The sequence below is a fragment of the Pomacea canaliculata genome, linkage group LG9, assembly GCF_003073045.1.
Source record: "Pomacea canaliculata isolate SZHN2017 linkage group LG9, ASM307304v1, whole genome shotgun sequence".
Lineage (NCBI taxonomy): Eukaryota > Metazoa > Mollusca > Gastropoda > Architaenioglossa > Ampullariidae > Pomacea > Pomacea canaliculata.
Window position 1 is genome coordinate 18,981,134 of NC_037598.1, and position 129,767 is coordinate 19,110,900.

General features: G+C 39.1%; 5 protein-coding genes and 1 long non-coding RNA gene across 9 annotated transcripts; 3 read left to right on the forward strand and 3 right to left on the reverse strand.

Annotated features, from left to right (window-relative positions):
- Nucleotides 1-24,744: 24,744 nt before the first annotated feature.
- On the reverse strand, nucleotides 24,745-27,498 carry LOC112572195. The gene is made up of 5 exons (XR_003100957.1): nucleotides 27,200-27,498; nucleotides 26,486-26,633; nucleotides 25,781-25,878; nucleotides 25,222-25,339; nucleotides 24,745-24,796 (listed from the first exon to the last, which is right to left on the reverse strand). It is a non-coding gene; the product is annotated as an uncharacterized LOC112572195 (long non-coding RNA).
- A 3,004-nt stretch (nucleotides 27,499-30,502) lies between these two features.
- LOC112572194 (isoleucine--tRNA ligase, cytoplasmic-like) lies at nucleotides 30,503-47,411 on the reverse strand. The gene is made up of 29 exons (XM_025251763.1): nucleotides 47,304-47,411; nucleotides 46,716-46,860; nucleotides 45,518-45,674; nucleotides 45,202-45,321; nucleotides 44,594-44,728; nucleotides 43,962-44,046; nucleotides 43,409-43,537; nucleotides 43,098-43,185; nucleotides 42,898-42,958; nucleotides 42,497-42,595; nucleotides 42,208-42,330; nucleotides 41,710-41,801; nucleotides 40,603-40,701; nucleotides 40,238-40,364; nucleotides 39,972-40,045; nucleotides 39,140-39,334; nucleotides 38,713-38,799; nucleotides 38,215-38,443; nucleotides 37,850-37,970; nucleotides 36,691-36,782; nucleotides 36,067-36,144; nucleotides 35,582-35,806; nucleotides 35,255-35,338; nucleotides 34,595-34,904; nucleotides 33,942-34,036; nucleotides 33,439-33,606; nucleotides 32,536-32,799; nucleotides 30,889-31,155; nucleotides 30,503-30,643 (listed from the first exon to the last, which is right to left on the reverse strand). The coding sequence occupies exons 2-29, from the start codon at nucleotides 46,832-46,834 to the stop codon at nucleotides 30,515-30,517; spliced, it is 3,852 nt and encodes a 1,283-aa protein (XP_025107548.1). The 5' UTR covers nucleotides 46,835-46,860; nucleotides 47,304-47,411; the 3' UTR covers nucleotides 30,503-30,514.
- A 202-nt stretch (nucleotides 47,412-47,613) lies between these two features.
- LOC112571564 (CTTNBP2 N-terminal-like protein) lies at nucleotides 47,614-72,707 on the forward strand. 4 transcript variants are annotated; one of them, XM_025250633.1, is made up of 13 exons: nucleotides 47,614-47,919; nucleotides 49,833-49,934; nucleotides 50,195-50,434; nucleotides 50,920-51,027; nucleotides 51,657-51,833; nucleotides 54,588-55,796; nucleotides 57,388-57,520; nucleotides 69,095-69,373; nucleotides 70,034-70,133; nucleotides 71,173-71,324; nucleotides 71,648-71,815; nucleotides 72,124-72,241; nucleotides 72,448-72,707. In XM_025250633.1, the coding sequence occupies exons 1-10, from the start codon at nucleotides 47,848-47,850 to the stop codon at nucleotides 71,303-71,305; spliced, it is 2,553 nt and encodes an 850-aa protein (XP_025106418.1). In that variant the 5' UTR covers nucleotides 47,614-47,847; the 3' UTR covers nucleotides 71,306-71,324; nucleotides 71,648-71,815; nucleotides 72,124-72,241; nucleotides 72,448-72,707. The 4 variants fall into 4 exon arrangements, with proteins under 4 accessions (XP_025106418.1, XP_025106419.1, XP_025106421.1 ...); XM_025250634.1 differs by having other exon boundaries at nucleotides 71,183-71,324; XM_025250636.1 differs by lacking the exons at nucleotides 70,034-70,133; nucleotides 71,173-71,324; nucleotides 71,648-71,815; nucleotides 72,124-72,241; nucleotides 72,448-72,707 and adding an exon at nucleotides 64,802-64,930 and having other exon boundaries at nucleotides 69,095-69,228.
- LOC112572223 (cortactin-binding protein 2-like) lies at nucleotides 71,654-85,678 on the forward strand. The gene is made up of 13 exons (XM_025251796.1): nucleotides 71,654-71,815; nucleotides 72,124-72,241; nucleotides 72,448-72,648; nucleotides 73,568-73,663; nucleotides 73,960-74,036; nucleotides 74,282-74,368; nucleotides 74,715-74,814; nucleotides 75,510-75,656; nucleotides 75,972-76,044; nucleotides 76,271-76,567; nucleotides 77,091-77,184; nucleotides 78,131-78,315; nucleotides 78,769-85,678. The coding sequence occupies exons 1-13, from the start codon at nucleotides 71,654-71,656 to the stop codon at nucleotides 79,619-79,621; spliced, it is 2,490 nt and encodes an 829-aa protein (XP_025107581.1). The 3' UTR covers nucleotides 79,622-85,678.
- An 8,075-nt stretch (nucleotides 85,679-93,753) lies between these two features.
- On the forward strand, nucleotides 93,754-100,448 carry LOC112571467. Its single transcript, XM_025250448.1, has 9 exons — nucleotides 93,754-93,781; nucleotides 94,742-94,848; nucleotides 95,160-95,289; nucleotides 95,492-95,685; nucleotides 96,066-96,122; nucleotides 96,771-96,822; nucleotides 97,408-97,821; nucleotides 98,253-98,498; nucleotides 98,821-100,448. The coding sequence occupies exons 3-9, from the start codon at nucleotides 95,202-95,204 to the stop codon at nucleotides 99,516-99,518; spliced, it is 1,749 nt and encodes a 582-aa protein (XP_025106233.1). The 5' UTR covers nucleotides 93,754-93,781; nucleotides 94,742-94,848; nucleotides 95,160-95,201; the 3' UTR covers nucleotides 99,519-100,448.
- Nucleotides 100,449-100,748: 300 nt separating this feature from the next.
- LOC112571468 (serine/threonine-protein kinase PAK 2-like) lies at nucleotides 100,749-120,809 on the reverse strand. The gene is made up of 9 exons (XM_025250449.1): nucleotides 120,245-120,809; nucleotides 112,780-113,039; nucleotide 112,697; nucleotides 111,957-112,202; nucleotides 111,476-111,620; nucleotides 110,255-110,318; nucleotides 109,319-109,568; nucleotides 108,192-108,418; nucleotides 100,749-107,162 (listed from the first exon to the last, which is right to left on the reverse strand). The coding sequence occupies exons 1-9, from the start codon at nucleotides 120,290-120,292 to the stop codon at nucleotides 106,844-106,846; spliced, it is 1,560 nt and encodes a 519-aa protein (XP_025106234.1). The 5' UTR covers nucleotides 120,293-120,809; the 3' UTR covers nucleotides 100,749-106,843.
- Between the last annotated feature and the right edge of the window lie 8,958 nt (nucleotides 120,810-129,767).

The following is a 129,767-nucleotide window of genomic DNA, read 5'->3' on the forward strand; positions in this document are numbered from 1 at the left end:
AAATGCTAGTTTTCATCATTTGTGTGCACAGATACATTTTTAATATTATTTGACTTTTGTACATTTTCTTCATGCTTTGTCGCCAGTTTTGTGCATGGACTTCAGGAGCTATTTGTCAACACCTCATCCCTATGCTGTCTGGGTCTTCAACCATGTCCTCTTCCTAATGAATGTCGTACAGCTCTGACCCCTATGCTCTGCTAACAACATTGTCTGGATGTTCAGCCCTGTACTATTCCCTGATTAGTGTCGTTCCTGAGGTTTCTACCATCCAGATTTTCTGAAGAAAACCTCAGATGATTCCTCTATTTTCCAACCAACTGTGGCGAAATCGTCCATAACACTAATATAAGCAACTACCAGGTGTAATCGGCGTGGCTAGGGTTGGCTCCACTGGTCTCCTCTTGTTCAGCCGGTGTTTCTTTGATTCTTGAATTACTTGGAAGAAGTTGGGTCACGAAAAGAATGGCATGAGTATTTCTTTAAGAACTAAAGGTTGTATTGCACTACAAAGACGAAACAATTATAAATTTCAATATCTGCAGAAATGATTGACATTATCAAAAAAAGTAGTTTGAATCTTTAAATAAACATAAACAAATCTGTTCAATCAAAACAGAATCTTAGTTTCAACTTTGAATTTCTTCTTCCCACAAAACTCAAAATCATTAAAATAATGCTTCTAAGAATCCCCTTTACAACGGAAACCTATATATAAGTCACAACATTTCCAATAACCTCAAATTAAAAATCTCTCATCCTCTCATCTCTTCTATAACACGAAAGATGATCATGTTTGCTTTTACGAACTGTCATTTCCAAACCCTGCTAGGCGCAGTGCAAACCAATTTTATCTGCATTCGATCTCTTCTCGAAAAAAAAAAACTCACCCAGATTATTCAGGGCAACAAAAGGGAAAAAGCGCACATGTAATAACAGACACCATAAACTTTTCAAACGGCACCTCATCCGGTTATAAGCGCAACGCGAACACGAGCTGTCTTTTCCACCTAACCCGCAAACATACGGGGCCTGCGGCGGAGCTCATTTTACAGGCGGAGCTACACCTCGGGGACCAGTCCCAGTCCCCGGCCACTTTGCGCTTTGTTTGCTCGGACCCGCACCGCCAGCGTAACCGCTATTGTTCTCTACCCAGCTCCCCAACCCATTCATCGCGGCGATGAAAACTTGGCACCGGTGTAGGTGGCTGTCGGTGCCGAGGCCCAGCCTCCGAAGCTGCTTCTTTGCACACGATTCGGGACTCGTTCGCCATCGTCCCTCGCAAAGAATACTTGTTGTCGGTACATCTCTTCAAGCCATTCTTCTTGCTTAGTCGTAGAGTCTTGTGAATGACACATCATCATCATCATCATCATCATCATCATCATCATCATCATCATCATCATCATCATCATCCAACTGACAAATGATGAGGCGTGTCAGCGGCGACAACTGTCTCCATCGGGGCTGGTCCTTGTTGCCGGTAGAAGAGCCCCCAGTCCACTCCTTCACAATCACCAGCCAATTCTTTGTCTGTTTGTCCCGGCGGCGACCGCCTTCCACTAGCCCTCGCTGGACCGTCTTTGGCAATACATCACATTGAGCTCATTGAGTACATTGAGCTGGATCCGTCGCTTCAACAAGATGAGAAGTTCATGTTTCGCAGCCGTACACCACGATGGAAACAACTAAGAATTGTGTGGTTTAAACTTTGTTCTGAATCTGATACTTGTCTTGTCCCAAATCTTGTTGAGTCTTGCCATTGTTGCTGCGATCCTGAGACGAATGCAGCTACTGTCCATGGAGATGGTCAAGCCCAGATAGTTACAGCTTCCTGCTTCCTCCAGCTTAAATCCACTCATGCAGATGTGCGTTCTCCACACCCAATGGTGTTCCCTGTGATTTTGCTTTTGTTCCACCTGATTTCCAATCCATCAGCACCCGCCCTGGCGGCGAGCTTGGTCAGGTCGATGTTGTCGGCAGAATGTAGGTAGATAGCTTTACTCTGCTCAAAAATACATGTCCTGCTTGTTCATCCTTTCACTATGACACTACACGAGAATTACAACTGCACATTCCTTGCTTTAACAAGCTTACATTTCTAACAGCTGGCTATGGAAAGTGAGAGGATCAGCGCCATTTCAACAATGATGAGACGACAGCTTTACCATCTCCATAATGAGCAATAAATTCTAAAACTTCCTTGAGATCGTGAAATTTTCGAGTTGGCCCAGCTTGATAGCAACATTCCGCAATTAAAAATTAGTTAATAATAGCTGTTGATCATCAACATTAGACCTCCACGGTATTTTACATAACTGTTGTGATTAGAGCTGCACAGTTCCTCCAAATTTTCGTACTTTCTTTCTTGGTTCTTTACTGTAGGCGCCATACCAACATTCCCGACATCATTCCATCTACAGACCAAACCGACCCACTCCCCTCCCATCTATAGACTGGAACAGAACTGTTTGTGACACAAGGCAACCACCTTTTCGCCAACTAGTAGTGGAGGGGTGGCACTGAGGGGTGGCACTGTATGAGGTCATTTATCTCCAAACAATGTACTTTTACCGAAAAGATTATTTCCCAGTTCTGGACAACCACTCTAACGCTTCTCACCCCTGATAACCAAACACACAATATACATCTCAAAATTCTTTTTTCACTGTCCGAGGACGGCGTGTCTGGCTTTAACAGAAACTTCTAAGTGGCGTCCCCCTCAAGTGGCGCCCAGGGCATAGACTATACCTGTCCTATCCTACATACCCCAATTATGTGAAGGGCAGGGCCCACTCCTCAACCTGTTACTTCCCACCACCCCTTGATAAATCAGGGACCACTTTCTGTTGGAGTGTCGCTGGGACGGCATGGGTAGTTTTCTGGCCATAGGTTGCTGCTGGTCTGGACCCAGCGACCCTCTGCAAGACAAGAAGCCTCAGGATAATAAATCTCTGAAATTTCATAAATATGTAAAATATGTGAAATACATGAAATTATCTGCAGCTTAATACTCACCTGAAACTCTACCTCGTCACAGCTGTGATGTTTGAAATCCCGGCTCATCAGCTCAAACTCACCTGCATTTTTCGTGGACACCGACAACGAGTTCGTTGACAAAAGAAACTAAGCTTTTATCGTTTCCAAAATTAGACTGTTGTCTGTGTTTTGTTTTCTAGAAGCTTCTGTTTCCACATGATCGGAAACACATTTCCGCGGCCGCCGCACTGTGAATGCATCCCTGTAGTATCCAGCACATTAGCAGACTCTGTTCACACGCATATAATTTCTTTATTCATTCGTATCCCTTGTAGCCAAGCAAGGTTTTAGAGGACCAAATGGAAACCATCCAACCCTGATCATGATGGGAACAGCAGCTCCCGCAATAAAGGTTGTTGCCATTCTATCATAGCCATTGCCATCATCTCTTGTGGGAAATGCGACAGTCCTGCCATGGTGTCCTCGTGTAACTCAGCAAATGTCTACACAATTTAAGTCCTTTTTTTGTTGAAGGAAGATAGTGGAAGTGCTCACCTTGCAGATCAACTAAAAGGAGAGTTCTCGCTCTGGCGGGATTTTTCACAGGGTCCATTTATTACAAGTTTTTAACTTTTATTTCTCGGCGAGTCTCGAAGCAATCTTCTATGTGCACAGACACCACCCTGCTAAATACAACCGAGGTAGTCCTGACAGTTTCTGTCTCCAAGTGTTGTTGCCCAAAATTACATTTGTATTTAATGTTCTTTCCGAGTTCCCTTTCCCTTTACTCCTCAATGTATTCGACACTTTCAATACAGCTGGTTTGAGAATAATAAAAGTATATATAGTTACAAGAAATCCTCTGGGATTACATGTATATCCACATCTTCACACATTAACTTTGCTCAGAACATTAAATTTTGTCCTTATGTTGCTTAAGGTATAAAATCTTAATGATTTTGTCTGAGACAAAATACTCAAGAAGTACTTGATAGTTCTTGTCTTCAAAGTATCGTGACCATTAAGTTTATGGATGGAGATATTGGGAAATGGAAGTATATGGCGGTGGACTAGAATTTAAGTGCATCCTTCTTTCATGGCAGATGCTTTTGAGGGCTAGGTGTGTCAAATGCAAGTCTTCTTTCATTATGACATCCTGCTCTTGAGTCTACTCCTATGTGTCTTCATCTTCTGTTCAATCCTGTAAAGATGGTCGATTTTGTATCAATGAAATCGTGAAAATTCGATTAAGTTCAGATAAAGGCGATGAGCAGCAGACATGATTTGTTGACGATTCTTCCTATGCTGTATGTTGTAACTGTGGCGGAATATTCTCCACAGAATGATGACCGTGAGCATGTGCTCAGCAAGCAGAGGCTTGGTGTTTTGCAAACAAGATTTTATCAAACATTTAAAAAACATTTCTACCCTGTTTTTCGTATCACATTCGCGATAACAGGTTTAGGGGGCACCATTCTCCAAATGTTTTATTTATTTACAATGCTTAATGCTTTCAACAAAGTATCCTAAGCGTTATCATTCGTGTTGTGAAGCCCCTTCGAATATTTCTTCACACGTCATACGATAAATATTTTTATCTGATCCTGAAAAGGAAAAAAAACCAAACTATAGATGTTAATATATCTGTATATGTGAAAATATCGTACTGAGAGCAGTGATTTTTTATTGATGTTCAATGTGACCCTTGCAGTTAGTTTGTCATCGCTTAATTTCCTTGTCATTTAATTAACAGTGTTAATTACCATGAAACACATGGCAGCGAGTTACAATAGCGTTTACATATCGTAAACATAATTTAAACATAACATCCCTCGACTTCTTTCTTTCTTAACAATATGTTCATTTTCTTTCTAGAAGGAGCGAGCTCAAATTACTACTTCAACTTTTCGGTTAGTCGGTCGGTCAGTTGGTTAGATGACTTTTTGTCATTTAGCAACTCGGCACAGATAAAGAGATAGATGAATAGATATTTTTTGCATTTCCATAAATGATTTTAAATGTTTTGCGACCTTAAAAAAGCTGAAGCAATGAAAAGGTCCTCACGATCGCTAAAATCTCAATGGTGATTGAGACACAAAATGTTTAAAAGAATACTCAAGCAACATTTTGTAAACAACGACAAGCGATGTTGTTGTTTTATAAGTTGGATGGGCGAATTTATTTTTTTAAGTTTGTGCTTCTGCAGAAGCAAAGCAAATCGCGAGCGGGGGACGCAGTGTGGACAGGAAGCGCAGCTTTGCCAGAGAGGGAGGCAAATCCCCTCCTGACACCGGCAGCCAAGAGCCAGGGTTGGCCAGGGTTGGCCGGGTTGCCAGGGTTTGCCAGGCGAAGCGTACACCTGCGCCGAGCTCCCAAAGTGAGCAGACATCAATAATGCAAGCGGGTTCCACTCAGCCAAATGAAATGGTCACGGAACAAACTCAGTTCCCTGCACTCGTCCTTGCTGTGGGACGGGAGAGGAGAGGGAGAAAGAAGGCTTTGAGTTTCTGCAGCGGGCCGCAGTAGATGAGTAGTTTATTTATCCGGGGGTGGAAACAGAGCAGTCGCCGAGCCACCCGGGACCATCCGACAATGGATGTCCTTTTGTGACGTCACCGTCTCGGGGGACAGCCGATCGCTTACGATGTATGCGCGGCCCTCGGACGAGCGGCAGTTTATGTTCTCAGATGGATAAATCATGGCCGGCTTTTGTTTTCTGGTAATCGTCCTCTGATGATAGATTTCGGGCATAGCAACACTGAGGGTGGGGGGTTGGGGCGGGTGAGAACGTGGGGGGGCTGTGATGCTGAAAAAAGTAGCGATGAGGGAAATGATGTTAGGGCCGCCTGCACACCGATGGATGATAGTTGTTACAGCAGATGTTCGTGGATTACAAACACATGCACACACACGCACACACACTCATATACACACACTTACATGGTTTGTACGGTTCAGTTTTGTTTGTTTGTTTTTTTTTTGTTTGTTTGTTTGTTTTGTTTTGCTTTTGTTTGTTTGTTTTGTTTTTTGTTTGTTTTGCTTTTTTTTTGTTTTGTTTGTTTTTTGTTGTTGTTTGTTTTTTTTTTGTTTTTTTTTTTGTTGTTGTTTTTTTGGTATTTGTTCTTGCTTTGATTTTTGCTTGTTTGTTTGATTTTTAGTGTTTCTACCGTGGCTGGATGTTTATATGTTTACTTGCTTCTTTTGTCTGGTCGGTAAAACCTGTGTATGGGCTGTTCATGCATGTGTGTGTAACTGTGTGTGTATTTGTGTATATGTGTATTTGTGTATTGTGTATGTATATGTGTATATTTGTGTTATATATATTAGTGTGGTACGTTCGTGCACGTGGCTTGCTGTTTCATTCTGTTAGAATATGCCATGCATGCATCTGTGCAAAAAGCTTACTTGAGTTGTGAAGATCAAACAATTTTCTCAAACTGAATCCTATTAATAGCTACATAAGATTATTTTTGTTTGTTTTCTGGAACATTTTTTGTTTTCTGTAACAATAATAGTAGTCTGGTAACATCGTTGGAACTTTCCACGTGGTACTTTCCATTTCTCGTTACATCAAGGCACACTATGTCAATAAGTACTGAGTTCTTTCAACATCTTCATCTTCTCTACAGCCTTTGCTCTTTTCCTTTATCTCCCATTTTCTTCCTTTTTTCCCCTTTTAAAACTAATTTTTCCTTTCTTATCCTTCTTTTGACCATTCTACTTTTTCTGCAACTATTTGGATAGATAAGATAATTTTTAATCTGTCTTAGTGAAAAGCCAAGCATGTTGGGGAAAACTTGTACATTGTTGTGGATTTTCAAGGGAAAGGCAAGACTTATTGTCCACGATTAATAAGTAACCAACCTTAACCTCTAGCTTCATCATGCCATTACCATTATAACTCTCATTAACTTTTGAGTGGACCCAGACATCGTCAGTCCACCATCAATTATTCAGGTGCAGCTACCGGCAAGTCGCGACTGCACACTTTGCTTGGAGTCCCCCGGGTACACACACAGTTGGTCGCCTGTAAATCCTGTCGATAATCCCATTTTCTAATCAAATCGGGGAAATGCATTTTACAAACAGGGTCAACAGAGTAGCGATTTTTGTTTCTTCATTTTCCCTTTAATAATCGTTTTCCCCTCCACCATTTCACAGCAATTAGTTTTTTGGGATTTTTTTTTTTTTTTTTTTACTGTTGCTGCCATGATAACTGAACATTAATAATCTCATTCAGCTTCTAATGTGTGTTAAACAACATTTTTTATATAATACTGTAAAGTTTAAAGAGTAACCCCATTAGAAAGTCATTTTCAAATGAACAAGTTTAGTTTATTTTTAGAAAATTTTAATTTTTAAAGTCGGAGTAGGGGTGTGTTTGTGGGTGGGTGGGGTGTTCTCTTCACAACATACCCGTGTTTCAACATTACCCGAGGTTTGGAACGAGATCCTTTCTCGGGTATAGGGCAACACCACAATTTAAATATTCACAACAAAATTTTGTTACAAATGACTCGCAGGTATATGTTGTGTAAACTTGCCGACAACTTTGAGCTTCATTTCAAGTTTGATGTGAGTTAGCCTTTTTGAGTCCAAAAGTGAGTCTCAGACAACAAAATGGAAGGAAAGTTGAGAGAAGGAGGACACAGAAACATGGATCCTCGTGTAAGACCAGCGACACAGGCGTCCTGTTACCTGTGCAGCTCTCGTCATGAAAGAAACCGTTTATCGGAGCTTTAAACACATCGTCGTCTGTCTGGTGTGGCTCTGTGAAGGTGTTAGGGAGGAGCTCCTTAAGGGGCTCATGTTGCCCCCTCTCGAGAAAATAGCGCATTGAAGTGTCAGAGGGAGCGCGAGCGTGAGCAAGCGGTGGTGTTAAAGAGGCCGCGGACCCCCCTGGCCGCGTGTCACGTGATTTGTTTGGGAAGGGGAGAGGAGGGTGGGGAGCGAGGGGAAGGGGTGAGGGAGGAGGGATAGACAGCGATGCTGTTGTTTTCCTCGTTAGTGAGGGTAGGTCACAGGGCACCCGACCCGCTTTCTAACATGGAAGCGGGGTGGAGGAGAAGGGAGGGCGAGTCAGATGGTGTGGCAGGAGAAGATGACAATAATTAGTTGTTTTGGGAAAAGCTCAGTTGATATTTACTTCTATTCTCCTCTCGCCTTTCGCCTCACTTTTATGTTGTGTTCCCGTGTTCTGCATCTCTAGATCCTTTAAACGGTTTTGAACACGTGATGTCTTCACATACATTTATATATGATATTACATACACGAAAACGACCAGAGACTTCAGTTGACATGTTTTGATTGATTACAACGAGGGGCTTGACTGGGCAAGATGTTTAATGGCTGCAAAGAGATGTGCTTGTGCTCGAAAGAGAGTGTTGTTGTTGTTGTTGTTGTTGTTGTTGTTGTTGTTGTTTGTTGTTGTTGTTGTTGAAGGGCTTCCCCGTCGCGGTGATTTCGCACTGTGAGGTGGGGATCGTAAAGAGAGAGGCTAAAGCTGCCATGTTTTAGAGGGCATAAAGGATGAAAAAATGTGGAAAAGGAACAGAGAGAATGAGGTAAAAAATATGTTTATGTTTTCTGAATTTATTTCTTACGACCCTTTGACCTTTTATTTTGCATGAACGTGAAGACTTTGCTCAATGTGTTAGTGATAGAGACACATTTTAGCTACCTGGCTACCCGGGTTGCCCTTCTTGTAGAGTGGAATAATAATGTAGTTCATTCGCTGGGCCATGGTATTAAAATGTTAAAAAACGGGAATTGTCCAGTCACTAACTCTAGCCAGTCAGACATAATTACTGGCAAATCAAGCCTTTTATCCCAACCTTTATCTCTTTTATTTTTATTTACTTTCACTTTAGTTTTTGTTGACTAAGCTTAAGAGTGGATATATCTAAATCGTCTGCAACTTGCTATCATTCCAATGGCCTGGTAAGGTTCGGTGCACACAGCTCACTCCCAAACTCATTGTCTCTACCTTCTTCCATTCCCAACAGAGCAAGTCTCAAACATCGACTCCCATCTGTCCACAGAAAGAAACTACATACATGACCTCCCGTTGAAACACTGATACCCCTAATTAGTCCGGACACCAAAATATCCTATTAGCTGTAGCCTTGACGACGGATCCAACTCTCTCTCTGTATGTTGATGGATGTTTAAAAACTTGTGTCTCCAACTCTGAGATTTCGTTCAGATTCTAGAAATTAGTAGTTTGTAATGAACTAAGCGGTGCAATCAATTCCAAAACTATTTGCATTCAGGTGGGTCTTTAAACTGTAGTTAACTCGTGCGTCCTGTGAGTCCGGGTGGCTGGGTACCCAGCCGCTAACAAGGAGAGTTGTGACTAAAGGCTGCAATTACCTGGGAATGTCTGTGGCAAAACATGGCGACTCGTCCCTGGCACACCAAGCCAGGTATGAAATTGAAGTTGGCGGAAGAAAACCACACTGGGACACTTTTGCGAGCATGCAAACTAGCAATTTGCGGAGCACCGTCTCAGAGGGGAGTTAAATATCAGGTGGCAGGCCGCAGTCATCTCCCCTCCCGCGCTATCAACTCCACAGAAAGGATGGGATTATGGGACGGGAGGAATGAAAAACTAACTTTACTAACCTTCGGTGCTAACTTGGGTTTGTTTACCTGCCAAGTCGTTTGTGTCCAGGCTGCGATGTTATTTTGCACAACTGTCCTCTCCGTGTATCTGGTCATAGCGCCATCTACTACTTTTGCTCTCTTTCCTTTCTAATTTCACATTTCTGCTGCCGATGATGTTCAGTCTGGCATAGTTTTATGAAGGTACTCTTTAGCCAGGTCCACATGTGTGGTACACCGTGTCTAGACAATCTTCTTTTAAAAACTTTTTTAAAAAAAACACAGTTAAGGGAGATCACGCACGGCTGAACAAGTTACAGAACGAATAAACTCAGTGAATAAACAAATATCTTTTGATTGATACAGAGACAGCATGGGAGAGGTTTAGCCATATAGGACTGGTGGACCATCCCCCGTTATAGATATATCTCTCTGCTGTGTGTGTTGGTGGTTCATGTGTCTGTCTTACAAAAGCCAAAAATGAAATACATTATAAAAATGTCTGAATACCAGTAAAACCTGAGAACTGCAAACGAAGTTTTCACAGTGATAATGAATAAATGTGAAATACAAATAGACAGCTGAACAGACCCAAGACTGCCACACCAGAGGACAAAAACTTCTGTCTTTGATGGCCGAGCGCCGTATATTTAAGACGGATTTGCTACGAAGGAGGAAAATCAACATTTTTCAGGCAAAATGGAAAATCTGTATCCGATTTTTTTTTCTCTCATGAAGCGAACACTGGATTTTTCTCTCGGTTGCCCTCATTCTAGCTCCCTGTAGGAAATCTAATTATCACAAGGTTATTTCTTCTTCTTCCTCTTCTACTGTTTCTTCTACTTCAACTTCTTTTACTTTTCTTCTACTTCTGTGTCTTCTTCTTAATTCTCCTCCTCTTTCATCCTCTTTTACTGACTGCTTTTTTTTCTTTTTGCTTTCTTTTTTAAGAGTTCGAGAAAAGAGGACAGTTTGAAAGGAACCTTGAGTTTTAGGACCCTTTGAGTGTATTTTCTAGGTAATAAGGATAATATTTTAATAAAGATGGTTGCAACAAAACCGCATTTTTGAAGGCATTACGGTAAGTGCTGTACCTTGAGAGCCATGTTGGTGTGTCTTTAAGTTCTTGCCACCAACACAATGAAGATTGGCTGTCCAGGTTCAGATCTCGCCTCAGGCAAGCTGGTTCTTTCTTCGTGTGATACCAGTTTACAGGTTGGTGCTTTGATTTGATATGGCTTTAGTTTCTAGTTAATTGTAAACAAGTATTCCTGCATTTCAAAGTGTCGCTTTAGGAGGCATAGGGTTAGACATGGCTTCCTGCGTAGGCTGACTTCCGGTATTTAATTTGCTGAGATGTGTCCAAAAGCCTTTTTGCAGTCAACAGCAACAGCATAGTTGCAACTACCGGCCCCTTCTCGCTTCAGACCCCTGGGACGACCCCCGGGACAATACTGTTTCGGACAAGACTTCGGAGCAGCTTGCGGCCTGGACAAATCAGATTGCCACTAGGGTCGGAGGTCACGGACAGCCATTTCGGTGGGCGTGTTGTAGCGATGCGGGCACGGAATCGGTACAAGTAGAAATTCACGAGAAAGGTAGAGGTTGGTCATTACTACCATGGTTGAGCAGTTCTTTGCCCCTCCCCACACAACCCCCTGCACCCCAAAAAGCTCGATTTTTCCACCCCTGAGGTTCGTGAAACACGTGCTGGATGCGGTTGGTTTCCAACGTTTGTGAGAGAAGGGGGAATTACTCTTACCCCATGTTGCGCAGATTAGGGACCCGGGGTGGGGACAAAAAAGAGGGATCGGAGCGCACGCCCGCCTCGCGCTAGGGACTGTGAGTGGAGTTTGAATCGCCGAATGGCGCGGGTACGGACTCGTGTGAAGGTCCTCACATTGTACCCTCGTCGCGCTGTTCAAGGGGGTTGCCTTTCAATTACGGGTAGTGTGGCCCTTTGGCAAAAGGTGCGGCCAGCCCCAGCACCTGCGCTTCAACTGCCGTGTCGCCACGCACTAAGCCGTCATTAGAACGAGGGTCGGGATAACTCTCCCCCTCGCCCCACCGTCCAGCAATGCCGTCATTGTGAGAGTGCTCGTTCTTGTGTGACCGTCTCACCTACCATGCGTCACGATCGGAGTCCCACCCGAGGGATAAAAGTTACACTTGGGGGAATCCTGCAGGCTGACTGCTGTGCTTCAGAATAGCCTTATGACAGGGGACTAAAAGTGTCGACAGACTTGTATGAAAGCAGACGACAGGTTGTAATGTTGGGAGATTCTGTGCGCGTTATGTTTGTGTTTGTATATATTGTGTATGTTTTTGTGTATCCATGGGAAAGCTTTGTATGTGCGTGAGTGTAAAACATTTGGGTATTAATAATCCGAGCATTGTAAAGGATTCTTTTTCTTTCTTGGATTATTCATATTCTAAGAACAACTCCATATCCAAAATAACACACGTTTGAACATCACACAAAGAGAGTCGGGCAAAAGTATGTCCATGTGTAGACATGGAACCGTCCTAAATACCTGGTAAAGGACAGACATGGTTAAATACCTGGCAAACAAACAGAAACAAATTAACTTTGTGGCTAAACAAGAATGATGCGATGAAAATTCATCCTCGCCAACCTGTCTCTCTTGGTCTTGTCTGTTGTCTGTCTGTCTGTCCCACCTTTTCTGAGTCTTTTATTTCTCTGAGATTCTTTCTTTTTTTCTCTCTCTGCCCCTCCCTCCCTCCTTCCTTCCTGCGCACGCCGCTGGGGCACTTTTGCAGGGGCAGCAATCTTCAGCAAAGCAACAACTGTCAGTTATCATTTGCTTCCGCGCGCTTTGTGTTTGCGCTTTCGACCACTTGGTTGACAAGCCTTTCATTACTCGGGGAAGAGTATTCACATTTTGCTGCTGGTATTAATCACGCCAGGTAAACTGGTTTTATTGCTGCGAGCCTGGCTACCGCAGGGGTGACAACTCTCATCAGCGTTTCTGCATGGCGACGGAGTGGAACACTGGGGCAGATGAGGGGGAGGATGAAAAGAGTTCCGTGACACGCATGGGGAACTGTTTCCTAGCATGTAGAATGATTCTGATTCACTCACTAGCGCACACAGAATTTATACACACAAACGCACACAACATTTACTCTTTGTTTCACTCACACTTTACTCTCTCACACTTTCTCTCTCTCACTCACACTTTCTCTCTCTCACACACATCTCTCTCTCACACACACACTCACACTTTCTCTCTCTCACACACACACTCTTTTCTCTCTCTCTCTCGCTCACACACACACACATGACTGATTTTTAAAAGTCCGTGCAAGAAAGACTGTTCTTGCTCTGTCTTCCTGTTGCATTCTTTTAACCTACTTGTCTTCTTTCTTTCTCTTTCTTTCTTGAGCCAGAGAAAGACGGTTTTTTTGCTGGTTGTGCCGCTGGGGGTGTAGTGTCTTTTTATCGAATGTGTGTCTGGAGACAGATATCGTTTATTTGTGTGAAGTCCGAGATCGGAATCAGCGTTCGCCATTGTGTTTCTGTTTATTCCTGACAATTACTGGGGAAAATTCCAGAAAGGACAAAAAATACTTTAGGAAATACGATAATGCAGATTTTTTTCCAGCACAGTAGGCTTGTCCGATCTAAAAAAACTTTATCTAAATGTCTTATTTTTCTTTATATCGGGACATGCTATTTTTATTAATAAAATAATGTTAACATTACTTGGAGAATCAATTTCTCTTGTGCTTTCAACTCTCCATCTCTCCCTCTATCCTTCACTCTCTCTAGCCTTTCGTCCCTCCTAGATTGATACTTGATACCATGAGAACACATGTCGAATATCTGTGGAAGGTAAAAACTTCACTGAATTGTGTTGATTTCATGACTAAATGTATCTTTCTATCGAATATATGCATAAATATTATAATTGCTCTGATAATTAGTTATTTTAATTTTCATGCAACTTTTTTTCACAGATTTTGTTGTTGAATTACTTTTGCATATTTTACATATCTTTAGGGTCAGAGATAGGTGCATTTTCTTTGGATGATGTTCCAGTATCATCCTTGACAATGAAGGATCGTGTTTTTCTCTCTCCCCTCTCTCTCTCTCACCATTCTCTTCCATAGTTTACACTAAGGTTGTTTCAGTTGTTAACATGACTTCGCTGGAGATACATAGTGTGTTCTAATTGGTTGATTAATAATTCTCACCTTCTGATTTAATGAGAGCATTTGGTTACCAGTGGCAACATCCAATCAGCATTTAACTTTTTTCATAGTGCCGTGCGCAAACCGGAATCTTGGGTCCTTGGCTTAGCTGATGGCGGCCTTCCTCTGCCAACATCTTCTGCAAATTTCAGCTTTATTGACATCGTGAAATAAAGAACGATTTGAATCAAGGAGAAGTTTTGAGTGGAGAAAGTTGCTTTTGCGGCTGTTGGCGAAGGTATCAATTGTAGACAGGGGGCAGCAGGAGCCAAGCAAGAGGATGAAAGCCGAGCGTGACTGAGTCTGGCGAGCGACTGAAAGAGTTCTGCACGCGCTGTCTACGTCTGGCGATGGCGGACAGAACATCTGTCGATAGCTGCTCCAGTCCACAATATTTCTCTTCGAGTGAGGGGTGGAGTAGTTTGAGAGATCAAAGCTGTTTTCACTCGTTTGAACTGTATATGTACAGAGACGTGCATGAACAGCAAACTATTCATCAATTCAGCCGCAAAATTAATTTAATAATTATAAGGGCTGAAAAAATAGATAAAAGTGTCCTGACACTGACAGGAATCAGTCTCTCTGTCTTGCTACTGAATTATAAGGTAGAATATTGCTGTCAAATTGTATATGAATTTACTGGTATTTCCAAGCTGATAACCTGATAACTGCCATACAGTCAAATGAAAATGGAAAATTACACGGCCAAGTCCGCTCTATATAAAGGGATTTAAAATAATTAATAATATTATTTCTTTGTTGTTCTTTGGAATGTTTTAGCTTCAAGCAACGCTTGGTTGTCGTTCTCATCTGCAGGCAATGTTAACAAATGAGAAAAAGTAACTATGAATAACTTCCCCTGCCATACCAGCAAAACAATTAGAATTTGTCTATTAACATGAAAGCGCTTGTATTCACTGGTGGCACAGCAAGGAGTCCAGCTTGTCCTCTGATGTAGTTCCTCGTCTATTACAAACAATTCCCAAACACAAAAATTCATGCAACTCTTATCTGGATTGTTATCGCACTAGATATCAAAGCCGTTGCAAAGAAAAGTTAATTCAACTGTTCCAAGTTCAAGAATTAAAAAAATTGAACGTTTGCTTAAGGCCCTTTTTAACCTTCTGAAAATAAGATTTGAAATGGATTATCCATTGTAACCTAAGAAAAATCTTATATAAAAAAGCAATAAACAAACATTTAGCACTCATTCCATGAAGAGGTTCCAGCATTCCTAAAAGGACGACTGTCGTTTGTCACACTGTACAACAAGGCACGCGGCGGGCGCTGCACTCTCGGTGTCCTGTGTCCTGCCATTGCCCTCCCAACAGCCCTTTGCTGTTCATAAGCTTCGCATACATCACGGATGTCATCGCCGATTACAAACCAACTCAGCAAACATTTCTCGACCGTCTGTTGTCAGCTTTAGCAGGAGGCCGACATATGGAAAGGCTCTGGTCTGATCAGCGATGGAGCCAGACAAGCTGCCATTGTCCCCCTCGTCCTTGCCTTTCTGCTCTCGGCTCGTGCGCTGATCCCCCGAGACCTACAGTGCAAAGTGCCATCACGGTCTTACATCTCCCTCTGTCTTTGTGTAGCTTTGCATATGTGTGGGTGTGTTTATATGAGGGTATATACGTAGGTGTGTGTGTGTGCTTGCTTCTCTTCCCAAAATGTTACATTTTTACAGCTATTCTCACCTTTTGACTTTTCCCCTCCCAACACATCGATTACCGTTCAAGAATGCTCTACTTTTCTTTTTCGAAGATACCAACATGGGATGTTTTCCTGACTGAACTTGTCTGGCATTGTCGTGATCACACAGTTTTTTATTGTCTAAAATTATTAATTTACTTCCTTCCCTCCAACAGACCTCTTTCACGCAGCTATTAGGATCCCCCTTCTACCCATAAAAATTGTTTTATTTGGAAGTAGTGTTCTGGTTAAAGAGAACGTTCGATGATAATATTTTTATTACAAAATAAATTAAAATATTGCCGAGGAATGAGTTGCCACCCACCAATTTATTTTCGCTACATGATGCCGCTTTGCAAGAAAATTCGTGTCCGAGCCGGCTTGGACCTGCATCCGTTTCATTTCGCTGTCGTTACGCCCCGATTGCTGAGTGACCAGTGACACAGTCCCCCGATTCTCCTTTTTTTTTTTTTTTCTTTTTTTTCTCTCTAACAAAAAAAAAAAAAAAAAAAAAGAGGGGACAAAGAGAGATGATTTACTCGCTTTAACAGCCGCGCGTTTCCGCCCGTTTAAGTGCAGTCCTTTGGCAGAGCTGGAACATTCAAATGCAAAAAAGTGCCATCAACGTTTTCCCTTTTTACGAAAAAGCTGGCCAAGCCAGAGAATGCTCGTGTCCCGGGGGACGGCACTCTCGTGCATACAGCAGCGCTCCCAGTGGCTACCTGGCCCATTAATTGGTGATTGTACGCTTAATGTCACAGCACGGACTGAAATTCAGTGTGAGAGACAAATTACAGCTGTATGATGGTGTGTTTCAAGCTCAACCTACAGCTGCCTCCCGCCCAGCCGGGCAGAGATAGATAATGGAGTCACGAGTCATCGAGGTTTTTAGCTAGATTTTTTTTTATTTTTAATTTTATGAAAGAACATTTAAAAAACTATTTTCTAAGATGAAAACATTACAGTAGACAGGCAGAGAAAGAAAAAGAAAGAAATCACCTTGAGATAGATAAATATGCTTATTTTTCAACACGGGTACAGTAGGGGTGGGTTGACTGAAGACAGATAAATAAAAAGATAAAAAGGAAATATGGACATTGTATATTTCGCTGTCTGCACAGTAAGGATGGATTGGCTTGAGATAGATACTGAGAGAGATGGCTGTAGTGAATTAAATGAGTAAATATGTCGAATGATCTCCATTTCATCCCGGCATCCTAATCCTGGGGTTGACTTGAGCAGAAAGGCTGCATGTTTTAGTGGGTAATTTTGTCAAGAGAATCACTTCCGGTGGAGAAGGAGCCGACGTGGCCAGGTGTTTGTGTTGCACTGTGCGGGTGACGCGGTGCCAGCCAGGGTTTGACAGGGTGTTGAGCAAGCAGACAGGAGCTAATCTCTCCATGATGCTCGCTCTAATCTGCCGGGTGCGGCGTCTACCCCTCCCACCCCGACTCCCCTTCCACGTTTCGTTTCGTCCTCTCGAAATACTGGGGACCTTTCCGGTCTGTGGGTCGGGTGACTAGTGTGCGGACAGCCACTAGATGCAAATGCTCGCTTTCTGCCGCTACGCTCGGCGGCCATGTTTGCTCAGGTGTCCATCCGCGGCGCGCAAGTAGGCCGACAAAGTAAATAGTGCAGATGACGTCATGCGCACGTTCACAGTGGGTCTGTGCTGCAATCAAGAACAAAAGTCGGCTGTGAGAACCTTCCAGACTTGATCAGAGAAAGTGTACTGATCAAATGTCGGTCTACTGGATAAAATAACTCCACGATCAGACATAAGTACTGTTCAGTGATTTTCAGCATGACTGGTCATGGGTCAACGGGCGCCATCTTGGTCCAGCTCTCCGAACTATGAAGCAAAAGACAATCAAATATATTTTTTGCTTTCAGCTTTTAAGTATTCCGGATCTTGTCTACCTAAAGATCAGTAAAATAAATAAATAAAATAAATAAATAAATAAATAAAATAAAATATTTGAAGAAAAAGTACTAAGTCTTGCAACGATGCTTTAGTTAATGAGTAGTTAGCCTTATTAACTCTGATTGTCATATCTGATTGTCATATGTCATATGTTCACACGGTGACAGCTTATGAAAGTATACACTCGTCAGGTCACCTTATAATGAGTAACGGCGTTCAAATGTTTATACATTGTGTGTGTGTGAGAGAGAGATGTAACTCATCAGAAATTAATAACTGTTATTGTGTGAGAGAGACTCTAAATGGCTGCGCACGTGCGTGTGTGTGTGTGAGAGAGAGAGAGAGACAGAGATTGTGCGTGTGCGCGCGCGCTTGCTTGCCCCTATGGTTTAATCGTTAGATTATCTTAGTACCTCAGTTTATTTTGGCTCACCAAAGAAAAATTTCTGGTTTCGCCTTCAGCTTTGGAGAATAAAGTTTGCTACTGAAACTGAACAGCTGCAATGTGTTTTTCCTTTATGGTTTCTCATTGCGATACAGATGCTTCAAAGACCGGTCAGCAAACCAAACCTTCGTTTTCTTGCAAAACACGTGGACAGTAATTAGAAAAGTTTAGACACACGCATTCCACCGTGTGCGATAATAATACATCCTAATTTCCTTGCATGAAGTGTTGCCGTGAGTCTTCCTCGCTGGTGATCGTGGCAGTCACAGTCCAGTGAGTTTGCCTGCGAATCTCCATGGCGACGCGCATCTGAGTGACCCACTTAACACGGAAGTAACCTCGAAGAACCCGACCTGATAGTCAACTTTGGTCACGTGGGGAGTTCGACAGGGTTTGAGGATGATGATGCCGACGGTGGTGTCCTCAAATACAATGACAACCTTGCATCACAAAATTGTCAGGAAAAAGCCTGCCAGTAAATAAACAACATTTGTTTTTTTTTCTGATGCGTTTACTTTGATGTGAACTTATCAATAGACAAGAATATGTCTGCGAACTACTTCCAGAAGTGCATTTGGTTCAATGATTTCAGGGTGTTGTTTCAAAGAAAAAAATATTTGAATTCCAAGCCAATAATCGAAAAAATCTGTTTTCATTAAACATATCTTACCAGTGAAGAAAACCTCATTAAAACTGAAATTTACATGCTAAATTAACATGATGACCAATATAATATTATCGCCACCTTGCTCAACGACTGAATCCTGTGATTCCATCCACAGCTGAAGACCTTTGTAGTTGCCGACCTTGCTAGTTCTCTACTTTCGGGGTTTGGATGTCGACAACAAGCCAGGCGGCCGGCCTGTCAGATCTGTGCCAAAAGGTTGTGTGTCATTAGCCAGTGTCCAACAGCTGTAGGAAACGCAGAAACTAACACTTTTGAGGGAAGTGGCCGGTCGCATCATCGTTACCAGATCCAATTTCAATCGATGCCGCCAGTCAGCCTCCCCCTCCATAGATAACCCTGATGGCAGCTCATAGCACGTTTCGCCAATTGTGCTCACCGACTCGCCCTCTTTCCTAGCCGGCGGAGTCGAAATTGAAATGACTGTTGCTAAATGCCTGATTTGCATGACATCGCCCTCTGCCATGTCCCCGCGGTCCTGTCGTCTGCTTATGACTTCCGGTCTCCGCCATTGTGAAGAGCGCGCGGCAAGAAAACAAGGCGTTAAAAAAGTTGGCGCGAGAGTGCGTGCACGTGCGATGGAAACCTGTTCCAGCCAGTGGCGTACAGAAGTTTCAGGAAGGAGTTGTGGGGTATTGTGGGGGAGGTATTAGGGGTAGAGTTGGGGGAGGGGGAGGATGAGGCCGGGGACGAGGCTGAAATCAAATTGTCTGTGAAATATGGGAGTGGCATTTTATGGATTCTGTCGTGGCTGCTTTTCATCCGCAGGGGGGCTGCATCCGCTTACAGTATGCAAACCTGGGAGGCTGCGGAGAAACCAAACATCATCACTGCGACTCGACAAAGCGCTGAGCGGCCGCCCGGCCAGCCCGTGTTGATCCTGACGGAATAAAGATTGAATTAGCGATGTTGCACGCCGCTGCCAACTGTTTACCGTCGCCATTTCACGCCATAACAATACTCATCAGACTAAACGTTTCCATCGGAGTGAGTGCCGTGGCCTCTCTATGAATAAGCAAGTTCACCTAGTCCGTCGCTTCAACGCTACCTGCTTCTGTTTCAGGTGGCCCGGGTGGTGAACGGGTAGCGTGAAGATGGCGTTGGTCCTGGGTGCAAGATAAGAGGGATTTTTCGTTGTAGCTTACCTGGTTTACTTACGGTTATAATGGTTTGGGCTCAAGTTTACACCTGGTTTACACAATATTTCCTCCGCTGCAGACGATATATCCGCAAAACATGAGACGTAGACTGTGAAGGTTAGAGGTCGGAAGCCGACCCAACGTCCTGAGGTCAACTGCATTAAGTAACGTATTGTATCCACACATAATTTAACCGGAGGGTCTATACGTTAATAAGTTATTGACACTTTTATGTATGAGAGAGAGAAAGGAACGCTCATTCAAGCCAACAGAAGAGATGACAAGAAACAACGTCTGTCACATCTGCTGACTTTGGTCTCGAGTTCATTGTCTGTGATCAAGCAGGTAGTAATTTCAGTTTTCTTTTTGCTCATGCTGCTTCAGAATGACCCTATGACTGACAGATTATGACCCTCTGGTTCCCCAAGACCCAAGGGGTAGCGATGTTCCATACACATCTCTCCGGCTTTAGTCTTCTCCAGAAGGCAGTGGATCTGTTACCATACACAGGTTCATGTCGCAAGGATGGGAGCCAGGACACTAGAAATGATCACAGGCTGGAATCGACTTGCGGGTGAACTATCTTACCACACACACCTTGAAGGTATTTGCAGGACAGGTTCTGTAGTTCTTCTCTCACAGAGGGCCTTCTTGAGGGTCCAAGCACACGCAAAATGAGAATTTTTTCCGATCGACTCTGTTATTCATGTTTGGCTAACCTGTTTGGCTCTTATCTGCCGCTTTATAATCTGTTTTAAAATTTCACGTCAGTTTTCCGTTTTTCAACACAGACATACTCTCGAACATGGTAGTAAGACCGTCAGGTAGATATTTGACATTCCAATACAATCGACGATATATCTCTGGAAGAGAACGCCCCTCGTAGATGTACAAAGTTGTGGTTGGATACAAAAATTTGAGGTAAACGTACCGAATGATCATCGCATTCGTTTATTCTTCCTAGTTACATTCTGTCCTTTCTTTCTTGTTGATGTCTCTTTCTCTCCAATTCTCTTTTCTTCTTCGTTCGTTTTTGTCTTTTCTTCTTTTTCTTTCCATTCTTAGTAGTAGTCCAGCTTGAATTTTTATGCTTTCCTTATCTAGTCATTAATGGAAACATCTATATCACTTTATTCTTGATCGTCTTCGTCAGAGCCAGACGACACGTGAACTGACCCTTGATCAGTCTGTGTCCTCGCCATGCGATACTTTTCCCCCCCCCCCCATCTATTCAAACCTAAAGTCGAGTACAAAGACAAACACATTGCTCTTCCTTCTCAGTCACCGGAAAGGCGTACTGGCAAAATCTGATGCGGCGGCCATTTTGTAACTGAAACACCGGAAGTCGGGTTGTTTTCGGCCTGGCGAGACGTGCTAATGGAGTTGTGCAGGCTGCAAAGTGCACATGAATCACAATTTCTCCTGTCGTTCTTCGCTTTGTTTCCCACTCCCACCACTACCATCCTACCCGGGCGGCTTCATACTGCTTTCATATTCTGACCGATCCTACAATCTGAAAGATCCCCGTTAGTTGACAGCTTAATTCGTCTTAATTTCAATGTTTATGTGTAAACGCATGAGTACGTGCATCTTCTGTGAGTGAACATCAGTGTGTGTGTGCGCGCGTCCTCCCGTGCTTTTGTAGCATGCCTTAGCTTAGTAATAAAACTGGTATAACAGTATGAAGCATGAAGCCAATCTGGAAGTCTACTGATACTGACAACCAACGTCTGTTGCTGTTACTTTTGTGGCACCTACCCACCCTTATATCCCACAAACCAATCTGAACACTGACCAGAGGTTAAGGTGAAGAAGAAAGAAAAAAGATCCAGAAATACGAACTCTATACATATATCAAAAAGTGAACTTTGCAGAAATATCTCCATCCCTAGCAGAGAGAAGAACAGATATACATAAAGGACGATCCTTGGTGGGAAACGAACCTGAACTCCCCCTTTTAACCAAAGCAGCCATCTTGTTCGCTCGAATGTGCAGTTCTGCCGCCCTTCTAAGTCCGTGATTTAAGGTTACAGCACTTCTGTCGAGGCTCGCCAAACACCCTTTGTGCCCAGTTAAATTGAAATCGACGTCTTTTTTTCCCTATCAACCCCTCCCTCACTCACCCAGCCACCCCCAATCACATCTCCTACCCCCGCCACTCCCATGTTCCTGCGTGCGCGAAGTGATCAAAGACGACAACCCTGCGAATCGTGAGAAAACCATTAAATCGACATGATTGTGATCAATCCTAGCGGGGAGGAAGTGAGATCCTTCTTGTCAAAGACAGTTATACCCCTCGTTTAATCCCCCCTTCTTTCTCTCTCTCAAACTTTCTCTCAATATTTCCTTCCCTACCCTTCCCACGACCCCACTAACCAAGAGAATCGGGAATTCCTCGACACCCAAGTCTGGTAACTGACCAGAAGAGATTTGCACACTTAATTACTCCAAATACCCAATATCAATATCATTCAGAAAAAAGCAATTAATCGGCCGATATCTAAACACTTGGTGGAGGGGACGCATTAATTGGGCGAGTCGTGGGGAGCATGGGTAAGTACCGCCGCGCGCCCTGGCCATTGAAAGGCAAGAAAAATCGACGAGCGGCTCCGAGTGACCGCTGAGAGCGCACATGTGTTTGTATCTCCCAGACTGAAGAGCGACTCCGGGGCGCGAGAGTAGCCGGCCCCGCTGGCGAAATGCCACGGGCGGCGGCGGCCTTCTGGTCGGGAACAATTCCTGATAGGGAGGCAAGACAGACACCCGAAGAGGCGCCGTCTGCAGAAATTCCACGCTGTACCCAGGCTCTTCACGGTTACAAGAGTTTCAAGTAGTCAATAGAAATTTGCTCAGTGTCGCGCTGTCTTCCCGAAAAATGAAAATCTGTAGATGACCTAGTAGAGCCAATATTCTTCACGAGATACTGGAAACTGATTTGAGGTTTTCAATTTTTTTGGAGGGCTGGGGGGAGGGGTGGGATTTTGTGGAAGGGTAGAGGGAGAAGAGAGAATTAGTAGGGATGCAAATTAGGAAGAGATATATATGAAGTACGAAGACTTCTGACAATTGAATTAATGATATCAACCCACCAAAGACCAAAATATAATTTGATTTGTTTTTTAAAGTCGTCTTTGCTGCCACTTCAGAAACTCCGTACTTCCAGAGCAAATAGGTGACAATCGAAATCACTTGACGTTCGTCGAGGACATTAACCCTGCACACGGTTATCCATTTTTTATTTTTTTTTATTATTTTTTATATTATTATTATTATTATTATTATTATTATTATTATTATTATTATTATTATTATTATATTATTATTATTATTATTATTAGACATCCATGTAGAGAAAAATCTCTAACGTCCTTAGTAACTTGGTCACTGTCCTCTTGTCCATCCTGTTACTCAAACATTGGCTGTCACCTTATCATCCGCCTTTCCGTCATCTGCAAGAACCATAACTAAAAACCAGAGGTTAAGTGTGGACACTACATGACATAACGGCGACAGTTAGGTGTGAACATGCTCACGCCTCGATCACATGACCGCGAACTATAGGTGTGAACATGCTCACACCTCGGTGGTCGGCAGCTAACCTGTAGGCCTCACATCAGATCGCCTACATAGTTAATTAAGACTGCAGGATGAGTATCTCGACATGCACGTTACTTTGGCTTTAAAAATGACAAAGATAAGGAAAACCCTTGCGCACCCTGTCTAGCCTTCTAATGCAACTTCCTTAATCATTTCCGGTCGTCTGCTATCACACAAATCTCTTTCTATTGCAACAAATTGATTTTTCGGTAAAGACAAAACATTGGCCTCGCCATTACACGTTCTGGCCACTAGTAAATTGCCCATTGCACTTCCAAAACTTGCTGAAAGAATGGAAACTGCGTACCTTGCTGAAGGATAACTGACATCAATCATCAAACATCACCTCATACGATGTCAGATGACTCGCTGTTCAGGAAAGGAACACATGGAGTCACGTGTGTACATGGCAGGTCTTTAATTCAACTAGAACAACACTACAGACATTTCTTACTTGGCGACCGCGCAAAGTTCCCACCAGCTCTCTGGCCATCCACATCATACCAAAACTTTGTTAGTGGGGCAGTCGTTACAGTAAATATAAACCCAGCCTGCAAGAGTTCATCGGCCCCGAACGGGCCCGTTTCGGGCTGAGAAACGGGGCCGTTAAGGGAAGTTACACTCCCAGCCCGCCGTATTATGGGAGCCTAAAGTGCATCGGCCCCTTGCGGGCTTGGGAGAAATAACTCCCTCAGCCCTTCAAAGCCCCACCCTAAAAACACCTCGCAGCCCTTCCATAGTCACTCAGCCCTCCATAGCCCCACCCTAAAAACACCTCGCAGCCCTTCCATAGTCCTCAGCCCTCCATAGCCCCACCCTAAAAACACCTCGCAGCCCTTCCATAGTCCCTCAGCCCTCCATAGCCCCACCCTAAAAAACACCTCGCAGCCCTTCCATAGTCCCTCAGCCCTCCATAGCCCCACCCTAAAAACACCTCATAGCCCTTCAAAGCCCCTCTCAGCCCTCCAAAGCCCCATCCTAAAAAACACCTTTCAGCCCTTCAAAGCACTTGGTAAATACCAGCAGACAAAAAATAGACATGATTCAACAATTTATTAAATACAAGCAGATACACAAGGTTTTCATATTACTTTACAACAAAGAATTTTTCACCAAAAAATATTCATTGCAATTTATCATATACATATACAAGCAAAAAAAATAAAGGGTTTTAATATTTATTACAACAAAGAATTTGAGTCTTCAAAAACTTCAGGCTAATTGTTGCGAATACCTGACCCCCCAAAAAAGAAAAAAAAAATCATTACAATCTTCAAAACAATTTATCATATACAAGCAAAAGATAAACAAGGATTGAATATTTATTTACAACAAAGAATTTGTCACAAATGCCTGACCCCAACCTCCAAAAAAAGAAAAAAGTCATTACAATCTTCAAAAACAACTTATCATATACATATACATATACAAGCAAAAAATATACATGGTTTTAACATTATTTACAACCAAGAATTTGAGTCTTTACAGTCTTCAGGCTAGTTGTCGCGAATACCTGACCAAAAGAAAAAAAAAGAAAAAAATCATTACAATCTTCAAAACATAACATATACAAGCAAGCAAAAAATATACATGGTTTTAACATTTATTTACAACAAAGAATTTGAGTCTTTAAAGTCTTCAGGCTAGTTGTCGGAATACCTGATCAAAAAAAAAACAAAAATCCTTACAATCTTCAAAACAATGTACTATATACAACACAAAAAGGAGAGAAGAAATTTATTATATACAAAGAAATTTATTATATACAAGCCAAAACTAAACATGGTTTTAACATTTATTTACAACAAAGAATTTGAGTCTTCAAAGTCTTCAGGCTAGTTGTTGCAAAAAAAAGCTTTAATTAGATTTCACAACAGCCACTTTCCCCCCTAAATTCTCTACACACAGATTCCTCTTCCAGCCTATCAAATTTCTCACCTGAAACATATGGGATTGCTGCTGGAGTCATTCCTTGTTCACCTACATTTCGTAACTTGATTCATATGTGGAGCAAGCTTCGAAACATTTCTCTGTGCTCCTCAACAGCATGACCCATCTGCAATCAAAATATTAGTCCTTTAATGATAAGCAAAAACAAGGCATTTCAATTTATTCACTTCTTACCGATGTGCCATTCAGTTGAAGTAAAACGTATTTCTGTTTCTTACTATTTATGAGCTCTAAAGCAGCTAGGAGGCAACAGGAAGTTGATGGCCAACACCACTTATGTAAATAGATTCATACAGGCTTGCTTCTAGTGTTGATTACTATTTGTGGATTAGAAAGGAAAACTAATAAGAGGTAGAATCACTAGAACCATATCACATCAAAGCAGTTGCACTTGTAAACAGGTGTACAACATGCAGAGATTACCCAGAACAGGGTAATAGGCAGGGTTAACTTTCTTCATAAACAAATCATGAATGATAAAGCCATGCTTACATTGATAAATTAAACACATGCATGGTTATTTTCTTTGATTTCTTATTGCACTGACCATCAGATGGCTTTGTCCTTGGACTTGTTCCTCCATTCTTGCCAGTTACTTCCAAACTATTTGTAAGCAGTGGCAGATATAATATCCCCAGGCTGCTGCTGTGCACAAAGGGAAATTGTGATGGTTAAAAGTCAAATACAAATGTTTCATTGTAATACATTTGTACATGAAACTACAGTCTACTTCAGGGTCATATGCAACCCAAACAGGAAAACATTGACTTGCAAAAACAAAACAAAAACAATCAAGTATGCTCTCAGTATCCCAACCTTTGCCCTACATAACTAGCACCACAATTTCTACCTGCCTGCCCCACTATTTCTTCAAAGAAGCATTTTGACTAAAAGAGCCTGCTCTGTAGTAACAATTATCTCGTTATGAGTAGCAACATCTTTCATGTATTGATGAAATGTCAGTAGTTTTCAGTGTATGGTTAGATATGCTATCTCTCTCTCTCTCTTACATATCTATATGTAAAGTTTTCAATCTACTTGAACAGGAACATTAAAAATGGAAAAATTAAAATTTTGACAAGCTATCAAGTGACAGGACACTTAAATGAAAGTGGAGCATTTATCTTGTGAGACTGACTTATAGCTAAACCCAGTCAGACTCACTGCAAGAATCTCTCTCCTTGCAAAATAAAGTACTTAAGCTCACATAATAAAAAAGTAGCAATTTAAGAAGCCACTTCAAAACACTTACTGGTACAGCAATAATCCTGTTTCATATGCAGAGTGATGAAATATTTTAGTTCTTTTATAATTCCACTCATTCCAGATTGGGAATAACCAGTCTCGTCATATACCATGTCAGTTGATTTTCTTACAACCCTTCCAGGATCTTGAATATCCTACACAAATAAAGTAAAGCATCCTACACAACATGTTAATTTATGGCATTGTCACAACTCTTCATGAAAAACCTCTAATTACTGTTATCTTATCACGTGTGTGCACATTTATGCAGAAACAATCTGCAGCCTGTGTTGTCTCTTTTTCTAATATATATCCTACATTGCCCAAAGATTACTTGAAGCTATCACTAAAGTTTCAAATAGATGAAATTTTAAGCTAATGAGGTAATTGGTTTGGTTGTGTTTACATTGTGTTTAACTAAACTGTAACTGTGGTCAGTCTTCATGTTTGCAATAATGTACAACAGCTTTACAACAATGTTATTTTATATATTATAATTGCAGAATGCAAACACAATAGAACACACTTTAAGCATTCATTGTAAAAGTATGCAAATATTATAAAACTGGACTACTTTATATGAAAGAAAAAAAGTATATATAACACATTTTACCAAACTGAAACACTAATGTATTTCACTCTGTCAGGAATACTGTTTGCTGTTCTCAATGATTAAGAAATGTGTAGTCTTATTTTACAACATGGAACGGTTTATACGCACACTATACATTCAGCTTGGCTCATCTTCAGCCACGCTGTGGAGTTATCTGTTGACTGTTTTGTAGTCGGCATTATTACAATGCTTTGACTAAGCACGATCCCCGATCTTCAGCATTTCCTAGAAAGTGAAATAACCAAAGTCTGCATTAAAAAAAAAAAACAAACAAACAAAAAAACGATTACAATAATCTTTCAATACACGATCGAGTGTTCAAATTTCAATAGAAGGTAAATTGCTAAGAACTATTATAGGGTCAATTAATTATAAGGATTGTTTGAAACACTAATATTTTGCTTTGAGAATTTATACATAAAAAAACCTTGTGTTAGCCATGCGGCATCTTCCTACAGCGAGCACATGGCACAAAGCGGAAGTAGCACGCAACAAATCGACGATTCGGGCTGAACTATACAAATTAAATTAAACTAATACCAGAAATCCTGATACTGTACAGACAGTTTCAACTGGTATGAATAATTCATGTTATAATATTTTACAGAATTTTAGGGTACACTTTACACTTAATTCACAAACTCACGAAGAGTGCGATGACCAAAGCGGTTGTTGCAGGTAGAAGCCCATCGGGCGGCGAGTGTGGAGTCCGACAGCAGGTCAGCAAATGCGGGCGCGAGGTCAGAGGGCGGAGTGAAAAGTCCGACATACGGGTCACTGTCAGCGCGTAACGGCTACGCCCTATGGGCGTTCGGTCAGTTAGGAGCGGGATAGCCCGTAGCCCTTACTTTCACCCGTCCCCCCGATCGGGGCCCTTCAAAATCTGAAAGCTTATGCAGGCTGGGAAGTACACTGCTCTATAGACATTTATTTAAATGTTATAAATGGTGCAAATAATCCATTAGCAATACATTACGCCTGAAATATCCGTAAGGGCGATATTTATTGACCAGTTCGTTTATCATTGAGTTGTAGAGACAGAACTCGATCGTCGAGAGAAGTGTCTGTACAGTTTAGTTGAGTAAGAAAATCATAAATCCTGCATTTCAAACGACCGATACCCCGCACCCATACCTCCAGTTTTGTTGCTCTTGGAACTACGAGCTCCGTGGACTATTTCTTGGAAACGCCAAAGGGACCATTTATTTTAACTACATCTTTTGTATTTTTATGTCACTGATTTAGTACAATCTTCAATTTTCTGTAACAGAACAACCTGCCTCCTCCAAGTCGGAATGTCGATTGAGGTCGCTTTTAAGAACGAACGAATTGAAGAGCGATAGAAAGAGGTTAAAATAAAGTTTTCAAAAGGTCAGGAAGAAGAAAACTTGGTTAAACATCTACCTATGCTGTAAATTGACTTACACGCCAACAATAATTTCACGCTGTGGGATTGGCTCTTTAGAAATGCACGATTCCTGTTCAAAGTTCGATACTGGACTGCAGACAATCTATTGACAGATTTTAAGCAATTTATATATTTATATTTTCGCAAAAATACTATCGTTGGAACATAATGCAAAGCTTTGTAGAAACGTTGAGATCACTTGACTGTGCCCCCTCACGTGCAGATGTCAACGACTACCGATTGAGTGCCCATGAGAAATATCGCCGCCGCAAAATTAGCTTCTGGTGTATTTAGCATTCAGAGTATTGCAAACTCGTCTATGGACACTGCTCGTATCGGCATCTCTTCAACAAAGTGCGTCTCCCATCCACTCTGCCCCCATTGTGCCTCATTGCCACAGTTGATCCTAGTTCCGTTTCGCTCGTTTACAGTTACACTCAAGAGCGTTGAAAGTGCTTACACTTACAAGTGGCGTGCAATATCTTTTGCTGATGCCTAGCGCGACACTATGTCCCCAAATCTGGATTAAAACAGCCCACCTGATCTCAATATACGCCTACAAACATAATGCACAGGATGTTATCAACATTAACATCAGCATTGTACATGGCTACGTTTAAATGTGAAGTCCTCAGCTAGCAGTAGATTTTCAAATGTATTAGATGTACAAATGTTACGTCATCATTTTGACCTTTCTGTGCATATTCTTGTAGCTACATTGTCTCAAAACCAGAAGAGGGGAATTAACCCAGATTTAAGAAAAAGTATGTCGAGCTGAACTTCACCCAATCATGTGAAAAATATTTTGCACCCTACTAGTCATTTAAACTATTTTTAATGGAAAACGTTTTGCAAGATTTTTCTTTTTGTCATGTTAACTAACGCTAAAACGATACCGTTCTGACATCCCCAGCACGGGATAAACATCACACTGCGATCATCTCCCGAAATGTATTCAAACCCAAACTGAACAAAACAGTTGAGGATGAAGACAACACCAAGAATAACCCTTCTGTATCAGCCTCTTCTCGAGGTTGTGAGTACAGCAGCTTAATTGTTCGGGCCAGTCTGTTTCTGAGTACGCGTGAATACCTGTCTGCCAACAAAACTTTGCTCCACGCCGCAACCTTCCACAAACAACAGCAAGATTCGACACACAAGTAGATTAATCCAGACTGTTAATTACTTTATTTCTACTGACAATGTCACCTTAAAATTTACTGTTCTCTATCAGAAAGAATTTTTAAATAAAACTGTAATTAAGAAAACAGTTTTATTAAACTGAAGCAATCATGAAGAAGAAAACTACTCAACTCTGTAGACATATGAACAGCACTGTTCATATTATTACTATAAGCTTGTCTAGTCCATATTCTAAGTGTTCAAAAAGAATCTGCCTTCTGAGAGAAATCCCCACTGTTTATATAGTTCTCTTTTCATTTAAGTGTATGATACTTTGAAAATTAAATCATTATCTGCTTCAGATAATGCAAAAGGCACAGACATAAACCATGTTCACCTTCAAAATTCTCAACTATCTTTTATTAACAGGGGCCTTGGAGAAGTGGCATACGCTGGCAGAAAGTATGAACACTCCCCCCACCCGAGGGCTAAAAAAAAAAACCCAAAATAACATCCAACAAAACTGCTTAAGTGTTCATGAAAATCTGTCCACATCAAAGAACGACAAGGCGCAGTCTTCTCTCAACACTTTAAAGTATTTTATGAAACATCCTATCATGGTCCAAGCTTGTGCAGCACTTTGCAAATCCTGACAGCACAGACCCAGAGTTTGTTAGCAGACTTTTTGGTGTGTCCTTTGGCACAGGCTCCACAATCTGTTGCTGTAGTTATCACTATACTGCTCTGTTCATCTCTAAAGAAAAGTTTTTGACAAGCTCAAATCAAACAAGGGAACTTATGGTTAAAATATAAGTTATGAATTTTTCTGTCTTCTAGTTGGTACTGGAATTTATAGTGTGTCATTCAGGAATTAGCGTTGAGGTCTGAGTGGATCACACAATGTAGAGCTGCTTGGAATGCAGAGACAGAAGATCCAATAACTGCAGATCTAAGATGTCGCCCTTTGTCTTGGACAAACTCAGCCTCACTGGCTTCCCATTAAGACTGTAAACTGCACGTACCTGCAGAAGGAAACACAATACACCTTAGTGACACAATATCCATATGCATTGCTATTCGAAATTTAATCTAAAACTACCATCTAAACAAAAATTGATGATGGGAAAAGCATGAAAGATGGAATGATGAACGAAAAATGTCATCACTTCACCTACAATCCAGTCTTTGATGCTGAACACTAATCATCAGATTATGCTACATTTTATTATAAAAATTTGAAAACCCTGTGAGTAGCATCACCACATACCTGATCCAAAAGTTCTCTTGGACTTGTGGTGCATCCTCTAGGATTTTCTAACAGTACTGTGGCTTTCTTTCCTCCAAACTCCACGTTGGCAAAACAACAAACAGGTGAGGCAGGGGAAATGTCTGGCACCAATGAAGCAGACCCTGTGACAGGTGTCACATACAAGGAACAGCCTGACTGCAACATTTGACCACTCAACTCCTTGCTTAGTTTTGCATCTTCAAATGCGCGTATCTTACGTCCACGGAGGCCAAAGACTGACTGGATCTGTTGAATGAAAAAAACAGGAAAACTGCAGTTGAAACAAATCCTCTTATATGTACTTTTTCTCATCATAAAAAATGTTCTTTCTCTTTCTGTATCGCATGTTTATTTAATTGTTTTCAACAACCACATAGAGAATGCTAAAAAATTGCTCTACTTTTCAGATCTTGAACATGGTGAGTGTGTACGTGTGAGAGTGATTGTTTATATATATATATGTCACAGGGCTTCTGCTTACGCAAAAAATTGCGTACAGTACGCATTAAAAGTTCGGAGGACCCCTTCAATTTTCGTCTATGGGGACCCCTTAAAATTTGGGCGAAGAACAGGGACCCCTTAAAAATCTGAAGAAGGGGTCCCTGGGACCCCAAAGAATTTAGCCTTAGCAGAAGCCCTGTGTCAGTAACTGTTTTTAGTGATTTGGGGGTACATCTAGTTACAAACACTACAATGTGAGCTACTGATGTCAAACATTTCTAGAAATACTAATACTTAGGGACTGCTGTGGGGCTGGGGGCAAAGAAAGAAAGAGTTGAGTGTGATGATGTGGACTAAATGTCCCCTACTCCCACTTCACCATCTCAGGCCAGCCTAGCTACCGCAACCAGCAAGCTGGGAGTCTAAGGGAAGTAAGCCAGACAAAGCTACAAACATAAGGATCCTTCATTTTCCATTTCATCGTTTTTACCTTAGGGCATAGACCATGCGTAAACTGTTGGTGGTCTGCTGAGACTAACGCCTATCACTTAGTATGAGGTCAGGTCTCAGTTAGCCATATGACAGCCAAAGCAACAAATAAAGCTTCATCGGTTGTTGGATCTATATCAGAGATGCATGAAAGTTTGCATCATCTGCTCATACTCTTCGTATTGACGGTTAAACAAGCTCCTTTCTGAGGCATTCTAGGAGTGAGAGCAGAAAATTTATCTGCCAGAAGTAAACTATAATATTATAGGGTACTTGATTTTATCTTTAATGATCAACCTGCAGCAAGTGTTTCAAATGAATATACTAAGCTGCAAAATAGCTCATTTCTGTTTGCAAGATTTAAGTATAAGCATTCTCACCTATGAACAGAAGAAATCAAAACCCTCTGACTGTGACTGATGGGTACACTTACACTATCAAGACTGCAGCCAATGAGACAGCTGACAACATATTAGCTAGCCATATCCATATCAGATAAACATTTTCAGAACTGAGTATCACAACTACTACTATCTTCACTATATTGCATGAGCCTGTGTACAAAATCCTCTCTTGACAGAGGATTTCAGCCGGCAGGTCTCAGCATACTATACTAACCTCTTGCACAAGCTCTTTCCAATAGCACAGCTATGCAAGCCTGACAATACCCAACATTTTTCAATATACTGTACTAACCTGTTGTAAAACTTTGTCTTCTGACAGAAGGTTCTGGCCAGCTGGATTCTCTAAAAGCAGCGTTCCTGAGGTTCCAGTTCGCCCCTCGCCTGCTGCTATTTTGCCACACAGCTGCACGTTGACAAATTTCACACATGGCTGCACACCACTAACCACAGGTGCTGGGGACAGACTGCTAGCTGTTTGAGCAAAATTTACTGCCTGGGAAGCAGCTGTGATGTTGCCTGTCTGAGTGATGGTCATTTCAAGGCTGTGATTTTTGATCTGCACAGTCATTTTACAAGTTGCCAATAATTTTTTACAAAAATGAAATTTATTTTGTAAATTCTCTTTCTTTTATACTAACCAGATGACCCACCTATTGGAAGTTTAAGTACTACTTTAAGTACTTAACCCTGCTCATTAACCAAACAAATTACTGGCCTGGTCAGTGGGTGTTAGCATTCCTGCTACAAACGTCTCCTCTATACCCAATCTCATCAACAACAAACCACTACAAAAGGCTATGTAAAATGAGGTAGGCAGTCTTATGTCAATCCTTCTGTGCAAATGTGGGCCTTAGAAGAATAACTATCAGAAGGTGCACTCTGCCAGAAACAATACTCCCTTACCTCTCTCAAACAGCATACATGCAGTGATTTAGAAAGTGATGTGCTAAACATCCGAGATGGGGCTGGCCAGATGCAGGAAAAAACTCACCGAAGGTCAATACAAGAACCTCTAAATGGAGGTCATAATGCCGTGCAAAGCCATGTTGTTATGGAAGACATGACTAGCAGTTGCAGTCCACACTTACGGGCTCTTTTGTTTTTTATCTCTTGTCTCCCCACTGAATTTCTCTTTTACATTGTCACAATTTCAACCAGAAATAGTTCACTGAATAAAGAGATCAAAATTACTCACTGGCAAGCTTTCAGAAATTATCACACTTTCTCCACGCTTTACAGGATATGGCTGAAGTGGTTGTTTTGTTGTTGAGGTGATGTATTCTGAGAACTGCTTCACTACAGCATCCAGTTCTGACGATGCCTGGTAATACACCACAATGTCATCTGAAGGTGTCAGTTTGGCCTGTACAAAAAACAGTTAAAGACAGTCAGTCATCACCATCCCAACGTTTGTGGTGCTGTTTGCCAGTATGAACCTGGAGACTTTTTAAATTGATCTGCTCATGAAAAATACAAAATGAAATAAAATGTTGCACACAAAATAGAAAGTTTTAATGACAATAATTTTGATCTTTCGTCCTTTCTTCTTGAGCCTTCACAACCCTTCATATTCTGACAGATCCATGCAGTTGTTATACAGGTGAAGGCAACAAATACAAGCATCTAACAAAAACACCCAAATTCTTATAAGATAATCTACCTTAAGGAAGTCCATTCTAATCAATATTCAAATATCACCTTTTTACGAAGACGCTGGATACGGTTGATGACTTCTCGTGCAACTCCTTCATCAACCATGGACTGATCAGGGGTGACGTCCAGCAACACCAGATCTACATCAGTTAACAGCCTCATTTTACACTTGTTACTATTGCTGTTACTGTGATAACTTGATGGACTACCACTTTTTACCCTTGTTGTTATTACTGTTACTGTGATTGCTGTATTAGCTGAACTATGAATCACAACCTCATTTTACACTTGTTACTATTATTGCTATATTAGCTCAATAATGAACAATTGTCAGAAACACTTATGAAGGACACAACTCTAGAAGTTTCAACATCAGGAAATTCTGCACTACAAAATATAATTTTCCATATGTCTGCACTGTTGCAATCTAAACATTCATGACCATGTCTTGCAGTTTTAAATTGCATGCTTCTGCAATACTTAAATGCTGAGCAGTTTGCACATGATTTGATTATTATTCATTTGATCTGCCGCATTTTGTATAAGCATATATGAGCACTTTCCTGCTTCTTGCAACAAAAGGTATTACAGAAACCAGCCAGGGAGGGAAGCACCCAGTTAATAAGTAAATAATTCAGTCACTTGAAGGTCAGTGTCCGCATCTGGCACACATATTTACAGATACACCTCCAGGGTGCAAAAAAGAAATACCTGGCCATCTGAATGAGCCTCATACTGGGAGCTGTCACCGTTGCCACTCTGAGCAGTGGTAGATGTAAACATGACCCGCAGATCCTCTGATCCAAGCGTGTAGCCACCCACACTGATGGTCCCTGTCTGTAGAAATGCTGTTAGCTGTTCATCAGTCAGTTGTCTGATTTGTTCAGACACTGCCTTCAAGGCTCCCTTCAGTTTAGCACCCAGAACCTTGTGGTCAGGCTCAGCTCGAAGTTGCACCCCATACTTTTGTTTATCTGATGTCACAGTCAGGGACCGTATATTCAGTTCCTGGACAAAAACATAATCCAGTTAACTGTTCCATTTCAGTCTACTGTCTAGGTGGGCAGAGAGAACATGTTTAGAAATAAATTTCTGGCCACCTTTCAATTATGTTCATTCTACCTCTTTCTATTCATTTCTTTTGTGTGTTTTTCTTAACGTTTACTTTTCCTTTTCTTCATAATCAAAAGTAGCAACAAATTCGTCTGAAAATGATTTATTAATAAGAGCTGAACTTTCTTTCACAGCTACATGCAATGTTTTACTCTCTCCCTCATTATCAATGCTGCAACAATACTCTTGTTACAGCCACTACGAAACCACCAAATCAATTACTCGGATATGCTACTCCAACACACCTCAAGTATGTATTTCTCCAGTGAGCGGATGTCATCCAAAACTGTGTTGTCATTACAGATGGCAACAACTTCTTTCAGAGGATACTAAATAAAACAAGAATGATCATATTTCTGTTAAGCCTTTCAATACTAAAATGCTTGAAAACACTCACACAGGCATGCATTAACACACAAAAGCAAACAAGCAATCATACACACACGTTCAATCAAAACTTCAATCAATGTACAACAGACAAGGTTGTTCTAAACTACCATGCAAGAGTTGATTTCAGTTCATTAAGTATATCAATGCTAATTCGCCTTTTCATTTTTTAAAATTTACTTTACCTTCAGAGGGAGGGTTTTCCTATCACGGATGACACGTCCCAGCTCAATAACTGTCTGCATGCGCGAGACAGCAGTCTCAATTTCAGTAAAAATGAGGTTTTCCTGTGCTTTTGGCAACAGCAGATAATGCACACTGCGAGTTTCCTCCCCCGAGCCACCATCATCAGCCAGCAAGTGACGCATGTTCTGATACATCAATTCTGTGATGAATGGAACAAACGAAGCCTAAAGACAAAAACAATAAATTCATTAGGTTTTATTCAATCTCAAGTTTCCACAACAGAAAACATCACCAAGATACAAACAGGAACTGTACATTTTGGTAATTGTTTTAATAACTTGCTTAATAAAGATGTTAAGTATATGCAAGAGGTAATCTTCCACAGACACTGATTTCATCAGCTTACATTCCACAGACAAAACAAAATTGCACAATTTTCACTAATCTATATCTTATCTGGTTGTCAAGTTGCTAAGTCATTCACCATAACTCTTGTCATAGAGAACAGGACGCTGAATAATGTTTCTAGTGCTTTGTAGCAATCAGCAACTCCACTGTCACCCTGCAACATTTAAACCAAGAAAATGGTAAAACACTTTACAAACATGGATGATCTGTTCTAACATCAGTAATTTGTGGGGACAACAGCCAAAAATTTTTTAATTTTGTTAATGTCAAATGTGAAAGCAGCATTACTGAATTTCAGATTAACTCATGAAGAATTTTCTACAATCCTCTGGCAAGATGCATTGGCATCGATTTCTTTCAAAGAAAAAGTGGGAGGGTGGGTCCTGAATGTTTCCCAACAAACTAATCTAAAAATAAATTGTGCATTTATTACATTAACCCAGAAGCATTTCCAGCTTTACTTTTTGATCACAGAACAATGAGAAAACATATCAGGTGAATTTGGTCAAGCCACACAACAGCGGATTAGCAATGTTGCTGTCATTCGACTGTCTGGGCAATCAGCAAGAAGCATTTCTGTTGTCTATCGGCTTCAGCATATTAGCTGAGGGTTTCATAACCATAAACACAGTTGCTGTGCATGATCACAGTAAACTTGCTCTTTTATACAAAGAGCTAATGTGTACATCCTTGTTCATACCTTTAGACGGCGACGATTCATGCGGACATACCAGTTGGTCAGCTGGTCAACAAATTTAACCAATCGTGGCATCACCGTGAAGAGACGATATGCTGTAGGAAGAAAAATCACATAAAGAGTACCTTATATGCCTCTGCTAAACAGATTTAGATCTTTTACTTTTTGAAAGAAATCTTTACATCTTTGTACCAACAGAAAACATAATTTTTAGGAGAAAATTCCTTTCTTCAGATGGTATGACTACATAGAGTTCACCCTATTAGCTAACCAATCCTGACTGGTTAGAACTGACCAACAAACAGGAAGCACAGAAACTCAAGCAACTCATCCCCTTTCCCTACGCATCCAAGTAGCAAATTCACCTTTGACATTTAAGGTGCTGGCACATCAACTAGTCACATGTGGAGGGAGAGAAACCTACCACTGAACATAAGTAAGCAGCAGGAAACAAAAGTCTCAAAAAAACAAGAAGCATGCAGAGAATCAGTCGAATGTTGGAAGCACATCACAAAAATTCAAGCTGTCATGCAGACACAGTCAGTCCATCTTCAAACTGTAGCAATACAACAGCCCCTTCAGCATACCAGTAAGGGACAAAGTGTTTATGGCTGTTTAGCCTGACCTTTAACCTTTTTTTTCAAAGATAAGGTAGGTTTTTTAAAAACAAGAAGTTTCATCTTTGTACATGGTTTGTTCCTAACCACCTGCACCCATCTGTGCTCCGATCAGAAGCAACAAATATGGTGAGTGCAAACAGTATGGGTAGGATTTTAAACAGCAAACATGAAGTTGGCAGAAGACAGGCCCAGAAACATAATAAAGCTTCTTCTTGTTGCCGAAAAGCCAATCAGCAAATGAGGTAGCAAAAACACAACCTTCAAGGTAAAAAAAAAACTGGCGAGGTGAACTTACTGGCCCAAAGGGGCAGGATGGGATGTGTGAGTTTGTGTGCTTTTATTGCTCAATTTTCACCATCAAGATTGGACATCTGGAATTGGGTAGCTAGTAGGGTGAACTCCACATTGTCATATCATTTGGTACAATGCACAGAAGGCTTATCAACTTCACTGCAGCCATACATGCTACCAAATCCCCATTAATGTCAGCCATTGTTAGATGTTGTTAAATGCCACAGATGCAAAATTCTCTGCCTCCTCACCTGCCATCTCACTGGTCACATACTTGATGAGAGACTGTGTGAATGACAGAATCCACCGGTCCATGTAGTTTGTGGACACTTCTGATGTCAGTTCAGAGAAAACAAACTTGTGTCCTTCTTCCTGTTGATTAATACCAAAAGATAATAAAGAACAATGGATTTTGCTGTCATGCAAGCAAAATTTTTTTTTTAGATGATTTAAACTTTTGTGCTTGCTAGTCCTTCACACTGAAAGATATTGAACTGTACAAAAAAATGCTTTGATATGAGAATAATCAACAATAAACAATAACAATAATAAAGAAATGAAGCAGTAAACGTGATGAAGAAACAAATACTCAAACCACACAAAATTGAAAACTTACTCGTTCAAGTCGTTCAATGTTTTGCATGAGAAATCGGTATGCATTGTACCAGGGAAGAAATACATCCTTCACCACATCACGAACTCCTTCTTCTTTGAATCTCAAGTTCTCAGCACGAACAGCTGGTGAGTTGATCAGGTACATCCTCAGAGCATCTGCACCATACTTGTAAGCAACCTCCATAGGGTCTGGGTAGTTTTTCTTGCGTTTGCTCATCTTCTGTCCATCGCTGCAAAGAAACTTTTGAAAATTGTTTATTGCATCACGAAGTCATTGTAAATAGAACAGGGTTACAACATTATTATTCATGCAAGATAAAGGGTGGTCGTGAAAAGTAAGACTGACAATTGGGACATTCTGGGCATTCAACTGCTCCCTGTTTGAACTTCTTCCTGCTTAAAGCTGTTTCTGTCATACAGCACTTCTTTATTTGCGCTTGTCCTGCACAGCCTTCATATGAACTTGATACCCATAGACAAGAAAGAAACAAAAACTCACGAAGCAAGAACAAGTCCATTGGCAACAAGATTTCTGAAGGGAGGTTTGCCAAACAGCAAAGTTGAGAGCACCAGAAGTGTGTAAAACCTAGAAAGGAACAGTTTTATTAGATGATGGTTTTTTTCAACTCTATCCAGTAAAATTCAAAATCCATTACTTTTTCATTGCAATTACTGAGCTAATAAATTCTCAAAAGATTTTTTTCCCCCCAACTTTTTTTTTATTATTGGCTGCATCTTTCACACTGCTAGTCTGATGATGTGAGTTGGTTGATTTTGTGTTCATTGGTCAGGTCTGACTAACTGGGAGTGGACAGCTAGAGCTGAGGTATCTACTCAGGATAACTCTATACAGTCATGTCATTTGGTACGGTACACAGAAAGAACACACACACACACACAAAGAGCACCCCTGCAAGATTACTCACCATCCACGGGTCTGGTCAATACCCTCTGCAATGAAGTCCGCAGGAAATGTGTCCTCAAATTCCTTCTTGTTTTCAAAAGGATAGTGTGCCTGTGCATAAGGCATGCTGCCAGACTCAAACCAGCAGTCAAACACTTCTGTCACCCTTCGCAAAACTCCCTTGCCCTGGGCTGATGGTATGGTCAAATTATCCACACTGTGGTGATAAAAAAATAAAAATAAAAAATGGGAGAAATAAAATCAATTACCATTGTGCTTTCAAGAGCATAAATATTTTGTTTTTTCCCAAAAAGCACCTGCATCTCTCAAAAGAGACTTTGCAAGTTTATAGAAAATAATTAGGACAGCACTAAATAGTCGTTACTTGGAAATAAATATGTTTTAGGTGTATTCAGTAAATTAGTATTTTAAATATGGTGTCTTCATGCAAAGTAACCAAGCGCAAAACTTGGGTGATTTTTTTTTTTTGTAATTCTGATGTGTTTTTACCAGGATGTCTTTTTGCAAACTAGTTTTTCATTCAGTCATTTGAGTAGAAAGTCAGTGATGGTAACTCCTCATACAATGCTCGGGGACTTCTAAGATTTTAAGATGCTACATATTAGAGCTTCAAAAATGGTCAAAAATAAAGTAGTAAAGGTGTGAGGCAAATCCCGAACTAATAGAGAATCAGTCTTTGTTTTGTTTTTCTTGTATTTTCTTGTACTTTTATGTGAACATCAGAAACACTCATTTTAAAGAAACTTATTTTTGTATGCCAGTACTTTGTACTACAAATTAGTTTACCTACACATGAAGCCATGCTCCCACACAAAAACACACAATTTACTCACTTCTCTCTGTGCAGATCTGTCACCTCTTGACCCGTCAACTGCTTCAGCTCCTCTATGGACCCAACACATACAACCTGAGCAAAAAAATAGATAAAAATCTTCCATGGACAGCTAAAACTTTGATGGGACAAAGCTTTTAGATGATATATGCTAGAAAAAGCTGTGCTAAAGTGATGTGAAATGTTTACAGCATATTATGTGTCTGTGTGCATATCAACCTAAAAGGAGAAATATTTATTATGAAATCCATTCCATATTTTACTGACCTCTTCTCCATCCTCGCTGACCCATATGGGTACCGGTGTACCCCAGTATCGATTTCTGGATACTGCCCAGTCTCGAGCCTCTCGAAGCCAGTTACCAAAGCGCTTTTCCTTTACAAAGTCAGGAACCCTAAAGGAAGGAATATGTTTGGGACCAGTTAGACAACTGACATTCTTGGTACCCATTTATTACACCAAAACATGCACCCATTCTGGTACATTACTTACACATCACAGCTGACATTAGCAGAAACAAACTTCTACGGTTTCAGTCATCTTTAACAGAGATTCATTAGAAAAGACACAATCGTAACTCCACATGTAAGCGGTTCTGCATGCGATTAAACATAGAAATCAAAATTACTGACCAATATGTTTTTGAATTGGTCTGCAGAAGGATCTCCTGGGCTTGTTCCACACGAATGAACCAACTTGGCACAGCCTTGTAGATGAGAGGAGTCTCTGATCTGTCATTGAAACCAAGATGGAATGCACACCAGCAAGAAGACCAACCATATTATATAATAAAAAGCATGAAGGTAGCTAAGGAAAACCACACCAAGAAGCGATGCTAAATATGAGAGGAGGGAATGGTATGAGGCAACAGCAAAAAGGCCTACCAATTTACTAAAGAACCCTCCCCAAGACTAACAGCTACAGTTATCAATACTTGCTTTATCATAGAAAGAACTGCTATACTAAACTGAAGGAATGAACAACTTCCAGCTGAAGACAGATGCCAACATCCTTCAATTCCACTTAACTAGAGCCTGCAGTCCTATGAGAAGAATGTACAGCTATAGTCTGGACAGAGGGAAGCTACCTCACTATGGCAATGTCCCCAGTGAATGCAGTCAGTAGTCATACCCTTTTCATAGGAAACACTAGACAAAAGCATAAAACTACAGAACCATCACTGAATCAACCACACAAGCAAGATCAAACTCAAAAACCTGAATTTTCTGAATTTCCAACATGGAACATAAAAGTAAAAAATATGTAGGAAGCTTGGTGGACTACCAAGAACTCCTGGCAACAGTGAAAGTTTGTCTGGTTTGGCCTTATGACCTGCTGTAACACCCCAAGTTAGTACTCTGGGGTATCTTGGAATGTTATGGACAGAAAAAAAACCTGGACAGCAAACATAAAAGAATGGACTGGGACTAGCCGCACCATGCCTGGACAGGTCTACATGGTGAGCCTTGGCAGTCACTGCCTCTATCCCCTTTCTACCTGATGACCATTACAAGTGGACTGAGATAGGTGGTTAATAGCTAGTACTGGTCTAGAGATGAACAAATGAATGAATATATATACAAATGCACATACAATAATTTTGCTGTTGCTATCATTTATAACACTATTTCACAAACATCCAAAATGTTCACCAAATGATCAAACCTTAGTAGCAGCTCTATGAGGCTATATGTTGTGAATCTTGAAAGTATACAGCATGAAATAAACTTAGTCTATACCTCCAACAGAATGGGTAGCTGTGCTTGCATGTTCCCTCATGTACCAGTCGGCCCCTGGCCTTCAGGAGCTTGATGATATGCTTGTCAGCCTCCTAAAGACCAAAACCCAGAAAAAAAAAAAGACATTTTTTCTTGCTTGTTTCAGTTTTAGATCTATCAGTTTTCTACCTTTTCCCCCATTTCTCTCTCAGCACAATTTAATGACTGAAAAGAAATAATTACTTCCTTTAATTAGAAAATAAAACTGACTAAATTTCTTTTAAATCTATCAAACGTCATGTACTCCTATCTCAGGACACTAGCCAAAACAGTTGTCAGTCCTGTCTAAGCAATGCCAGTGAATCCAAACTGTGTGTGTGTTTGTATATATATATTTTTTTAAAAAGTGGTCTACAAGGATCTCAGGCAAACAATACACTTGCTTGTGCAATTTATGCCCCCAAAACTCAATCCACCCACCTAACTTATTTTCTTTTTAAACAGATTTAAAGATCCTACCTTAACATACATCCCTTTAAAGTCTGTGACCTCTTCTGTAAAGCATCCACTGGCATCCACAGGGCAAACAACATCTCCATCCTTACGGATGACGCCATTTGCCAAACACACCATGTAATCATCCTGATGCAATATAAAACATATTCTGTATGACCATTCCAAAAACGGCTTCATGAAAATGACAAAAGGCACTTTGATAAGACTATTATAAACAGTGACATCAAATATAAGTTTCAAAAAATGAAGTTGATTGTATCAATAAAGGGAAAAAGAGGTGCTTAGAACAAACCTCGCCAAAGAACGGTGACTGGTGAACAATGCCTGTGCCAACATCTGTAGTGACATAAGTGCCAGTCAAGACACGGAAAGCCCCAGTCTTCTCTCGCATCTATTTAAGAAAATACACTACTAATAGCCTATCACCATTTTTCACACTTAATCAAGAAGGTGAACATTCAATTTCTACCACCTTTGTTATGAAATTACTTGTAAAAAGTTCGAGTCCAGCTGGTGCTGAAGAAATATGCTATATGTGCTGTAAATAAATAAAATAAACTTACAAAGGAGAAAGAATAATTTTCTTTATGGGGCTGAACTGCATATTGAATTTTTAATTTGTCTGTACTTACATCTATACACACACACACACACACAAACATATTTTTAAAAATCTGCATTTTAAATACTTACATGTGCAAAATAATCAAACAAAGGTTTGTATTTCTTGCCCTCAATCATCTTGCCTTTAAACCTGAAATGACAAATGATGTTTACTCACTTCTGTTAACATAGAACTGTTCATATTTAAATGCAATGAAAAGCATGCATGCACACAACCCACACTCACACAATACATGAAGTTAATCCCTAAAACGTGCATCACAACTCACTTCTCCAGGACCTGGTACTCATCCTCAGATCTGAAAAGAGCTTCCAGTCTGGCTTCCATCATAATGTAGACTTCATTGTTTTGCTTGTCTTCATCAGAAAAATTCACAAATTGAATCAAATAATTGGCAAACTGTTTCATCCTCTAAAAGCATAACTATGACAAAAAGTAAGGCCAGAATATAAGATTTTTTATTACTGGTAGGTGAAAAGTTCTGAAAACATTTTCTTCGAGTTTTTTTCCTAAAATATAGTGTATGCTGTTAAACTTGAATTCAAATTTTGCAAAACTTTTATCGGACATTTCACTTACCTCTGACTTTGACGTAATCAAGTTCAGGATGCACACACAATGCAAGATTTGAAGGTAATGTCCATGGGGTTGTTGTCCAAGCAACAAACTTCACATTTGGATCTTCTTCCAGTGGAAAACTTACAATGACTGTCCAGGAGGAAAGGGGAATAAAGACTTTAACTGTTCACAATTTCACATGCTGAACAGTGCAGGGCTTCTGCTAAAGCTAAATTCTTTGGGGTCCCAGGGACCCCTTCTTCAGATTTTTAAGGGGTCCCTGTTCTTCGCCCAAATTTGAAGGGGACCCCATTGACGAAAATTGAAGGGGTCCTCCGAACTTTTAATGCATACTGTACGCAATTTTTTGCGTAAGCAGAAGCCCTGCAGTGAAAAGATTATTTTTAAATTAAATCTAAACAATATTGTTACAAAAGAAAGGGTTACAGGGAACTCAAGACACATAAGTGCCTGTCACCACAACAAGAATCAATTAAGTGTTGTGGGTTTGTATCTCAGTTCTGACATCCCTATATATGAATGTGACACTACAAAGTTCCAAATATATCTTTACCAGCAGGATCCACAACATCTCTGTAATCTTGACCAGATTCAAAATTGGACAATGGTGTGTTACAGGCTGTGGAAAATGGCATCACCTGCAAGAAGAGTGATTATCAGAAATGTAATAAATGCAAGTAGTTTTACATGGGATCAGGGTTTTAAAAATGTCAGTTACAAAAAAAAAATTAAGCTGTGACATTGAAGTTGTGTGCAACTGAAAATGTAAAAAGCAAGGACATCATCATTATTACCATTATTTTAGCATGCTGGGAAAGCAGCTAGCTGAGTGGTTAGGTGGTTAGAGTACTAGTTCAATATCTGGGTGGCAAAGCAAACTTTCCCCTGACCCCAACATCTCTAACACCTCAAGTGAAAAGTTAAGTTAGTTTTAGTTAGTTTATTCCTTGTTACTCCTTGAGGAGCATAGGGCCACAACAAGAAAGGTCATGGAATGATTTTTTTACCCATGTTAGAAACATTATCTTCATCTCCCTCTACCCAGTGGGGAAAAAAATACAAAAAGCACTACAGTCACTTTAAAAGAACACTATTTTTTCTGTCAGCTTTTTACTAGCTGTGTTCTAAATAAAATTTGACAGCAGCTTAGCAACAAATGCATGGCTATTAGCTATCAGGTTGTACCTTGTAACCTTTGTAGACCAGTCCTTTGTTATACAACTGTTTAAAGACCCACCAGATGGATTCCATGTACCATGGATACATGGACTTGTAGTCATTGTCAAAATCTATCCATCGGCCAAGTCGGGAAATTATTTCCTGAGATGATAACCCAGCATTATTATTAGTCTCAAAATACATGAGAAATTCTAACTGCAACATGTATACAATGAACAGAACTGCCATTAATCTAACTCAGAAAGATGTGACATGGCAAATGATTGCACATGCGGTCACCAACTCAAGACATGAACTATGATAAAATGTGCATATGCAATCTGCCAAATGGAGGGAGGGGGATAAAATGTACAAACAGTTGTACATGTCCATAAGACTAACAATCCAGTAAACCTGATAATACATCAGAACCACTGCTAATAATTCTGCTAGCTAAAATATAGCAGCAAAGTCCCTCAAATTTCTTTCAAGAGATCATGCCATTTGAAGCATAAATTTATTACAGAAAAGCAAGCATTGCTAAACATCTTTTATATTTATTTCTCCAATATGGCAATGGTTTGAGAAAAGCTTAAAGAACAAAGACCAACTATGGATTGTCGTTAAGTACATACTTTCCAGTCACCACAGTATCTGGAAACAATTTTGCGGCACTCATCATTGTATGCTTTCACTCCCATTTTCATGACATCATCAGGCCCTTTGATGCCCAGAGTCTTGTCAATTTCATGCTCCTGCACAGTGCAGATGGACATTACAAAAGTTAATTACAGGCAGTTAAGAAATGATCAGTATTGTTTGCATTCAATGTGCACCAAGGAATACACTATCAGTTAAATGGTTAACAACAACAGATAATTAGAACTCTCCAAGAATGTACCACTATTCTGATAATATTTTCCTTAAAAAACTGATTCTAGCGTTTCTTACCACAGGTAAACCATGACAGTCCCAGCCAAAGCGCCTTTCTACATGAAAACCACTCATGTGTGCCCATCGAGTCACCACGTCTTTGATGGTTCCAGCCAAAATGTGTCCATAATGAGGCAAACCAGTAGCAAAGGGTGGGCCATCATAAAAAGAGTACCTAAGAAATAAATTGTTTTTAATCTGGATTCAAGATATATATTATCGAATGAATCATATTTATAAAATGTCATCCCCCAGCACCAGCCAGGTTCAAAGGGCTGTAAGTACATAAACAGAGGCATGCACAATATTAGGCAGAATCAGAGGGTCATCATGTGAGCACCATCACTCTTCACATGCAAATATACCCACCCACATACCCTCCACAAACACCCACCCGTATCATGCACACATGAACATGCATGCACACACACACACACACAAAAGCATACACAAAGAAGCAAAGAAGCTACAAGTGCAAGCTGTTCCCTTTGATGCAAATGGATCAATGAAAATTAGTCGCAACAGCAGCCACTGTACTGAAGACTAAAACTGTCAAATAACAGAGACTTTCACAAATAAAACTTGTCACCAAAAGCAAACAAACACCCATGGTATCCAGAATATCTCCAATCACCATCAGAAGTGGAAAAACTTGTCCAATGAAGGTGATATTGTCACCACTACAGTGAGAATCAAGTGTTGTGGCTTCATATCTCAGCTCTGACATCCCTCTATCTGAATGTGACACCTGTTGATAGCTAGCTGAGGCTTCCTCCAAGTACTCCAGTTTCCTACTACCTGTGTGTTATGTGTTTTTTTTTTATTTTTTTTTTTTTTAGTGCATACATGTTTGTGTGTGTGAGTAAGAGAGAGAGAATAAGTGATTAGATAATGGTGAATGAATCTGTAAAATGCATTTGATGCCTACCTATCAGTGTACACAGCTGTGACTTTTTGGGTGGGGTTAGGTACTCTATAAATAAATATTATTATTATAATATGTATTTGTATTTATATATACTAACTACAAAAACATGTTTTATCACATTTGAACACTAAAAACCTTTTCAAAGTAGCATTTGTATTTTAAATGCGAAGAAAAACAGAAACAATGATAATGACCACATCAGAATTTAATGGTATGTGTCCACTCCTATGGTTCTGGAGACAGATGCTTTTATTACAACTATTTTACATATTACTGTAAGCTGCTAACCTTGGTCTTCCCTTTGACAGCTTAAGTGAAGTCCTAAAGGCATCTATGCTCTTCCAAAATTCATAGATTTTGTCTTCCTCCTCTGGAAAGCTGACAGACTCTGGCACTGGCTGCGCCATTCTGCACCTCAGGTAATGCTCGTCTCCTGCAATCAATTTCATATTTATTGCATGGGGCAAATCCAGTAATATAATTAGATGAAATACTGTTCTGTGTGGTCTTTATCTTCTTTTTGCCAAATGTAAACGAACTTCTACATTAACATGCCTTCAGATTAATGCACATAAATGTTTCTCAGATATATGCAAGTGCTAGTACTCGAATGTCTATCAGAGCGTATTTATACTAGTGTGACAAAAGCTCTATGTCTAAAGCTCAGTTATAGTCCGTTACTGATCATCATATGATCTGGCCCAACGAAACGACTCCGTTGGACATATGTACCTCCGTGAGTAGACCTATGTCGGCTCAGGCTACCTGAGCTGGTTCATATATAACAGATCCTTGGCACAAAGGGATATCGCAAAATTGCAAGACCTGTGAAACTATGATGCAACTATCTGAAATATCACAATAATTTTCACTAACCTACAAATTATGTTGGGAGACTAAAAAGACATAAGAGTTGACCGTTCGTTACATCAGCCGGTACATGTGCAGCCGACAAAAAACTATATCCGGTTATTAAAAAAGTCTGTCTGGCAATGAAGCTGAACGATTTGATCGCCGCAGCTGAGGGAAAAGTACCTGTCTCTTCCAAATCGAAGCAAGATATCGCTTTATTTTTCTAAGCATCACAGACAACAAAACTGCGCTTAAAGAAAAAATATTGGCTAATTTTAATGTCAATGATTATTTAAGTCTGAAATCATAGCACCTCAGCAACTTCAAGCACCTTACTGTCAATAATGTTGTCACGTGACTGGAATGGCAACCTAGGGGGAACAAAAGATGGAGTTGTGGAATTTCGCACGAATTAGTCTTCATTTGTTGTGTTATTGGTGACAATATGCGCTGCATATTTTAATATAAATGTGTTGTGAACTAAAATATTGCTGTCAACATTTATTCATGATCTTCAGAGCTTTGTGAACGATGTAAAACCTCCTGCTTTATTATTGTCGATTCCAAAATGGCTGCCCGAAATGTCAAATCTATGCCTTCGTTTGATCCCCAAGATAAAATGCAATCAAATACGCTGAAGGTAAGCTCAATATTTGATCTGATTTTCAGGCACACATTTTGATGAACTGCAATGATTATTTAAGCTGATATTGCCGATCTAACTTGATAGCTCTTGATTATCATAACAGAATTCCGCAAATATTCATCATATTGACATCTGCTCTTTTACCGTTATCAATTTCTGTATAAATTATGGTTACGAACGTGTCATAATTAACGATGATCGTCTGGTAATTCATTATGTTATTTTCATGTGATGTCAATTTTCTTTTCTTTTATACTTTTGCATGCAGATTTTTAGTCAGCTATCTATGTGAAAGTCCAGATCAGACGAAAACGCGTACACGTACGAACTGCAACACAGGCCTAAAGAAACATGCACACAGAGAACAATAAAAAAAAACTCGATACAATATTATAGTGTTACCTTAATAAAGTGCGTCCGGGCATGCATGTGTGTGGGCGTGTTTATGTGTAGGCGAATATCAGTGTTTCTGCCTACAAGGGGGGGGGGGGGTTTAAAAAAAATGCAGGTGTTTGTGGTCCCTTTCTGGCAGTCGTTTAATTTTTGGAATATTGTGTCCTTGCATCATGTGTTTGTAGTTGTTCATTATATTTGGTGCAGCATCATTGACATAAACAAGTTTGCTACTATACCCGCTCCAAAGTTTGAATAAAATAAAATGTGTTGCTCACCCACTTGACTGAGATGCAGCTATAAGTGTATAAAAACTATCAGGACAATGCATGAATAAAAATACACTCCTACTTTAGCTTTAAGCCTAGCAAATGGCATTAAATAACCTGGTCATAAACAAAAACTGCATGCTTTCAGAGATGTCTGTTTATTAGATTTACACATTCTGAAGGACATGCCTGATGTATAGCAGCTCACATTTTAATTGAGGTTGCATGTATAATTGTATAAGTTTATGCAATTTTATTAATATTTTAACTAGCTAAAAGATTAAGATTTGAATCAGGGGAATGGAAGGTCAAAGACTCAAATCTTGTATGACAATAATAGAGGTGCCTTTGCACAATAAAATGGCTTGTAAGTTTAAAATGTTTTATTATTGTTTTTTATGTTGTAATGGTGAAGGATGGGAGCTCTACCTTTTTAAATATTCTGTTGTGGGTTGTGATCTGAGTTGTGTCTAGGGCATGACATGCAGAAGGTAGAGCAAGACTCAAACAGCTTATTCCTCTTAAGGCTACAGACTTAAAGCAGAAAATATACATCAGTCGTTATAATTTTTTTTAAATCCTCAAATGCTGAGTAAAAAATCAGAGAAAGACTTAAATCTCTGATGAGTTGGTGTTCTTTGTATTGACTATTTCAAGTATGCATCAGCAGGCAGCTTCAAAGTTGATTCAAGCATTTCAAGGATGCAAGAGTGCTCACAAAATATCTATGACAAAAATTTTAATTTATTCTGCTGAATGTACACCTTTAATATTTTGAATTTTTTTTCTTTTTTATGCTTCCCAAGGAATACAAACTGCCTATAGTGAGTAAAGTTTTCGCGTATGCTCACTAGGCAAACATTAATTTCAAATTATAAATGATGTTGGTCAGTCTTACGCAGGAGTTAAAAATTATATCAAAAGGACAAAAACATCTGGCTCATTCAGCATTTGATAAGTTTTTACAGATCTTTAGGGATCCTAGAAATAAATCTCAAGAGATTGTTGTTTAAGAATTGTTAGCCGTTATCTTTTATTGGTATTCTATTTTAATTTCTGTTTGCTTAGGCAGGCAGATTTCCCTTTGACTACTTATGAAAGAGTGGAATATTTCAAGCTGTGGTTGAAGATTGTATCCGCATTAGCTTCTAATACTTACGATGTATTTTTGTATGTTAAACTGCCAGGAGAGTGCACAATTTTTTGCTTAGTTCACATAGTCATACCAGTTATTCTTCATTTCAGCGCCAGCCCAGTCCAGACTGGAGTAAAAATGATCTCTTGCGGCTGTTGAGTTACTTTGAAGGCGAGCTGCAGGCACGAGATATAGTTATAGCTGCACTCAAGGTAAACTTTTTATAAACTATAATCAATGGAAGTCATTTTTAAGAAAGTCTTTTAGGTATCACATATTGTCCACATAAAGTGAAACAGGAGTGAGTAGATCATTCTTTCTTCGGTATTGCTTTTCTGCGTGTAAAGTATGGATACGGCATCGTCTCTGTTTACATTTTAAAACAAATGGTCAAACTAACAAAATGGTGACGTTAGGTGCAGTCTTGTAAAGTATAAATGTCATTGATCGTTTTTTTTTTTTTTAAATACAGGCTGAAAAAGCTAAGCAACTGTTATACCAAGCCAAATATGGACGCTTTGGTTTGGGAGATCCTTTTATGGCACTACAGCGTGATGCAGTTGGAACAAAAGATTCCAACTTTGATGAGGCTGCAGTCAAAGCCATGTATGATAATCAGCTAGCGCAGCTGGAGAATTTGATAGCCACCCAGCGCAAAGCCCAGCTGAAAATGCGTGAGCAGCTCACAAATGCTGAAAAACGTTATCACAAGGTTAAAATTCAGTTACTTCTGTAATTAATCTCTGTGATTTAATGACTTGAGTTGTATGCTTTAACTTAAGTAGTAAGTGTTAATTAGTATCAAGAAAAGCAATATTATTTATTTTACTTAAATTTAGGAATGCAACGAAAAGGTGTCGTGCAGAAATGTCTTTTAGTTTGGAATTATCCTATTTAAATTAACATAAACTAGATGAGAGTTCTAGTGGATTATCTTTAAATAATGTGCGTGAGGCTTTTAGTTTTATTCATGCATTTTATACATGCAATAACTTAGCATATACATGCAAAAGTTAGCACTTTCTGTAATTGTAATATTTAATTTTCTTTAAGTGATTAAGATAAATATTTGTTCCTCTACAAACAATCATCTACTCTCCATCTCTTCCCCACCTAATCTTATATCCACATGTTTTTACTTTAGCGTATCTATAATAATACAGGCAACACCAGGTGTTCATGAGATTGTCCAAACAGGTATGCTCGGAGCTTGAAGAAGAGAAAAGAAAACATGCACAAGACACTGCACAAGGTGATGATGTTACTTACATGCTGGAGAAGGAGCGGGAGAGACTGAGACAGGAGGTAAGGAAACAAATTAATAATGACAATAATATAAATAGTTGTTTAGTGCAGTATCACACTTTTTAATTGTGCTTCTTATGCATTAAAAATACACAACCTGAAAAAGATTGTGAAAAAATGAGCATTATTACTAAAAGTAAAAAACCATGGACTTGTACTTATTGTAATTAAAAGATTCATGTGAAATAAAAGAGATTTAGAATAATTTTTGATAACAATTCGATTGACAGCCTTTAGTAAATATTGTCAAAATTGCAGAGATCAGAGGCAGAACACCGTAATAGGTAAAGTCGCACTCTTTAGGTGCTTAACCAGTTGCGCCCCTCAGAAACTAGTTATTTTTATCTGGGATAGTCTTTTTTTAAAGTTTAGTGGAGGCCACTGGATGTAATAAATACTTTTGAAAATTTGGTTTGGCATAAGCAAGAGTGGGTATAATCCACTTTTCTTTTACATAGATTTTATTGGCTTTGCACAGGTGTAAAAATTGCATGGCAGAATGAACCTAAAATTTTAGTTCTATATCAGTGCAGCTAAGTACTTGTGTGAACAAGCTTAGAGTTTAAATATTTTTGTCTTATGTGATAGCAACCATCATTACCATTGATGTGCAAATTTGTCTGCTGCAGATTGACTTTGAAAAGAGTAGCTCAAAAAAAATGGAAAAGGACTTGAGGCGAACCTTGGCAGCATTGGAAGAGGAAAGAGCATCTGCAGCGAGACATAAGCAAGTTGCCCTGCTTCTTCTGAAGGAGCGCAAACAAATATTACAGAGAATAGCTTCTGAATATCAGCAGCGTGGACAGGTCAGTGCTGAATCGAGACACTTGGCATGCCTTCTGCTATGAAACCATTCATCTGCAGTGTCTGTTTTTGAATGTTGTTTGTATTTGTAACATTGTTAACATTTGTAAGATATCGCAAGTCTAGAAAGGTAATCTTGGGGGAAAAATTTTTCAGAATGTGCCGAAGTTTTTGTATGATTATAAACACAGAAGCCTTATTGAAGAGAGTAAAGAAAAAAACACCGTAGTTAAATGTCTGGTAAGACTAAAAATAAGCATCTGTGCATCAGCGAGTAACTGCAGTCAGGAATACGTAGACTTTGAGAACTACAGCTTAATAACTATGGTGACAGTCACTTGTGCTGCCAACTTTCCTTCAAGTGCAAAATAGAATCAATTTTGCCACATTTTTATGTGAAGTGAATGAGATTTTGTCAGTATAATTAATCTGAAACCATAGTGTTTTTCCGTTGTTTTTTTTTTTTTACAATGCTATATACAGTCGGACCTCAATAAGTCAAACTCAAAGGGACCCGGAAAAAATTCGACTTACGGAGTTTTCGAGTTAGGAAAAATGGCGCAATAGGCGAAGGTATTTGTCCAGGAACTAACAATTAATTCGTTATAGGGAGGTTTTCGACTTAGGGAAGGTCGACTTATCAAGGTCCGACTGTAACCCATTCAACTATCCTGGCAGTAATATGTACAAGAAACAATGTCCTTAAAACTTCTAAATAAAAAGATTATTTCAGAATGGCTGTTATAGCTTTTAAGCAAAAAGTAACTGTTAACCCTGACTCTCTTCTTTCACAGGCAGCAAAGACTCAGTCACTTCTGGAGTAAAATGAGCATGGTAGGATTTACACTGAGCGTGCAGCTTTTGTCATTACTGGGAAAAGGAAAATGTTCTTGTTTGCTTTCATGTGTATTGAATATTTAGTATCCTATTCACCTTTGTATCATAACAGAGAGCCTCAGTTGTTTAAGAAGTTTAAGTCATTTAATGTATTCAGATTATGAGGCTTACATGCAGTGTACAGCTAATACCATCCTAAAAATTGTATTACTCTCCTATTAACAGGTAAACTGTTATTGTTTCTTTTTAAAACAGGCGTTCATGTTTGTACAGTTCTACTTTCACAGCTAATTCAAAAATACTTTTTTTTTAAAGTTTTGTTTTGAAAGATATTTGACATTTACATTTTGCAACTAACCAAGGGATTGTTTGGGGTTTGTTTTTTTTTTAAATTTTGTGGCATTTTTTCCTAAAAAAATAACTTATGGGAGTTTAAAATATGTGTCCCAGGAAAGTGTTTTTTAATTTATGTAAGATATACTGGTAAATATTTAGATTATGAGAAAATTTGTGGTTGTTTTTAATCTCTCATCTAAATAATATCTGAAAGGAAAACTGCTTAAAAAAATTGTGCAGTATCAAGGCATATACTAAGTTTTGTTTTTGTTTAACACATTAATAACTCATCTTCGTTTTTCATCACAGTTTTTTAGTGAAGGATCTTCAAACACTGTACTCAAACAAATCTATAATGTTACATAAATAAAATATTGATGTTTACCATCAGAATGAAGAGGATCATGGTACTCATTCATTGATTCACAGCGAATGATGGTATTTCTTTAGCCATCCTTTAGGACATGAAGTTGTTTAGGTTTTTTTGAGGGGAGGGGGGTTGTTTATTTATTTTTTGCTTTGTTTTGTGTTTTTGTCAGTGGTAACTTGTCTGTAGACAGCCATACCACCAGCAGAGAGCTGCTATCAGTTGACATTTTTTGACAATCTTTTGGCTATGTAACCTTATTGTTTGTCACCCACCACTTAATCAATAATGGCAAACTCCCTTTTTTCACACATCCCTTGATCATTAAATCCAGTTTATAGCATCTATTTCAATTTTTGTTAAAGTATTTTTTAGGGAGAAAAGTATTGGCATGTCACAGAAGCTTGGCTTATTAACCGTTTCCTTTCTACTGCTATGACAGTCATTCCAAACTTAAATTTTGTGCAAAAATTTGGTTCCTTCACAAAGTGGCAAGATTTATCTAAGACATATCACTGGATATCTTTTAATTTTGGTGCATGGCTTCTATATAATAGCATCACAGCCTCACCTTACCACTTCATGTGATTCCTATTTTCCTCCCACCTTTTCCCTGTCTGCAGCAGTTTTTCCTAATCTCATGGCTCTAAATTCTTCTGTCTTCTTTCAAGTCAGTATCATAGGGGCCTTCTTTATTATTCCACTAACTCTTTGTTCTGTATTAAAGCATATCACAAAATTATATGTCTCTTTATCCCCACCTCTTCCCCAAGTCTCAACTTCCCCTCAACCCCAACTAAGTTATGCAAAGTCTGAACACTTTATGAAATTTTGCTATTGATCTGACAGATAAAATTATCCATTTTCTAATTAAAGCATATGAGGATGCTATAGATAAACTAAACATATGCAATAAGTATTTCATTGCATTTGTAAATGAGTGATACTCAAGTACAAAAACTCAATGCAATGTGGAACCTCTATTCCAGTATTCTTGTATTCATGTCCGCCCATTTTGTACATAGTTTTCAATATTTCTGTAATAACTTGTGCAGTCAGAATTGTGACATGCTGATGCTTGTTTTCAAGACTGGTCAAAATTCAAAGTCATCTGTCATACAAGCTGTAAGAGCTTTGTCATTTTTTTAGGCAGAGACTTTTTTAAAAATCTTAACTTAAAAGGTTAAAAAATATTGTATCTTAACTCTGATTCCAGGCTGAGACATTGTTGAGTGAAGATCAGCTGCATGCTGAAGATGTGGCTGAAGGGCTGGAAGCAGAATCTCGTCACTCACTGGCAATGGAGGCAGCGCTTGAACAGCAGCTAGGCGAATTTGAGGCTGAGCGAGCAGCTCTGAGAGAAGGTCTCAATCAGGAGCAGGCTCGTACACGGGAACTAGAGGCTCAAGTTGAAGCCCTGCAGAAGCAAGTGCAGATATTAGCAGCCCGCACGTCTTTAGAGTCCATTGAGATTAAATCCAGCGTGTCTCCTCAGGCCAGCACAGCACACTCCTCGACTCCTCCCACCTCTTTGGTTCATCCATCTGGCATGTCCACAGGATTAGGCCCCGTTGCTTATAGTCCCACATCAAGCCCAACTGGTGTGCGGGCAGGATCTGGCATGGGAGCCATTGGCTCCTCTTTGGCCCCAGGCCCTTCACGGTCAGCAGTCTCAATGGTTGGAGGTGGGACATCAGCACCACTAGTTTGGCAAGTGCATAAAGTGAACAAGGTTTTAGAAGGAGGTCGCATAGGCTCCAGTTCTCCAGAGCGTGAAGTAATTTATCGTCCTTTGGATTCTCCCTCAACTCGTAAAATACAATATGGAGGGGGAGCAGCTGGTAGCTATTCATCTCCAAGCCTAGACAGACAGGGGACAGCACCATTGTCAGGCAGCCCTCGTGGGGAAGCAAGAGTTATGACTGTGGGAAGCTCTGGGCCAGAATCTGCACCAGTGTTGGTTGGGGGAGGAGGCCTGAGCAGTCCTGGAGCGCGCGTCAACATTACCCCAGGCAACAGCGCCACAGTTGTCACTCAGGGCGGAGGCAAGATCTCGTTCCATGTATCACCTGGATCTGGAGGGAGTAGCATCATCAGTGCAGGTGCAGGTGGAGTTGGTGGCGGTGGTGCTGGATCACCTCGCCGGACAGCAATAGCAGTAGCAGCCTCTGCCGGCAGAGGTGTGCCACCACCAGTTCCCCCAAACAAACCGAACATTGTATCTATTAGCCCAGGCGCAACCAAGCCATCGCCACCTCCAAAGGTGGGTTTGATGGGTCGTGGAGGAACTGAGAGCTCAAGTCTTCATAGCAAGACAGTTCAGATTCCTGTCAACGTTGTTGCTTCTGCTTCATCTGTTTCTTCTAGTCCCAGCAGCAGTTCTCAATCACCACGAGAAAGCTCACCCATTCGGAAAACTGCACAGGTTTGTGTCCACGCTAAGTGAGGGGCTGGGTGCAAAATAGTAGAGAAGGGAATAGCTGCCTTGTGCATAGCTTCTTCTACTAATTACATCCCTCAGCTGCTTCATGCCTCTTTAAACTGCTTGAAGATTTTTCTCATCACTGAGAGGGGAAGAAATAATTGTGGGAATTTGGGGTTCTACCATCTCCCATTTGAAAGTGTTTTTTTTTTATCTTTTGCTTTAAATCATTTAGTACTCTGTGTGTGTTTGTGAATGTTTTCTTTATGTTCTCTAAATTTCTCATGACTTTCAACAAGAAACAAACCTGTGAAAACATTTTCCCCCTTTTGATATGGTGAAGGTTTTGGTGGGAAAAGAGCAACTTATGGTTGCAACTGATAAGATTGGGTTTTTACCTTTGTTCAAAGGAACATTTTTTAAAACCTCTTCACACTCAACTGCACTAAAGTCTAAAATATCTCTTGGCAATGGGACAGATCTACAAACAAGTACACAAACATCAGGAGCAGTAAATAATTTGAAAGTGACAATCACCAGGATTCATTTCTCACTGATTTATTTGAAAATCATTGGTTCATTCAACATTTCAGGAATTGTGGCATGTATTTACATTTCAGTGCTTTGGGTTACATCAGAATTGTTAGTGAACTAGAACTATTGCAAGGCACGCTGTGTGAATGCATAAAAATGCTTACTTAAAACATTTGCTTTTAAAACATTTCTCTCACTCTCGGCGGCCCGATGGCGCAACGGTTAGCGCCTGTCACCAATACAGTGAAGGTTGGCTGCCCCGAGTTCATTTCTCGTCTCGGGCATTCTGTTCATCTGTTCACAGGGCTAGCTGCCTTGCCGTGATATAGCCATAAGTTGCTGGCACGGCGTAAAACACCAATCCTCCCCCCTCTCTCTCTCTTTTTTGTATTCATTTAGATTGTGTAAGGTTAAATTAGGTTAATTATGTCATAAGAGTTCTTCAAATATTTTCCAATAATAATAATAGTACCTAATTTTAAAACTAAAACAATCTTGCTTGCTTTCTTACCCATAGAGTCCTGGCAGTCCCATGATTTAACAAGAAAGTAGCCGGAAAAAAACTTTGTGCTAATGACTGATAACTCACAAAAAAAAATGTTCTTCCCCAACCCCTGCCCATCTTGTCTAGTTGTGTCTTGTTAGTAATTATAACTCATTCTTTGGTTTCTTGCAACAAAGTCACACAGTTCCCTTTGTTTCTTCTACAGCACTTTAACTTTTATTTTGCATGTGTGTGCTTCATGTGTGTTGCACCTTTTACCTCTGGAAATCATTTGATATTTTTTAGGATTGGTTCTCATGGGCTGATCATAGTTGCATTAGAAAACTGCTTTACCACCCCTTTTTATTAACTTTTGTTCCCCACCCCCCTTGTTCTGTGAGCATTTCTGTGTGTGTGCTTTTATAAATATGCATGGTGCCACTTTTAAAAAGATTTTTAGATTTTTAATTTTTTTACCAGCTTCATGAGTGTTTTCAGTTTTGTGATATAGGATTACATTTTGACTTTAGTTTGCATTTTGGTGTGTGCATGTTGCATGTGCATCTCTCCTTGCAGCCCTCCCAATCTTTTGAACTGGATACACCAGCTGTCTCCTCTAACATCATGCAGGCCAACCCAGCAACTTCGCTGGAGTTTCTAGGGCCAGAAATGGCCAACCTCCAAGCCATGCTAGCATCACTGTCCGCAGGTAACCCTTGTCTAATTAAATATCTTTTGTTCCTTACAATTTTCTGAACTAATTTATGTTGGCCCTGCAGCGATTGCCTCATTGTTGCTTATTTAAAATATTAGTCTGACTTGTGTGGATTTTTTTATTTGTTTTTGCTTGTTTGTTTTAAGTTTAACAGGCATATGGCATTTTCTCCCATCAAGTCAGCTACTCATTGATTTAAACTAATTTCTTCAGTACCATCCTTTTTCATTGTGAATGAAAAAAAAACCCCACTGATCTACAACTGAGAGCAGCTCTGATTATTAGAGGTTTAGTAACAGAAATACTGTACAGGGTACTACATCCTCTTCATATTCTTTAGACCACAGTGATGGGGTTTTTTCCCCCCATAGTAATAGTACCTGTAGTAGTTTTAACATTGTGTTGAAGGCATTACCAACATTCTCTTTTTTTAACATGCAAAACATGCAACATCTTGACTGCTGGGTCTGTTTTTAATGTGGTCAGAAATAGTTATGGCACTACATTATTAAGATTATAATTTTTAAAGTGTGCACATATGAAAAATCACACCAATTCAAGATCATAAAATTATCTGTTAGCATTTTACTTGAGAGATACTCTTTTTTTCAAAATAAACCTCATTCCAGTAATGTAGAGTAAGGCACAAATGGTTTGGTTTTTTTTTTTTGTCTTTCATTCTAGAATCAGCCATCACAGTTCCTTAAATGTTGGATTAGTTCTGTTGAACTATTTGGTTCCCTTACCAGCTATATGCTAGTGTTTTATGTAGTTTGCAACACTCCTTTCACTGAAACTAAAGTGTGAATTGCTATGACTATTCTGAAAGTGGTGCATTGACCTGCGCATGCCTCGCTGACTGTTGTGAAAAGTAGGTATAGTACATGAGATTGGCCAGCACTGCCTTCAAGCTGTTCAGGGATAGAATTCATTACTAGCCTGTAGCCCCGCTTGAGGACTCAACAAGCCAATATTCTTTGTCTACATACCTCAGTTCTTGCCTGCTTTGGATAACTGTGGAGGCATGCAGGACAGAAGTCTGTCAGCTAGACCAGCATGTAAAGGGGTTACTGGCTTTACATGAATTCCATCCCAGATTTCAGCACTTCACTTGTGGATGTTGTCTGTTTCTTATACCTGGCCTTTTGCACTTATGCTACGCTAACTCTAAAACATGGTTGTTAAGGAATACAGTATTGTAAGGACAGAAAACCAGTCCCTTGAAATATCCTGTTTTGTCTAAGGCACTGAAAACTAAACAAAGTCCCAAAAGCTCCATTAGTCACAGTTGAACTGTTTTGAGATGAGGGTGTCCACACAAAGTCATCTGTATCTGGTGCTGAAGTAGTCAGCAAGTGTAGCTCTAAGAAAGAGACTAATCTCATGACTACATCCTGCTGTTTAAAAAATATGATTTTTTATGTTTATTCCTGACAACCCAAAGAAGGGCTGGATTTTTTATGATAAATATAAAAATGAATAAATGGTTGTGGGTTATAAACAGCTTGTGTTTGAGCACAAAATAAACTAAAGCATTTATTTTAGAGCATTGCATAATATTAATAGCAATTTTTTTTTTACATAACCAAATGGCAGATTGAACTGATATGGCTGTGCAAATATCCTTGTATAAGAAAGGTCTTATGTTTTAACAGTGGCAATTGGCTTTTTTTAAAACAAAATCAAAATGGCTTATGATCTGATTAGAGCAAACAGAGATAAACCTAAGTACTTTATTTGAATAGTGATTTAAGGACTTTTTGGGGCATTGTGGTTATTTATCCATCTCATTGTTTTCACTAGTAGTAGTTCTAGAAGGTTTCTGGTAACATTCTTTGGTCCTACAGTATTTTGTCACAGACTTGTAACTTATTCAGTATTACAGGTTCATCCATTAATGTATCACTATGAGTATTATTATTACTACTTTGTTGTTTAGTTTCCACCACCCCACATTTTAAAGTCTGCCCTTTCCCTTACTGAAGAGTATATAGGTTTGTCATTTTAGGGGGGGAAAGTATTAGATTTTATATGGTTTCAATATGCTATGAGCTCTTTATGGTTTAGATTTTGTTGTTATCCAAAGACTAAACGTTGGTGGGTGTTTTTTTTTTAAACCATTAAAGCTAATGACTTGTAGGGCATGGATGAAGGGAATTTCATTGGTTGTATAATTGTTCATCAAAGATGAAAAATGAGGCATACTTTACATTTTAAGTAATTTTTTTTCTTTTACACATTTATTAGACTTTTATCAGGATTGATTATAACAGCTTTTTGGGGAAAAGAAGGTTCTCCCACTTCTTTGTTGTTTGTTAGTTTTGATTTTTTTTTTTTTTTTTTTAATCTGTTAAGTAGGCTGGGATCTAGAGTGAAAGTGCAATATTTTAAAGTGAATTTTGTAAAGGAAGTGAGGGAATGAAAACAAGATAGTGTGTATATGTGTGAATTTTTTTTTTTTAAAGCTAAGGAAATACACCTTTGTGAACAGTCACTACTTTCATGATGTATTCTCATAGTCAGTGAGGGGCATTTAAAAACAACTTCGGTCCCCATGTACATTGACTTAATGTAGGCATGCCTAGTTTATTTATGTTGGTTAAGAATGAGAGTTGCGACTTTTGCAGCATTTTATAAGGCAGTTTAAGTTTATTTAACATTTCTTCTTTCTAGAGTTCGGGGATTAGCCCATCTACAATAAATATTTCATCTATATTCAGTCACAAGTTTCCTGTCTCAGCTTCTTAATATGATAGGGGAGCGTTTGTGTGTAAAGTCTTCTCCAACAATAAAGATTTGTTTGAATGGAACTAAATGAATGTCTGTTGCAGTTATACTAGATTTGACATGCTTCATTACTTGGTTGTAAATATGATGCTGACTAAAGAGTTCACAGAATAGTTGCAACAAACCTGCAGCTGCCCTTCCCCTCTGTTAGCCCTATTGTCAGCATTAAGGCTGAACATTAAACATTATGCATGAAGCACACTATTTTGAGCACCGTTACATGAATGGAATGAATTTGTTGTATGTGAATTTTTGCTGGTTGAATTGCAAGCAGAAGAATCACTTTTATGTCTGCCATTACCACTAACACGTTACATATATACCTTGATGCACCAGTTATAGTAGAATGAAGACCAGGCCATGCACTTGAATCATGCTAGTTTTGGCAGTTTAAAACTTAATATGGCACTGTATACAAACCACAGCCTTTTTTAAGTTTTATACCCTTGTTTTAGAGCGGGATTGAGCTAATTATGTTGTGCATTTTTGGAGATTTATTTTTGTGTCTAGCCCTGCTTTGCTTTTAACCCATTTTATTGTGTTAATGATTTATATTTGGCATTACATAGGTATTTTGTATTTTTTTTTTTTTTTAACCGAGCATGTAATCTGGACTCCATATTACAGAATGGTAAACTGTGATTACTTGTAACTTGAACTGTAGTGCTTGACCCTTTTTTTATTATAAACTACTTGGTCAGTTATGACCTATCTGTGGACCATAACTGACTATATGTCATATTTTGAAATCAAATTTGGCATGCAAAGTTTGTGATGAAAATGTTATTAGATCTGTTGCAAAACTGACTTGCACAGTTCATGTCTGATATTGAGCAGATACTGATATAAACTATACATTTCTTCTGCAATGGCATTCAGTAGTACACTAATGTTTAAACATGGGGAAATTATTATTTGCTTTTCAGCCTAACTTTAAAAGTGTGCAGTTATTAACCCAGAGGATTGTTAATTAAATTATTATAGTAAAATGTTTTAAATGGAAACAAATAACAGTTATTTTTAATGTATCATTATAAAAAATATCCTGACAAGGTCCGTTTCACTCAGCACAGATTTTGTATGGTCTCCTTTCTTTATTTTTAGAACAAAATCTCTTTTACCCACATAGCTTGAAGAGCAAACAATTCCAAGAGCATTCGTTTAAGATATTTTTAGTTCTGTTTTAGAAGCTCAAAACAAGAAAGCAGCCATATACTTAATGCTTTATTTACAAGCATCAGGAGTGATGACTTCTTAACAGTCCAGTTGGCAGACTTGCTTATGCTAGCAAGTTACAAAAAAAAACAACCTTCCATCTTTATACTAAACGATTCCAGTTTTAAGGTTTTTGTAATAAAGTGGGTTATATGTTCTTTGAGAATGTTGAGGGATTGAGAAGGTGACAAGATAGCTGTTTACAATGATCTTTATATTCTTTAATTCTTTTAAAGCAAAACATATTGGTTTTGCACTGTTTCCTATAAAATCATGAGGGGAAAACAGTTATTAACACAAACCAGCTGGTCGGCAAGTGTTTTGATGTTATTGTTATTAGCAAATAAGTCTGCATTTTGACAAAATAGCCGTGCCCGCCAAACAGTTTGGTAGGATAGTCAAGGCCTGAAAACAATCTGGGATGATAATCTAGGCCAAAAATGTTCAACGAGATAGTCCAGGCCTGAAAACAGTTTGGCATGAAGAACGCTAAACAAAGTATATTTTCAGTACTGTCAGATTTCTCCTTACTAGTGGAATAGCACAAACAATTGCTGAAGACAGGCATTTTCAGGGTTAACCCTTGTGAAGTAAGACCAAAAGGGTGATGGAAAGGGGACACTTTATTAAAAATAAATACTGTTTAATGGTGAATGATTGCTTGCAGGAAGCTTTTATGTTTGAGTTCAGATGCTCCTGTCAGCTGCTTGCACACATGGTAGTCTGTGCATCTGGAGCAACAGTTTACTGTATACATACCCATCATCACGCAATAAACTGCCTATTGCTTCAATATCGTTCATTACTCTTGTCATCATTCACTGCTTGTTGTAGCATAAGGAATGTGGTTTATATCCTTGACTCAATGCTGTGGTTGTATCATCTAGCCACCAATTAAGGCAGAAAACAGTGATTCTGTGACAGTGATTCTGTGACCTCTACACTTGCATTCCAGAAAGTTACCCCATATCCCATATGTTAAAGGTGACATTAGAAGTTGGTTTTTTACAGACCTGAAGTCGATTTTTACTTACTTGCAGCCTAGTATATTAATATATTTTAAAACTGGTGTGCTTTTATGATAGGAAATCTTTCCCCCAAATAATGCTGCAAACAGTCCTGGTGTATTTCTCCAGGAAAAAAAGTGTTCTCCATAGAATTTATTTGTATTATTATTCTTTTAGATAGAAATGTAATAGTAATTATATCTTCAAGTCATTATTACTATGTTACATTACATGACATCCATAGGGCAGTTTTCTTAAAGCATGCTTGAGTGCATTGAGTGCAGTAGTTTTTTACATGGAAAACTGACACTTGGCATCCGAGTCAAAGCAGAATGCAGGCAACAAAAGACAACTGACATGCGAGAGTTTTTTACCTTTGCCTGTGTCTTTGGCTGTTTCATCCTGCCATAGCATTTCATTGACAGCAACTGCAGACTGCCTTGTTTTTGAAAACCTAGGACCTTGGAGTTCAATCAGAAACAGTCACTCAGAGCTGTTCTGGGTGGAGAGGGGCATTTCATGCTTGCACGAAGAAGCACACCACACCTGGTTTCTTCCATTCTGTTTAAAGTGGCTTTTAGTATTTGAAAATACATTTACTGAAGAACATGGGACTTCTGTTTGTATTTATGAAATGTTGGCTCAGTATTCACTCAGTCCTGCTATAAGAATTTTTTTTTAATGGTTGTTCTGTGTTTTGTGACCTTAAGGTCACTGGGGAGTGGGGTGTTAGAGAACTTAGTTTTCTCAGTCATCGTTTTGTAAGGGTGGTGCCCATTGCTCCCCCTTGTGGCCTTATTGTCCCTAAACCTCTGAGGAGTTAAAGCCATTCCACAGCTGGGAGAAGTACAACAGTGTACACATCTGAGTTTGGACACAGTTGCTTGCTTTTCCTACATGCATAGATTTCAATATATGTATTTCTGCATAAAATTTTCCTGCTTTTCAATACAGTAATTCCTCCCTAGAACAGCTGTGAGCAGAAAATTGTAAGCCCAGTCCTTGGTCAGCAGGAAATACTCATTCTCTGAAGAAACTGACATTTCAGTAAGTCAAGATTGGGATAATGGAAGGGGATACAAATTCTACAAGTACATATGTATGTTATTGTACACTGATAGTGAGATGGTTCCAAACCATTTTTGTATTGTCTCTTGTTTTTTGACTCAACTTTTTATGCTTATATATATTACACCCTACCAAAGATAGCATGAAAAATCATAACAAGTGGAAACATGCACACCTATTATTATAGTGGTCATCTTTAGATGAAGAATCAAGCGCAGGTTTAAAGGACATAAACACTTATTATTTTAGATCTTTCGAGTGAGAAACATAATAAATAAATTTTGGCAACATCTGACATACTGCCACAGCTACCAATTATTGTAATCTTCACACAATATACAAGCAAAAAAGTTTGTTCTATGTGAGCATTGGCACATTACAACCTCACTTCTTTCTATCTGAATAACTGTTGAAATGTTCACTTGCCAGAATGTATTGTAAATTTGAGAAGTAGACTTAATATGTGCTGAAGCAAAGAGGAATCTTTACTGTCAAGGAAATGAGGAGTGGCAGAGAAAGTTGTCCAGATGTCATAGTGGAAAAGCTGAAATATAAAACTGATGCTTTTTCATCCCTTTTGACCTGTAAGGAGTAACTCTCATAAAAATGTGTTCATTAAGTTAGGATTTTTTGGTTTTGGTGGGGTGAAGGTGGGGGCTATTCCATAGATGTTGGTACTCTTGTAAAAAATAGAAGGTGTTTCTTGCCCTGTGTCAATATATATCCCGAGCAGTAATAGAAATTACTGTAACAAGTATAATGTTGTTACTTGAAATTCTCAGCCCTATTACGTTTCTCCCACTTGTAAAACAAGTTGCTCTTTTTAAAAAATAAAAAGTAAGAATTGTCACCATTTAAAATATTTTTTTTTAAATCAAATTTAAAGGAATACTTTTGCCTCACCTCAGGACTGTCAAAACGATATATTTTAACTTTGATAGTCTTAATCATATGCCATTTCCAATACACTACTGTTAGAAAAAATTTTAGAGGTTTGGTCATCAGCCCAAAAAGTAATATTGACATAGTATGATTATTCTTATTACTAATCCCTTTGTAAATTAGAAAAGAAAATGTTCACCACATACTCAAATAACATATTTAACATAACAACAAGACTAAATGATTGAATTATGTCTCGTACAAAATTTCACTTTCATGTTTGTGGTTGTCACATATGTAACACGGCCATGTTCAGCGATTGATGGCGGACCTGCGATACCCAGATCGCAGGCGGGTGCAGCTTTCCAACAGGCCAACGCTAGTCTAGCCACTATCCCACGTCACGCTGCTAGTGAGCGGAGATAGGTCCAGAAGTGGTCCTCAGGTATTAAGCATGGTGAAGCCTGATGCTGCTGTGATCCGGGATTTGTTGAGAGCTGCTGGTGATGATGTAGAAAATAGAACTGCAGCGCACTGTTCTGTAATGCTATGTGTACCTTCCCTGTCCTTTTTTTTTTTTTTAATGTGAAGACCCTGTGCAGCCTGGTGGTGTCACATGACCTGTGCCTAAAACTGCATATGCTAATATTCCCTAAACAGATGCTTTTCTTATGCAGAGCACCTCTTTATCTTGCTTACTGACTAGTAACTGCTGATATATAAATAGAGTAGTTGTAATTTTGGTTAGCAGTCTTTTTGCAGGTTGCTTATATAAAGAAAAGTGTATGTATGTGTGTGAATATGTTCTGATTATTGGTGCAGATGTGTCTTTAATGTGTATATGGGAAGGGAGGCAGAATGGGGGCTAATGCCATTTTAATAAATATGTAATCATTATTGGTGTGAATATATTACTAGTATGTTTCTGTGTGCATGCATGTGTGAGAGAGAGTGGAATGAATGCATTTTAAGTATGTGTTTGCTAGCGGCATGAATGTATTATGCATGGGTATTAGTGTGAGATGAATGCTTCCGTTTTATTATATATTTGTATGAATGTTTTGTTAGTGTACATGAGTGGTGTGTGTTTTAATTTAAATGTATAGTGGTTATTGGTGAGAGTATTACCAGTATGTTTGTGCACGCACACATGTGCATTAAGTTACCAGCTCATAAGAAAAGCATTGTTTATATCCACAAAAAGCAAATTTAATTCAGTTTGGAATTCTTCTCCTGTATCCAGTGTGTAGACAGGTTTTTTTTTTTTTTTTTTTTTTTTTTGGCAGTGAGGAAATTATAATTGTCATGCAAGTGTAATGGTACATGTACTTACAGGAATAAGAGTAATTGTACTTAATATTCATACACCTGCCTTGACTTACTCAGTGGTTTTTGTGTACACTTACCTGCTTGACTGACCACGCAGCTCAGTAGAAATTTAGTTATTTCAAGAGGTATTCCACTGAAAATTTTTAGCAAGAAGCTGTCATTAGTGTCTTCGGAACTCTTCATTTTAGATGCACTGTTACTGTGATCATTGTAAACACATCTTTTATATGTACATGCATGTGAACAAATACTTAACACCTACAACAGATAGATCATCTTTCCATCATACTATTTTCAAATCTTTACTTTACCTTTTTCCTTTTTTATTCTCTTTTTCATAAATACCATAGCAAATAGTACATTCACAAAAACTATCCAGTTTATAAAGTGTCTAATTGTCCCAGTGACATTTTAAACTGAATTTTCACTGCCATGAGCACACACATGCACACAAATATTTAATGTCTAGATGAATAACACAGTGTTGTGAGTCTGCATGAGTATTAGTTTAGGGTTCAGAAAAGACTTGGTACAGCAAAAGCTGCAGTGCTCAATATCACTTCCTATTTCCACAAGATAAATCCACTAGTTATTAAATGTTCGTAAACACTTCACCACAAGTTGATATCTGTAGCATTGGCAAAGGAAAGGTTGCAAAGGGAATTCATTAATGATAAAAACCATAATAATCATTACCGATACATGCTAAAAAAGGAGACCTTACAAAAGATCTTGGAAACTTCAGATAAAAACTGTCTTCAGTAGCTCCTGATTATCAACACCCAAAAACTTGTGTAGTGTCTACACAGTCTTGTGTATTGTCCGCACAGTCATCTTCTGGGTGAATGTGTTTAGCACAGCTAGTGAATTGTTACAATCTGTAACATTGTGCAAGCAGTCCTTAAAAGCTACCTTCTCTCTTCCTTTCCCAATTTGTTTTTTGTTGCTTTTTTTTTTGTCTTGGGCAATTGAAAATTGTGTTGGCATCATTTTAATGTAATGGTTTACTGTGGATTGTTATTTAGCTTTAACATTGGTTGATATTTATTTCATTGAGAATTCAAGGGAAATTGAGTCCCTCCCGGTAAATTTATTGTATGCAAATTTTACACATCGCCTCTGCTAAATTTGTGTCTATTGTATAAGATTCTAAGATGCAGGAAAGATCTATTTCAAACTGTCAACACTGGGTGAGACAGTGGTTTAATAATGTACCAGTTAGCATCAGTCATATTTTCATGCAACAAGCCATCCACAAAATTGCCTTTTAGCACTACTACTCTCTATGGCTATAAAAATACATAGTGATAAATAATGATGTCTTTTTCTTGGACAACAACAAATATTTTTCTTCCTCAGTTTCAAAGTTAAATAAGGCAGTTTGGTGGTGGAAAATAAATGACAAACTAAAGCATTAACTGGAATTTAAAACAAGAGCTTTCAATATATTCTGGCTAGAGTTGAGACAGTAGGGACCAGATTCTTTTGCATGTGGTCTGTCAAGACAGGTTCTCTTCTGCATGATTAGATTATGTCATAATAGATGCTTTTGAATGCTAAGCTTGAATACTATAACACCTTTTAGTACGCTTCTTTGGCGTGAAGTGTTTCAAACTAAAACAACTTTAATGGGTTTTTCCCACCATAGTTTTATCATGGTTGCGCGCACGTTGTGTGCACTGATCTGCCTTGTGTTTGGTTTTCTCAGAAATCTCATTTCATTGTGGATTAGTAAAAAATGTTTTGCATGATTTTTAGGTTCATATTTGCATATTGCAGGCTTTTGGTTTCATATTCCCCAACCTCACTGATGAAACCACTTTCAAGGCCACATGAAGAAATTAATGAAAATAAGAGTGGTAGCATGCAAACACAAACAATGCATCTGTACTTTAGAGAGAAAGATTGTTTTTAGTCATGTGCCATGCTTTGCTGAATCAGATTTTCCCAGTCTAAAGAAAACAAAGTTGTCTTTCGTTGTGATCTTTGTTTAGCAAATAGAACTTTGACAAGTCAAAGGCATAGGTGTAGTCTGTGGTAAGTGAAGTTCAACTGAGTTGTATTTCAATGCCAATTTTCAGTCTGACAAAACTGAGTAGTCAGAAGACATGTAACCTGATAGTGACTTCTTTTTTTTTTTTTTTTTAATTGTAGCTGGAAAAAAAAAATTCAGATCTCTGCAAATGCTTACATGTGCACGCAAGTGAACAAGCACAAACCAATCAACATTTTCAAGGAATTATTATGTCCCATAATCCCCTAAAAACACGTTCACTTGAAAAAAATTTGAGCTTAGCCTAAACTAGCAAAAGCCATTAATGTTTGCTCTTTTAAGTACTTTTTGATGGGGTCACATTGTGACACTTGTGTGAAAGCTCAAAGACAAGTCAAAAGGAGCTTGTAAATGTATTAAGAGAATATACTTTCATAAATACATCTGGTTATGGACAGAATTATTAGAAAGTCTGAGTTTATTTTTCTTGTTCAGTAAATCATGAATGTGTACATGCACTACACATCAGGACCACACATCACTATATACTTTACATACACTACAAGTCAAGGCCACATTTCATAGGGAAAATTTTGAAGATGGTGCCAGTAATTCATTAGTAATTTCTAGTGGATTGTCATATTTGTTAAGTCATTGCTCACAAACTTCAACACTTCTTTGTTATTCCTCATTGAACTTTACTAACAAGCAAAATGGTAGCATGAACAATCAGACTCCTGTTTAAACCTGTAGTCACTCAGTCTAGGTGGTGAATGCACAGCTGCAAATTCATGCATGTTCATCCATTTGAAAACAAGGATTCATCCCAAAGTTTGTTCATGAAACAACAGTTATTTTTTAGAATAGTGTAAAAAGGACAATTTCTTTCTTTAATTTGAATTTTTTTTTTTTTAAACATGAATAGATAAACCTGAAGATATAAGATGCTACTGAATACTTTTGTAAAACATTGCCAGTTGTAGATGGCTGATACAATACTAAAGAGGGGTTCACCTATTATTATTACTACTACTACATATTGTAAATAAACTGTCCATGCACACACACACACAAGCTGAAAGATTCATAATTTTTATCCTTAAACATTTATATATAAATATGTACAAATTAAGAGTGTGATGCATACCTGTACCATGAACAACGTGTGGGAGTGAGAATTTTGTAAATAAACTAAAAGTTTCTAGAGGCATTTGTGTAACAAAAACAGCAGGAAAGTGGGGACGCCAGTTTTGTACACCTCTTTAAGGGTGGTTTTCTGTTTTGCAGGTGAAACAAGTACGTGTGATACACCTAGTGTAGAACTCCCACCTCCTTCAGCACCAGCTCCCCTCTCTGACCCACAAAACTCCTCCACTGTCATTTCCCACAATTCCATGCTGTCATCTTTTCCTCTTGGCATCAACAACTCTATTGTACATAAACTGACTGCTTCTGGTGATGTTAATACACTTCGCTTCCTTGTGCTTGAAAACGATGCTGATGTCAACATGCCTCTGAAAGACGGAACCACACTTATTCACACCGCTGTTGAGAACAATCAAGGAGGTGAGAGTTGCCATTGACATTTTGGGTTTGGCTTTAATCCCCAAGGTCCAAAATATAAACAAAAAAACTTCAAAAATGTATGCAAAGGTCTAGTGGAGTGCAAGTTTTTTATGACTGGGTAAAGTGCAAAATACTGTTTCCCCAAATTTGGATGAAATCCTTCTAGATACCTATCAAACATTCTTACACACATGAAGAGGTCAACAATATTGTCAGGATTGTACATAGAAACAGGAAATCTTAAGCCAATGGAGGAGATGGAATTACATGCTGATTAGGCATATCTGTGTACAAACATTATGTCACAAGGGTGTTCTTTTGGTACACGTCTGTAAGCATGTATCTCAAGAATTTAAGATAGTGGGGGCATTCAAGATTTGGGAGGAAATGAGCTTTACTGTCATTAAAAGAAAATAGTATCTGGCCATTCGATATTTTAAAAAAAAAAGGAGTCGCCTGCTGAGAACAGTAGTGCCTTACTCCAAAATGCTTTCTATTCTATTCAGACCTTAAATCTTTATCCCTGCGTCCCTTCCATTTGTCACAACAATCATTTCAGTCCTGTTTTGGAATGACCATCAGCTGCCCGATACTCTCCTTAAAAGCGTCCACGATCTGAAATAACCTTTCTTTCACGGTCGTGTGGGTGCATGTTCACAGATTGTTTGCAGCTATTGCTTGACAGTAATGGTAACGCAAGTGCCCCAAGAGAGGACCATATAACACCATTGCACATTGCTGCTGCCAAAGGTCATATAGGGTGAGTATCTTCTTTCTCTACAACAATACACAGCTGCAGCAGCTGTTAACAGTTTCTTACAAATCTAGGTTTAAATGCTCTAACAGATAAATGCAGAATAATAAAAATATGAATGGTAATTTCACACATGGAGAAATTCATAAATTTACAATTTTATTAAATAAATGAAGTAAACATTTATTCAGACTTAACAAGATGTATTTTAAATGTATAGGCCTAATCTAAGCATGCATATGCAAATATTTGCACACATAGTCTTTTATTATGTGCACATGTATTATGTAATGCAAACTAATAAAGAAAGATCTCAAAAACATAAAATGTGTCTGTGCCATTTTAATTATTGCAACTATGGGTGAGTTGCCTTCTTTTGGCATTATATTTATTACTATTTGTGACTCAATAAAGGGTTGGAAAACACGTTATGATCCTGTTGCTTTTTGGTTAGGACAAGTGGGTACAGGTCCCATAACCTTGTGGCTAGGATAAAGGGGCACAGGTACTGTAGCTTTGTAGCTGCGGGCAGGGGAAGGGAGGGACTTTTTAAGAGACGGAGCTTTTTCTGTGGTAGACACAGGTCATTCTTGTGATCATACACCTGTGACCTTAATAGCCCCAGCTAAACTGAGAATAGGAGGAAGTCACTGTATCTACAGTAGAGTTGTGCTTATGATATACGTAAAATCCCATTTTTCTGTGCAGTAGACTTAGTTTTTAGTTTTATGCTTATGTAATTTTCTGTTTGTTACAGTTTTATCTGTATGGGTTTGTCTTTTGGGTTTTTTTTTGTACTTTATCTCCCTGTCTAAATGGTTTTTATTCTTTACTGGAACTGGCTGCATTGTTTTATACACTTCCTGTACTTCACTGTGCCCTGCTGTGCACACAAGGAACATGCTGTCTCTTTATAAGAATTAGTGGTAGAGAGATAAAAATGCATTTACAATCTTACATGTATTTACATTTCTAAATCATTAATGTCTTATATGCATTTAAAGTACACATTTCTAAGTGACTCATGCCTTATCGTGCACGTTAGGTGCTTGCAGATGCTTCTGGAAAAAGGTGTTACAGTCAACACTGTCACACAGGCAGGTGATACACCCTTACACTTAGCAGTGAGACGAGGGGATTTTCATAGCTGTAAACTATTGTTGGACTATGGTGCTTGATATCTGTCTACCAAATGCAGTAAGTATTGTACTTGACAGAATATCATTGATTGTTTTTTTTTTTTCATTCCAGTCTCTGAGTTGACCGGTAACTGCTTATCACTCTTATATATATTTTTTTTAACCGATAACTTTGTCAGATATTTGCTCAGGTTGACTTGTTTAATAGATAAAATCATTCATCATTTGTTTGTAACATAGACTTGTAACAGACTGAATCAAGTCATTTTAAAAAAATGTGGCCTGACTGAACGCTCATTTTAGTGTTATTCTATGAAGGCTCATTATATTATATCACAGAGTAAATGGAGTTACTACTTTTTGGGTTTTTTAATTAAATAGGCTGGAATGACCCCACTTCATTCATCAGTTATCAGTGATCGACCTGATATACTGGAACTGCTTCTGAAACAGTTGACAACAGATGAAAATGTCAGACGCTCATTGCTTTTAGCCAATGAAAAAGAAGGAAGATCTCTTATCCACTTGGCTGCAAGCCTGTGTACAGAGGTGATGTTCTTACCCACAGCTGAAATATTTTGTCCCGAGAAATGAAAGTAAGGTACCCACTTGTCAGACCTACATTTGTGAACAGTAAGGTGCAACCCAGATTGAGTTTTTTTTATAATAATTTAAGTGATGCAATACCATTTGATCATTTCCTACCAACCATTCTGTAAGCGAAATTCATATAGCATTTTGCTATTTTTAATGACAGAGTACATATTTTTGTGAGATAGTTTTTTAATTCATTGTCCATTGACTATGTTGCATGGAGCATTTTCACCACCTTAAGTGTATATTGGTTGATTTTCTAGAAATGCCTTAGCCTACTGCTGGAGTGTGCATCCCTGGATCTGGACATTACAGATCTCCATGGTCACTCAGTGTATCAGGCAGCCTCTAAAGCATGCAAAGATTTTCTTGACCTACATGGTGAGCAGTCTTACGTTTTCAGTGTCACTTTTTTGTGAATGTAGAGAAAGACTGTGAAAAGATCCATGGTAAGATCATGGTAGGTCACAAGGTTTCAAATGTATTACTGATTACTGATCTGTTTTTTCATCTTAAACTTAAACTTGTTGTGAAGAAAGTTTTGAAGTTATTGGTGACTCCACAGTTTTCCAAATATTCCTGTGTAGACCAGGAGAGGAGTAGGCAGGTAACCCTTCTGGTTGAGCTGAAAACACAGCTAGAGGGTGCTACTGTCAGCTGCACACGCATTGGCACCATCGAGATTACACCGTCTACATCATGGAGTCATCTGGAAATCCAGCTGCAGACGACACTTGCAGACTTTTTGTCGCAGCTAGATCGAGGTCTGCGTACTCGCCGCCTGGCTCGTATGGAGACAGAATCGAAGCAGCGATGATGGAAGCATTTTCACTCTAGGACTCAGCATGCAACACATCAAGTACTTTGAGATGGGTAAGGCTCATGAGGGTCTCAGGTTTTACATAATGGTTATGCCTCACTGAGCAGGCATGTATTGTACATATTTACAGACCAGTCATTGACAGACAGAAGTCCTTCACTTGCTTCATTCATAGAAATTACAGAACAGCTCATGTGCACAAGTTCCAAATTATTATGTTTTAAACATTATAGTTGTATAGGCTTTAATAGTCCTAGTGAACATAGAGTTGTAAACATATATGGCTGGTCTTGATGTTTTCTGATAACCCACACTTAGTAACTCCTCATCTCAAGGAACCATTTTTGATTTGAAGATGTATGAATTTTCTGAAAGGCTGAATGAAGATATGGCTCCGACAGTCCCTGATTTTGGGAATGCATATAGCCTAGTGGCTAGAGTAATAGCATCTGAATCTGCAAGATCATGCTCTAACTAGTTTGATACTTGTGTGATGCTCCCCCCATTTGACCCAGCTGGAGTAGGTATCTGACTCCATAGAGGGTTGGGATGATAAGGCCATTAGGGGGAGGAGGTTGGTGCCACTCTCACAAAAGCTGGCTTCAAGTAACTCCTTCAATACCTTACTCCCCCTGCAACTGTAAGATCATTGGACAGCCTTTATCTTTACCTTCAGACAAAAGGAAGAAAGATTTCTCTGGTCCAGACAGACTGGAACCTGTAATAGTAGCACCGGCACAAATAACTGCACTTATTTTCCTTCAGAATCAGAATGATGACCTTGTAAATAAACAATCTTGGCTTTGTGAGGTTGAATGTTCAGGACAGTTTAAATCTTTGTCTTTAGTTGTTGTTGACTAATGTAATTTACTGATTTCTCTTTTCAGGATTTTATCGTTGGAGTCCATGTATGCAGACAGAAAAACAGCCTTTCAGCATAGCCAGCAACAACAATGACAAGAAAGCTGCCATTATAATTGATGGTTGGTTGTTCTGTCAGTTTTGGTCCTATTTATGTTATTTTTTGTTTAGCACTTCTTTAGCACTTCTTGTGTCCTTAGCTGCTTTTCATTTTTAGAGGGCAGGGTATATGTAAAGGTCACAAAGGTTTCACAATTTCATCTTATGATTACACTTGGTCACCAGGGTCAGAGCCAACATTGTTTTATTTGGTGCGTTATATGTTACTTCAGGACAATGCAGTGGAAAATATTAATCGAATCTAAATCACATGAAATGTCATTATTTTCTGCTTATTGGTGCACATTTGTTTCTTCAGACACAAATAACCTGTGTGAACTGATTGCCTTTGACATTCTGCACCCTGTGCCCATCCTTCATAGCTACCTTCGCTTGGTGAGCTAGTCTTAGCAGTCTAACACACGTGTAATGCCTCTGTTTAAGCATTATTTAAAATGATAAAATAAGTAAATGGGGGATTTGGCTTTTTGTCACAGATATGTCTTATGTTGGAACTTCTTTCAGTTTTTGTTATAAGGGTTTTTTTTAAAAGTTTTTCTATTTGTCTTTACTTAGTAAATAATGATTTGTGAATAGAAATATTCTGTGTGCTAAATTTTGACTGTAGTTTACCTTTGCAGCTGTCCCAGTATAAAAGTGCAGTGTTCTACGGACCAGTCCACAGTGGCAAGTCTTACCTAGTCCAGCGCCTTGCTCAGTGTCTTGCTGTGAGTGTTGATGAAATATTGGGCAGTTTGCGGATTCTGCCAAGAGCAGTCTCAAATTCGTAGTCATGGAGCTCTATGGCTTCGAGCTGACCTTGTTCATGTTTGCTTACCTACATTTATAAATATATCTTTTATAAATATATTGTAAGGTGAACTGTTCAAGTACTCAGTAATCTGGCTTATACTCTGTAGTGTTTGTTTTCTCTTAAATTTACTCAATCGTGTATTCAAAAACACAAATGGACTCCATCATTTGCTTTCAGCTATGTATTTGGTTGATCAGCTAATAGGCTGTTCATTCTAACATTGATGTTTACCTTTCTGCTATTTCACTCAACTGATTCAGACTGAAGAGAAGGGCTTTGGTCGAAAACCAGCCATTTTTAAGATGTCACTTACAAACAAGACCAGTCATGAAGATCTTTTGGCTTTCTTGAAGCAGAAAGGTATTATGTCTTCTTTTTATGCTTTCAGTAATGAATTCTTTTGGATAAACATTGTTTCAATCAGTTTTGCCCTGTCATGGTTTCTTAATTCATAACCTAAACCTAAAAATATGACTTTGTTTAACTGAAAAACCTACCCAAAGATTTAGTTTTTAGATTTTATGCACTGTATGCTTTTGTCAGCACTTCTTTTTAGCAAGGAACATTTGTCATTGCTCTTACTGGTGAAAAGCAAACCTGACTGCAGAATGACTAGCAGTAGCTGGTAGTAGTAGTCCAGTAGTAGATGGTAATTTCCAAAATTTGAGCCAAAAAATATGTTCGGCTTACAAATACAAAGACACAAGATGCGAAGGTCAAGGCCTTATTTCTGTCACAAATGTTGGCTCGATGATTGGGCAGTGTCTCATTGGAAAATTAGCATTTGCCTTAATAGTGGTAACAAAAGTATGCATAAAAGTCTACCTACATGTCTTTTTCTTAAAACAAAAAAAAAAAAGGTGCAAGGCAATTTAGTAACAAATAATAGTTGTATGTTCTGCTTTATGCTTGGTTTCATGTTTGGGGTGAGCCTTTAACCACAAGGTCGCCTTGTGACATGGTGAGAGCATTGTCATGCAATTATCATAAATAGAGAGCAAGTCAAGGAGTGCTAAGCAGTTGCATACAAGATAAACATCCTAAATGGCTTACAGGCTGCTTGCTGCCAGTGGAGCAGCAAACACCTATGTCACCAATCCTTTTGCTGGAAGATTTGGAGCTCGTGAGCATGGCCACCTTTTTTGGGGAATTACTAGATCCTCTGTTACAACGAGGCATGCAATATGCCTTTTCTCTCACAGGTATTGCAATATATTCTTCCTGTTAACATTTAATATGGAGTGGAAGATAATTTGAACAGACTAAGTTTAGTTCATAACGAGATGCTACTTCCCAAAAACCTTGACCAAATAACTTCCCTTTGACCATCACAATGTTCGCATTTCAAACGAGGTCAAATATTGGCTGAGGCCTTTGTGGCACCTTTTGATATTTATGTTCAATATTGTGCATTAGATGTAAAAATAATGAAGCTATGTGTATTGCATGTGAGAAGTACAATTTTTCATTCTGTGGTCTGCACATCCATAATTATTAAATTTGTTTCCCATTTTCAGAAGACTCAAAAGCAGGTCAGCTATACTATTTTCCAGAATCCTTTTACCTGCTTGGGACTCTGAATAGGACAAGGTAAAGTCAGTAGAAATAGGTGGATTTTAGCTTCATCTTCAAATAAACATACCTAACCAGTATACCTTGCAAAGTCATGTACTCTTTAAGCCTATTCCCTATATCACTGGTTCTCAGAAATAGTTCCTTCCACCACTAGTCATATCCCCTCGTTATTTTATTGTAACTGGTTTAAGTACATCTGGTTCACAAAATAATAATACAATCGTTTCCTTCTATTCATCAGGTCCACAGGGATTGATTTGTCCATTCAACAACGTTTTCGATGGGTTCAGTTTCGACACGATGCAGAGCCACTGCGCAATCTTCTGGCACGCCACTTCCTGCGGCGTTTGTACCATCTTGGGGATGGGAAGCTCCCAGCTTTTGATGATCCATTGCTGCAGGCAACAGAATGGATCATCTGTGTGTGGCAGCGGCTTAACGACAGCCTGGGAAAGTTAGGTCTACCTAACGTTGCTCTTGGACCTTGCTGCTTTTTTAAGTGTCCAGTGGAAAAACGAAATCCAAAAGTCATTTTGCAGTAAGTTTATTTCAGATGATGAAAAAGATTGCTGAGTTTTGCGGGCTTTTTTATGACCTGAAACTGCTAAGTCTGTTGATATCTTAATTAGCAAACTACAGCCAGAAAGATTTTTTTTTAATCTGCAACACAATTCAAAACTCAGTTTACACTACCATATGATGGCTATCAGCTTATACTGGCCCTTTGTTATGCTACAATGTAAAAGACTCAATATTTAGATGTATATAGTCACTTTTCACGTGTTAAGAAAAATTTGCGAAGTCAAGGTAAAAGAACTACCATACAGTTTGTTTATTTTTTAAGGTTTGGTTTTGGTTATCTGTTTCATTAATATTTTTACATTGTGGCATTCAAGATGATGCTTAAAGTGGTCTGCTTGTGTATCTGGGAGAAGTAGCTTAGTGGTTAGTGCACTTTACAAAGTCTAGGAGCTATGGGAGCAATGACTTTGAAGTGGGTTCTTGAAGAAAAAATTTTCTAGCATTTGAATTAAATTTAGCAAATATTTTCTTTGTAACAGATGGGTGCAGGATCTGTGGAACTCAGAAGTTGTGCCTCAGGTTCGTGAGGCTGTGAAGAAGGGAACTGGTAGTGAGACACAGGGACAGCAGAAGGTAGCCAACACAGCCCTCTACGTTCTGATGCAACGTTCAATCGTCCTGGGCTGTCCTCTGTCTGGTGCAGGTCTCTGGTGACCCATTTTTATTGTAACAACTAAACTAAAATACATAGTATGCATATTAGCCTAATGGTGGTAGTAATTGTGCTGTTTTCTTATATTTGTATTATGTTTGTATCATCTAGTTCAAACTGTCAGGTATGAGTTACTGACAGACAACATGCTCAAAACATCAGTTACAGAATATCAGCTATACTGGTAGCATACTGTAGGGTAATCTGTTTTGCTGTCTGTCCCGTAATGCAATGCTTACATTCAGTAAAAACCATTCTATCCACAGAAATAGAAGGCCAGGGTGTCAGAAGTGAATGGTTATGGTAGATGTCAGTTTGGTTCAGCATTCTATCGATAGCTTTCTTGATGAGGGTGGTCAAGATAGCCATGAAGATCATTGGCCTTTCATAAAGTGACCTATACACCAGGGCTGTGAGGTTAAACGCTGTCAGTATTATCACAGACCCCTCTTGCCACTACATCATTATTTCCATGCTTTCCTCCGGCTGTAGATGGAAACAACTGGTTGCCAAGAAGAGTGCTTTTGTCAAATCCTTTGTACCAACTGTAACATCACTCTTGAACAGGGCTAACAAATATAATTAGTGTGTATGCGTGCACCTCTGATGATTATTTCTAGAGGGAATTTAAAAGTGTGTGTAGTAAGAGTGGGTGTGTGGGGTGCAACTCTATGTTTAGCTTTTATTGCTTGCAAGCTTGTAAACAGACATAGACAAGATGTATTGTATAAATCAGTGTCAATTGTGTTTGGCATTGGAAAATTTCTTCTGTCTACATTTGCAACAACTTAGTGTTTATTTTTTTCCAGAAAAGGAGGCTTACCTGCAAGGCTTTACTGGCAGCAATGAACTTGACCTTCCCTTCAGGGGAGACAAATAAACAAAAGAACCTCAGGAGGCACAACTGCAGTTCAGCTGGCAGGCCGCCGAGTCAGGCATACTAACTGTAGTACAGAAGATTCCTCCTCCCCACCTTTGCAGATGGACACACAGCAGAATGTAGAGGGCTCTCCTTCTGTTGTTACCGCCCCGTCACAGAATGGAACAGATAGGTGCAGATCATTTGCTTGCATGTGGATACATGTTTGTTGGGGCAGGAAGGGGACTTTTGGTTTTCTTTTGGTTTGGGGGGAGGGTTGTTTGTGTTATTTTCAAACGACACTGCAGTGGTAGTTGGAATAATAAAGACCAAACATTCATCAGCATCTTCAGACATTAAGCAAACACGTGTTTCTATAAAGTTAAAAAAACAGCTAATCTTCCAGTAGTAGGAATGGACATTAGTGACCATCTGCTTATCTGCCATACAGATTAAATTTTATGACATAAAAATTATGTGACTATTGCAGCACTCAAAGACTGATTTTCATGTCAGGCACAAGAACTAGATAAAGTGTAAAGGTTTTATTACAGCTTAAGATTTGTTTGTTGTTATTGTGTTGTTTTTTTTACACAATTATGCATAATTATTTGTTGCTTTCACAGACTGGATTGTTTGTTTACAGACAGGAATTTGGAAGACCTTTTGAATTTTTTACTGGAACCAACATTAAGCATCGCAGTCTGTCTGAATCAAGTGTGAACAAAACTCTAGAGTTACTAGATGACCTGGACAGACAACAGGGAAAGCACAATCAGTTTCAGCAGACAAAACAACAGATACTACAAAATACAGACTCGTTCACCACTTCATCACATCAGGCAAAGGTGCCCAAGCTGGAGATGAGATCCTCTCGAATTCTCTCCCTTTCCAACTCATTCAAAACACTGTCAAGAAATAACAGTGGTGATGACATTGGTTGCTGTGATGAACAAGGTCAAGCAGTAAAAGTCAATCCTTTGCACGTACCAGTGCGACCTGGGGCAGGGCAACATCTACATCATCACAACAAACACCACGCCCACAAGAAGTCACGGTCATCAGAAAACATCTCCCCAAGTGGACTGTTTGCTGGGGGCATGCATCAATCTGTAAATCCTTTCTCGTTCTCACTCAGCACACCAAAATCAAGTTTAACATCTTTTAAATTTTTTGAGAAGCCTTCTCCTCTTTTATCATCCCAGACATCATTATCATCACCAGAAGCATCATCATTATCATCCACAGCCTCTGCTATGTCACTTTTACAGTCTTTAGCACCAGCTTTTTCTTCAGCTTCACCTTCAGCTTCAACATATGACGCCAAGGGTTCAGCAGGTTCATCTTTTGTGATCAACTCCGAAAATCAGTCCCACACTTCCCCAGTCATTGGTACACAGTCAGAATTTGCTGAGACAATGAACGCCAGTCAAGTCCCAAGTAGACCAAGAGGTGATTTGGTAATAGAAGGCTGCACTAGGGAAGCCACAGAATCTTGATAAGGTCTCAGCAGGAACTGTTTTCTGAATTCGTCCTTCGGAGTATGAAATGTGAAAGACTGTTAAAAATCTTGTGCACTTCAAAATTGGAGTTGTATTTTGCTGATGGAGACTGTATGAAGCATTCTGTGATGCCATTGCTGCATGTGAACAAGGAGAGTCTTCAAGTTTTACCAGAGTGCAACATTTTTTGTCCTTAATATGTGGGTTTATTTTAATTCCTCGTCGGTAACAGAGGTCAGGTCTGTGGCATTGTAGTTTACCATTGCAGCTAATAAACAGGCTTCCAGCTGTTTAATTGGCTGTAATCTTGACAAAATAAATGTAATCATTCTTTCCTAAAATTTTTGTCACAATTTTGCCTCTTTCAGTGCACAGGTGAGAGTATAAAAATGTTAAAGCACAAACTTGTAAAATACCTGGACCTTGCAAACATTGTTTTGGGGATTGTTTCTTTCTATGTCACGCTCTGTAGTACCAATATGGGAGACCTATATTGGTGTGGATGTTGCTTTGGGCTTCTGAAAATGACTTCCTAGGTTATGACCGGCCGTCCATGTCATATCGGTCTTTTTTAATTGTCAAAGTTTTTTGTGGGTGTGCTTTGGCAGTTTGTGGTCAGAGGCAGTTCATTTGTTTAGTCAAATGGAGACAGTAGTGATGACATAGGTTTATTTAGTCTAGTGGAGAGTGGACTGAAAACAGGTTTGTTTATTAGACCTGTGGAAGCTACACTGAGAGACATAAGTTTTAGGTTGACACCTATTCCCTATTTTTGAAAGCCTGGATTTAGGGTCTGTTTTCATTGGCCTTAACCTTGTGGGCAGGCTTATATTTGTATTCTTGAAATATATTTTTATGTACATCCTTATTGTGACATTTTGTAAATTATTCTGCCTTCAGATAGAAACTATTGTTCACATGCAACTTAACCTGGGACAGTGAAAGAACTATTACTAGCATCCTGTTAACACTGGGAAACTGAGAGGGATTACAAGGAGCTAGATCAGTGAATCTCTTTTTTAAGACAAAGAAACTGTTTATTTTTTGGTTCATGTTGTTATTCTTCGGTTATGTAAATATGATCATCGTCTGCCCATATCAGTCTCTGTAGATGCCAGAGGGCTTTTAAGATTTTATGTTTTATTTCCCAGCTGTTATAGTCTAAGGTGTTCTACGCATATTTAAATTTTTGTGTAAAGTTAAAGATACCTTTGGCTGAAGTACATAAGCATTCATGACTCCTTTCTCTTACATAAAGTTCAGAAGGTTGACAGCCTCCTCTGTAAATCTTTTTTGTTATGTATGGAAAAGGTTATGACTCATACAACCCAGCTCAGGATATTTTTGACACTATACACTAATACAGCTGTTTGAAAAAATGGATACACCCTTGATTATTTTGAGCACTTTAGTACAGTTGTTTGCCATGCACACACCCTGTGTTCATATGGATTGTTATCTTTTTGTTTATAACTAGAATTAATGGCCTCTATATATATGTATATGAAGCCTTCATGACATTTTATTTTCTGGTGCCTGATTTGTTATTGTAATATCAATTGCGCCAGAGATTCCAAATGGCTTTGTTTTGCTTACCTGAGAAGACAGGACTTTATGGCCAGAAAATTTACTCCAGGAAAAAAAATTTTTTTTCCTTTGTCTGTATAAAGTGGGCGATAAGTCTGAGAATAGGTGACATGCATACGTGTCTGCATGACTGATGTGATGCGAAAGTTTTTTAAAGACATTTTCTTATGCACAAAGGTGAGATCAGTTTTCTTTTTGAATATGACTAGATGTGCACAAATAAAATCGTCTGTGATTGGAATTTGGTAATTAGTGAATGAAAGTAAATAACTAAAGCAAAATTATAAGTCACTGTGATACCTGTCAAGAGATCTGAAAACATTTTATGAAGACAGTTAAAAAACAGACAAATCTCTTTTTTTCATATCTTAAATTCTGTATGTAGAAATGTATGCATTCATTTGCAGACTTGCCTGATTCATGTTTTGTGATCTTACGAAATAGAGCACCACAATGATGAAGTAAAAATAGCATGCAGTCTTTTTATTTTGAATATGTAAGCCCACTCAGTCACTTTCCTCCCCCAGCCCCCAACTCGGTTGTTGTAAGCTACAGCAAAGATAACTATGTTTGGGACTAAAATGGTCAGTTCAATCAAGTCAATCATTCGAAGTGAAAGTAGAGATGAAAGACTCTTGGACAGAATGAAAGGATCTTGAAAGAATGCGTGTATTTTAATTTAAATCAGGTGTTTTTGTTGGGAAAAATCATTTTGTGTATACTTTGTTGATGGTTGGGCAGACTGTTTTAGCTGCATAAAGAAGTTACTTTTGTTTGTATGTTAAGATTTTCACCTTTGTGAAATATCCACTTTAGTGGATTTTTACACTGTGCAAAGATTGTGATTTATTTCAGGGAGGCTGGTCTTGTTCATGTTGATACATCAGGGAAACATACCCAAATGGTTACTTTGTTAAAGCTATGTGTTCAGACAGCATATGTGGAAAAGTAAACAACTTCAAAGATAAATTTTTGCCAGCAGTATATATTGTATTCATTAACATTTATTACTATCTTATAAATGAAACAGAGTGAGGTGAGTGCGCTTTTGTCTGTTGCTCGGATTAGACTCTGTGCAAATCCACAGTTTGCCCAGTCCTCCCAGATTTGACAGGAACTTTTTTTTCACCTCTGTAAGGTCTTAAGCTATATTTGGTTGATGCATGATGCTACACGGCACATTTATTTTCTTTTCTGTGGAATTGCTGTAGGCTTCAAATAATGAACGAAAAATATCTGCTATGCAGAACCCAAGTGCGTTATGCTACTACTACGCAGGCCAAACAAGCAAAGTAATTTGATAGCAGAACTCACTGAATCTCACTGAAGGTATCATGGAAATTTGAGAAAATGTCAATGAGACAGAATGAGAAAGCAAAAGGATGTGGGGGATCAGAAGCAAGGGGGAGGGAGCAAGGACATCTTGTGGCAGCAGCTTACCTCCCACCCCTTCACTAGACGCTTGTAACGCCGTGGTTTTTTAATTTTTTTATATCTCCTATCGGTATTAGTGAAGTTAACTTGCATTGTAAAAATAAATTATACTGAGATCAAGCATTCTTTTATCTTGCTAATTTTGCTAGCAAATCTTCAAAAAATTAAATGAAGAGACTTCTTTTCACCTTCCAAGTCCTCCCTAGCTGGCTAAGGAGGGTGTGCGAACTTACCTTTTTTCATCTCAAGGCCATCACAAGTAAAAGAAGTGTGGTTGTAAGGGGTCTCTCACCTCACCATCGTTGATCTGTTGTATGTGAATGAACATTGTGTTGACAGTCACTTGAAATGCTGGGTAACCTGCCTGGTTAAAAATAAAATCGGAGCTGTTTTGGGTTGTTTTTTTTGGCATGTAAACATTACATACTGCTTTCTTTAATGAATCCCTCTCCTACACTTTTTACTGGAATCAGAGCTAGACAAAAGCATAAGATTTTTGAGGAAAATCTTCATCAACAATTTGAATAAGGATGATGTCAAGTGTTCATGTTGGAACCTTCAGAATATTATGTGCATTTCTGACTATACTTGTGAACATAAATTAGATTATCGTGGTGCAATCAGGTAATTTTTCTTGGATTTTTGGGGGTGATAAAGACATTGAGAATAAACTGTTATGGTAAATTACAGTTGACTACTGTTTGAATGATGTGCTTGGTTCTTATGTTTGACACATTTAATTGCTTTTAGTAAAGGTATAATTAATGTTTTGAAATATCATATCAGAACTGAAAAACAGACACATACTTCAGCACACAGGTAAAGTTTGATCAGACCAGGTTTGCATCTTATGATTATGACAAGCCCATTTCAGCTGATTTGTGCTGCGGCTTCACACTGTTTGGGCTTGAAATTGTTAGTGAAATGTGTTACCCAAGGCATATATATATGGAAATGTATTGCGCAGTGGCAATATTTTGTGTATTATGTTAACATGATGCAGATTTTTGCTACACTTGTATTTTTCGATGTAAATACTAACCAAAAGTGTGTGTTTAAATGGTTTTAAATAAAATTATGGAAGCAAACAAATTTTTGAAGATGCCATCTTTCTGCCCATCACTGTAAAAACAAACTAGTAAAAGAAGAAATGGACAGCTTTAAAGTCTCTAGCAGCTGATTTGAACAAATGTGATGAACAAGGACCTTTTTTTATTGCCCCTATAAGAATGTAAATCGGTATAAATTATAAAGGCATCTGTAAGCATGTGTTTCATGAAAAGCTACAGCTAATGTTGTATAGAAGGCAGACGTTAATGTGTTCTAGAAAAATAACTTCACGTCAGATGTGCTTGAACAGAAACCAGAAGCTAAAGTTGCAGACAAAGTCCTTCAGAACTTTGCATTCCTGGTGTCAGTGCAAGTGTTGTTCTCGCCCAGAATAGCTGCTATTTTTAAGGATAAAGGGAAAGGAATTCCTGGAGCACTTAGTGAAAGGGAAATCAGTCAATTCCAGTCATGTTAATTATTAAAGGAACTTGTAAAGGCCACAGCTACATGGAGTGACGCTCTGTGTGGTGACCATTCATGGCAAAATGTATGCACCAGCATCAAAGCATTTAAAAATGGGGTTTTGTTTAGATGTTTAGACTTTTTTTTTTAAGAAACTAGCTGTTGTCATCTTCAAAATCCTTTCTTGTTTTGAAGAATGTGTGCACGCATATTCGTAAGGGCATGCAATGATGTGTGTACGCTGGATGTTGACTAGTATTTCTGGCTGTTGACTTTTTTCTGTGGACCAACTTCTTAAAGGATTTTAAAGAGACAGCTTATTTTTTTATTTTACCCTTTTGTTAAATAGCTTTGAGTTGTGCGTCTGTTTTAACAGATAAAAAGGACTGAAAGCGTGAATTAACCTAATTTTGACGAAGTCAATGTTTATCTGACATGAGTGTGAAATGAACTGTGTAGAAGCTTATTCTACTTGTTTTGTCATCTTAAAATGATTAATCCAGAAGTTATTCCATATGTTTACGTTATAAGTAGATGTTAAAGTCAGTTTTTCTGATAAGTGAAGCAAATTGTAAAATAATGTTTTGATGGGAATTCTTTAATTTTTGATAAGCTTGCCTTCCACCATCACTTGTTTGTGTGTGTGAATGAGAGAGAGATCATGTTTATGTGTGTAGACGTCTGTGCATGCTGGTTTAAGTAGCATTATCAGTGTGCACAAGTAAAACCAGGAATCAGTTTATCCATTTCTGTCTGGTTACATTTTCCTTTTTTCAAACCATTGGTATTTGACTCTGCTAATTCCCATCCATGTACAGAAACAATATAAGCAAGAATAAGACAGTTGAATCTGAATGTTATTTTGTTTGCTGAGAGATTATTTCACCTCCACAGTTTTAATGGCTTCGTGTAAAGTTGGGGAGTGACAAAGAGACAGCACTTGCTCATCTTGAAAAAAAGAGTCGATGTTTTATTCAGCAGAGAGTGGTGATGAAGGGACTGAGATCTTTTCCGTCAGTATAGTTTGACTTGTGGTAGGTAGTTTTCAGCCATCCAAAATCACATTGTTGATTTGTCACAATCTTCAGTCGTCTATAGTCATGGAGATTTGTACCAAGGGAACTCTTCTTGCTGCATCCAAGAATTTGCAATCAAGACACAGTAGAAGTAGTTTAGAATAAGTTAAACTACTTAGAAAGCATGCAAGGAGTCAGGAGTTTATCTGGCATTTGGACAAAGGTCTTTGTAGTGGGTCATTCACTCTGCAGCATGTCTGTAATCCTTTTACCTTTTAGAAGTAGTGTTAGTAATCGTAAGTAGCCTTCGGCAGAAAGACAAGTTACAAACATAAAATTCAAGTTGCAGGCGGAGAGCCACTGTTGGAGAGTGTGTTTGTTTTGCTTGGTTGTGATTTGTGCCAGCAATATAGACAACCATTTAAACGCCAGCTTTTCATGGAGAATTTTTCCTCAGAATGCATGATGGCTGTCAGTATTTTGCAATAAAACTGTTATCATCTAAGATCTCGAGATTGTTTTGTTTTTTGGTCACCTGTGACTTGAGCGTTTCCGTTATTAGACAGTTCTACCTAATGTAATGAAGTATTGTTTGCCAATTTTCATTGTCTGCCTGTCATCCTGCAACATGTCCCTGGAGGGTGATGGTCTTCCTTCTTTGTTTCAATGCTGACTAGCGAGCGTCTGTCTAACCCTCGGTTGTGTATGGCTAATGGAGTATCAGGGGAGGTGGGGTGTTGAACTGTCGCAGTGGAGAATACAGAGGACAAAACCATTTACCGTAGTTTGATGAACGGATGGCCCCACCTTGGCACTACACCATGTGACACAGGGTACAGCATCGCTGGCATCTTGTCTTTAAAGCTGTCGTGTCTTCTCGGACATAATGACCACTGATTTCTGGACTGAACGCATTAGTTATTGGAATATAGAGGGCTTCTGACTGTGGTCACCAGCAATCACAGGTCGTCATGTTCAGGCTTGGGAAAGGAAAATGGAGCCTATGACACTCGATGCTACTTTACCCCCGGAAATAGCGGGTACAAGAACCGAGAACAGCACATGGATGATAGTGACGGTGATAACGAAGCCCGGAACCAGGCTCTCGAAAAATGATAACCGATAAGTCGACAATTCTTGTTGGCATGTCGATCTTTTCCTCTGTCCCTTTTGTTGACCTTTTTATTTTGTCCCCTTTGTTAGCTCGCTTTTTTGTGGACTAGAGGCAGCTTCCATGCGTGAAACCAGCTGCTGCCATGTAAAGAATCAGTGTTCATAGGACGTGGATGTCCGTCAGGTTATGTTCACAACCCACATCTACCCGTACCACGGGACCTGTGTCCGCTGCATGCTGGGACTGAAGCCAGAATCAGCTTGACACCGTGTCCAGCGATCATTTTGTCGCAAAGGAACCTGGGCAGATGCAAGAAAACTCAAAATTTTTCAGAGCGAAATAAATGTGAGAAGTGCGGGCCATCATTGTCTTCACAGTCTTCCACTCGGGGTATCAAGTACGTTCTTACCTCCAGACAAATGCAGGTGAAGTAATTGGTGTAGAGCAAGTGTGTATGAATGATAATAAATATTTCCATGTCGGCAGCAAGCTGAATGCTCTTTGACATAAACAATAGGCTTAACAATATGTCACACAGGCATTTACAGAAAGATGTTCACTCAGGCACAGACATGCCCAAAGAGTGGAAGGTGAACAGATTCTTGAGAACTTGAAGTATTCCCGGTAAAGTGGTTTTACGGTCAGACAAATAAATGCAAAATTTGTCAAACCTAAGAATTCATAACGACTTTGCCCTCTGATTTCTCCTTTCTCTCCTTTTTTATTTGCCGAGTAAGCTTTTATCGACTTGCAGATTTAACAGTGATGATCGATGATGATTAAACATGGACATGGGCACGAGATAAAACACGACATACGATGAGTTCGTCTCGTGCGTGTGTGGGAGGTGTGTGTGTGTGTGTGTGTGTGTGTGTGTGTCACCATCTGTACCTGAAAGCCAGGAACAGGTTTCATAGCTGAACTTTCATATTTTGAGCCTCCGCAGATAAAAGAGAGTCATCCTTCAATAATTCACGGGCCAACAATGTGTGCGCACGAAGCTAAGGAGATGAATCGATTCTTTTTTCTTTACTCTCCCACCCGTCCCCGACCATCGCACCACCACCACTACCACCGCCACCGCCACCAATCTCGGCGCCCACTGTCTGTGGTGATGGTAGTGGTGTACAGGTGCAGTGGCACATGCTGTCTCCAACAACCGTGCGCCTGCCTCCATCGCAAGACGATCGCACGACTACGAGGGATGCGACCCCGAGGCTCTGCCCTCATCTCACACGACGGTTGACAGACATCAAAGGACCGCTGGGAGAGGTTCGAGAACGCAGAACTAGGCAAACGTGTCCTCATTAGCGCGCTAGGTTATAAATAATTATTGAATAAACGCGCCTCCGGATACAACTTGACCACAGGAGCTCATGTGCTGAGATTAAGTTTCTTACCTTTAATGAGCTGAAAACGACAATCTTGTGAGAGTGTGAGTGACAGAGCGCTCTGTAAGTCTGTCTGTTGAAACCCGAGCTTGCACTGTAGTTTGAATTGTAGCGTGTAAACCGGGTGGCGGCTGTAAACTGCGTTCCGACTGGTTTCACTAACGGGTCTTTTTTTTTTTTCAAGCCACCCGATCAGCTTGGCCCACAGACAACCCCCTTCCCAACCACCATCATCCCTACACCCCTCTGAGACGCCGGGAAAGGAGAAGGGGTGGTGGGTACATCTACCTGTAAAAGCAAAGGCTGTGGGTTGGCGAGCGACCGTCACACCCGATGTACCTCGATAAACAAACAGCAGACGTGATCATAGTCGAGTTCAGCTCGCGCGCTCGCGCTGCGCAACTTCCTCGTCACCCAGCGAGTGACTGACGGACGTGGAGGAGACGAAGCTGCTGGAGTTCAAATCCGCACGCTCTGTTGGTGATGGTGCACGGCCACAGCGGCGACGACTGTGTTGAGGACGCGTCTCCGAAGGGAGGAAGCGAAGGGGTGAGCTTGAGGTGGTCTGGAAGACAAGGGCAGAGAAGCGAGCATTTCCGGGTAGGTGTGTCAAGCAGCGATGGAAGACTCGGGTGGGCGTAGGGCTGTGCTTACAGTTGGTGTCATGCTTGTGGTGCTGGAGATTCCAAGTGGGATACTGAGTCTACATGTGTGTAACACCACTTTCACTTGCTCTTTACAGGTAGGTGTTTGTGTGTGTGAGTGTGTGAACGATGAGCTGTCATTGTCATGCAGGGTGTGCGTGCGCGTGACTGCACACAAAAATGAGTTTGTGCGTGTTTGCGTGTAGGTGTGACTGATTAACATGCGTGGTTGCGTGTTTATCAGGGATTGATGTGGTCTATGGCGTGTACTTTTTTTAATGAATACTATCTATGCTTGTTACTAAGGTGAACGTTCGATCCATCCATCCATCCATCCCCACCCTTAGGTTTGTTTCAACAAGTCATGCCATGGCAAATGTATGTTTTGTTGTTACACTGTGAAGTGAATCTGTCGTGCAGCTCTCGTGCATGTGTCACGTGGCTCTAGACAGACATTTGTCGTGTTGTGTTTAAGTACTCGACTACTCGTACTGGTGTTTGAAGTAGTTCAAGTGTCATGTTCGACATCTTGCTGTAGCGCGGTGTCTGTTGACACACTGCATGAACACATCAAGTGCTCACCATATAACATTTTTCATCTTCATACATCTGTGTCACGTTTAACCGTTTGTCATGTTGGTTTACACGTTTAGCCGTGTGCTATAATCGTTTGTCATGTTGCTTTAGAATTGTCGTGCTGCTATAACCGTTTGTCATGTTTTAAAAGTTTGTCGGGATGTTTGTGAAGAAACTTGCCTTCTGCCTGTCATGACACTTGGCTACGACACATTTGTGAGCTTTATCGCTTGTCGACTACAGGCAGATTCGCTGTCCATGTCCACCCGTACTTACAGATTCGCCTTGCGATGGGTGGGGTGGGGTGGAGCGGGGTGGGTGATCTTGTGCGCTGCCTTCTACCCGTCGATGAGGTCACGTGACTTTTGTGGCTTGTAAACTGTCCTTTCCTAATTAATTATTTTAATTAATCAATACCGTTTAGTCGGTGGTACCACCATCAAGAATACAAACCATGTCGTCTGCACATTTGTCGTACCCACCAGTGAATGGCTGTAGACTTTTATCTACGAGACATTTATTTGTGATTTGCTCACCCTTAAGACGATGTAGATGAAAGCAGACAAGTTGATTTTATTATTTTCCGTTTTATTTACTTATCCTTTACATCCTGTACAAACCCCATGCTTACTACTGGGCCCGCCATCCTGTATGTTCGCCTCCGTCTGGTCCCCGGGATTAATACTCGTCACGCGTCATTAGTGAAGGCAAAGGTGACTGAGTTAAACGAGTTGTGCCTTAGAGTCTACCTCAGCTGTAAATATTTACTGACGACGAAAGAAAAGATTGTCCTTTTAGAGTGTGAAGCTGTTAAGTGTTGAAGATTCCAGAAAATAATTGTTACATCGTAGTTTATAATGAACACATATCTCTAGTCGTCGTCGTTGTTGTTGTCTGTTTATTTGGTTCGTTTGTTTGTTGTCTGTTTGGCTTGGTGGGCTGTTTGGTGCTACTATTTTGGATTTTGTTTGTTTGTTTGTTTGTTTTGTTTGCTTGGTTGTTTTTTTTTTTTTTTTTTTTTTTTTTGTTTAGGGGGTGGGTTTGTTAGTTTGTTTGTCGATGTTTTGTATTGCAATACAATAGAAACTTCAAGCAAGTGAACGATAAACCGTGTCTAGCGAAAGTTGAAGAACAAATAAAACAATGACGCATGACCGTTAAAGCAAGAATGTTAGGTGGACCGTTAAGCTCAAGTACACTCGTCATTTCCAGCCTGTCGAGGGAGAGACAGAGACGGTTGTCACTTGATCCGCATTGAGAACATTCCGACTGTCGATGAGAGAACGGTTCACAGCTTGAACCGGGGTTTGTAAAGTATACGACCTCCTGTGCCCACGCTCATGAAGGCGATTTAATCACCGCCGCGTACGTCAGACAGTTTCAGCCACTCGGTGGGAGACTTACAGTCACGTGACTGAACACAAACTCACGTTCGGACGTGTACATTTTTTCCGTGCTTATGTCACTCAACATTTTATCACTTTTTGATATAAATGTTTACGCCAAGAGTTGGTTTTTGTGCTGCCATCGAGTGTCCACGTGCGCTCGGATTTATTTTTAATTTCATTGCATTCACGTGCACACAGATTTGATTCCCGCATACAAGCTTGGAAAAACACATAAAAGCACAGGCCTTGGAATATTGCAGTTTTCTCCCGCAGTTTCCTACATTACAAAAGTAGGCTTTCCTAAAACCAAAAGCTGATTAAAACTTCACAAGCATTTTAATCAAACCAATAACACGTACCTGTATGTTTCGCTAACTTGGCAGCAATTTTGAGCTTTATTCCATCCCCAAATTACCCTCTGAGATAAATAAAATGTTATCTTATCATGTTCAACTCGGATTGACTTTTGAGTACGAGATTTTCCCCTGTTTAATATTCTCTACAGAGATTTTTAAAAAGACTTAATAATAGTGTTGCCTACCACATTTATATAAATAGGAGTGTGAAGAAAGGGTGGCAAAGGGTGGCAATGATAGCGCCTCCAGCAAGATGAAGAGCGTGCCGACAGACGACAGACAGCAGGTGTATATTTTATTGCACACAAAGCGCTATAAATAGAACAGCAACAGGTATACTTTACTAATGTACACATCCATGTTGGAAGCTGTCATATGTTGAAACACCTTGCACATGACAGACAGACCATGACAACATTTCAGCACAGCTGACAAAAATTCAAAGGTAGAAACAATAACAAACACACAAAAAAATAAATAACGCAGGCTGACAAAATCTTCTCAGAATATGAATCCTTAAACTTTGTAACCACGGCGACTAAGTAAGGTTGAGTATTACTCTTATAAACATATAAAACGTTTTAAAAAAATAATTAATCACCAAAAAACTATAAATAGGGTTGTTAAGAAGATTACAAACGAACACGTCGATCAAACATTAACAACAGGATGCAGACGAGACAAGAACAAAGAATACGGACAAAGAAAACTTAGAAACATTTTTCACAAATAACAAATAACCTGATGTCTGTAATGTGGGTCTCAACTGTCCACAGGCCGCGTGCTAAGCACGTGTCGCCAAATCAAGTACAATTAAAGCATCTGAAACCGACCCCACTTTTGTTTGTCTTTGTTGTGTGAGCGGGAAAAACAAACTTTCCTGGTTGCACCGAAAATGGACAAGAAAAGTTAAAAATAGACTGACCCACATCTGTGTCCCATTAACACAGAAAAGGAAAGTGTGTCACGATGCTGTGTGCAAGACTGAGTGAGTGTTAGTCACGTGGTCTGATTTATGGGAGGTGAACAGTGAGTGACTGCTGTATATATACTTGTGTTTGCAGGACAACAGGTCGTGTCACACTCACACCTGGAGAGGGACCTACCAGCGCCGACTGCCCGGTACATGTCTTTGTTGTCATGGTTACAGCTTCTCTGTGTCAGTTGTGGAGAATGCGAGGGTTGATTGAATAAGATGAAACATAAGCAGAAGAGTAAAATAAGAGAGAAACATTTTTAGAAAATGACTTAAGTTCAAAACGGACCAAACCCTTTAACCTCACGACAACCACCATCAGACCAATTAACTGTATATAAACGACGACGTTAGTGATGATGGTGATGATGATGTGGGAAAGAGTTTCCATCTCGTGGTTACTTCGCAAACACTTGTATCCTGTTTAGGTTCATTTTTTTATCCTAATCATGATGCATGCGCTTACATCAGGTGGACCTTTAACCGTCAACCTACCCCCAATGGCCTCTGACTACAGAAAGTCGTGTGTACTCAATGAACTCCAAGTCGGTCGTCCTTTTTGCTCGTTAATTCTTTTCTTTCGTTACATCCGGAAGGAAAAATTAGCAATTCAAAGCACACTAAAACTTTTTGAGCTAATGCTTTCCTCAACCGTTTATAACGGATGTACTGCTAACACACCTACACAATTTGAACCAGTCCCACGACTAATGAGTGTGACAGGAGGGCGACTAAAACACAGACAAAGTCTCATATATGAAGAGGAAACTACCTGCAAGCTGACGAGTGATGTGAGGGAGTAGCTATCTGTATCCCTTCAATCCTTTTTTTTTAGTGTCCTACCTGGTAAATGTAGGTGTGGTAAGCCATCACCCTTGCCCTACAGGTGTGTCAGTTTGCTGTAAGACGAGTACACGTGTGTGTTCATATTTTAACATCCCCACTCACACAACTCACCTGTTCTACCTTGTGAAGCTCTACCTCGTGCTACTGGACAGTGAGTGAGATGCTAGAGTGTCACCTGTGGTGTGACTGTAGGTGAGAGGACGACAGTCCACGCGAGATGCCTCGTTTATTCGTCGCTTTTGACTCTTTTTTTCTCCCCCTCTCTCTCTCTTTGCCATTCATTTACCGAGTTGTATATCTTCCTTTTCACTGCTCCTTTCACGAGTAGAGGGTGTAGTGGTTAAAACACTCGCTTGTCACCATCGCAGTGAGAGGCCCTGAGTTCAGATCTCGTCTCGGGAAACACTCTCTGCATGCGACACCTGTTCACAGGTCCGACAGGGCTTTCTCCGGGTACTCTGCTTCCCTCCCGCTACCTCTCTCTCATAGTACGAAATCATCTCAAGTAGAAGCACTTTCCTGCCAAAGCAACCAACCTGTACACGAGTCGTTGGCCTGTTCAAAACCTTTCTAAAGCAAACAGTAGTTACGAGCAGTAGGCTAGAAGTATGGCCTAGTTTAGGGATTTTTTAGTTTTTATTTCACGTGAGATCAGAATGTTTCTAGAAGCCTACAACAGGTTGAAAATAAGAGACCAAAAGCCGCTTTAAAGCCTCTTTAATGATAAACCCCTTCAACTTCCGTGCAAAGTACTCAGAGATGAGAACCTTTGGTTTCTTTGTACCAGTGTCATTGTGGCGGAAACACCTAACGGTGACTCATCTCATTGAGTGTTATCGCCGCCTGGGTGTTGAGGATGTGACCGACGTGAAACCAAGACCATGAGCGGCTTTGTTCTCTGTCTTAGTCGACCTACAAAGAAATCTTTGTTTGCTCCGGATGTCCATCGCCACGGTGTCGCTGTGGTGACGAGTAAATGCCGAAGATGTGACTTGAGCTCGGACAATTTTATACGATCGTCAATGTGAACTTTTACCTCACATCATCACCTAGCCGACAGAAAGTCTAGGTTGTAAAGGGGTGGGAGAGGTTTTAGTTCAAAATTTTCTTGAGCGAATGATGATGATGATGATGATGTAAAAAATAAAGGAAAGGTTTGCAATAAAATGTTTGTGATGGTCACACGTAAGCGTGAATCTTTTCTTCAGATGGACCTTTGTTACATCGGCCTGACGGAGCGTTTGATGTCCATGTTTCCGACTGGACTGCGCATGACCGCAATGTGACTTTCCAGATCTCATGGGCGCCGCCTTCCACGTACGATGGTATAATAATGATGATGATTATGATGACGACGACGACAATGACACCCTCACTATGCTCTGTAGCCGTGAGCATGTAGATGATCATTTCATCAAAACCTCCACAGACCGGCTCTCATTGCACTGTGAACACATCTGTAACAATGTTGTTTATTGTTTCTGTTGTATACCGTTGCATTTCTCTACTCCACTGTGTGAAGTCCATCATTTCAGACGAGCGACTAAGGCTGATAGTGTAGACTATCGAGTATTCTCTCTCTCTCTAGCAATCAAATCGTGTGTACATGTCTCCTGACCGATTAGCTGTCATCTAGTTATCTAGGGAGTTTTTTCTTGGTGTAACAAAGTCGTTTTATCTCGGTTGTCCACGATTTAATCTACCGGAAAGGCTAGAGTACTTTCGAGATGGCGATAACTTCTGTCCTGTCATTGGCTGAAACATGTTCTCCCCGGGCTGTCTCTTTATATGATGGTGTTATCATGAGCTCACTTTCATAGGCAGTGAAGTTTGTAAAAGTTTTAACAACTCTAGTTCGCAGTACATTGCATGTAGACAAGTTTGCATTACATTGCCTGTAGACAAGTTTGCATTACATTGCCTGTAGACAAGTTTGCATTACATTGCATGTAGACAAGTTTGCATTACATTGCCTGTAGAAAAGTCTACATTACATTGCATGTAGACCAACTTACAAACATAAACAGAACTGTTAAGATCTTTCGAACTACTCTAAGGTCTCTGTAAACGGATGCCTATGTTATTTATTTTTATTTTGTTTTATTGTTATTTATGAGATTTAGCTTTAGCTAGGAAATGAGAGAAATAAAGTTGGTGTGTGATTCTTCAGAACTGAGCAAATAGTAAATCATACACACCGTCGATTATATAGACAGGTGCCTTACCAGAAACAAAATGTTTATTCTTTTGAACGTGTGTGTGTGTGTTTTCCAGCAGGTCAACAGGTGACATCCTTTGAACTAGGTTTCATTGGATATACGACCGATGGAAAAACACTTTCTTTTCCCGAGTTTTACATCATTTCTGCTGACAGTGAAGGAAGAGTAAGTCTTTAGTAGTGTTGTGTGAAACTTAGCGCCTGACTGAATAGCTGTTGATTGTGCACGCATGCACACACACTCACACACACTCACATATTCTTCCCAGAGCAAAACTGATCAGTCACGTGTTTAAACGTTCAAATTATCATGTGAAGGTCTTTCCTCCTTTCTTTGGCGTTCCGTCTTTTATCTTTTAATTCTTTCTTTTCTCTCTTTCGCTTTGTGTGCTTGTTATCAGTGACGTTCCTTGTCTTCACTTTTCCATTTTCGATCTTTCTTTCAGAGAGAAACATGTTTGATTTGTTTCCGTGTAGTATTCGGTGAGAGTCAACGGCTCGTGCACTGAGAGGGTGAAGATGCTTCGGGTCATGCTAACCTCTGTCTTGGGATCCTCCGACTCTTGCGACCTCAGGCAGGAGGTCAAGCTTGTGGACTTTGCCTCTGGTGAGTGGCTCGGTGTGCAAAATCTGTTACAGCAGACTACATTTCTGCTGGGCATCTGTCTTGAAGAGAAGAAGAGCGGGTGCTCGCCATACCTGAATACTTTTAGCGACTTACACGATCGTCGAAGTAGCCAATGCTTATTTTAAATACATTTATTTTGTTTATCTGTATGCATTTCTCTTCGTGTTTGTGTGTGTGTCAGAATTGCCATCACCTCTTGCACCAGAACTAAACGTGACCTTTCACCCTAACGAGTCTATCGCCGACGATGATGAGGACGCCGTCGTGGGTTTCTTCTCTGTTGGCAAGTCGGTTACAGAAGGCCAGCTTGAGCAAGGGTTGTGTGATTCAAATTTAGAAAAAACTACGCTGACCCTCTCGACCATCGACTCAATGGTATGTTGTGATGACGACTACTACGACGATGATAACGATGACGACGATGATGATGCGAGTTATAGCGAGTTTTATATCGTGTTAGACAATGTCTAGAGTCCTTGGGACAGAACAGTTGTTCAGTCGCTGTGACCGGTATCAAGTGTACATTCCTCGGTTCACACCTCGGCTCAGAACGCAAATGTTTCTGGATGCGATGGGAGTGTGTACAAGCCTCGGTCATGTTCATCATCAGCAGTCATTTTCTTTAGAAAAAGTAGATGATAGAGAAATCATATTTAAGATCCGCTAATTAATTAGTATATGTATAAGAAAAATTGTAGCAATAGATGAAGTCGGATAAGCATATCTACATAAGCATGTGAAAACTTCTTTTGCAGACGAAGATTCTGGAGGTGGCGCAGGAGGCCTGCAAGCTGTATTGTCTGACAATAACTGTGAGATAGTCTTACTTCCAGTTACATGCCTATTAGAAGTTAGAAGTTTCCTTTACTTTTCTGTCTGTCGGACACTCTGGCATGTCTTCATGGTTGTCTTTCTGCTTGTCGGTCATTCTGTTTGCTTGTTTGTCTGACTGTGCATCGCTTTATGTTTTCTTTTCCTGCCCTCTCTTCGTCTTGTGGCAACATATCTAGCTTCTTGAAATATTAATGGTTTCGTTCACACTATTATGTATATTTTTAATATTAAAAGTTTCATTCACACTTATTTCTCTATTTATAATATTAATGGTTTCATTCTTAATTCTTTAACATACTTATTTCTGTAAGCATCGTCCAGTGATGTTTGACCGCCCTCAGTGTCGAGCGGATATCAGAAGCAGGATATTAATGTCTGTGAATGGGTACAGGATAGAAGGACGGTTATGGAAATGACGGCTACACAGACTGTATATCCCTTTGTGTAGTGGGATAATGGGGTGAATAAGTGTGTGGCACTGTTGGCAGGACACTTCCATGCTCCTCCTGTATTTGATGGGTCAGTGGGGTGAACACGCGAATGAATAGGATAAAGGGAGAAGTGGAGGGAATGCGGAATGTTTGTTGTAAATACTGTATCTTACTAAACTTTCCTGTTTTTTTAAGGTGAGTCTGAATGGAGAATCCAGATATTTTCAAATCTCCTACATCCTACCAAGTAAGTACTCAGACCACGAAAACGTTCCGATAATCAGATACAGTGGTTGAAACTTTCAAAAGCTTTTCATGTTTTCTGTTAGCTGTAGACTTTTTATTTCCTGGATGATGTCAGTCCGTTGGTGTGTGCAGCAATAACTTTGTGTGGATTGTCACAAGGTTTTATTCAGATTTATCTCTCTTTCTCTTCCTGCTTCTCTTCCTGGGTGATAAAGAGCGGGGAGGAATGGTAGATATGCATGAGCTTTTAGCCCTCCAGCCCCACTCCACCCCTACGTAGTGCAGCATGAAGATGACATCTATGTTTTATTGTATGTTACACTGACGCCCTGCATGAATACTCTTAACTGAAATGAAATGACAATATGATCACAGTTAGAAACATTGTCGGCAGGAAGCAGCCTTCGAGGGTTGTATAGGATGATAATAAACATGTGATTTATACAGCGCATAAACAAGGAGCATGCTCTCTATGCTTGAGACAAGTAGGAGACATGGACAGAACACGAAGGACGGAAGGCGAAATAAACTTGCAGACAAGTAACAAAAAGACAAACATTTTTCCCATACGATTTACTACTTGCAGACTTGACTCGAGCAGTAAACGGCCTCACACCACCAGCATCGCCACGAATTTCATCCTGGCAGCCGGCGTCTCCCAGCTCCTCATCATCGCCATCATTGCCTTTATCATCATCGCCACAGTCGTCTTTTCCGAGTCGTTCCCACGACCCATCAACTGAGTTATCTCGACTATCCCCCAGCCACTACGAGGAAGGTCCGGTAGCCCACCTGTCCACCCGGCTCGTGGAGAGGAGTCACAGGGCTCCAGCGGAGTCTGCCTGGCCTCCCGAGACCCGCGACACAACATCACCCACAGACGACAGCAGCGATGAGACCACAAGCAGTCTTTCCTCCAGAACCCCACGCTCGGAGTTTGGCGAAACCAACTCGTCTTTCATTCTGGTTCTGTTGCCATCAGTCGATCCGCAACAAACAGGTGAGAAGAAATTATTATCAGAAGAGGAAAAATGTTCACTTTTATGGCGCCATATCCCAACCCTAGGAGCGGGTTCACTCTGCTTTTTGTCTAAAGCTGGTGGAATATTTTTAAAAGAGAAACTCTGACCTATCGATGCCGCCTCCAATGTAAAAACTGTTTAATAGTTTAAAAACTTGTGAGGTTGGTATTTGTGTGTTTGGGAGATGTGTGTGTGTGTAGTGCATACGCGATGGATGTAAAGCAACCCAAGGCGCCCTAGAAGCAGATATCAGTTAGAGTGTCACGAGTGGAGAGGACGCCTTCCTGTCCTTCCAAGCTGCTACATCTGTTTAACTTGTTAGTTCCAGGCTATATTTCTACAATTTCTTATTTCCAGGCTACATGTCTGCAACTTGCTAACTCAAAGTAACATGTCTACAACTCGTTAGTTCCAGGCGAAGTTTCTTTAGAAGCACAGCACAGCAACCCGCCTCCAACCACAGTTCTCTTCGACCCCAATTCCTCCAAAAGTACGGTGTCCAGCTTCCTGGACATCAACACCGGGAGCAGTGTGGTCATCGCAGGTGGACTGATAGCAGCCGCCCTCCTGGCCGTCTTTCTGGCCGGCCGTCAGATCTACCGACGGCGGCAAAAGACGCTCCGCTGGCAGGAGGACCGTCCGCTCAAGGATGCTTGTAAGTGAACCCACCACGGTCTGTGGGCTTGGTTATGAGGCTGAGCTGCGTCACGAGGGAACTAAAACGCTCGAAGATTGATTAAAGAACAAAACAGTTTAGTCGTTAGTCACATGAGTTGTGAGGTTTTAAATAAAATTAAGATAACTGTACCACATCGTAATTTCTTTCCACCACGTACATTGAGCCACAAGTTGTTTTTGTTAAACCCTGGATAGCAGTCAAGTGTGATCAGTCCATGCTATGACTCAAAGCGGGTAAATACTCTGCATAAATTTACTTTATTATCATCATTATTATCATCATCCTCGTGTCTTTGCAGGTTCCTGCATTGTCGGCGACGCCCATTCCATGATGGAGATTGACCCCAGCCGCTGTCGCTCCCTGTCGTCCTCTTCCACCACTCAGCTCTTCGTTCTGCACCGCACTGTCGACAAGGAGCGGTTGCGGAATGTGCGCGGCTTCCTCCGCTCCCTCGAGGGCGCAGTCGGCGTTGACGTCAAGCTCCACGAAGTCCTCATCACATCCTGCGCCTCGGCCTGCTTCTGGCCGTCTGGCGGACCCCCGGGACGGATCAAGGTTGTCCTCCTGCTGTCCTCTGCTGTGCGGAACATTCTGAAGGACGTCGACTCCACCGGCGGCAGCTGTTTGAACAGCTGGCGGCGGTGTATCATGCAGGAGATCCCTTGCAAGACGCCACATTATTTTTTCGTGTTGCTCAGCCATGACGTGCTGAAAAACGACGATGTCAAATTCTTCCGATCGGCGCTGCCGGTGGAGCGGATCTTCGAGATCGGCAGCTGGGAGTGCGAGCAGTTCCACGCGCTTGTGGACGACCTCTTGCGCGAGGAGGCTTCTTTGTCGGTCGTCTCCCCTGATTCCGACAACTTGTCGTTCTTTCCTCCACAATCGTTTGCTGATGACGCGTCTGTAGATGCCTACAACGAACTACAGAAAATGAACGATGCAAACGATCTTTGGAGCGGTCAGTCGTCGAACTACTCGCCATGCACGGTCTGATGTCACTGTATACATGTGACTGTCGTGATCAGTGAAGGCAGTTTCTGGTGCTCATCCTAGTGTGCTGGTATATTGTTTCAGGGGTTAAAGAAACGGGAATTACGTGGTTCTACGGTGTCAGTACTTACAAAGAACTTATACTCGAAGAAACTGTGTGATATTGTTCGACTAAGTCGATAGCTGAAAAAAGCTAAGTCACAAAGGTTCTGTCACAGTCATCCCTGCAAACCCTCCAGAATTATTTGTTCTTTTATAACTTATTTAACCAAAGATCGACATCTTACAAAGCTTTGTGATACTTTACAAAGACAATCGAAGTCTCTTCCTCGACAGATTGATAAAACTCAAAGTATTTTCCTAAAACTGATACGTTCTTCAACGGGTTTATTATGTACCCTACACGTATGAACTGCCGACGAGGAAGTTATGGCGTCCACAGGTAAACATATTTCCCATCATATCGCTTTCGCAGAGGCGTGATACGCAAACCAGTTTGACGATGAAGGCAAATCAAATTTTCTTCCATCTCAGTTCTGAAAGCCGAAGCAGCCTTACAATATCAGAACACTCTTTCAAACTTTCTTTCATCGTGTCGTGGAGGGTCTGGTGTCTCATACAGACATGCGCAGACGACATCGACAATGTCCAGTCTCTGAGAAAAGTGCATAAAATGATCTCGACACAAACTTCAAAATGATACATCTAAAATACATTGTGAAGTAACACAGTAAATATTATATTCCACTGTAATAGACTGACTTATTTTTTGTTATTTATTTTGCTCATGTTCAAGATGAGAATCCAGTTTTTGCATGGTTGCTGCCATGGTTACCCGCCATTGCTCTAGGGATCATCTAATTAATATGTAAGAATAGATTACTGACGCACGCAAACTGCTTGACGAGGTTGTTTTGGGTTTGTTTTTGTTTTTCAAATAGTTTGGTGCGAAAAAAAAAATGCAGATAAAATGGATTCGTGGATGTAAAATTATATTTGGTTAGAATCAGTTTCTTTATCTGCTCCGTCAAATGTATGCATGTATCTACATTAGTTATATTATAGCAGAAACGTTATAGTAGGGTATCATCCTATCTGATTATGGGCAACTTCTTTAAGCCGGTTACAGCACTTCCAGCAAGCCTCCAAAACCAGAGCCGCGTTTTTCTTCTGCCCTTCAACTCTCTGAAGCATGCTCGACATGCACACACACACAAAGATTACAACAAAAAATTTTCCATTTTACATTTCTTTTTATGCCGGTATGAACAGAGAGAAGTGTTATTTAAAATAAACCTGTCTGGAAAACTGTACGTACTGCATTTTTAAAAAATGACAATTTCTCTGTCCTAGTCTCCAAAACATTTTTTTTCCTTTGCATAACCAATCACAAATTCATGGGTTTTACAACACATTCAACCTACTTTTTTAATGGTTAAATGCATGAGCTATTTGTGTGTGTGTGGGCATGTATGCATGGATGGATATGCACGTACCTAAAACAATTATCAGCACTCAAAGACATCGGGCTTTCAGTGAATTAGCATACTGTCACTTTGCATTGTGGTCTATTTTATATTCCAAACAGGTCAGACTGCTCTGCAGCAGGTCTAAAAAGAAAACTAACCAGACATAAGACAAATATATATAGCTGTATACTCAACATGGACTGACGTTCACTGAAATGCTGATTTCCTTTACCAGACTGTACAAGCATTGCGTAAGCATACATTTGCGCAGTTCCTTTATTGGGTTTGGTATATGGATATATGTTCATGTGCAGAATATACACCCTAAATAATACAGTATCCAAAACACTTCCATTAGCATTCCAATTTACAGACATGCTGAAATGAGCTCTTAGAATTAATGCTTATTTTTTATCTAACACCTTGTAAAACAAATGGTAAATTATGTGTTCTTTACTCTATCAGAAATTTTGTTAAATTAGTAAAAGCTCTAACAAGAAACAAATTTCTTTTAAAGCAACCTCTGTAGTTTTTCTTGAACTAGAGGATAAATAAATGCTTGAGTGCGAGAATGTGTGGTCCATGAGAGCAAATGGGAAGAGAGTACTCAACTACCGCTGCTCCTTTAAAAAAAAAATTGCATGTGAACTAAATCCCACGTGTGGCAACAAAAAAAAAACCAACATATTTTCCACAGGTTTTAGTTATAAATCTTCTCCTACTAGAACAGTTGCTTTATATAAATTTCTAGTGATGATAAATGAGATGTTTTACTAGCTTAATTTGTTCCTAAGAAAGAGAAATTACATGCAGGATTCCAAAACACTTCCTAATGGTGGCCCTGTGATAAAAAACATGAACTGAAATAACACTCCTCTTAACAGTCCATTCACCACTAGAAGGTTGGTATTGTGCACATCATTAAGTAAACATGATGGCTATAGAACAAACAGGAAAACATCTCTTTGCGGCTGACCACAAAATAGGTTGTGGACCTTTCACAAAGCTAGCAACAAGACAAGTGATCGTACTGATGGAATGTGGCACAAGGTACAGATCTGACAGTTACGTCACACAACAGGGTATCTCCCTGACATAAGCTTGCGAGAATGCACTCTACAATAAATAATGTGCAAGAGGCTGGGGCAATGGCTGATGTCAGAGGGTGGGGGAAACCTTGGAGGCAGGGTTATGGGAGAAGGGAGAATGATAAACACAACAAAAGAAAATGAGGAATGCAAAGATACATGATAACAAATGATGCTCATGATTCTTGTGGAAAATCTTCCCAGTCTTTAAAACAACTGGTGAAACAAGTAACTCATTTCAAATATTCTTTAAAGACGACAAAACAAAAACCAGAAAACCTGACTCCTGCCTTACTGTTAAGACAGACTGTTATAGACAAGTGGTAGTGACTGGAAAAATTCATCAAATAAAGCAACAATATATGTACAAAAGATGACATTGGGAAAATATGCAAAGAAAACAAAAGAATCTTTATAGCCTGTCTCTCAATCCATGTTCAAAATGTAGCAGGTATGCTTACAATATACACGCACTTTAGCAGCTACTGTAATGAAAAAAACCACACTAATGCTCTACCTAAGATTTGACAAAATGATAATAAAAGACATGGAAAAGCTGTGGATTAACTTAAACATTCTTCGCACGAAGAAAGCATACACCGTTCATGTTAAAACTTTGCTGATGATGCATTTAATCTTGAGCATGACAAAGAGATAATTCTCAGTGCTGAGACCATTGTGTCGGGTGCAGATGAATAAGCTGTTATCCCTGCAATATCAAATAAGATATTGCTGTATCTGACTTTCCTGTTCTCCAGCATGTGAAACCTTGCATATTGTTACATGACCAATGTTTTATACATAAAGGTCAAAGATTGATTTCATCCAAATATGATAAGAATAAACACATAGGTCTATTTTTAATAAATTTACAGTGCTCACCATAAATAGCACTACTCAATACAAACAACAAAACTATTTTAAAACTCTAAAATGAGGTATGAGATGCCTTTGAGGGAAACTTGTGTAATTGGATGGAATATGTTGAATACCTTTCATTATACAAAGGCCTTTCCATCTCACATCCTGCATGCTTGCCTTTGTGACCCATTTAAGTATTTGTGTGTGTGTGTGTAAGCATGCATGTGAGATTTAATATTCCATTATTGTTGACATACATTTGTTATTTTTCGCCACTGTCATGCACTTGGATGTTTTACTGTGTCTATAGGTATGTTTGTCTATAGGTATGTTTGAAACCTACCTTTATTCTAAATAAAAACATTTCCAACCCAATGCAACTCTGGTTCTCGTTCTCAATGCTTCCTTCCAAATACAGTCTTTTAACACTTCAAAATAAAGACAATGGAGGCCTCTTTTTCCTGGCAGCTAGAAACACAATAGGGATTTGTGGCAGCTTAGTTGCACAGCTACATAATACTAGGTGTTGAGGCAAGCGCTGAGCTGCAGGTTAAGATTACATGAACAGGCTACATAAACAGTTATTTATACTGAAATAAATATTTGTAGTCATAAACTGATATGTTTGAAAAAAAAAAATTCAGAAAAAGAAAACAAGTCCCATTCATTAATGCTTTATAAGCTTTCTAAGACCTAACAGTGAAAAACTTCCAGGTATAAATTCATTTTTACTGCCAATAATTCACAGTCGCCCTTAATAAAGATGGCAATGTAGACTCCAGATACGAACATTAATGTCCAGTTACAAATAATGCTGTGACTTTCATTTGTGCTACAACCATCACTTTCCTAAGGAAAATGGAAGTGTTCTGTGTCAGCTAAGAAGATTGTAAAAAACAGTGAAACATTTTTGGCATAATTTGCAACAGAACTGCTCATCCTTCTGATTTAAAGAGATTTAAGTTAGAATACTCTGCATACCAACTTCAGCATTTCATGGCAAACTCAAGACTGGGAACTGCAGGCTCAATGACGGAGAAAGCCTGCATTGTTATCAAACATCAAAACATTGTAAAAGTGAAGCAGACCTCATGACAACAGTTCAACTGAAACTAATTGCACAAACACTTCATCAACTGTGTGACGTAACCTATTTCTAGGCAAGCATATTTTTCAACATTCGTGGCATTTTTTCATTCTCCTAAAAGCATTTTCGCTGAAACAATTATACATTTCAGGCATCTTCACACCATTAGGTCTGTTCAAATACATATAATTCCAATTCAGTCCATACAAGCAGTCTACCAGAGGACAATGCTTTCCTAATGATGATCACTTCAAGATGCATTTCCCAGCTGCAAAAATGGAAAATTGAACAGCTTTACCCAGCATTATTCCTCTTGATGTGTGTGCTTTTAACAGTTAAATAGTACACATGGTATGATCTTTGAATTAGAACTAAAGCTTTGACAATAATAAAGCATTATATACAAGAAAATGCAGCTATTACTCATGGGTAAGTAAAAACAATATACGTCTATTAAACTCTAATGTGTGAAGGCACTGATGTTTTTGGTGCATGAGAAGATTTATTGACAAAGTGAGCAAAGTTTCATCTTCAAATATAGAACAAACATGTCCCTGCAAGCAGATGTTAAAAATAAAAATCAGGAGAGGGTGCTTTTGCAGGATCATTCAATCTTCACAAGGAATTTTCGCATCAATTTTTCAGTGGATCCACTTCCATACATCCACACTACATGACACCTTTGAGCAAAGAATTGTCAAAATCAGGGATCACAGGAATGCAGAACTGCTAAGGCAAAAATCCTCTCTATGCACCTTCTCTCATCCTTTCCAGCTCTCCTTAGCAATGAGCACTACCAAACTTAACGTTGCTGTTACACTAACAATTATGGCATGAGTTTTAACCTTTAAATGCTGCTTCATTGTTATCAATGCTGACTTTTGCATGTTCATATTAATTTGGAGGCAGAGTTAATAAGGTTCTAAATTTATTGAGCTTTTTTACCATGTTGTTGTCCAGTGTTAACTTTCTGTAACTGAGATGCTAGCTTTCCATATGATCAAGCAAGTGACAGAAGATTGTAAAACTTATAGTCACACCAAATGCAAGGCAGCAAAAGTCTGAAAATCTTCCCATAAACTTGTAAATCTGTTTTAAATTATCTTTTTTTCTCTGATCTGTAGTAACCTGCCAACAAATAAGGCTGCTGAAAAGCCAGCCTTTTAAATACTTTCACAATTTTCAAAAACAAAATCTATTTTAAAGCTGCTTACATAAATTGTGTACCGTACTTTCTACTATAACAAATAATTTAAAATAAATAAAACAGTATAGAAAAAATCTCCAAAACTAATTATTAGATACTTTGTGTTAAAGTTTATCTCCAAAATTATCGAAACACATCAATACCTGCCTTATTAATGCAGAAATGCAAGTGTCCCTGAGCAGGAAGAAGGTATTCAAGAGAAAGCAGAATTTGAATGTTCTGAACTATTTTTATACAGCTGTTCTTTTACTACCGGATTCTCACAGGTCAGGGTAGTGGGGAACCAGTGACTAATTAGCTTTCATTGCTCTGATGCAATTTAGCTTTACAAGAATGATGATAACTATATTTTCAATGCAACAATGCTACTCTCTATATAATTCCCCTTTAGCATGATGGGCCACGATCGTGGCTTTGTCAGGAAGCACAGGGAAGGTGATTTTCATCACTTTTATTGCAAAATTCAAGTTTTCTCCTTTCCAAAAATGTATCGATTTCTTGGTCTAATATTTACCTCAAAGCAGCAATAATAATAAAGAAACTTCACCCACTGTCGTCTTCACAGTCTTCAGTTATAAGCCAGTCACTGTAATGTTATATTTTCATGTCGTGCTAAGGGTTAGAGTTAGGCCTCTTGTCTCGGTAAGGTCTCTCTATCCCCGACATCTCCATTACCTTTGTACTATACAACATGCATTGCAATGTTGCTTCACTAGGAATCCAGGGGCTCAAACTGTACCCGTCATCTCCTTCAGCCACATGTAACATGTGGACCCTTACATATTCTGTCATACATGTCATTCAGCATTTTATGGAAGGAAAGGTGCAAAGAAGGTAAATAGAGAACGGAATCTGCTTTTCAAGGTTCAAAGTTGGAAAGTTGCATGATATTTTTTTGAAGATGTTTGGGTACAGAGGCAAAAGGGGTGTTCATTAGTGAATTAGCAATCCACCTGCTCACACTTTTGGACCTTATTCTTCTTAGTGACACTTTTTTTTTTTAGCATTATTCAAACTTCCAAACAAGGCAAGTGCTTGGCACAAAGCCACCAGGGCATCCATCTGTGGTATGCGCATGTGCATCAGCACATCTGCCTAATATATATATCTTGAAATTTTAGAGTTAAATACACATTTTGTTTTCAAAAAAAAGATTCTAGAAAACAATTTAAGCTGAAAGAAATTGTGTATTTACAGCTAAAATCTTATCAATCTTAGGGCAGTTTACCACAGAGCATGCACGAATAAAAACAGATGTGGTTGGTCACTTCTGTCAGCATTGGACTTTCTGGATTAACACAACCCGAGTCAGAAGTCCATTAGATAGTTTATGCACACGTTTGACCCAAAACATGTAGTGCTCACTTATACAAAACCCTTCGTAATATAAAAGATCTTATGTGCAGTCAAATTCTACTGTTTGAAAACAATTTGACAAACATTACATGGCAATATAGTGCATGGAGGGCTACTAACTGTTGACCTCAAAAAGTGTCTAAAATATATGTTTACATCATACTAATATGCAGACCAAAGATACAGTTTCAAGTTCAATACAAACAGGATACAGAGATGAATCTTGTTTATGAACAAGCAGCATGCACATGGACTAACTTTCAGTGGCCTGTAGCCTGACGAGCAGCCATTATTAGGGGTTTTAATGTTGACAATGCCATTGACTTCTTCAGAAAGCTGTGCTTCAGTAGATCTTTGGCAGATGACCGTTTCTCTGGGTCAACATCCAGGCAGCAGTGGATAAAGTCCCGCAACTCTGGAGACAGCTTTTCCTCATTTTTGACATCAGGCTTTCCCTTTGTGGCAATTTTATATATGGCTTTGAGCGGCGTCTCATTCAGGTATGGGGGCTCCCCTTCCAACATCTCTATGATCATAATGCCCAGTGACCAGATATCCACCTTGTTCCCATACTGTTTCCTGGATGGAAAGTAAGAGCTAATAAATTATTACTTAACAGGTAATCTTAACTGCTCCAAAAGTCATTAGCCACAAAGATTTCAAGATGTCAACTACTGATACAACCTGAAAGTCAAAAGCTGAGATCAGAACTACAGAAAACCTCAATGGACAGTGAAAATTAGTGGAATTTTTAAAAGAAAAAAAAGTTTATGATACAATCTCTCAATGTCAATTATTCCATTTTGCTGCTTGAAAATAAACTATATTAAAATGAACATCAAAATTGTATGAGTTTATTAAATACATTTTTAAAGGATGGTTTCTTGGTATATTAAAAAAAAGTAATGCAGTGTTTAGAATTTCAAGCATTTCAGGAGATTAATAAAGTTGAATTTAGAACTAAGGTTATTTGAAGTTTTTATTTGTTAATGTGGACAGTTCCACAAACTTCCCTTAATAAAGTCTAATTTACACATAGTCTGATGCTTCAAGACCATAAATTCTTTTTTTAAAAATCATTTAAAGAGAAAATGGAAAAAAAGAAAAAAAGCTTCTGAGTAAATATGTTTGCAGTTTCCATTAAACCACATCCACATGCATATAGATGATGATGATGACAAAATTTGTAGAATGCATTTTCCAATGTAAAAGTGAGCGGTGTATAAAGAAATTCAAACAGACAGTAAACCATACAATAAAGAAACACAAGCAACAGCAAATGGATGACACTGACACAACCTGTGTGGAAGAAAGATGTCACTCATACTTTAAAAGAAAAGGTAAAATGAAATACAGGCCTTTGTTCAAAAAGCCAGCATTCTTGCTGTAACAAAGAGTACACTAACCACCAGGCAAAGGAGCTATGGTACTCATACACTTACAACAAGTTTACTTACACTCCACAAAATCAACTCCGTCCCCACATGTACGAAACATCTTTTGCTCTTAATCCATGTTTACATGTCATAAATAACAGCAAATTGTCATAAGCATGTTTTTATCTTGTTACTAAATGAAAATCCTTGTGATTTCTCCCAATCAACTCACCTGGAAACAACCTCAGGTGCCATCCAGTAAGGCGTGCCAACCATGGTATCTCGCTTGCTCTTGTCCCCACTAAGCTGAGCACAAAAGCCAAAGTCTGTCAATTTGACCGCTCCAACCATTCCAAGCAGCACATTGTCACTCTTGATATCACGATGGATAATGCTGCGTTCATGAAGAAACTCCAAAGCAGACAGGCACTCTTTACACACAGCAGCAATCTGACCTTCCTGCAAAAACAGGATCTGATCTTATTTTCCATACAAATTCATTATCATCAAGCTTTGAGTGTGCTATATAAATGTTAATACACACCAGGGCTTCTGCTAAACTTCAGTTTGAAGGACCCATTGACGAAAATTATCCTCCGAACCTGCGTAAGCAGAAATATACTGACAGAGCAAATATGCCATTAAAAAAGTGTAGAAATGTGCAAACATGATGTTAAAAAAGTTCCAAATCTCGTACAGAAAATTTGCTAAGGAATCTAAAAATGTTAACAATCTGACATCTGACCTCTGGAAACATAGGAGTTCAGATTAAAGGTCTCGTCATCTAAGATATCATAATAAACCAGATTTATTTCAGGGATGAGAACACAGCTATATTAATAGCAACATATTCTTCTTGGCAACTTGTCGACAAAACCTTGAAGAATTTTTATCTAGAGATACGAAAACACCTTATAATAGTAGCCCCCTTACATTTTACAGATGGGAAATGCTGCTATGTACAGTTGAAAAGAAAGGAACCTCAAACTACAAAGAGCTAATGCCTCTGCCACCCATTCGTCACTGTCAGATTGTGGGATGAGGGCTACTACTTCCACTGCTCAAACAGAAGATGCATATGAATCCCCATTTTTAAGCTAATCATTTTTATACCACAATGTAACCACAAAAACATTTAGTTTTAGTTTATTCCTTCTTACTCCTTGAGGAGCATAGGGCAGCAACAAATGAAAACATTTAGCTAAAGAAAAGTATTACTCATCATGCAAGCCTATGCAATTCTGTAGAAATAATGTAACAAACTGTACTTCTAAACATATATAAAATGCCCCATTTTTTGTTTGAAAGCACATAAGCCACTGCACACATGCACAACATAGGCATCTGCATACAACGCACCTTCATGATAGTCTCTGTAACAACATCAGTCAATGCTCCTCCATCCAAGTACTCCATGACCACCCACAGTTCGTTCTGAAGATAGTAGCAGTCCAGGAAATTGACAATGTTGACATGACGGTATGTCTTCATTACTTCAATCTCGGTGATGATGAGCTCTTTTTTGGGCTGGTTGTTGAGATCCATCATCTTGATGGCTACCACATCAGGGCTGTTTCTCAGTTTGGCCATCACCACACTTCCTGATGCTCTGGAGCCAAATAGCATAAAATTGTTAGCCTTGTAAGTAGAAACAAACTGGTATAGTCTGTTAGACCAGTAGACTATGTCAGTGAGAGTATTTGTAAGTAGAAATAACCTGTGGTTTAGACTGCTAAACCAGTAAACTATGTCAGTGAGAGTATTTGTAGTCACTTGACACAACCTGATTGTTGGATGCAGTTAGAGAGCTAATGCTAATGCAGCTCCAGAGACAATATAGTTGTAACGCTTATTATGTTGATTGTCCCAGCACTTGCCTATGTACGTGAGGAAGACATTGCTGAAATCGAAACTTCTAGCTCAGCTTCATTTAGTTTACTGGGAATTAGATGAAGTATGTGACTGAACCTTGTAAGAGATGAGCATGATGACAAGGAGCATGGTGATGATTTGTGCAACTCTGTGTACAGCAACTACATATGGTCATCAAAAGATGCTCAAGATAAAATCAGACATGAATTTGAAAATTGGATATGCTTGGACCTTCGAGTCTACAGTCAATAAGCATTATGGCACACACTGGGTTAGGGTGTATACCTGTTCCAATACATCATGTATCTGAACTCAGAGGTCAGTGCACAGGTTAAAATGTTTGAATGTTTGTATTGTAAAGGAGAAGGAAGGAGACAGTTGCTGTGAAACACAATAAAGGCTTGAGAATTAGCTCAGTCTTACCCAGCACCCAGCTTCTTTTGAACATCGTACTTGTCATTGGGATCACCAGGACTGGCAAGTTTCTCTGCAAAATGCAAGCTTGGTATATAACAAGATAAATGTACTTTTAATGGTAAATTGTGGTAGTTTTAACACCACCTTTAAAAAATCACGATAGTTTTCAAAAATGATACCCATTAAAAGAAGTTGTTACCAAATTCCTAGAATCAATGATAGATGTATTAACAGGGTCTGCCTAGGTTCAGAGGAACAGTCACCAATGTTTATAAGTATATAAACTTCTTGATGAACTCGAGGCAATAAAATTGTCTACAGCTTGCTTGACCTGTGGAGGTCTATCCTCAGCATTCTTCACCTCTTCATTCTAATGACTTCTCCAATGACAAACAATTGCAGATCTAACCTCTAAATCTTCAACAGCAAAATGAGTCACCAGCCGCTCAGACAAATCCAATCCTCCGTTTTCTTTTCTCTGATATTTTTCCCCCATAATTTATGCATTTATTTTAATTTCATCGAACCATTTGGATATTGTGTACTGTATTCATTCAGTTGACCATTGGGCTAGGATATGGTGCTACAAAAATAACCTTAATTTATTTATTTTATAGAAACACCAGAAAGTCATTTGAAATAAAATAAGACTAAAAACATTACACTTAAAAATGTTTTCAAAGTTCAGAAAGAAAAAAAAACCCAAATCAAAGAATGAAAACCTATTTACATAATATTCAAGTAGCAAGTCCAACAAATACTGTTATATATCAGCAAATAATATTTCATGAGACAACACTGCTGATATTAAAACCTAGTATATATAAGAATACATTTTATGGATCATCTGATAGTACTCAAGGAATTTGATATGATGATCGTCGCCAACTATTTGACAAATACCGCACTCACAATCACACTTTGCAGATGCTACTGCTCACACTATTGGTTATACAGATGGTCTCTCTTACACACTTCCTTTCTAACACATACACAGCTCACATTGACTGGACATGACCCACACATTGCACCATAGATACCATGGTGGGATATATATATAGCTATTTGTCTCTCTTGATATCTATAGCCTGATAGACATATATATTGAATATATCACTTATGTCATGACTTCTTTAAGAAATCTTACAGAAGTACCCTTACCAATAAGTCTACATATGTTGCAGCAGATAAATGGCAAATGTGTTCTTATGAACATGAAATGCTTACTCAATGATTCGTTGATTTGGTCATCTGTCATTACTATGTGCTGTGTCTTTGGTCTACGAGAAACAACCTGTCCATCATCTTCATCAGCATTGTCTTTAGGCCGTGCTGTTGTAAGCCCATCATGTGCATCATCAGGACTCTCTGGCTAATATGCGTTGCAATAATAAAAAAAAATAATTAAAAAAAATCATATAAACAAAATTGTATTAACAGTTTTGAATTTAAAAAGCAACATTCTGGCTATGTTTCATAACCTGATGAGACTAAAACTTACAAGATATATGAGTTTTTTTCATGCTGAAACTCTGATAATTATTTTTTTTTAAAAAAGGCCAAATAGGAAACCACCATGTTTCTGGTGCACTTTCTATTGATGGAAAGAAAATGTATCCACAAGAATGCATGAAGAAGCTATTTTGAGCCTAGGATTGATGCTTAAAAAAAAGCAATGCAAAACGAGAGCAAATTCAGGGGGAATTACCTCCTTCCTAACCTCTTCTGACCCAGCAATTGGAGCTTTGCCATCTGAAAACACATCCTTCTCATGTGTAGCATTCTTTGAACCATCTCCTTCTTGACTTGGCTGTGTTTCTAACAGTTCATCTGATTCTCTTATGGTGGTTGCAACAAGCATAAACTTTGCTGTGGAAGATTTGCGTTTGATTGACTTGGCATAGGTCTTGAGAGAGTTGACCACCTCTTGTGATGAGCCTTTTGTTCCTCTGGTCTGTAAATCAACAGAAAAAAAATAATTGCAAAAAAACTTTTTTTTTTACATATATACAAAACATTCCAAAACACAAAACTAATAAAATTATATTGTTATAGATAAAAGATGTCACTTGTATGACTTATCCATAAATGGCCAAGATTACCCACTGACAATGTCAGATATAGCATTAGTTATACAGTGAACCCTGGTTAAAGCCTGAGACACCATTCATTATCTATTTGAACACGGTTTGTGCAAATGCATGCAAACTTGTATTCTTCATGCACAGAAGCACCATAATGTGTACACACATAATCATTTGTGCAGTTTTGTAAATACAGGCATCTGCTTCCATTCTTTTTAACACCACATGCTCACACTTTTAAATATTCTTAACTCAATCCTGACGTCACACAAATTGATTTCAAGGAATGAAGCAAAAAACAAAAAAAAAAATTGATCCCAGTTTTGAATACAGCAATTCCATTAGTTTTTCTTAAAGACCACACTCTCCTGTAGACTGTCAGGAATGAAAAAGCAGTTTAAACATGTCTAATATTTCTATTACAAGTTAGACAAAAATATGGCTTACGTAATATTGGAGCTTTTAAGAAGATCAGTCCACGAAGGAGGCAAACCAACAAAACACCCTTTCTCTCTATCGAAATTGACATGATAATTCCTGACAACATTAAAGGGTTCCCCAATTGTCATGTTAGCACCCTCTGCTTCCTCTCCTCCATCCGACATCTTGTCGGCACGCTTGCTCGGCTTGAACAATTTGGACAGTTTACTGGTCATTGTGCTAGTCCTCTTTCCTACAAGCTGCCAAAAAGCCCCAGATTCATTTAGCTGCACAAAGAAAAAAAAAAACAGGAGCTGATAAGACCAAACTCTCATTCAAAAATCACAAGAAAGGTAAACAAATGGCAAACAAAACATACATTCTTTTTTCACTGTTTGAAGTTTAAAAAAATTGTGTGCAGAAGCATTTTATAAACTATAGAAATTGAAAATGCAAAACTGGGTTTTCACACTTTTTTTTGGTAAGGAATGCCATCATGAACTTTAAATAAACAGAAAGCTTATGTCTTTGGGGTTCATCTACCAGCTCTTTACAGAAGAAAGATTTTCAGAACAAAATGTAGCAACACCTTCCACCTACCATGGGTATGTAATCAAATACTCCATTGCACTGGCTTTAGACTACACAAAAGTGAATCTTCAAACTCAGTGTGATTATAGTACAAGACCATGTTGTAATCATACTTCAGAAACTTAAAAAAGGTACACAAAGCATTTCCCTTCAGAACAGGAACGGCTTTCGCAAATAAAAATCCAAACCACTCAACACTCCCTTCCCAATCTATTATCAAAAGTTGAAAAAAAAATTATGGACTACATCTTTTTGTGCCTTTATCTTCTCAAGCTAAATTCTTCATGGCACAGTGTTAGGCAAGATTTTCCACAGTATCTTCCAATAGCATAATGGGCTATTTGTCTGCAGTAACAACAGCATAATGATGAGGTGTATTCATCCAACAAGATAAAGATGTTTACGAATAATCCAAAGACAACAAAGAAACCCAAGCCATACTTTTTCTGTCATTTACATTAATTACATAGCAAACTTACATTTTAAACCCCAGAGCCTACACATGGACAAGGCACTGCAGAAAAAAATTACAGTTAAAAAAAAAACACTGCAAGAAGCAATAAAATTAAAGTAATAGCTTTGAGTGATCTGATTTCGCACAACCATCTCCCAAGGGCATAAACATCAGACAGCATAAGAATATGTAACTATAATATTAATTGAGAGAATGAATAAATGACACACTTTCTCAGGAGACAAGAACATGGTGAGTGTCAACACTGTTACTAGCTACATGCTGAACATGAAGTGTGATGCAATGAAGAATACAACCAAAATCTATCAATTACACTCATACATGTAGATTTTAGGAGGATTGTATTAAACTGAATAAATTACTTTGAGCTGCAGGCTAAAACTATTATAAATCAAAGTGGTATGAATATAGTCAGGTGATTGTAAATCTAAATATTAACTTTCATATCGTAAAAACTAACCAGATCCAATCACACAATTCACTTCATCCTGAAATACCAACAAAACGTGAAAACTGTCAAACCAAAAGCTGCAGAGTTAAAGCAGTGGTCACATGACAAGATAGAAGCACTGCATGGCTGCTTTGAGACAACAAACAGCTGTTCTGACTAGGATGAACTCACAGACACTGACTGCCTACATTCGCTTCTGCAAGGAGTGTGTTGTAGAACCAAAAATGATTAAAATGTTTAGCAACAATAAGCCACAGATTAGCAAAGACCTTAATGTTTGCTTAGTTGCCAAAAAAGCATGCATTTATCCACAGAAAGATGGGAAAGGTGTTAAATCTAAACAAAAACTTTTGACAGAAAAGCATGCTGATGAAAAATGAAATTTTAAAAAATAAGATAGAGATAAAAATAAAGGAAGGAAATGCACAGGAGGCATGGGTGGGACTGAAAAAAATGATGGGTTGCATGACTAAAGGACTAGAGGGTAGGATGTGCTGCTGTGGGCTTTGCAGACGACTTACACAAAATTTATCCAGGTTTGATGTACGACTTTTTTCGTGAATGTGATCTGCTGTTCCAACATTATCTATGTATCTATTAAATATCACCATGTGATATTTTACTAGACGATAATGTGGTAACATCTTTTTTTCCAGAATTAATCCCATCGAAGCTCCCGGATGTCTGAAAGGACAGGTGCTCAGGTCCTGTGCCCAGCAGCTGAGCCCAAATGGTAGCATGTCTATTTCACTTGTTCCTGGACTGTCAATTCTTTCCTAAGCTATAGTACTCCATCATTATCCCAGTTTCAAAAAAAGTCACACGCCAAAAAATTTTATTACTTCAGACCAGTGGTCTTGACCCCTATTCTTGCTATGTGCATGTAGAGGTTGTAGGCAACCAATTACTAAATGCCACTGCTGATCAGCTGGATCCTTACCAAAGCAAAAAGAGAAGTTACTGATGCCTGCTTAACTCTCTACAATATGTTAGCCAGTCATCTAGACAGCACTGGCATGTAAACAGGTATCCTGTTCATAGACATCCTCATTCAATACCATTAATTTTGACAATTGCTATTATGGAATCTCCTAGCAACTAAAGGTCAACACATCACTAGTGCTCTGGATGAGGGAATTTCTTTGGGACAGACCACCAACTTGTCCTTGGTTATTGGCAATGAGAAGGTAGAACAGATGCAAAGTTTTAAGAACCTTGGCCCAGTACAACAAACTTTCCTTCCAGGAAAACACTAACATTACTTCCAGGAAAGCACATCAGTACTGGTTCTTGCTAAGGCAATTAAGTTCAGAGTTAGTGGCCCTGTACTTAAAGCATTGCTGATTGAAAGCACTCTCAGATGTAATCTGTCAGTGTCGTTCAGTATTCTATCAAAGATATGGCTTGGTTCATAAGGGCGGTAATGATTGCCAGCAAGATCACTGGCCTTCCACAAAAAGCACTAAGTGAATTATACAACAGAGCTGCAAGTATTATGACAGACCCCTCTCATCCACTGCATCACCATTTCCAAATGCTACCCTCTGGCCTTAGAAGGAAACCACTGGTCGCCAATAAGAGTGCTTTGGCCAAGTCGTTTACACCAGCTACAATATCACTTTTGAATAGAACTAACAAATGTACGCATTGTGTGTGTGTACATATGCCTCTTATAATTATTGCTCTTCTTCTTAAGCACTAAGAGCATACAAGACAACGCGATTTATAAATTTTGCATTTATTACTATTATTGCTAGGAGGGAAGGGTTAAGAGTATAGTAATTGTATGGATATGTGGAATGCGGCTGCATTTTGTTTAGTTCATTGCTTATGTGAGCTCCCAACAAAGAAAAATTTCTATCTCTATTGCACAGAAAAAGACAATAAAGATGTAATTACTTTATTACATTTAAAGTGAAGAATTTGTCTGAAACAATTTGCTTCTCATGAGAACAGAAAAAGGAAAGTCAACATTTAGACAATCATACTTTCCTCTTTGCCTTTGTTATACTAGCAAATGAAATATTTGCAGCTGTAGTGGCAGGTAGAAACTTTAAGATGCACATGAATCTCAAATCCATGTGAAAAAAAAGTGGCTAAAAATTTCCAAAATACAAGCCTTCCAACAGTGACATGCACATAAAAGAAGTCTAATTTCTGCCACATCATCAGGGGTATATGTGTGGAAGAACTGGGAGGATGTGTTAACACTGCATACACACATCCAACATGTCATGGATTTTTTGTAGATCATCATGGGTAAAGGCAGAGATGGGAGCGTGTGTTATCTATTATTTCCCAAAATCTTAGTGAATGACACCTCTCCATTTTCAAGATACATGCCTAAAAAACAACACCAAACACACACACACAAATTAATGAAATGTATATGGATATGCTTTCACATTGTCAAAGGCACAATCAAAGGGAGAGTTATGATTATGCTGATTAAACATTATCATAGATATCTGTGATATCATAAGTTTGACCTCTTTCTGTGCATGCTGATGTTTGTAAGCTTTTATGGATTTGATAGGTTACTTATGTTTGGGAAACAGTTATTAGTATCATGCTCAAACTAATCATTTTAACAAGGTTTTTTCCCACCAATTTGACCAATTTCTATGCACAAGTGATAAGGCAAATGTTTGACCTAACTGAAGACTTCTGTTCCACAAACAGAAGGAAGTTACTTCTTAAAACTGTGGGAATTAGTATCTAGCAATCTACTTAACACAGTCACTTTAAAATAATCTGCACTCCTCTTCATGATATAAAAAGTTCTACCATACATTCTGGACCTCTGCTCTATACAGAATAGGTCAAAGCAGAAAGTTAGTAGTCTTCTGTCTGTGTAATCAGCACAAAAGAAATGGCAAATAAGAAGGTTGTGTTCAATACTTTGAGGTTCTAAAAATAAGATGGGAACCAAAGATATTTTGGAATACCAATAAGTTTAAATGTTAGTAATTGTTTTCAGACCACAACACCATAAAAGTTCTTGAATGTAGTTTAGTAGTCAAATACACCTGCTGTCAGCTTTCTGTCTTGTAGCAGACATAATGAAAGTATTACATATGTATGAATGCATGCTGACTTTCAGGTTCTTCATTAACTTAATAATTAACTTCCTTTAACTGTAAATAAAAATGGACAAAATGTAAAAATACAAAACTGTTCTAATGATAATTTCAAAAAGGCTCCTCGGTTTGCAAGCATGACACATACTGTATTCTAAAACATAAGAACTGGTTGGAGCTTGCATGAATACACAATTGCTTGTTCCAGTTCAATCCTATGTGCAGATAGCATAAAACACTTGCTGAAACTAAGAAAAATTCCCCTTTACCACAGTTACTGGTGTTTCTAAAATCATTTATGTTCCTGGATCAGTGGTAGTATAATTTGCTGGAACTGCATCACCATACAATACAATTGATAAGTGCCCCTTAATTACTAAGCTTTATCAAACACTACTGCTACTGGTAGTTGTAGAGTAAATGAATAAACTGAAGTAAACGCCTCCTTTAACCACACACAAAGAAATTATTTTTAAAAGAACAAAAGTAAATCAAAATAGGACTAAAATAATAAATTCATACCTACAACTCTGTTTAAGACAAAGAACTGTGATTCCTTGTACAGTACTTCCTTCTCTAAAGCGATATTCAAATAAACAGTGCGTATTGTTGTATAGGAAAAGATTACGGCTCTACTTCCGAGAGACTACTTCTGATGACAATTCCTAAAATAGCCAACGCCTCCCTACTACTGTGCTGTTGAAAGCGTTGCATAAAAGATTTTCTATACTAATTTCTTGAAAGGAACCGGTGAGAATAATTTACACGTGGATTCCAGTCGAATCTGCTTCCTTGTTACCCAGTTACGTGAGGAGCATTGGAAAGGCAGTGTGTACAGGGAAAACCTGGCTTCTCAATTCTCTCACTCTCGTCTATCTTTTATTGGCCATCGCTTATCGCTATAACTGCATGATGCGAACATTTACTTTCCGAAACAAACAAAAATACCGATATTATTTTTATTGACCATTGTTGTACCTTAGCGACAACAGCAATTCGACGCAACTGTAAGCTGCAACAAGTAACTTAGCCAGGCATTCCCGGAAGTGCAATTTTGCAAGCTTTTTACACGATTCTTTGCGAGCTAAAACAGCTAAAAAACGTTAATTACGTCAATCATAAATTCTTCACAATCGCTAATATATATACATTATAAATAACAATGCCAAGGAACACTTACAAATACAAAGTTTGCGTTCTCTGAGAATCCCGAACCAGGTTAGACAGGCGCGTAAGAGGAAGTAGGCATCGTCAATCCCGACATGCTTGTCACGTCAAGAAAAAGTAACTTCATTTCACCTCGCGGCGAATAGACCGATGGTTACCTCCCATACACTAACATCAAATTATCTAGTGGGGTGTGTTGTGTGAAAGTTATCGCTAACAGGACGTATATGCTGCCTTTATCTTTGACTCTTTCACTGTCAGAGTATGCACGACCAGCGTTTATGTGCTGCATTTCTCTTCAACTCTCACTGTCAGAGTATGCGCTCGCGTTCACGTGTACTGCTCATGAAATGGCCACTTGCTACACAATGTTTAACCAGTTACCACGAATTGCTGTGATCCTTAGCTATCTTTGCAACTCGTCTGGCAGACTGCACCACTGATAGGAATTTTTTAATTTTTTTTTATTACCACCTTTCCTTTTTATAATGGTGCATTTTAAACTTGATAACGAAGTCTCATATACAGAAAAATACACGAAACAACAATTTGTGTATAATCTATGGCAGTACATTTAGTGTGAACCACGTGCATGTGCTGTGTACTATTCCAGAGCGCGCTAATTTCAGTGTCTTCATAATAAAATATGTAATATCGTTACTTGACAATATACAGCTCAATATGACATTCTTTCGAAATTGTCATGTAGTTTTGACTGCACCAGGAATCCCCTGCACTTGGTCATTTTATTGCTGTATAGACTGATAATGTGATCAAATGGTCCCTTCATTTAAAAACAGCACAGTAAAAATGTATTGCTCATACTGTATTCAGAAAGAAGAGAAGAGGGTTAGCATTAGAAATGGAGTTTGCACATGTTGCTGTCATGACCACATCTAATCAAGGAGTGACCAATGTTGACTCATTTTTGTATAATCTGGAGGCATGTTTTCTTTCCAAGGTGTAGCTATAGATCTATCACTCTTATCAGGTCTGAATTCAAAATTTCTTTATCTATGGTTTCTTCCTTTCATCAGTGACACAGCTATCTTCAGAAGAATCTTCTATTCTTTGTTTACAGTCTTACAGTTAAATGTGGAGCTGAGTTTTGTTTAAGAAGGTAGTGTTGTTAAATTATGTGTAATTTGAAGGGGAATTCCCATCACAAGTCTGAGATAATGTCTTTATTTTTCTAGTCATTTAGTTGTCCCTTAGTGACACTTTTAATACAGAGTTAGTCAAAATTGTGTTAACGCTAATATGAACTGTGATGTCATCGATTCCCCATGAAAAGTATGTCCAGGCTTTAAACTGTTATGTTAATTGCTTACTGGTTTTGTGTGTTGACTATGAAGGCAAACAGGTTATCTAACTCACCTTGCTTATATAATATTATGCTTTGTAAATAAATAGTTTCTACCAGTTAAGTGTTAACATAAACAACAACCATGGTGCACAGTAATGATGTTGGTTTAACCTACCATCTCCCATGACCAACAAATAATCCCACTCATCCACCTCTCAGTTTTCTGACATATTTAATTCAAGGCAAAAAATACCCTCACTATACCTACAAACACGAACACTCAAGTCTGAATTTTCATGTCTGTTCCAGACCAGCAATATAAATGTATTCACAGTCTGCAGCTGTAATGTGATATTGCCTGTAAACAGGGCTATGGGATAAAAGTTGTCTTACACAGAAAGTAAGCCATCAGTCAAACAAACCTTTTTGGGGCGGTACTCTGCCATGGCTGGTCGCGAGTCTGCTGTCATACCTGCATGACAGAAGTGCCTGTACAATCCTCTATAACATCCGGAGAAAAAAAATAATGATCGGCGATCGCCTTGTGTGCGGGACTTTCCCCCGGCCAGAGAACTCGTCACCTTTCACCTTTCTTCGATCCGCAGTGATTCACATATGATTCAGTCAACCTCTTGGTCACGAGGGTGCCATTCCTCCTTCAAGAACAAGGGAACAGCTTGATAATTATTCCCGCAGCAAAGCTCTCTGTCGGTCTGTAAACTAGACTTATGCTTTTTTTGTTTCAGGTCACGTTCTCTCTCCACTACCAGTCTGCGGGGGAAGAAAAAAAAGCTTAGGCGAGATGACAGGGTTAGCTAACAATGGTGCCTTCTGTGTCCCTTGTGATGAATCGTCATATCAGAGGTTACTAGGAATACGCGTAACTGCCAGGCTACGCAATTAGGTGGCCACGACCTACAATGACTTACAGTGTAGACACTTTGACATCGCACGCCATTGTGTTACAGCTCTCAGTAGACAACAATAAAAACATATCGCGATAGGGCGCCTGGTGACGGTAGATGAGAGTCAGTAAATATGAACAGGTGGCAAGCTGTTTATAGGATGCTTTATTAGGTGAGTGACACGAGGTTTCCTGCTATGATTAAACGAGCATCGATCGGCGCATGAGGTCAGAGTTCAAGACGCTAATTAAGGCGCTGCTGGGAAAGCTTGGCTACATTAGCTTGACCCTCATTGCGCCATTGTAACACTACAAAGCCACGTACAATGGGACTAGCCAGCTGACCTTCTTAACCCCCGCCCTCTGACATACACGCACTAGACACAGCTTCAAGAATAGCAGAATTCTTCAGATTTTACCTGGCCCCTCCGTTTTCCATTCACGTGGAGGAGCTTGGTTGATATGTGTTTGTGTGTGGGTGACAGCTGTGAACGATGCTTTTTAAAGATCGAGGTTAATTAGGACTTTAATTTTGTGTGAGGGGGAAGTAGGGTGTGTTTGTTTTGCGTTGCACAGCAGGTGCGAATGGTGAGAACACGAGTCGAGGGACTGATTAGTGTTTGTATGCGGAAACACGAACTGTGGCTGTGAGAGAGAGAGAACAGGTCTCCACTGAGTATGGGGCTTAAATCTTTTTAAATTACAATTTGAGCTTGTATAATGTACTTCAAGCAGGTGAGTGATTTAATTAATAGTGTCTGTACGTAAAGTCTCACGCAAGATGGCGGGAAGCTAAGACAATTAAAGTAACCAGGTAAGAATGAGGGATTTTAATTAGTACAACTGTGCTCTCATCGCACATATCACTCAAGATCAGTCCTTCAGTTCAATCTACGAAACAATTAGTGAGGATGGAGACGTTCTTTTGCAAGGTTTCCAATTGCCTCGGAACGTAAAAGTCCCTCTAGAGCTCCGAATCAGGTAAAGAAAATGACAATGGGATCTGAAGACATAATAAATAGGACATAACAACTGATGTTTTGTCGTTACTGGTTATCAAATGTTAGCGACAGTAGAGATTATATGCATTTAACAGTCTTTTGAAATCAGGAACTAAGACGTCCACCACTTTTCTGCAGCACGATACAGTCATGCACCAACAATTTTAACTGAGGTGCTGAAAGCCCTTGGCATTTTTGTCACAGTAAAAATTGGGGTTTTGATGTTTATTTTTAACCCACCGATTCATAGACAGCATTCCATTTTCGGTCATGTATAACTTGTCAAGAAAGATTTAAGCGCGTTGAATGGGAGTTAAGAAAATCTTACCTTTCGGTCCCTTAGATTACATAGGTATAGTCAATGACATTACACTAGCGGAGTTTTTCAAGTGTGTTATCTGTTTCTTACTCGTAATTGAAATCTATGTTGCAAATTTTTTTTTTTCTTAAAGTCAGTCCAATCAATGTCCTTAACCTTTATCTCTCAATATGCTTTAAATGTGACCCTAAAAGTTATCATTCAGTTCGTGGATTCTGTAGAAACAAACTGTTTCATTGCCTAGGCCTCGTATATAGTAGAATTAAGATTATAGCGATGTTTAACTGCCTATTATTGTCTTATGTAAACAGTACAATACATACATGTAAACAGTGATGATAAAAATACACGCTGTATTCACCATGCAACAGATTTTTTCAGATGCAAACTCACAAAAAAGTCATTTTCTCCCCAGAATGAAATGAATTCATCCACGAAACACTAACCACCGTTTTATAACAGATCCACTATCATCGCTATTCGCCACAAACCAATAATTTTGGTTGAATTTTAATTGGAAGAACCACAGCAAAAGTAGGGTCCTATGTGACAGTACCTGCAACAAAGCCATAAAATATTCTTAAAGGTCGGAAACAAAATACAGCCACTCATGACAAAGTAAACAATCAAAGATATCAGGAAATTACCTATTTTTATACCGCTACGTCGGGTAAATTTCAAGGTTACAACCACCCGGTTCTCTCTAAAGCCTGATACGAGACTGAAAAAAAAAAACAAACAAACAAAACAAACCCAAAACAGCAGGGCAAGGGAGGGGGCGTTCCGATTAGCGAGATATAGTGTTGCTAGATGGCCGAAAACGGATGGCGTGTTAGTGAAGACATCGGGCAAACCCCATGCTTGGGTGTGTCTCACTCCTCTATGTCTCGATTGCTGCATAAATAGTAATGCCTACCAAAAACGCATATTATCGAAAAATTTTCTTAACATCTTCTGACGCTTCAATTTTGCATAAAAATTAGCTAAGTAAATGTCTAGAAGGCCTGTACGCTGCGAACTCTCAAACCATCCAACCTGGGTTTCGTCGCTAACATCAGCAAACAGTTGACACTTTGAAAAAAAAAACAACAAAAAGCATGGACGAAGAACTGAGGAGTGAGTGGAACAGTACTCTTGATTACTGTGGCCATCTTGAGTGAACAAGAACGTGAACATCGTTCACCGTCAGCATGAAGTTTGCCCCCCACCCCCCACTTCTCCCCTCTCAAAAGTCGATCACATCTCCCTACGCCACTGGATTATGCAAAATATTCATGAGAGAGATTACATTTGAAGACGCATTTGACGGTGATTTGTCTGTTATGTAATTTATGAACAACAACTCATTCATTATTATTAATAAAATGTTCATCAAAATAGCAGCATACTCTGACAGAGAAGTTAATTGTTGAGAGGAATGAAAGTTTTGGTGTAAGCGTCTGCAGTGTTCTCAAAGCCTCGATTGACCGCCTGGAATGTTGCGATTAGCAGAAGCCATTGAGACCACATTTCCGATTCTCTCACGATGGCACGAACCTTACTACCGGATACCAAAGAAAACAGAATGGATTCATTGCTGGACGTGGCCATGCTGTCATCTTGACCCTCTGGCTCGCTCACCAAGCTTGGTTTCCTGCCTCGTGCAGCAGGCAAAACAGCGATGTCTTTGTGGAGCTATCGGTGCATTTTTCTTCCGGGGCGCGTCCTCTTTTGCAACCTCCGGCCATCCTCTTCCCCCCACTCTCCTTTTGTAACAAGTCATGGGAACGATAAATTGACTTGTGATGATTAGCCAGCCACAGATGACCTTAACACAACTGCTGTTTGGAGCAGATATCTCAAGTACCAGGCGTCGCAGCTTGGCCCACCTATCGGTCCACGGCTGTGTGGTCCATCACTTCTTCATGGACAAGAGCAGGAAGCTCAAACACGGATTTGACGCCATCACAACTCGCGGCCATTTACTGCACGAGTGATGGACATGAGCGCAGCATGTTAATATATGTTATACTGTTGGTAGAACCTGTTCCCCGTGTCTGCTTTTCGCTTTTCTCGTATCTTCCCTCCAGCCTTCAACCCCCATATAAAATCTCTCAAGTCGTAGTTCTGATAATAATAATTTATTATAGTAATAATATATTTATTATTATTTATGGTTCAATTTACATAGCGCAGAATCACGCTCATTTAGGACCATGCACTAATTAAAATACAAAACTAGGTTTATGATTAGGTCATGAAGGAACAAAACGGCGAGTACAATGATGAATGTAACCACCAACGGGCAGCTCTGTGGGCAAGTGTGTAAGTGGTGATGGGTGTGCATGCGTGCTTGCGAGGAGAGAGACGAAGAGGGTTTATAAGGTCAGCTGAAATTGCTGATCACATTCACACAATACCCGACCATCCCATCAATACCATTGGTAAAAAGAAGAAATTAAGGGTGCTAAGCCGCTACCAGGAAAGTAAAGCAGGAAATTCTATTTATACAAGTACAACTTCTCCGTATTGAAACAAGGAAAACACATATAATTCATGAGTACCATCATGGGACTAACGAGCTGACTTGGAGATCTTTTGCTCGCGACCAGATTCTGATGGCTGTCTTCTGGAAAGGAAAGGGAGGGGGGAATCTTCCTCACCTTTGTCATCATCAGCTGCTCTGTATAACCACCAACAATACATTCAGCCATGCCTGCATTGTAATTCGGACAAACAAAGCAGCTCTGTCTTTTCCTTATCTGAAGAGCTTTTAACAGCACATAAGACCTTTATTGCCTCGCCTTACTCCTGTGCTATATTTTGTAACCTTTCCACTCAAAGATGTTTGTAAATCTTCAAGCCAGGACATTTATTTTCTCCACTAGAACAATTTGGGTTTGGATTATACGCACTAAATTGTCTGAGCTTATTTTGGATACGAGCGCGTGTGCATATACTACTACCGCCACTGTCATCGTAGTAGTAATCATTGCAATCACCAATTGTATAACTGGCTGTGTTCTCTCCAAACGTTCGCCTGTTAGTATATATACTTTTAAGCGCAGTTATTGGCTAGCAGATGAATTCGATAGGAAACTGATTCCGCTTGATAGTTTCATATTATTGGGAGAAAGTTATTAAAAAAAGTAGCACCCGGAGAAAACTCCCCGACGGCAGCCTTTGATGGAGCAGGTCTGGTGTCACATCCAGAGGATGTGCAGTGAGATAAGATTTTAACCCCTAGGTTGGCACGTTTACCACGGGTTCTACCGGACCACCCTACCTTCCCGAAGTTTTTGGAGAACTCATCGCTGCTGGCTCTTTCCCTGTCGCGAACCTTTTTTTTTTGGTAGGAAAAGTGTCTCTTGTCCTCTCTCTTCAACATTTCCTGGTCTAGTATAAGACAACGCAGCGTGTTTGTCAGTTGCTGTAGCTGTATCACTCACTTTGGTGGTCGGTCTGCTGGGATTAGTGTCCGCTCACTTCTACTGCCTGCCTGCCTTCTTGTTTCCCCTGTCCACATCCTGTTCATGGCTTCCTCGTGCCTTCCGCTTCCTACAATCCACATGAACCTGGCAATACAACCCACTATCACCATGTAGATCGCTTGGCACCTTTCCTATCCTCTCTCACACACACAGAGAGAAAATGAGTGATTATAAAATTAAGACAGACTCAGAAAGTGAGAGATACAGGCAAAGATGAAAGGGTAAAGATTATCAGATGCTACAAGAAATCAACACTTTGTTTCAAACTTTTCTCTTAAAAGAAATAGTTGTTAAAGAATTCATATGGTAATGGGTCAAGAGAGAATTGACTCAGTTGCTTTTATAAGTTTTACATAAATCAGCGTCTGAGGCTATATCATTGCAAGCTAGCAATAACCAGAGAAAAATTACATCTGCAGTGGGCAAGATCTGAATCTGCTATCCTGTCTTGGTGACAACTCCTTTACACTTGCACCACAGGTCACAACTGCTTCACACTTTCCCCACAAGACCAGCCTTGGAGGGATGGAGGTGTGTGGGCACAGATGCACACACTACCTGTGCGCCATTATCATAGCTCTGGGCACAGCTGCTCGTGAATGACACTGCAACTAACAAACGACTGAAACACATGCTGGCGATTGAAAACACACACACACTTGTAGGTACAGGCCATGCACATCCAGAACAGGCAGCATTTATTGCTTGGTTTGCATAGTGCGCCACAGACAGATGTTACCAACAGCATGCAGGACCAAAGCTGTTTCAGATGACACGCTTGAATTGACACTCCACTTTTTTGTTGAATGAATATTTAGTATGAAACGTGTCTCGAAACTACACTGGCAATCTCTTCAATTTATTCATGATTAAGATTGAAATATTTCCCATAGTTCATGCAGTGAAAACTACTGATGTTTGTTGAAGGTTTGATTGTCAAAATGTGTTGTATAGAACACACAGCAACAGTTTTCACATCAAAAGGAAGAGCTGAGGGGAAAAATCGTGAAATAGAGTAAAGAAGGGAGAAATAATGGTGATAACAAAGACATAACACATTTTAAGAGGAAACATTCTTATGTGTACATTTGTCATTCTCTGATTCTGTAAATCTGCTGCTACTATACATTTAACAAATCTTGAAGAAAAACATGATATGCACTCATAATAAGCTGCAGACACACTTTTATGGAATACAGACTGTTCACATAAATGTACAGACATTCACAATCTGCTTCCCCTAACTTTAACCTTCCCTCTCTCTTACACACACACATCCCATGCAGTTTTATGCTCAATGTTTCAAAACAGCCAATGGTAAAAGTATTCAAGTAGACATTCATGCCAATTCATTAGTGTAAACATATATGTTTTAAATGTCATTAGCTGTATTCTTGGTCTGCATCAGATTTTTTTTTTTTTTACACTTGTGCTGTTCACAGCCGAAAATGAAGATTAAATTAAACCATCTTCAAGACGATCATTCTGAATTAAAATTTTCAGCAATATAATGAGTACAGATTTCAAATACAAGAAAAACTACTATTTCCTGTTTCCATTTGCAAGGCATAATAAATAGCCTGACTTTTGAAAGATTTTATGCAATAATGCACATCTGTTTAGTGAACATACATGAAGACATTCATGATTAAAATATCCATGACTAGAATGGACCTATCCTTTATTATTTATATATTTCTCTTGCACCTAGCTGCAGCTGTCTTCAAGAAGATCAAAGGTATTGATGAGTGGCTTAGTGGGGAAAAGGAGAAAGTTTGGTAAAGAAGAAGTAAGGAGTTAAAGGCAGTAGGAATGGGTTATGGGGAGTTACTATTTCAATAGTTTGCAAATTCAAGTCTCAATTTCAAACAAGTTAGCAAAGGAAAAAATCCGTTTTCTACAAATCAGATAAGCATAAGTAAATAGCAAGAAAAACATTTCAAGCGACTCTCATATAGTGAGAAAAATGGAAAGACGAAAAACAACCCAGGGAAACTATTTTGACTCGCAAAGTATTTGCTAGTAGGACAGAAATCAAGTGATGTCATCATTTCCTAGTGATACAGAAATCAGCCATCATCACTTCCTAGCTGATATCAGAAGTTGTGTGGTTTTTGTCAAGTTGTATGTTATTGGCATGATTTAACTCTAGGAGACATTGACACACTGATGGACTAACTAAAGAATAATTATTATATTGAAACACAATTTTCTCTGAATGACCACTAAGTGGCAATTAGTGTATTGAACAGAGTGGTGCTTTTTGCAGATTTGGTTTCTTTGAGAAAAAATGTAAACTCCACTTGTTATGACAGGATTATAGAAATTGATAACTTTTTTTATGAAATTCTGATAAATTAAAAATTAACAAATAAGATGCAATCACCTACAGAAAAATTAGCAATATAATAAAAATAATTGCAAACATAAAATAACTGAAAGAGTTGAAAATGAAGAATATTTCAGGCTACCAATATTTTATAAGCACAGAGTACTTGTATTTAATGCACTTCACTGGTACGAGATGTACTAATTCTAATTAAATCCTTTCTGATGTTCACTAGATTTATCTCCATTATAACTCAAAATACATGCATTAAACATATTAATCATGTTTGGTCATGCAACAAACAAGCAATTAGAAAGCAATGAAAACTCCTTTGGAAACAGTCACTTCTTACTGAATTTTCAGAGAAAAAAGAAAGGGGGAAAAACCCAACAGAATCAAGACTACAAGGTGTGCAGTATATGAACAAAGTATAACTGTTGTGAATACAATACTCTTTAGATCAATCATAAAATGAAAATGCACCAGGCACAAAAATTTTAAAATCATGATATGACTAGTCATAGTGCTCCAAAGCGGGGTAAAAAAAGGAATGGAACAATTAAAGCACAAAAGCAACAACCTGGCATGAATGAGGTTGGATTCACCCTGACAAATCATGAATGTAAACGGTATTTCTCCATCACAGCAGTCTAAAACCTTTACCCTCCATGTCTCAACAGCTATGTTCCAAACACATCATATTAGCATACTAATTTATTGGACTTTATTTACCCTTTCAAAAGCCACCCCCTTCCCCCCAAATACCAAAATAAACTGTAAAAGCACTAATCGCTGGACAATCTATCGTATATTTGAGATTTTGTGAAAAATCACCCTATATTTAGTGCTTTAATTTCAAGAGTAACTAATAAGCAAACACACTGCCTGGTGCTGTTGAGGGCCAGGTATTGTTCTTGAGTTCAGCCTTCATATGCTTGTATGATTGTTTATCCCGTCAAATTGAAATAATAAAATCTGACATCTACATTTTAAAAACTAATTTCATAAAAATTCTACTGGAGTCCGCAAGCATTTGAAGAAGTGTCACATGCACACATGAATGCACATGCATGTAAGAATGTATGTCTGCATGCGAGAGAGAATGAAGCAGCAAGGAAGGAGAATAAGACATTGCATTACTTTTCCTTCCCCTTACTTTTCATGAAAAAGAAAGAAAATCGCAATTCTTATCAAAATAATGTCTCTTTCTTCTTATCAAAGTCTCTGATCCAGTTCTGAGAAATTAATGTTTTAAATGGTTTAATGCTTCAAGAATATATAAAAATTAGCAGAATTAATTTAATAAAATTAAATTTAAATGAGGAGAACTACTGATATTATTTGGGCACAGTTGTTTGATTATCAAAGCAATAATATCTACGCATAACATCAATTTGTGAATTTCCTCAGTGAGTGGGATAAATGAGTGGTCATAGGAGGTCTATACTGTCATATGCACACTGTTTTGTCTCTGCAGTTGAACAGCCAGACTAGACAAGAAAATTAAGTAATGAGCAGAAATGCTCTAAAAACAAAATATGAAGGTGCAGCAACACAGATGAAAAAAGAGCACTAAACACCTCCATAAATGAATGGGCTAGACCCTTGGGACTTAGGTCTTTGATTTTATTGAAAAGTTCATTGACTACAGGAAGAAAAGCCACATCTTCTGGAATGGACTAAAAGGTTATGTTTTATTTTTGCTTTTATGTTTCATGGCAGTGTTCTTTGTGGTAATACTTCACAGGCAAATATGTGAACTCTGTGATTAATTGCAAAGATTCAGTTTCCCAACCAGGTTATAAAATGGCATATAAAAACATAATACATGAGCAAGGTTTTAAAAAATCATAACTTAAAATACTCAGTCTATGTGAATAATATACAGTCTTACAAGAGGTGGCAAAACCATTGTGATAGTG

Bases quoted from the DNA above. Each gene is read 5' to 3' on its own strand.
- LOC112572194 (XM_025251763.1), bottom strand. From the start codon at position 46,834: ATGGCGCAGCCAGTGCCAGAGTCTGTCAGCTTTCCAGAGGAGGAAGAC. The intron at 44,729-45,201 runs GTATGTACTTAA...TTATCATCTCAG, and splicing joins GATACTGTGGTGACTGGAAA to GAAATAATTTCCCGACTTGG. The intron at 33,607-33,941 runs GTGATATTTGAA...TTTTTTGTACAG, and splicing joins TCCAGCGTCTTCGTAAAAAG to GCCAAACTGACACCTTCAGA.
- LOC112571564 (XM_025250633.1), top strand. From the start codon at position 47,848: ATGGCTGCCCGAAATGTCAAATCTATGCCTTCGTTTGATCCCCAAGAT. The intron at 51,028-51,656 runs GTAAGGAAACAA...TGTCTGCTGCAG, and splicing joins GGGAGAGACTGAGACAGGAG to ATTGACTTTGAAAAGAGTAG. The intron at 55,797-57,387 runs GTTTGTGTCCAC...CTCTCCTTGCAG, and splicing joins CCATTCGGAAAACTGCACAG to CCCTCCCAATCTTTTGAACT.
- LOC112572223 (XM_025251796.1), top strand. From the start codon at position 71,654: ATGACCCCACTTCATTCATCAGTTATCAGTGATCGACCTGATATACTG. The intron at 75,657-75,971 runs GTATTGCAATAT...TCCCATTTTCAG, and splicing joins ATATGCCTTTTCTCTCACAG to AAGACTCAAAAGCAGGTCAG. The intron at 77,185-78,130 runs GTAGCCAACACA...CCTTCCCTTCAG, and splicing joins AGACACAGGGACAGCAGAAG to GGGAGACAAATAAACAAAAG.
- LOC112571467 (XM_025250448.1), top strand. From the start codon at position 95,202: ATGCTTCGGGTCATGCTAACCTCTGTCTTGGGATCCTCCGACTCTTGC. The intron at 95,686-96,065 runs GTATGTTGTGAT...CTTCTTTTGCAG, and splicing joins TCTCGACCATCGACTCAATG to ACGAAGATTCTGGAGGTGGC. The intron at 98,499-98,820 runs GTAAGTGAACCC...GTGTCTTTGCAG, and splicing joins CCGTCCGCTCAAGGATGCTT to GTTCCTGCATTGTCGGCGAC.
- LOC112571468 (XM_025250449.1), bottom strand. From the start codon at position 120,292: ATGACAGCAGACTCGCGACCAGCCATGGCAGAGTACCGCCCCAAAAAG. The intron at 109,569-110,254 runs GTAAGACTGAGC...ATTTGGCTCCAG, and splicing joins CAAAAGAAGCTGGGTGCTGG to AGCATCAGGAAGTGTGGTGA. The intron at 108,419-109,318 runs GTGCGTTGTATG...CTGTTTTTGCAG, and splicing joins TTACAGAGACTATCATGAAG to GAAGGTCAGATTGCTGCTGT.